General features: G+C 42.4%; 3 protein-coding genes and 1 long non-coding RNA gene across 9 annotated transcripts; 1 reads left to right on the top strand and 3 right to left on the bottom strand.

Moving 5' to 3' along the window:
* Positions 1-30560: 30560 nt before the first annotated feature.
* LOC107034133 (TRPM8 channel-associated factor 2) lies at positions 30561-35063 on the bottom strand. The gene is made up of 3 exons (XM_015244216.2): positions 34441-35063; positions 32845-32989; positions 30561-30698 (listed from the first exon to the last, which is right to left on the bottom strand). The coding sequence occupies exons 1-3, from the start codon at positions 35061-35063 to the stop codon at positions 30561-30563; spliced, it is 906 nt and encodes a 301-aa protein (XP_015099702.1).
* A 4714-nt stretch (positions 35064-39777) lies between these two features.
* Positions 39778-107281, top strand: LOC140697290 (uncharacterized). Its single transcript, XR_012074178.1, has 3 exons — positions 39778-39867; positions 42385-42454; positions 107003-107281. It is a non-coding gene; the product is annotated as an uncharacterized lncRNA (long non-coding RNA).
* Positions 41405-66170, bottom strand: LOC102529326 (TRPM8 channel-associated factor 2). Of its 2 annotated transcripts, none has more exons than XM_015244266.3 (8): positions 66121-66170; positions 63979-64612; positions 48551-49542; positions 48181-48278; positions 46979-47192; positions 46400-46639; positions 44494-44831; positions 41405-41934 (listed from the first exon to the last, which is right to left on the bottom strand). In XM_015244266.3, exons 2-8 carry the CDS (start codon positions 64599-64601, stop codon positions 41656-41658), a joined length of 2784 nt encoding a protein of 927 aa, XP_015099752.1. In that variant the 5' UTR covers positions 64602-64612; positions 66121-66170; the 3' UTR covers positions 41405-41655. The 2 variants fall into 2 exon arrangements, with proteins under 2 accessions (XP_015099752.1, XP_072820394.1); XM_072964293.1 differs by lacking the exon at positions 66121-66170 and adding an exon at positions 66009-66100.
* TCAF1 (TRPM8 channel associated factor 1) lies at positions 75768-116633 on the bottom strand. 5 transcript variants are annotated; one of them, XM_072964297.1, is made up of 9 exons: positions 116494-116633; positions 96045-96678; positions 86268-87262; positions 85911-86008; positions 84593-84806; positions 84040-84279; positions 82627-82964; positions 80908-81184; positions 75768-78387 (listed from the first exon to the last, which is right to left on the bottom strand). In XM_072964297.1, the coding sequence occupies exons 2-8, from the start codon at positions 96662-96664 to the stop codon at positions 80930-80932; spliced, it is 2760 nt and encodes a 919-aa protein (XP_072820398.1). In that variant the 5' UTR covers positions 96665-96678; positions 116494-116633; the 3' UTR covers positions 75768-78387; positions 80908-80929. The 5 variants fall into 5 exon arrangements, with proteins under 5 accessions (XP_072820398.1, XP_072820395.1, XP_072820396.1 ...); XM_072964294.1 differs by having other exon boundaries at positions 80934-81184; XM_072964295.1 differs by lacking the exon at positions 116494-116633 and adding an exon at positions 105356-105490 and having other exon boundaries at positions 80934-81184.
* Between the last annotated feature and the right edge of the window lie 27546 nt (positions 116634-144179).

Here is a 144179-nt window from a genome sequence, read left to right as displayed (position 1 = left end):
AGTGGGACGGCCTCACCGAGTGCATCAGAAACAATACGTCCTAACATTCTTAATGATACTCTGTCAGCATGAGAAAAGGTGATGTGTATCTGTTCTAACTCGCCCTTCAGACGTAACAGTACATTCCAGATCTGCTGTCAGAACAGTCTCTTTCTAAGCGTTATCTGGTGAGTCATCGCAGGCAGCATTTGGAAAATATCAATAGCGCTAAGTTAATGGTAATTGTTATAAACCTCCAGAGTCGGGGAGCATGAGGCGGTAAGAAATTCAAGGCCAACTGGAGGAGGACGTTTGATTTTTCCAATAGTTGTTTCCTTATATCTATTTTTATTTCCTTATCTCTTTTTAAATTAAGTTTAATTGTAAACTCAACGATTATTTCCTCCCAGTGACTCTGGGTCACTGTTTATAATCAGTGTTGGAAGTGGAGTTTGTGCATGTTGTTGTACTACAGAGAACAACAGCAATAAAGCTGGGCCACTGGCAACAGGTAAATTGGATGCAAGAACAGGACGAGAGGCAAGGAGGCTGTTTTTTGCTATTAATGCTCCTTTTGGAGGAGAGTTCTGAGGATTTCAATCAAAGGGAGACTGAAGAGTGTTTCCACTTTGTTCAGAGTTTTTAGGCGTACTTGTCACAAACTCTTAGCAATGTAGTTAGAAATGTCTTCTCCCTGGGAGGGAGAAGGGGGCAGACGCTTCCACAACTTCAGTGATTCGGTGCACTTCTAGTAGGAGAGGCTGCGGAGGAAAAAGGAAACACTCCGAGGCCTGCCTGAGCCGCCTTCCTTTTTCAGGCCCAGAAGAGCTGTCTTGTCGCTCTTCCAGGTGCTTCATATCATCAACAACATAGCTACACTTAAAAGAGTGTCAGGCAGATGCTCACAAGAACTTTACACGTTTAACTCGCTTAATCCTAGCAACAATCTGATGAGGTAGGTGGACTTCTACTGTACCCATCTTCCAGTTGCAGACATTGAAGCCAAAAGGAATTAAATGTTACGAAGCTAGTTAGTGGTGAAAGCAGGCTTCACACGCAAGCAGTCTCGTCCCTCCAGTCCATGGCCTGATCCACTATACAGTCTTCTTTCCTTATCACTCTCCTAAAAGCTCCTTCTCACATAAGACCCACCCCATCCTGCTTTCCACGTCTCCCGCCTTCCCCTGTCCAGAAATTACCTGCATTCTCCTAGGCACTTCTGTCCTCAGATTTCCCTTTGCTGAGGTTTCTCTCTTGAGGACATGTGGATGTGAGCAGTAATACAGACCATCTAAGACGGCAAATCTAAACATAATTTCTCTTCAGCCGTGACATTCGTCATTCCTATTGTTATGGTCCTGGCAGGTCTGCCTTCCTAACTGTGTAGGGCTCCAAGGAGCACCCACAGAGTCGTGGCTGGCTGGTGGCCCAGGACATCTGGACGTGGCTGGAAGCCTTGCTGGGCTGGGGCTGTAGAGCTGGGATTTGATTTCTGCTGTGCAGAGTAATTAAAGTCATCTATAATAATGATGTTTTCTAACCGGTCATTTTAATAGCCAGTTGAGGCCCTTCTGAGGAGAGGCTGTGGAATGGGAAATTCGGAAGACAGACAGGTCAGGGCCCCCTGGATCTTGAGGATTCCACAGAATGCTAAAGTAGAATGGAGCTTGAAGGTCAGAAGGTCCACAGCCTCATGTTACAGCAAGTGAGGCCCAGGGAGGTCATACACCCAGCCTGGGACCTCACCCTGTCTGTTGGCAGCCGAGCTAGACTCATAACTGCGGGTTGGTTGAAGGTTCTATTTCCAGAGCTGTCTTCCAGGGTAGACCTGAGTCTCTTGATCTAGAATCATTGTTTACAAAGACACCAAAGGGGAGGTCACAGGAAAATCAAACCATTGTGCCCTAAGAAGTTAAATTTAAATGATAAACATGCCCGAATTTCCCTAATTTGACTTAATAGCCTGTCATAAGCATTTGGTCTGTATAAATGTACACAAATTGTTCTGCAGTCTATTTCCATTCAGTACTTCTTTTTAGGAAAAACACACTGTGCATTCAAAAGATACTTTTTTTCCCCTTAATCCTCCGTGAAGTAGAAAGAGTCCCCACAGTCTAAATTTTTGCTTTGTTATTTGCTGGATACCTGATTTGGGATGGGGACAAATTATCACTTTCAAAACCTTACTTCCTCACTGTTGAATGGGGGTAACAAAGGAGGGATGTGTGAAGATTCCGTGAGATAACATGTACAAACTAGCACAAAACCCCACGCATAGTAGGTGCCCCAAAAGACTGAAAAGCATTCTCATCTTACTCTGTCCTTCATGCCTTGACAGGCTTAGGTCATATTTCCTCTGAGTATTTACCTTACTGCTACAAAAATCTCCTTACCCCTTGACTCTGTCCTTTCAGGTGCCTTTTCTGTCTTTCTGGGGTCCAAGAAACAAAGGTGTACATAGTATTCTGGATTTAGGAGACTCAATGGGAGAAAAGTAGAGATAGACATAAAGTCTGTCTATCTGTCTGTCTGTTTGTCTATCTATGTATGTATCTATCTGTCTGTCTATCTGCCATCATTATTCTTCTTCTGCCTCCCTCTCTCGTTCTGTCTTCTCCCTTGTTTTCTCTTTGTTTTCCCGTTGTCTTTCTTTCTATAAAAGAAGACATTTGTGGATTTAAATCCTGGCTCCACCCCTTACCAGCCACATTACCTCTGGGTGTTATACTCAGTTTCCGGATCCTTAGTCTCTTTACGTCTAAGTGGAGATAATGGTGTCTAATTCACAGGCACACCACCAAGGAAGTTCACAGCACAGAGCTGGGCATAGAGCAGACATGAAGAGATGGCTGTTAATCACATCATGTTGTAGCCCATCTTCTGCAATATGGGGTGAGCCTTTGGGCTCCCCCTGCATAGCAGCCGGCAACTGTAATTACTCTAATGTCTCCTTTTCCTGTATCATCAGCCCTTTCCTTGGCTTATGATGGAGGATAACCTGAAGCTCATTAATTAACATATATTTGAGTTATTATATATTTCAAATTTAGGTTTGTGTTCTGAAATAAAATCCCCTGAATTAAAACTCATTTACCTTTTTCTTGCTCTGTCATGCAAACTTACATTGTTTAGTGATTTTTTTTCTTTCTCATCAGTTGGTAATTTCTTTCCTCAGAGGAGCTAAATGTCATCTTTGGTTCTGGAGATTTCACCGTGCCCCCTCTTCCAGCCATTTATGATCTCAGCCTCAGCCCCTGGGATATGAACCTCTTTTCTGGCCTGATGCTTCTGTCTTGTGAACCGGTTTCTTTTACATGATAAAGCAGTCTACTGGGTCCCCATGACTAAATTTGGTAAGATAGCTTGTTAGAGGCTTTTGAAAGTCTAAATAGAAGAAGTCCTTTCTAGTTTCTTGTTGGCATCTTTATCCCCTAAAAAGGTATTTCAGTAGATTGAATAGGGAATGTTTTCCTTACACAGACACTCTTGCTTTTCCCTTTTTTGGCGTTTTCTGAGGTATTTGGTGATCTTGCATGCTATAAAATGAGACGCCTGTGATACTTCCTGTGTCTGGTGTGAAGCCCTCCTTAACATGGTGGTCACACACCATGTTTTTGTTCTCTAGCTCTGGGTCGACAGGTCACCCTGGGTCTTGCATTTTGACCACCATTTTCTCCTCAAGTTTCCTGATGATTCAGAATTACGACAATGGGTGCATTTGTGTTAAGAGCTCCCTGAATGGTGGCCACCGTTAGTTCTCTTTTCTCCAGAAATCAATTGTGGGATTGTAACTTTGAGTAAAGCAGCATTTCAGGCTTCCTGCTCTCTTTCATTTTCATCTGAAGAGGAGCTTTGAACCATACAAACCTGGGAGTCCTGCTGATTTTAGAGCTGGCTCTCTGCCTTTAATGCTTTTAAAGAAGCTCTCTGCTTGAGTGAAGCAGCACCCATTTAAACTAATATCTCTGACCCAGGCTTCCTTCCGCCAGAGGAAGAGGGATATACTTCAAACACACGCACTTTAATCTTCAACATCAAAATTGTCTGGCGAAGAGACTGTCCCACTTCTGGGACCGTGGAGGTCCGTTTTACCACACAGAAATGAATGCATGATCATTGTGCTGTTAAATTTTGAAAAGTGTTCTAGGCCTGAGGGTGGGTTACTTTATCTGCTTGGGTAAATATTAGCATTTTTACTCTATAAAAAATAGAATTGTTTTCAAAATTTATTTTTAAAATCAACATTTCCCATGAAGTCGGTTTTAGTAGGTTTGAAAACACTTGTGCTACAACATAGTAAGAGGGTTCCCTCAAAAGCCCAGAAGACACTGCTTCTTGTGGGCCACAGACAGAGCAGGAACTCAGCAATGGGGCAAGGCAGCTGCATGGATGAGCAATCACGGCTACTGCAGTTTTGTCAGGGTATTTTCATGGTTCATTAAAATGAAAAAAGAAAAAAACATTGGTAAGGAAAAGTTGGTTTCTTGGGCCAGCTACCTTCCAGGAGAGAGAGCTGCCGATATCTTTGGAGCGTTGTCTCAGAAAGCCAGAGGCACCTCAGAAAACCCGTCACCTGTAAGCGTTGTGTGCATAATTTTGGCTTCAGGACCTTCTTCCAGTGGGACCCTCCCCCCACGCACCATCCTACTGCTTATCCCTGAGTCTCCAGAAGGGACTCCTGTTTGCTGAGAAGAGAACAACACATTACTAGGTGAAGTAAGAGAGAACGCACAGGGTTCAGCCAGCCCAAGGCTGGGCTCTGATGGGGGCCTGGGTCTTCTTCGAGGGGAGGCCTTGTGGTTGGTGTATCTGGGGCCTGGGGGTTTAGATGGCCAGGATAGGAGGCATAAATGGAGCCTCTCCTGTCATGTCCCCTTGTCGCTGAGCAAGTTTTTAAGTCCTGTGAAGCAGAATCATTATCACAGGTAACATCCTCTTGAATGGACTTTCTCTTCTGCCTCTGAGAGTTGACAAGATCATATTTCCTTCAATGCTATGCTTATATATTATTCTACAGACACAAGATATCATTGGATGCTTCTCACCATGAAGACCTCTGTTCACTTGAGGAGACAGAACTCTCCCATTTTTGGATGGGAAAGCTGAGACAGAAGAGACGCATTGGGACAAATTCATTCAATAAAAATAGAAGCAGAACCAAACAGTCCTGGCCCCTGGAGCTGCCTCACATTTCTCACGCCCCACCCTACCTCAGTGTACCCAAGATCAGAGGGTTCCACAGGTTACAGCACCGTGAATACTGTGTATCCGTGAGTGCTGTGGGGCAGCGGATCAGAGCTAAGGAGGGCGGTGGTGTGGGAATAAATGTGTCTCTCACAAGCAGGTGTTGCTTTTGGGCAAACCTACTTGGGGAGCATTTTGATTTCCTTATTTCCTCATTTCCATGCTTTGCTCTTGGTGTTTCCTTCTCTTCCTTTGCCCCTCTACCCTACGAATGCCAGGCTTCTCCTTACCTGGGCTCAGAAAGAGGGAGCTGGACTTGGAGATGGATGGAGAGATTCAGATCATGGTGATCGGAGGTTAGAGAGATGATGGGCAAAATGAAAAACGGCGGACTTCAGAGCTGCAGTGGGCAGATGTAGAGAAGGAGGACTTGAGGGGAGAAGAATGAGAGACGGAGACGCTGCAGAGCAGAGGGCACCTGGATGGGGTTTACAAGGAGTTTCTGATTAGCTGCGTCTGGTCGCCTCTATAACCTTGGCTTGCTTTCTGTCCCTGGAGAGTTGGGGAGGTAGGGAGGAGAGGGTTACCAGAGGGAGGGCAAGAGCAAAGGCATCCTGTGATTAATTCTCTCGCCACAGAATCCCTCCTTGAGGTTGGAGAGCTAGGAGGGCTTGGCACCTATACAACGACTCTGCAGATGTTCAAAGAGAAGCCACTCTTTCCATTTCATACCGACTGCCTGCCCAGAATGCTCTCTGTCCCGCTCTTCCCCTAGAGTATTCCACGCTCCTCTGTCATCACAGCAATTCCCATGTGTGCGTGCTGGACCAGGAGGTAGTTCTGGAGCCTGTGGTGAAGTGTCAGTTACCTGACAGGTCTAAGATGCATTAGTTTGTCCAATGTCTAGAGCAGGGAGCTGGCTGCTGAGATGCATGAATGAATCGCATTTTAAGAAAGGCGTGTGTGCAAGGACCCCAAGAAGCTGCACTAGGAAGCTTCCACCAAGGATACTCTTGACCCTGGAGTATGAACTTGACAGCTCTGGCAGGTGCCTCTAAGTTTGGGAGCTGAAGACTTGCCCTTGATTTTTTGGTTATTATCCTGTGAGTCCAAGTGTGTATGTGCACAATATCATAGGCCAATAGAGGTCATCTGCTCCAATTCATGTACTCATTCATTTATACTTTGATTTACCAATTTCAACACATGTATATTTAGTATTTACTACGTGCCAGGCTTTGATCTAAATACTAGGGTATAGATCAAGGAGCAAAATGGATAAAAATTTCTGCCTTCATGGAGCTTACGTCCTAGGGAGAAGAGATGGACAATAGCCAATTTGGGTAAACTATAGGGCATATTTGAAAGTAAGTCCAATGGGGAAAAATAAAGGAGGAGAGGAAATGTGAGGGGATGACAAGCAATTTTAAACAGGGTATTTGAAGAAGGCTTTAGTGAGTAGGAGATATTTGATGCAAAAGTCGAAGGAGGTAAAGAAGAGAATTGTGTGGATATCTAGGGTAAGAACATTCCAGGAAGAAGAATTAGCCAGTCAGAGGTCCTGAATGAGGAGCAGGTCTGGTGTGTTTGAGTCACAGTGAGGAGGCCGGGGTGGCCGGGGTGCAGTGAGTGAGGACAGTGGCAGACGAGGTTGGAAAAGTGGGTGGCCAGTAGCATGTGCCTTGCAGGAGATTGTGAGAAATTGGCTTTTACTCTGTGTGAGATGAGGAACCATTTGAGGTTTTAAGGACTGCAGTGATATAAAAAGATCACTCTGGCTGCTGTGTCGAGACCAGGCTCAGGGAGCCAGGGTGGAAGCAGAGAGATCAGCAGTACAATAGTCCAGGTGAGGGAAAACACGATTTAGATGAGATTAGCGGTAGCTGTAGTGAGACGTGGTTGGATTCTGAATATATTTTAAATGTAGAGCCAGCAGATCTTCCAGCTGGGTTGGATACGGGATGTGAAAGGAAGAGTGGGGCCAGAATGAGTTTATTTTTCGCCTGATCAACAGGAAGGGTAGAGGTGTCATTACCTGAGATGAGGAAGGCTTCAGGTGGGGCAGGGGTGGAGAGGAGTGATCCGAAGTTCAACGTGGGGCATATTAAGTTTGAGGTGTCTGTTTGATGTCCACGTGGGTCTGTCTGATTGGCAGCTGGACATATGATCTGCAGTTCACGAGGGAGGTTCAAGTTAGAGGTAGGTATAAATCTGAAGTCATCAATTATGGAGATATTTAAAATCATGAAACTGGGTGAGATCATTATGGGAATGAGTACAGTTAGAGAAAAGAAAGGGTCCCCAAACTGAGCCCAGGGAGGCTCCACAGTTAGGAATATGAGAGGAAACCAGAAAGGCAGACTGTGGGGGAGTCTCCAGTCTCCAGTTGCAGCTGAGTAAACCATATAGTTGTGTCTGCTTGTTGCTCAGTTTGTGCGTCTTCATCATAGAGTATTTACCTGGAAGCTGATGTCGTGGTGTAGTAGGATGACTTCCCCCATTGAAAACAAACAACTATTTCAGTCCCTATGTAATTTCTTCTGTTAAAGGTAATGTGGAGGGTTGAATGCTGGTCTTAGCGGAAGCAATAGACCTTACTCCTCCCAATTCCTCTTCATCCAGAGGGAGTGAAGGCAGAACCCAAACCCCATGGAGACAGAACTGGAAGCAAAAATTCTGGGTTCTAAAATACCAGGTTCCTATACCAAATTTGCCTTTCTTTTTTTTAAACTACAGTTACTTTAGGAAGTAATTTGTCTAAGCCTCAGTTCTCATGACTTAAATATAAGAATAATGATAAACCCTGTGTCTAATTAGCAGATTTTGCTTTGACATTTAATTTTTAACAGCTTTACTGAGGTGTAATTGAAATACAAAGAACCACACTGATTTAATGTGTGTAATTTCATTAGTTTGGACATAATGCAAACACCCATGACACCATCACCAGGACTGAGGAAACAGACGGACCGGACACTTCCCGGAGTTTCCCTGGGCCTCGCTCTCTCTTTCTCTCCCTTTTCCTGGGTGAGAGAGGAATACTTAACATGAGATCTGCCCTCTTAACAAATTGTGAAGGGCACAACGTACTACTGTGACCTATGAGCATGATGTTGTACAACAAATCTCTAAAACTGATTCACCACGCGTAACTGAAACTTTTTACCCTTTGAATAACAACTCCCCTTTCCCCACGTCCCTCAGCCGCTGGCAACCAATATTGTATTTCTTCTTCTGTGAGTTAGACTCCTTCAGATTCCTCATGTATGTGGAATGAAACAAACTGATCTCTCTCCCATCTTAAAGAGAATCTTTCTTGATCCCATTTTTTCCATCTAGTTCCCTTTTTTTGTGCACTTGGAAGAATACCCTCAAGAGAGTGATTATACTTTCTGTCTGTATTTCTTCTTCTCTTACTCTCTCTTTTTAAAAATAACACTTTACTGAGGTATGATTTGACATGTAAAATGCTGTTTGGCGATTTTCAATGAGATCTTACTTATGAAAACATTTTACACATTCTAAAGTACTTCGTAAATGTCACTTATAATTTGCACATGTTGAAGAGCCACGGTCGACGTACTTTCCAGTGCAGAACTCCATCCTGCCTTTCCCTGCCACTGAGCTTTCAGCAGGTAGAGAGCCCTCTCATTCTCACTCTTTCTATGCACATAGTTTCCCTGTAAGGTGAGAAGCAATTGGGAAGAGACTCCGTCTGGACAGGCCTCCTTGGTGATGAGGACTCACGGATGTGATGATATCATTCAGAAACAGCAGTGTAGTCATGGTTCAGAAGTTTGGAAACAGTGCCAATAGGATCTTGGACATAATTTCAGGATGTATAAGCCCTGACCTAAAGCAAAATGTACCAGGGACAGGAGTTTGGAGTTTTATACATAACATTTTCTTTGGCTGGAGTCTGGCTTTAATTGAAGAGTTGTGTCGACACAGGCAATTGTCTCCTTGGGCCCAGGGATTCCTCAGAGTGCTGGTGCCTCTGTGCCCTCTTGGAGGGTTGGAGTGAGTGTTCTCAGACTTGGAATCATGTGGGGTCCGTGTTTGAACAGAGACTGGAAATACTTACATCATCTCCACATTCTTTAACCATTTGTCACCAGATTGCAAATTGACTGGAGGGATGCCTGCTTCTAGGGAGAAAAGATAATGCTTCTCTCTGACTTCAGCAGAGAAGCAGTCACTTAAGTCATTGGATTTGATGAGTATCTATGGCCCTAAGGAGGAAAAGTTAATTTCTTTTTGGGCTTTGCTTTTTTTTTTTTTTTTTGGTAAATTTATAGAAATATAGATGATAGAAAAAGAGCATTAAGCTTAAAGTATCAAAAATAAATAAAATTATAATGCTATATAAGGAAATCAAGAGCATACAAAAGAAAACAGATCATAACCAAAACCTTAAGTTGATTCTCTGAAAATTCTAAGAAGATGGATAGATTTCTGGAATTTTCACCAAGGAAAAGTGAGAAAAGATATAAATGAACTAAAAAGTGAAAAAGTAAAAGTTAAAATAGATACAGTAGAGATTAAAAATAGTAAAATAATACTATTAAAAAGTATTTATGGATGCAGTAGACACATATCTGAAAATAAAAGCCTAACTGGCCCAAGAACACTAAAAAAAGATAACAAATTTTATTTACAAACCAGAAATGAGAGTCACAGACATAGAAAACAAACTGTGGTGGTTACCAGGGAGGGCGGGGGGTGGGGGTGAGGAGGGGTAGACCAGGAGTTTGAGAGTAACAGATACACACTATACATAAAACAGATAAACAAGAACCTACTTACAGCACAGGGAACTAAATTCTATTTCTCGCAATGAGCTGTAATGGAAAATATTCTGATAAAAGAAATAAATGTATGTATATGTACAACTGAATCATTTTGCTGTACACCTGAAACTAACATTGTAAACTGACTACACTTCAATAAAAGATAAGAATTTAAAAAGAAAAAAAAAGCCTAATTGGCCAAAGAACAAAAATAAAACTTGGATAGAATTATAATCATTAATGACATTGAGTTGCTGCTAAAAAGATGACCTAGAGATCATCATTCTAAGTGAAGTCATCCAGAAAGAGGAAGAAAAATACCCTATGATATCATTCATATGTGGAATCTAAAAAAAAAGGACGTTATGAACTCATCTACAGAACAAAAACAGACTGGTAGACATAGTAAACAGTCTTAAGGTTACTGGGGAAAGGGGGTGGGAAGGGATAAATTTGGGAGTTTGAGATTTACAAATGTAGCCACTATATATTAAAAAAAGTTTCTGCTGTATACCACAGGGAACTATGTTTAATATCTTATAATAACCTTTAATGAAAAAAATATGAAAATGAATATGTGTATGTATATGCATGACTGGGACGTTGTGCTGTACACCAGAAATTGACACATTGTAACTGATAGTACTCCAATTAAAAAAAAAAGATAACATCTCATTCCTTATCAATCTCCCATGGAAAATAATTTTACTGGTGGATTTTACCTAAGTTTCAAGGTGAATATATAACATAAAATATAAATATAATAATAAGTATAAAAATATTATATAGATATACTATTAAGTATATAATCCCTATATGTTACGTTTTTCCAGAAAATGAAAAAAACAAAGAAAAATTGCCCAACTCATTTTATGAGGTTTGTATAATCTAGATTAAAATAACTCTCATAAGTATATTATGTAAAAATATGTATACTAATTTTATAGATGGAAACCTTTTTTAGTATTATCCTAGGAAATTTAATATTTTTTAAGAACAGCATTTTTATGAAGTGATACTGTTCTCAGGAATACACAGATGATTCAACGTTAGAAAAATCTATAAATTCACTATCGCATTGGTTGACTAAAGGAAAACAGAGTCATCTAAACATACATGGAAAAAATGATGAGAATTCTTAGAAAGCAGAAATAGGAACTTTGTAACCTAATAAAAACTATATTTAAAAAGTCTACAACAAATGTTATGTTTAATAGATAAATCTGAGGCGTGTCTTCTAAAGTCAAGAACAGGATGCCAAATGTCAATGACATGTAGCTGAACAGTGCGTATAATTCTAGCCAGCACCAGGAGGAGGAAGATAATTGTTGATATGGAGGGGAACACATTAGAATTATTTGCTGATGATATGATCATTTACATTTAAAGTCCGAGAGAATTAATGAGCAAATTGGTCACACCAATAAGAAAGTTTAGCAAGATTTCCTGATAGAAGATTAACACATAAAAATAAATAAGGTTTCTCTAAACCAGCAATAATCGATTCAAAAGTATAATTGAAAAAAGATACCATTACAGTAGCAACATAAATAAAAAAATGTATAGGACTTAAATTAACAAAATGCACATAAACTTTGTAAAGAAAAATATAAGACTCTAGTAAAGGACTAAAAAGAAAATCCAAATAAAGGTAGACATATACCATAATTTGGAATGGATAAAAATGCTCCGTTTCCTTGTAAAAATGCTAAGTTTTCCAAGTTTGAGATATATTAAGTACATTTCCAATAATAAGTACCATAGGAATCATGAGGCAAATTAGTATACTGTTTTAAAAATATATATAGAAAAAATAGACCCTAAAATAACTTTAAAAGATTAAAATTTCAGACTAAGGTGAAGAGGAGAGATACTGACATACTGTAAAGCAACAATTAAAAAACACACTAATTTTTGTGTAAGAAAAACAGGCATTTGGTAAAGGATTGGCACTTTGGAAACAAACTCAGATTTTTATGTGAACTTGTTAAAAAAAATTGATGGATTTGACTAATTAAAAATAAATATTTTGGTTAACAAAGGACAACCAACATAAGTAGAAGTAATAGTCCAGGAAGTGGTACTTGTATCATCAATAACAAAATGGTCTTGAGCTATACAAGGAAGTATCACTAATTTTAAAAAACAAGAATAAAAATGGACAAAAGATGTGATTAAGCTACTCAAGAAGAGGTCTGTGAATGAATGAGAAGTCATTGAAGAGACTGTCACCATTGTTTTTAGCCAGAGATGATAACATTTAAACAGCCACACGGTCCCTCTGTTTTCTTTCTCCACAGTCACTGCTATGATGTGGGTACTTAGCCTTCACTTTATATCTTCACATTAACCTTTCAGGATCCAGTTATCTTTTGTCAAGAAACAAAAGCAAAATTGTCCTATTTCTCAGTGGATTTAAATAAAAGTTACTTATCTTATCAGTTACAATGCAGAATGAGACATGGAGAGTAAGAAACTGGATTTTCAGGAGGATGGTGGCTCACGTGCACATATTGCTTGATTTCACGCATTCTCACCGGGCAGGTCTGAGCCAAGGACGTTTTATGGGAACTACTTGCAATTTGTTGGAAAACATAACCCACTGGATTTTTTTCCCCTGGTTTTTTGATGTTTAAAAATAAATATATGCGATACCTTTTGAACTACTGTTATACCTTAGTTTGTGAAATAACATATTCACCAAATGTGAGTTTGAGGCTACATCCCAGCCCCAGCCAGATGGTTTAATACATTGAGCATCATGCCTGACACTTATGAGATGCTAAACAAACAATTAAATGAGACAAGAAAGCAAGAAACAAAAAACAAGCAAGAACAAATGAGAAACCCATTTATAACCATGTATTAGCAAAAATTAAAGTGCCAGATAATATAAAGTGCTGATGAGATTGCGGAGAAATAGGAACCCTCTTGTATGTGAGTGGAAGTTATTATGGAAAACAATTCAAAATATTTCTCAAAATATAATGATGAGTAAAAATAGTAAGAAAAAAATGTAGCATAATGCCAGGTATCTTAATTAAACACATGAGTATATGAAAAGAAGAACCACACATGACTGACAATGTTATTGTGCCACGAAGTGAATATGGGCAGGTTAGCTTTTTGCCTCACTCCCCGAGGCTTAGTTTTTCCCTTTCTCCCCTGAAATCAGTGGGAATGAGAAAGGGTATAATTGGTTATAGTTAATTAATATCAGATTGTGATAGATCCTTCTCTTATTATCCAGTCTACTCATCTGAGGTCTATGGTATCATCAGTTCATGTCACCATTGTTAACAAATTTTTGAGATTACTTAGAAAACCCAAAATCACCTTTGATGATTTCTTGCAATGAAGACTGAGCAATGTGGGGGTCAGGGCAGTATTTTCAGCCTCCTTGCAGTCACATAATTAGTTCCTTAAAGGAAGTAATACTGCTAAACCTTGTCCCGATTTTCCTGTCCTCTCCTTTTCTGCTGCGCTTTCAGTGGCTTTAGCACTTACATTACAATGTACTAACCGTACTTCCCATCTAGTAGGAAGGAGATGATTGAGCTTCATGACTGAGAATCACTAACACTCCTCTAAGACATGATTTACTAAACCTTTTAACTAGTTTTACCCTTGTTTGTGTAGTATGACTTATTTTTTATTCCAATTTCACCCATTCCACTAGCTTACTTTCTGACAAGACGTCTACTAAGCTTTCCCAATACCAATGCCTGGCCAAACTTCAACTGGGTTCCTACAGCTGCTTGATAATAGTTGGCTCACTTGCTGATAAAACCTAAGAGTTTCTCTGTCAACCAACCTACTTCTGTTTTTCTTAAACTTACTTCTGCTCACTTTATTCTTAAACAGGTATTTCTTATTAATTATTACTATTGTTGCTCCCTCTAATTCCATTGCTACATACAATAGCTTAGAAAAGTTCCTGGGATGTAGCAAACATGCCATAAATACTTGCTGCTATTCTTACTACCACCACTCCTACCAACCACTACTAGAAAGTCTCCTAGAATCGCCATATGTCAAATGATTGTTACATGTTAAGCCTGGTGTCACATATTTTACGTATGTTGTCTCAACTTAATGCATCTCCACTGAAAACATTGAAATCATTCAAGAAAAATCTTTAGCCTTTTCAAAGTCAATGACTTTAAATTTTGAGCCCTCCATTATCCTTTTTATCTCAGAAAGGAGGGGTGCTCTTCCTCTCCAAGGCCAACACTTCAGTAAGTATTTTATCTTCAGTCCTGTCCGTCACTCCAATACCGTGTTCTCTTGACTCCATAGATTCTTCAGTCTCTCTCTTTCCACTGTTTCCTTTCTCAGCTTTCAAAGATGCCTGGGTCTGCCTAACTAGTCTTGAAACCCCTCAGGTTTGAACTTTTTTCTGTATAAGATTTTATCATATTTTTCTCCTTCCCATCATTGTACTCTTTCTTACGTAAGTTTTCAGTCTGTCCTACACCTTCATCTTGCCTGCATTCTATGTTCCTGGAACCCACCTCTATCTATTTCTGATCTAATCATACTTGGTAATGATTTCCTAGTTACCAACACCCTCGTCTAACTATTTATTCTCACAAATCTTTTTAGTGCATTTGCCCCTTTGACCACTGTACCCTTGAAACTCTTCTTTGGTTTGTATGATAGGACAGATTCTTATTCTCTTGCACCTTTCTGCGCACATTCCCTGCCTCTTTAAGGCCAGATGGTGAGCATCGTGTGAGGGCACCATCTGAGGGATCTTGGAAGCAGAACATGCACAGAAAGTCAGGGCTAGGGCAGCAGTAGGGTCATTATTCATGTTGTCAAGGGAGAAACCAAGAGTACACAGAAGGCAGAGAGAGGTGGAAGGTTCATATCCCTGGCATCCACTGAAAGCTGAGACAGCTGCAGTTTTAGGTGAAATATTATGAATGTCTGGGCATGGTTGAGTAAAAGGTTTACAAAAACTGATGGAACTGAGCAAGGAAGGGCAGAAGGTGTGCAGTTGGCAGTTGGGTGGTTGACAAGCAAGTAGGTTGGTTGGTGGGCAGAAGAACAGATGGAGAACAGAAAAAAAAGGATAAAGAGAAGGGGCTTTGGCATCATTTACTTACCTCCTCCTGATCAAGTTAATCATGGATTGGTCTTTCTCAGGGGCCTGGGGTTAATGACGGTGTGAAGCAGCAGACTGAGTGATTGTGAGTGTGGGGCGAGGACGTGGTAGGGTGGCCTGATTATTGGCAGTGGAAAGAGTAGAACCTGGTAGAGGTTCAGATCCTATAAGCAAGACTTGGACCATCATCTTCCTTCTTGTTTAATAAACATCCACACATCTTACAGCTTTTTATTGTAGAAATTTTCATACGTACATAAAAATAGGATAGTATCATAAGCCTTCATGTGTTTATCTCATTCAGCAGTTATCAACATTTCCCCAATCTTGTTTAATCTATCTTTATACCCTTTGGATATTTGTTTTTGCTGCAGTGTTTTAAAGCAAATCCAGAACATCCTATTATTTCACCCACAAATAATTTAGTGCGTTCACTTGTTTTGTATCTAAACACCTACACACTATTACATTTTTTGCTTCTGTGCTATTATTCATGTAGCTCTTCTGATAAGATTTTTGAGTACCATGTGAGTCTTGAAAAGGAGCAGTAGTCTAAAAGCTCATGTAATAAGGACTCTGGAACTAGTATCTTCTGTCTCCTTTAAATTTTGTGGCTTTGAGGCCCCACTAAGGACTAGCCCTCATTCCTTAAACTAAAGCAAAGTATTCGTTTCTTAAGCAGTCAGCTTGGTTTTTCACGTGGATATTTGTATTTGTAAAAAGGGCGTCGCCATTTAAAGGTCAGGAAGGATTTGTATAGGTTTCTAGTGGAAGGTAAGTTCAGAAAAGGACATAGAGGTGAGGTGGTGGATGTCATAAACTGTGTTTTGTGGAACATTAGTGCCGAGCAGATGTTCTTAGGTTTTTGTTGAAAAGATGTTGTGTGGTCAAATGCATTTTGAAAATGCCAATTGAAAAAACATTCGTCTTGATCATATATTCAGACTCTTTGCTAATGTGCATGTCAATGAAGAAGGGGGGTTAGTAGGTAGTATTTCATTTTCTTAAAATGAAGCATCTGTTAATATCTAAAGAGCATGTGTTTCTCAGCACACAGTTTAGAAATACCAAGTTAAGAGTTGATCTTAAAGGATATGGAGAGTCACGGAAGGTTTTTCTGCAGGAGATGAAGTGACATGTCATGAGGATTAATCTGTGTGGTTTTAAGATGAAATAAAAAAGGAGAAAAGAGGAACAAAGAGAAGGTGAAAGGTGGAGTCCTGAGAGCCTGGTTTTGAGCAGTGGGTGTGTGAATGGGAAAAAAAGAGCTCACATTTGGGAGATAACACAAAGAAAGAATCTTCAGTTTCAGTAGAAAACTGAACGGGACGGGTGAGGGTGAGGGATAAGTCAAGGGCTTATTCTGAGGTTTTGAGTGTGGGCAAAATCTGTGACCATTGACAGAAATGGAGGCATACGCAGAGAGAGCTAGTGAGCTGGAAAGGATGCTGAGGTCAGGACTGAGCTCACTGAGCTGCACGTGGCTGTTCAGGTGCTGGTGCACAGCAGCTGCTGGTGTGGGTGTAAAAGTTTAGGAGAGAGAGGGCAAGGCAGGATGTGGAGGCTTGGAAATTTTTGTGGCAGGATGGAAGGCTGGCGTTGGCTCTGTGCAGACTTTATAGGTAGGCAGTGGGGTGTGCTGGAAAGAATAGTGTCTGGAGTCAGAAGATCTGGTTTCTAGTTCTGCCTCTGCCACTAATCCTTTGCACTTTGGGCAGATTATTTCTCTTGCCTAACCCTCTCTCTCTCAACAGATAGATAGATTAGAAGATGATAGGTAGATAGACATGCAATTAAAGATGCCTGTCTCAAGGGACTGCCCTGAAGGTTGAACTAGATAATGTTTGCGCAGTATAAACTGTAAAGGGCTGTAACAATGCTAGTTACTGCTATGAATGACAGGTCCAGGGAGTTAGGAACCTAAAATGTAAACCCCAGATTCAGAGGTCAGTCCCACACCGTTATAGTTCATGTCTACACAAGTGCCAAGATCTGTGGAACTGAACTCGCTTTGGGAAGGTAACGCAGGGCACAAGTGGGCAGATAGGTCGTAGCAAGGGATTCTGATGGCAATGATTAGAGATCTGCTCACTGGGAATCTGGGGCATGAGGGGGAAGGAGCCAGGGTGCCCTGTATGAGGGAGGAAATCCAGGCAGCAGGCCTTCTTTCTTGGAGGAAGTGGAAGATAAGGACACCCGCTCCCCTGGAATGCAAGAGCAAGCCTGGTGATGTCAGGCAGGTGACTGACAGCCAGAATTCGTCTCAGAGTCGGGGGCAGAGCACACTTAAGGAGGTCCTTCAGTAATAAAAATAAAATAATAATAATTACCACTAGCGCTTACTGTGTGCAGGCACTGTTATAAGCTCTCCCCTCATACTGACTGAATGACTCAGTCCTCAGACAACCCTCTCATTAGCCTTTTGCAGATGAGGCAACTGAAGCCCAAAGGCGTGAAGTAACTGTCCAGGTTCACACAGCTGGTAAGTTGCCGGGGCAGGATTTTCCGGGAGCGGGCTAGCTTGAGAGTCTCCCCTTTACTTCGGGCCACAGCTGCAGTGTTGGGAGGGAGAGAGGACTCCCTAAGGGGTGGCTACCCCATGGCACACCACGTTCCCGGAGTCTGGGGATTCTTACTGCGAATCCCTGTTCTTCATGTCTCTAGAATCTCCATACCCCTTTCTGACGTTGGTCAGTGTATTCACGATCACCATGAGTGTTAATCCTGCGACAAATGGTGTCTGGCTTTCGTCACTGTAGTGGAGTCTCTGTTATGGATGCAGCGTGACAGAGCAATGCAGAGTGGGCCCTGCGCTCCAGGGAGTCAGGGTCTGAGGCCTGGCTCCACTTGGTGGTGGCTGTGTGCCCTCAGCTGTCACTTAAATTCTCTAAGCCCCAGTGTTGTCACCTGTTGCTCTAGGCTAGTTGGGTGTGATGATTCCATGCACAGGGTTTGGAGTCAGACGCTTTGAGTCCTGACTTGGCCTTTTGTTAGCCATGTGCCATCGGGGAAATGATGGACTTCTCTGTTTCCCAATTTCCCCCTCTATGAAATAGGCATAATAGTAGTCGTACCTCTGCTACAGGTGGGATGTAAGTGGAATATTAGCCTGATACCCGAGCACGCACAGAGGGTGCTCAGTCAGTGTTCCCTGTATGTCAGTTTACAGGTTACAGAGAGGGTGCGCAGTGCTCAATCTGCAGTGGTGAGTCCAATGTACGGACAGAGTAAGCCCTCACTAAGTCTCATGTTAGCATCTCCTTCTTTATCCTGATGCATTTATCGCAGAACGGCAGCAGTGAATAGTCCACGTTCTTTTCCTTGAGGGCTGACGCTCTGCATGTTCTCAGCGGGCGCCGTATGTCTTGAATTTAGATGGCCTCTAGATAGGATCGAATCTAAAATTCAGTGTTGTTACTGATTCCAAAATCCTGAGAGAAATTTTTGTCTTAGAGTTCTTGGCTGCAGGCAGCATCTTCCCAGCTCTTTTCTGTGGTCTCATCTGGAGAGCTCTCCTGTCCCTTGCAGCTCTCTGAAGGCTCCTCAGCAGGGGGCCTCCGTGCTCAGAAGCAGCCCCACCAGCCTCCCGAGTGATGGCTGGCAAGTCAGCTGCCTCTGCTTGCTGTTGGCTGAATGTCTCCTTGTGAGCCCACTTTGTGAATCTCACCACAGTCCCTTCCTCGTCCTCAAGCTCCAGGCAGGAAAATACACTTCTCTTCCAGTTGAAGTTTTATCAAAGTTAAAACATAATTGTGTAAGGCTGAAGAATTATCTGTTCCTACTCTGCCCTTGCCTACCTCTGACTTTGGCTCCTCAGTCCCAGTGCTTTCCATTATTTTTTTAAGCTGGTGTATTTAAAAACAATCTTAATCTGTAATTAGTTGATTTTTTTTTTTTCAGTTTTACGTACTGTTTCTCAACTTTCTACTGTGGAAGAAAAGAATTTGGCTTTCTTACCCTCCTCCCCAACACAAACACACGCAAGACAAACACACATACTTCCTTTCCCCGTAGAATAATTACGTCCTGATCTTGGTACAGAACCATATTCACTGTGCACGTTATTGCAATGATGTTAGTATTATTCATGCATAAGCCATAAATTATGCTATTATCACCAATGTTACATTTCCTTTCTTGTAAAACTTTCCTTTCCCCTAGATAATAATTACCACATTTTTGTTTGTTTGCTCAACTTTCCGTGTACTGACCACTACCTCACCTCAGAGCACTGAGCCCACAGTGTAAATCGCTGAGTACATTTAAGTAGATTAGCAATGTGTCAGTCAACCATTGTCATGGGGATGTCCCTCCTGGAGCCCCAGACTCCTGCTCCCATGGGGCTGGTCGGTCTTTGCTCACAGCACAGCTGTCCTCTGGCACCGCCCTTCTACACACCTAGGGGATCACCTTCGCTTTCTCTGGCGTCCCTGTCTCCTGCATTCTCAAGTTTTCTCTCTCTCCTGTACTGCCTTACTGGTTGGAGAATATCCCTCTAGAAACTTCCTAAATGAAAGGAATGTGGGAAGAGAAAGCTGTTGTGGTGTTTCATGTCTGATAATGCTTTACCTTTCTGGACAATGGAGTCATACTTTGAGGGGGTGTAATGTTTTGTGCTGAAAAATCATCCTTTCTCAGAATTGTAAAGGGTCACTCCATTGTTTCTGGCTTCCAGTGTTGCTTTTGAGGAGTCTGATCGCATTCTGATCCTCAGTCATTTTCCTATAACCTATTTTCCCTTTTTCTCTCTGAAAACATTTGAGGTCTGCTCTTTGTCCAGAGTAACCTGACATATCATGGCACTGAGCCTTGGTGTGGGTCATTTTTTAAAATGAAGCATGAGTGCCTTGGTGGGTTCATTCAGTCTCGAAACTCATGGCCTTTGTTTACAGGAAATACTCATTTATTATGTTTTAGATAATATTGTTCCCTTCTTCTTGTTCTTTCTTTTTGGAACTCCTACTCAGGCATTGAATCTTCTGGGCCACTCCTCTCTTCCTTCCTTCCTTCCTTCCTTCCCTTCCTTCCTTCTTCCTTCCCTTCCTTCCCTTCCTTCCTTTCCTTCCTTCCTTCCTTCCTTCCTTCCTTCCTTCCTTCCTTCCTTCCTTCCTTCCTTCCTTCCTTCCTTCCATATGTATTTTCTCTAGTTTTTTCCTCTATATCTTTTTGCTTTACTTCTATAAGTGAGATTTTTCTTGACTATCTTCCTGTACTTTTATTGAATTTTTCATGTCTACTGTCAACATTCTGATTTTAAAGAGCATTTAATTCTCTGACATTTCTTTTTCTTGTGTGATGTGATGCTCTACCTGAGGGATGCCTTACCATATGTAATTTCTCTGAGGAGACAGATTGTATGTTTTTTGTAGTATTTCTCTTCCTCCTGAGACTTGTGTCTCTGTGTGTCTTTTCTCTAGCGTTGGAGGTTTTTAAGATGACTGGTACATCCTAGCTTTCTGTCATATTTGTGATGAGTCGATAAAGACTATTTAGAAGCACAGTATGGACAGACAAAGCTTGCTGATGGGTGGGCTTCAGCGATCGAGTGGTGCCTCTGCTGCCTCAGCAGGGGACCTCCAAGTGTCAGCGTCTGTAAATTTCTTCTGCTGACTGGTCAGTGTACTCAGAAAGAAATTCAGCCATCTCTAGCGTGTAGAGTGTAAGTCTGGGTGCCTATTGCTAGGGTGAAGGGGATCCGAGGGTGAGATGGGGAAGAAGCCTCACTCAGTGTCGCTGTTTTCAGCGTACTCACTACCCCTGCTCTTGGATATGCAGGATGTCCCCAGGGACAGAGTTCCTCAAGTGCAACCTCCCCCGCCTTCACCTGGGGTGGAGGAGGGGCAGCTCGCTGGCTGTAGGGATCTAACTGCTTCCGTGCAGACTTTTAAACCAGCCCTTACGTTACTTAGCTTTCGAACTCCCCCTCTTCCCCAATTCCAGAGACTTTCTAATAATCTGCAGTATGAATCTAGCCTTCAGGACAACTGTGTTTTTAGCATAGGTTTCTGTTTCTCAGTCTGTGAGGTTGGTTACCCATCCGTTTTGCAAAGACTAAAATTTGCTCTTGTCTCCACTCCTATTTACTTCATCCTTGAAGATTTGTACCTTTTGTAATCCTTTAATTGTCATTTTAGTGAGGCGTGAGAGGAAGAAGAGGTGAACTCATGTGGTAAATCTCATGCATAAGTGGAAGTTTTGTGAGAAGGACTTTACCATCTTCTGTAGGAGATGTGTGACTACCCAGTGTGGAAGACAATCATTTAAAAAAAAATTTTTTTTAAATTTTCATTCCTGACAGCAGCCAGATTTGGTTTTAGGATTTAACTCCGTCATAATCAGATGAAACAGTAACAAGGACCTTTTCTCTTCTCAGGGGCTGGGCATGTGGCCTGTGCTGAGCCAGATTGATTCTTCCTCTTGAAATGTGAATCTTCAGGAGATCTAAGACAAGTCTGCCATTCATCCATCCCATCCGTGGCGTCTTAACTAGATTCCTTCTTCTGTTAGCTGGTTTTCTTGCCTTCTGCGCTTCAGAAACTACCTTTGTTTATGTTTATTTCAAATCTGATTCTGTCGGCTTCCAGCCAGTTTTATTTGCTTCTGATAATGTTTCAATAATTTCATGTTTGATTTTGTCTTTGCTCCAAGGTGGTATGATAGTTTGCATACCTTTGACTGGTGAGAATCTGCTTCATTACCCAACCCTGCACATTCTCAATTGACTAAATTTCCTCTAAATTCTTGCACACTGACCAGTTCTTTCCTCAGTTCAGCTCTTTCAGGTAGCACCTTAATAATGTAGCTAGTAGCGTCAGTTCATCTTTCAACATTCTTCTGCAAAACATCTTCGCCTAATGCTATAATTTCATTAGCGATAGTTTGAGTTACACGTCACCATAGTCAACATCTATGCCAAATGTTTTGCCTCTGTATAATACATGCCAGCATTTTTTCAAGTTTCTGCTAACAGTCTCCTTGAAGCCCAAAGCCAGTGCCACATATTTCAAGTTTTTATTATGGCAGAACCCCACATCTGTGTATCAATTTGTGTTCCAGTCAGCTATTGCTGTGTAACAGACAACCATAATTCTAAATGTTACATGACAAGATAATTCTTTTTTCATCGAATTTCCTTTACATCTTTGTGTAAGTTAATCATTTATGTATGAGTCTATTATCTGGATTCTACTCTATGTGTCTGCTCTTCCACCAACACTACACTGTCTTGATTAATATACTTTTATAGTGAGCCTTGATATGAGGTAGTTTAAGTCTTCCAAGTTTGTTTTTTTCAAAATTGTTTCAGCTCTTGTAGTTCTTTTGATTATTTTTCCTGTGTAAATTTTAGAACAACTTATCAATTTCTACAAAAAAATCCTGCCATGACATTTAGATTGCATAGACTCTATAAAACAATTAAGGGAGAACTGACATCATAACATTAAGACTTTCAACTCATGAATAAGTTATGTCTCATATTTTAGGTCTTTGATGTCTCTCATCAGTTTTTTAGAGTTTTCAGTGCACAGGTCAGAAACATATTTTGCTAAATTTTTGTGTTAAAATACACCTAAGTATTTTGTTTTTTTTGGTGCCATTATAATGGTACTATTTGAAATTTTTCAATTCCCACTATCTTAGTGGATAAAAGTAGCCAATAAATAAAATGTACATGTAAGTATGTCAAGGGATAATAAGTGCAGTGACAGAAAATAAAGCCAGATGAAGGAGAAAGACGTGGGGGTGCCATGCTATTTTATTTGTCATGGTCAGTGACTGTTTCTCTTAAAAGGTAATATTTGAGCAAAGCGCTAAAGAAATGAGAAATAGTAGGGGAAAGAGCATTACAAACAGAGGAAAGAGCAAGTGCAAAGGCCCTGAGGCAGTAACATGTTTGGAACTGGAGAGGAGAACACTGGGGGAGGAGAGTGGTAGAGATGGGAGCTGAGAAGTTGCTGTGTCCTGGCCATGGATTGCTTTATAGGCCTTGGTGATGACTGGATTTTATTCACAGAAGGGGGAAGCTATCGAAGTGCTTTTGCAGCTGAGTTGATTTGACTTACACTGTAAAAGACTCAGAGTGCTGTGGGGAGAATAGAGCATAGAGAGGTAAGATGGAGGTAAAGGAAGGTATTGCAAAAGTCCAGGCAAAAGTTGGCGGTAACTTGGTTTAGGGAGACAGCAACAAAGATGGTGAGAAGCGACTGAATTCTGCTTTTGTCCAGCAGGTACAGCTGATCAAATCTGCTGATAAATTATATGGGGGCTCTAAAGAAGGGAAGAAGCCAACCCCTACTCCCTATCATTCCATTTGGTGTATTTTTTTTTAACATTTGTAACATTTTGAACATTTATAATTATATCATGTATTTTTCTTTCCTGTTTTGTGTAGAATACAAAATACTTGAATACTAGAATACTTAAATACTAGAATACGTACTTCATGAGATCAGAAACTTTGTCTACCTGTTCTTGGCTATATCCCAGCTCCTAGAAGAGTGCCTGGCACTTACAGACGCTCAGTACATATTTGCTTGTATGAGTCAGTGAAAGGAAAGGAATTTGACATCTACATCCAGTCCCTAATTTATTTTTGCCTATTCACTCTCTAATTTCACTCCTAGGAGTCTATTTTGAGGAAATCTTCACCAACACAGAGACTTATCCCCAGAGATAGTCATCAAAGCAACTGATTTTAATAGTGGAAAATCAAATACATCCTAACTGTTCAACAAGAGGAGAACTGGGGGACACTGTCCAAAGCTTCAAGGAAGACTCTGCCCATGTTCAGGGCAGGACGGTCAATGGTGGGAAACAGCTCTGTCTGCCAGGGCTTTAGCCTCCAGAGCCCAGCAGACCCGTGGGCACAGGACTGTGCCAGCTGGATGGCAGGGTTATGTCAGTTCCCTTCAAATCATGCATTCTAATTAAAATTCTTAAAATCTCCAGGGTTTAATTTAAAAAGTTTCACGGCAGGCTTTGAACCAATTCCTGGGGCCTCATTATTGTCAACTCTCTCCACCACGGGCCTGTGAGGAGGGACTTAAGGGAAAGGAGAGAAGTGACTAAGGGAAGAGAAGTGTATATGGTAAAAAAAAAAAAACCCCAGGGAAAGTGGGGGCAGAGCTTTAATTAAAACCCAGCTGCACAATTTGCATTAGTGAGTTTAACCCTGAGAATGCGAGGATAGCCTTAGGAAATAATGTGGGGATGTGGATTTGCTTGGCCCCTCAGAGGTAACACTTCCCATAGACCTCGAAGTGCAGCTCCCGGCAGGAACGCACCTTCCTGTGGGAATTCATGCTTGTGTGTGCAAGTGTGAGCTCGTCGGCATGTATGATTTTACCAATTAATGAAACCTACATTTATTCTGAGTGCTGAGTGCTCGGGAAAATAAATGAGATACAACCCCATTTTTTCTCACCAAAGAAAGAATCTTTTTTTTTTTTAACTTGCACAACAGAGTTCTGAGTCCTAGTAACCAATCTTCAGTATATTGATTCCCAAATCAAAGAATTTCTGACCTGAAAGATAATCAGAGCTATTTTGCCTCCTTATTTTACAAATAAAGAAAATGGTGCCTGGAGAGTACTTCAAGGTAGTAGAGAAAGGAAGAGAATGCTTTATTTTTCTGACCCTATTTCAGCTCCCTCTCCATGATTTTGTGCTGTTTTCTCATTTTTTTTCTGGATTTACTTATTCAATAAATATTGCCTGAAAATTTGTGTGCAATGCACTAGTTAGTCACTGGGGAAAGTGGCACACAAAGACGAAACAGGAATGAATTCTGTTTTCTAGAGCTGTGTCCTCTGGATGTATGTGTTCTCACACTCGTTCTTTCTCTCTCTTCCTTCTGCCTGACTCTAAAGCCAACTTTAGGTGCCCAAGATTTACATTATCAGGAGCCAGATAGAACCTAGTGCAAAGGAAAAAAAAATATAGTTACTGTTTGGTCTTCCAGAGATTCCAAGATTTGGGTAGAATTCTTGGAGAAAGAGTCTATCAGATTGGCCTGGGGATTGTACATTTGTGTGTATATCTGGTGTAGCACTTGGGGGTCTTGGCTGGAAAGCAACGGAAAAGAAAGCCTTGGCTAACTTCTGCAGGGAAGAAATTTGGGCAGCTCTCATAACTAATGATGTGTGTGGAGAGACGGGCCTGAATACACTAGGAACTGGGATCTACATGTTTGGGAGTGTAGCAAATATTATGCTACAAGAAGAGTTTGGTTAGGACATGGCTGCTGTGATCACTGGCCACTGGATGCCACCAACAGAATTAACCCCATACTTTACGCTCCCTTTGTGTCATCTGCTTGGTATTCAGTGTCCCAGTGGGCATGGCTGACTACTCTCGAGCTCCAGGGTTGAGGGCCTCCTTAGTCCATGTGCTTTGAAGAAGGACATTGTCTTCCACAGAGACTCGGACTGTTTGAGGAAGACCCCAAACAGAATGAGAATCCAAATGCTGAGCAGCCAAAAAAGGAAAAAAAAACCCCCCAAAACTTAAAAAAGCCCCTGTATTTGTTTAAAATTAAATAGAATGAAGTGAGTTGAGAGCAAAGAGGCAATCTGTATGAATCCAGTCAAATTTCCACTTTTTCACCCATACAAGGACTCTGGATATGAATTAATAAGTACTTTGTCAGTATAGGTTCATCCCAAAGATACACTGAGAAATAAGGTGCTATCATTAAGGGAAAAAAGTCCAGATGTTTTACTATTATGAAAATAATCTCTGAGTTAATTACCTACCTTTAAAAGAAAAAAAATCTTTTACACATTAGTCTCTTGAACACCAAGCATACAACAAATTTCAAATCCAATTGAATTCATAGAAGATGACTTTGCTTGATCCATGAATCATGTTCTATTGAATCTCTTTCCTTTTACTTGAAAACTTCTTTATAATTTCATATAGAACTAGATTTATCTTTTCCCCCTTTCAAGCACATAAGTCAGTTTCTCCCTTCATACTGGATTATTCACATCTTCATCTTAGAAATATTCTCTGGTATTTCATCATCTTAAAAAACAAACTTTTCTCTTAGTCCTTTATTCCTCCAGTTACCACTCTATTTCTTTGCTTCCTTACTAAGAAAAATGTACCAAAAGTGCTTTGAATATGGATGTCTCAAATCCCTCACCTCCCGTTCTCCTCAACCTACCCAGGTGTTTTCTGACTCAGCCACCACCTACCCTGACAAAATCGCCAACAGCCTCCCCGAAGACTGATCCCAAAGTTCCATCTCCAAACCTCACTTTACATGACTTTTCCATAAGCATTTAACAACAGGACTGTTGACATCTTCCCCCTCCTCTGCTATAAAAAATATCTTCTTTTCCACAGTTCTGTGATAGACTATAATAAATTTGGGCTTTCCTCTTATCTCACAAAGCTAGTCCTTCCCAGTCTCATTTTCTTGCCTCAAAATAGTGGCTTACAGCATTCTTAGTCTTCTTCTTCTCCTTAAGGAATTCAGTGTGGTCTAAAGCTTTAAATACCATCTATATTCTAATGAGTTCTAAATTTGTATCTTCAGACTTGACCTCTGCTCTGAAGTCTAGACTCATCTATCAAACTGCCTATCTAATATATCCTCTTAATTCTGTACACCAAACCTCTAAAGTCTAGACTCATATATCAAACTGCCTATTTAATATTTTCTCTTAGTCCCATACTCTCATTTCCCACTGTCTCAGTTAAAGGTACGGAAAACACTGAGGGCTCACGCCGAGAGCCTTAGGTGTCATCTTTGACTTCTTTACCTGTTTCCATCACATCCTCTTTATCAGCTAAGTCTATACGTCCACTCTCAAAATATAGAGGGTTATATTTTCTGAAAATAATGACTTTTCCCCTTCATTTCCAGTGTGTCTATTTTTCTTGCCCTAACGCATTAATAAGGACCTCCAAGGATATGCTGAAGGTAGCACTAAGAGTGAACGTTCTTCTCATGTTCTTGAATTTAATGTGAGTGCTTCTAACTTTTTGCTACTTAGTATAATGCTTGCTAAAGGTTTCTGGTAGATATGCTATTTGTTATAGAAAGTTTCTTTAATCATGGCTAGGTCTTGAATTTTTTGAACTATTTTTTGTTATGATTATAAAGTTTTTCTCTTATAGTCTATGAATTAAGTGAATGTGCTAGATACACTAGAATTGAATTGTACTTGCATTTTTGAGATTTCTCTGTTCCCCCAGTCTGCCTTCTCTGGACGTGGAGAGCGTAGCCTCTCTTGCCCTGTAAACCTCTCTGTGTGGGGCAGGCTCTTGGTTTTCTTTTGCCCTGTGCTACTATCTCCTTGGATCTTTTAAGGGCCGTCCGATGCTGTGTTAGAGTTTTAGAAAAGGTCTTTTCTTTCTAGTAATTAAGGGCTGGGAGTTGAGGAGGCTGGAGCCTGTGCTGAGGGTGCCACCTTGAGGACAGACAGGAGAAGACCGGAGTCATTTTGGTTGATACAGAGAGACTTGGGGTCACCCTGGTTTAGAGGAATGTCCTTGACCCAGAATTTAATAACATATAACAGGCCTGGGGGATGTGATAATTCAGAGATAATTAACATTGGCTGAAGTTCAAGTGAGGAGAGAAAAGAAACAGGTGTGGGAAGAAGTGAAGACAGAGACCATAAAATGTAAAAGCCTGAGGAATTCAGTTACAAACTAATTATATGTCTTGAAAGTTTCCAACATCAGCCTCCACAAAAATTTTCCTGAAAACATTCTCTTAAGTGCTGAATCTTGAATATATAAAAAGGGTGGGTAGAAGACCAATGGAAAGTTCCCTCTTGTCTAGTCTGATCAGTAATGTAATCAAAATTGATGTAGCTCAGTATGAGGTAGGAAAAAAAAAAGAAAAAACTGAAGTCACATTACAGCTTCCTTCTAGAAAAATGGAAGAATTTCTTGGAATTTCAGTAAATATCATAGGCCTCTATGAGACACTCAATGGTGACAGGTGTTGGGAAACACCTGTCCATCAAGTACCTGTCTATTACAAATCCCTATCCATCCAGAACTCTTGATGCGTTAGGAACTGCACTGTGCATTCAAGATAAAGCTCTGAGAAACACAGACATCAGCCCTGCCTTCATGAAATGCACGGTCTGGTGAGGTAAGAGAACATTAAATACACATTAAATGCGAACGTGATGAGAAGTATTGAGTGAAGCATGGGTGGTGTGACTGCAGGTAAACAGTGTGCACAGCCAGGACACAGCTGGGCATGGTGTTCCCTCTGAGAAAGGATCTTTAAGTTGAAACCCCAAAGAGGAGACCAAGAACCAGTGGTCAGCCTTTCTGACTAGACTCCTCTCTTTCCAAAGCTGGGGAAAAAAAACCCCAAAGTCTTTGTCTATCCTCTCTGTCCAAAGGTACCTTTAAAAACAAGACTGTTTGGTTTCAGAATCGTGAAATTCTACAGGCGAAGGCCTTGGTGACCATTGGTTACATTTGCCATCAGTGGAAAACTGGCTTGTGTTATCATTCTCTGGGCTCATGTCCTGCAGCTCACCCACGATGAGTGAAGGAAAGAGATTTGAAACCAGGAGGCATGTCCCCGTGAGAAAAGATAGGAGTCACATTTGCTCCAACAGCAAACTGGAGAGCACTTAAGAAAGGGGAGAGTTTTTAGTTGGACTTTTCTGATGACAAGTTAATAGGACCTGAACTCCAACTGGTAGAAACAAAAGGAAGCCGTTTCTTGATTCAAGAAACAGAAGAAGTCCGGCAGTTGACCTCGAGCTTGAAGCACTGCTAGATCTAGATCCTTGGACAGTATCCTTAGGGACACAGAGCTTTGATTTGTCGTTGTTTTCCTTCGTGTGGATTTCATTGTCCATCAGGCTCCCTTTGTGTGAAAACGATATTGCAAAGCAGCTCCTGAACTAAATGGCTCATAGAAGCTGTGATCTCATTAAAAAAATTCATTCTTCTTCTACCAGTGACTTTACTACTTATCAAAAAAGGACACGGCTTGGTTCTATTTAAGTCATGTGAACATCTGTGGTCCAGTCACTAGGTCTAGGGGGTGGAGTACTCTGGTTTTCTGTGTGGTCTTGTACCTACTTTTATAATGGGAGTGCTATGGTCCCTTGATTGACAACTCCATTCCAATCATGGAGAAGGCAGAGGCAGTTCCCAAGAAGATGGTTCATAGAACAGGTGAAAGTAAAGTCGTCTGCTGAAAAAGGGGCATATTAATTAATTAATTAATTAATTAATTATTGCTCTTTCAGCTTATATCTGGCTCTTGTAGTCAGAGGAATAGTAGCTATGGTCATATATTCTTTCAGTGAAGGACACTGCATCTGGAATCTAATAATCTGTTTCAAATTCTTGCTCTGCCATCTGTCACTTTGAAATTTAAATTTCCTTGTGTGCTAGTGAAGATGATATAGGCACACGTGGCTTAACAATACTCCATTCAGCATGGGCTTGCAACACTGATCCTCCAGCACGGAAACTCCTGACCAAAAAGCAGCCATGTGTGCCTTGCAAAGATTTCCCCTGTCTTCATGGAACAAGCCAATATTTCTTTTGTTTGCTTGTCTTGGTCTATCTTTCTGGCACTGACATCAAATTTTCTTGGATAACAGACTTTAAATTGTCAGTGAATTCTCTAAATGTTCCCCAAAGGGGCCACAGGGGATGTTCGGTAGGCTGTGTGGCAGCTCCCATCTGTAGAGGTGAGATGGATGCGTGTGGTCCTCTATGCTATGGGAACAGTTCTAAAGAATGCTGTGAGGGTAAATATATAAGCATATGGAGTATATCTTCATGAAATTTTTAGCTATTATCACACTAGAGATTTACTTTCCAGGAACACATTCTCCTGCTTGGAAGGCCTATAATAGTTCCTTACTCATAAGGTCGCTGCAATCAGGAAATGACTTAGTCCAGTTAAAGCATTTACTGGCTGGCACACACTGAATCCTCTACCATGCAGTTGTTTTTATTCATTTGCAACAAGTTTCTGTTGACCACCTACCATGCTCAAACCATGCAAACAAAAGATATTTGTGAACTGTATGACATAATTTTAGGATAAAGAGGAAGGTGCTCTAAAGGCATCCAGAGAAAGACATTCCTGGGGTTAAGTCTCTGAGTCTGAGCAACTGTGGTCACCCGATAAAGCAAATGTAAAACACTAAACAATCAAGAAACAAATCTCAGGATTAGAAAATAAAACTAGAGAAAACATGGTTGAGCTGTACATATTACTACTTTTGAAAAATCACTGTTTAATTTAATCTCTGCCTTGCAAAAGAATTAGTATATTCTGAACAAGGTTGAGAAAAATATAAAGTTGAAATTTGGGATGATTACATGAGGATTTGATCTTCTGCATCCAACGATCTATTTTAAAGTGAACAATTCTTCACTCCTTTCTAAAGATGCGTATGATTTCATGGGATTTTCTTGCCTCCCAGGCAGACAGACCAAGCTGTCAGCCACTTCCTTCTGGACCGGCCAGCTCCAGGCCTCGGAGAAAGGAACTAGTTTCTTTGCACCTTTTCAGAGAACTTCTGCACCCACAGATTCATCTTGCCAGGGTTGTCTTTGGGGATGTCAGACAGGGTCTGGTACTCAGCAAAGAGCTGGATGAAGGGCTCCCACCCAAAGGCCTCCAGGAGCTGGGCAGAATGAGGTGTCTGGTCTACAGAAGCCACTCCCCCTCCACATACATGTAAAATTACATGCTATCCTTCGTTATAAGCCACCTTTAACACTGGTTTAATTCTTACCAGTGGCTCTGTCCTTCTGCATTCTCGAATATGTTCACTCTGGTGACTGGTGTCATGTCTCATTCTGCCTCCCTCCAGTTTCAGAGATTCAGTCTGTGCTTGTGTATCACCTGGTCCATGACAGGTTCTCAGTAGATGGTAGTTACTTTTAGAATTATTATTTCGCTCACTCCTAAGCTTAGTGGTAAAGATTTTAGTCTGATTTTTGGTGAGGGTACTGTCTCATCTTGTGTAGCTGAGAAGTGGAACCCTTCCATTTGAAAACATACATACCACCCTGACGTAATGAGATTTTTATTCTTTGTCAAAGACTTGACTCTTGGTAAGTCTGCCATGTTGTCTTACAGAGACGGACAGTTAGGTAAGGAGAATGCATTCTTTGTGGATAGAGCTAGGATGGACTCAGATAATAGAGAGAGAGGTGCTCAGGGACAGTTCCTGGCAGGCCCCTGACTTAGTCAGGACTGTAAACTTTAGAGCTGGAAGGGACGCAGTGGCCCATCATTTAGGAACCTATGACCCTAGAGAAGCACTGCCTCGAAGACAAGCTAGTGTCTCAACCATCGCTACCTGTCATCCTTTCATTGTTGCTCAGCTGCAACCACAGACTGTGCCATTAGGAGATATCTGATACTCATTGTGATCAACTTATTAAATACGTTTAATTATATTTTAATCAATTAAGTTAAATTAACAAATGAGTGGCAATGTGGTGTCATTCGAATACAAACGAACATGGGGGAGCGAGCAGATAGTATCTCAAAGGAACATACTCAAGGAAGGCTTCTTGGAGAAGGTGACAAATGACCTGATTTTGAAAGGTGAACATTTTTCCTTGTGTATAAAGAAAGCAAAACTATTTCAGGGAGAAAGAGCAATATTTGCAGATGTACAGAAACATGAACCATGGTGATATGTTCAGAAAACTATAAACAATTTGGATTTGAAAGAATAAAAGGCTGGGGACCTAGAACTCGAGGCAGGAGGGTAAGGCAGGGCCAGTTACTGAAGAGTGAGGTATTCTACCTGAAGGCATCAGAGTGTTGCTGAAGGGTTTTTAGCTGAAATGTGTGGTTTGGCAGCACTTTGGAAGATTGGTCAGTTGGGATTGTGGGCAGAAGCAGGGAGGCTAGAGAAGAGGCTGTTGGGATAGTTTGGATGGCAGATACCAGGGACTTGAATTTTGACCACGTGGTGGGGATGGAAGGTGAGGAGTCAGGGAGGTGGCTGCCTGGCCTGGACTTGAGTCTCAGACCCAGAGCGATAGTAGTCTAGGTAGGGAGCAGTGAAGGGACTCTGCCCCCAGGGGCTTTGCATTAAACTTGTAGATCCAGCTTCTGGCTGGCACTGTGACTGTTTCATGCTGATGCTCAAACAGATTACTTATTACTGAGGAATCTCAGAGTGTTTGGAATTGTGGACATCCAGAGACAGTGTGCTGTGGTGCCAAGAGCACGGGGAATTGGAGTTAGAACACTGATCCTGAATTCTTGGTCTGTCCCTTTCTCGTCAAGTGTAAGGTTGATGGCAAATCACTCACTTTAGCCTTCAGTTTCTGCACTTGTGAAATGACGATTGTGATAATACATCCTAAGTGTATTTTATACGCCTGGCAAGGATTAGATGGAAGATGGAAGGGAAGGTTTTCGAAAAACATTACACACATATTATTTATTTTATAATGAAACCAAGACTCATCCACATTTGGAGCTTGAGTAAGAAGATACCATTTTGAGAAGTTTGCTACCAGGTCACCTTCCCCAGCGTATGTCCTTACAATGCATCGTTACGTGAGGCGGCGTTCTTGTGTTCTGGGCTATGAAGATAACTCAGGATCGCCTTTCCGGTTTACATTTGGCAGCGCTGGGAGCCCCCCTCAAGGTCTTCTGGCCGGAGTCGTGTGGTCTTGGTGCACTTTTCACAATGACTCTACTCTCTTTTATTTATTTCTACAAAGCTCTGAGGTGGGAGAGAGGAGTGGGAAACATGTTACCCATTTTAGACGTGTACAGCCCGAGCCACAGAGGGACACTACCATGCAGCCACCTCCCGTGTCCAGAGGAAGTGGTGCGCCCGTGACAGGGCGAGGGGTGATGTAGGAGCTGTAAGGGTCCTGAGGCTCCACCAGAATGGTGCACGGCTGTGGGGTCTGTTGCCCCGTCTCCGTTTCTGCTCTGTACCTGAAGATAGGCTTCCAGAGCCATCCAGTGGTTCCAGTCACTCAGGGGGCTCCCGGGTCCATGTGCATTTTAACCCTCCACTCTCGACTTTGAGGACTCAGAGGAGAGGGGCCTGCGCCCTTGGGATGTCCCGGACTGTCTCACTCACACAGACTGACCAGAGGTTGCACATGGCCTCGCTGGTATGGGGATGGATAATCCATCCAGAGTGCCGCCGGTTGGGGCCCATCTCACGGGAGAGACCTCAGATGCCTTTGGACCTTACGATCTTCTCACTAAAGAACACAGGCACTGACTGCACATGGCGCATGATGGGGTATCCACAATACATCCAGCCTGAAGGAAGCAATAAGGAAGAAGAAATGAAGTGATGTGTGATGTCCTTACAGATTGTATTTCCTCTGTCGTCCCAGGAGACCCAGAACATTTTAAGCAGTCCCAGATTAATCAGAAGAGCATCTGACTTTACCTTCCTGTCCAAGCTTATGTGCAGCCTAACTGGTCTTTTCCCCAGTTTCTCTAAGTTTTACATTTTCATCCCTACTTGATCCCAAAAAGTATATGTACACAGAATATACTCTTTTTCTATTTTACAAGGGTGACTGTTCCTATGCATGACGAGAGAAACTATGCTATAAGCAGTGCCATGGAATACTATTCATCTGTGCCAAAAAACGAGGTGGATTCACATACACAGGGGAATTAGGCAAATGAGGAAAAACACTGACTTATCTTCTTGGGATTCAAGTCAAATTCATTTGCTCCAATCTAATGGTTATGAGAGACCCCATCATTTGTCCAAGTTCTCTCTAATCTTTGCAAACAGAAGGGACCCTGCTCCACGGTGGAAGGAGATGTCAGGGGACCGCCCGTTGCTTCATTGCCATCAGCTCTTCCATCAGCTCAGAGATAACCCTCCCCGAGTTGTTCCAGAACACTCCCGGGCAGAGAAGCCCCCGAGTGTAAGGATTAGCCTGACATGTTCTCCCCGCCGTCCCTGGAACACACTGACTCTCAATTTCATTCATTCGTCAGTGTTTATTTGGTGTCTGCTGTATGCCAGCTGGTGCACTACACGATGCTAGTGATACCAGGGTGCTAGCGGTAGACAGTAAGCAGAACGGACATGATTCTTGTCTCTGTAACCCTTGTAGGTGTCCTCTCCGCTTACCAGCACTCTCTAACTATTCAAAATTTGGAGACACGATAGTAAATAAAACAAAACAAGAAATCCTGCCCTCGAGATGTATAATGCTTGGTCCATAGGAGAGAACAAAGAAGATATTGTCCTTTATTTGTCAGGGGCCATTGTTATAACTATGTTAGTAATTTGTAATGATTCCATTTCATACTGACAAGCTTCTCCTCTGCTAGACTGAAAGATCCTTAAAAATAGGGAACAGACCGCTATTTAACGTAGATCCCATTCCCCACAGGGACACGTTACTCACCCGACGTGGAGAGGATCTCTGGGCCCCTTCTTAGAAACCTTGAGTTGGCCTCTGTCCCCAAAGATGTCCATGAAGTACACTCCGACCACACTGGTCACCTGGTTCCCTGGGAACTTGGACAGCACCTTGTCGCTGCCGTGCTGACTGGCCCAGTACCAGGCCTGGCCCCCGATGAGCAAGCCCCCTCCAAGTTTCACAGACTGGATCAGCTCTGCAGTCATGGTGTCATCGTAGGCATTGATGCAGTAAACCCCCAGGGATTCTCCCGGTTCTGGCTGAACCTGAGCCTCAACCCCAGAGCCCTGCAGGATGCTGGCTAGTGATGCCAGGGATGGGTGCACTCCAGCGGGAGCCCCATGTGAGGGACAGAGCCAGCCCACTGCATTGAGAAGAAATGGGGCCAAGCCAGCCTCCAGCAGGTAGCCCTCGTGGGACGCAACCACAAGGCGGCCTTGACCATAGGAGGAGGCGGCAATGAGGACCTGGCCCTGGTCATTCACCATGACTGGGAAGGCGGCCTCTCCAGTCAGAAGGAGTTCACTGGGGATGGGGTCTTTGGGGACATCCCAGCTTGTCACTCCAGACATGAGGGCCTCAAAGGCAGCAGCGGGAGTTGTCGCCATGGTTCAGTCAGCTGCAGCAGAAGAGAGCAAAGACTCCAGTATAGGGAATGAATGAACAAAAAATAAATGGATAATACCAGCTGTGCAAGTGTTAACAGTGAAAAAGATGAGTAAAAGTTTAGTAATTTCAGTATTATTATGAAAAATAAATAAATGGAGAAAGGCAACAGTTGCCTGCTCTCCCATGGTGACCTGCCCCACAGAACTGCAGCCAGGCTCACATCGTGTGTGCGGCTGCCTCTCCGTTGGTTCCCCAGGCTCTAGAACTCTTCATACAGATGATTTCTAAGGGGCCTCTCCCTCTTGATTTATTTTCATTACTCAGACGTTACCTACAGAAGACATTGTCTGTCCTTTCCTCCCGTTCCCCAGCCTAGGTTTTCTTCCTGACTCTGTCCTCTGCCAGCTCAGCTGTTCTCTTTTCTAGTGTCATTTTGCCCATTTCCAGTTATCCTTCATTTGTGGCTGCTATAAATGATCCCCATTGTTTATTTATATCCTGAACTTCTCCAGTGAACATAAATTCTTTATTTTAATCAGCATATGGAACATTGCACTAATCTGCTCCAACTTTGTATGTAGAAAATTGAACTCATTTCTGCCTTCTCAACTATTACTCTTCGATCAAATACTTCAGCTTACCTTTCTCATTTGCATAAGGAAGATAATATCAGCCTTGAGGAGTTTTGAAGTGAAGATTGATAGCATTATCACATGTCAAGGCTTTGCTAAGAGCATGGCAAGTTATACCATCAAAAGCAAATTCCTGTGCTTTCAGCACTGTTTTTGGTTTCTCCAAATGATAGGAAACACCACAGCCTTCAAATCATGATCAGCGGTTTCCTTTCTCCTCTTTGAACGTCCAAGTTAATCATCAAGCTTTGTCAAGAATCTGTCTCTTTCATTCCTGTCGCCACTAACCTGCTTCAGGTTCTTGGTACTTTGTGCTTGGACTGACCTGACCTGGAATTCTCAGTTCTCATAATTCCCCCTCAGAGCTTCACCACAGGTAAACCACAAGTGCCTCTTTCAGCCTGGGAGTGGAGGTCTTGGGGTCCCCCCCATCATGGTCTTTCAGCTTTATCTTCTGCCATTTCTGGAGCAGAGACTCTGTCCACTTGGGAAATGTTAACATGGCCTGTGATGCTAGCCTCTCTGTTCTGTAGGACCCCATTTCCTCCTTCCCTCCCCTTCTCTTTTGCCAACATTCATTACAAAAATTTTAAATGACTCCAAGAAGGCTGGTGAAAAGTTTCTGTATTTATTCTGAGAATAGAACCTTTTTCTAGAAGGCACTGGTGAGGTGGGTGAAGACTCATGAAACATGGTTTTGGTGCATTTTGCAGCTTGGATGTGAGCAGCAGGCATTTGGTTGAGAGGCATGGTCTGCTGACTTCTCAGCCTGACGAAACACTACCTTCGCCCCTGGCTTTTTCCAATCACCGAGGCTGGTGAAGAGGGGAGAAGTTGTTTATCATTTTGAGAAGCCAGGAGACTTGGCATAATATTTCTGTTTTAGCACTAGCCCAGACTCTGTGGGCTATTGCAGGTGACTGGTTTTCAAAGTTAAAAGATCTGGTCTCCTCTTTGCAAACTTAAGGAAAGGCAGTAGTTTTCTGTAGGATCGTTGAGTCCCTGCAACCAAAAAGTTAGCTAACATCCTGCCCAGTAGGTGTGTCCTTCGATCCCTCATCAGTGTGGTGGCAGAGGCATATGCAAAGGTCTTTTTATTTGGATGAAGCAATCAATTGCTTTGCTTAATGAATCCTGGGAGAGTACTTTTCAGCCTCAGAAAAAAATATTTCAGAGACAATAGTTAAATGTTTAGAGAAAGATAGAAATTAATCTCCTGCTTTGCTTGAGAAGAAGCTGAGGAGGTAAGCTTGGTTGGAGAAAATCTTGGAAAAAGAGATCGGTATATGATATAAGACCCATTGTGGTTTCATCAGAGGCTTTCGATATAGTTGACATCTGATTCCCTTTCATCTCAGAAAATCAGGATCCATGAAGAGAGAGAAAGAAACGTGCTGGATCACCAGTCTGGTGACAGGTCCCAGGGGCATGGGGGCGGCGACGCGGGGGCAGGCGTCCTCCACTCAGTACACTAGCCTGAACGCCTGTGACGGGGGCAGTGGAGCTGCAGGTAGAGGAACAGCATGTGTTCCTGTTCAGAAGTAACTTACGATGTGGCTGCCTTAAAGCCAAGGAAAAGGTTTCATTACAAAACCAAAAAATGAAATTTTCTACAGATAGCCCCTGGATATTTTCTGAAAGTTTAAACTTCCCAGTGGGTGGGGAGGGAAGGACTTGAGAGCCTTTAGGAGAGGGTGTGGAGGTGGAAGAAGTGAGAATGACATAGGAGATGAACTGACGCTGAGAAGGTGAAGGCGTTCTGTGGGCCCCGTGGGGATGGGTGACTGTAGCCAGACTCTGTAAAGTGTCCCCAGGAAGGTGGGAGTCTAAGAGGTGAGGGAGGAAGAATTTGGGTGCTATGTCTAGAGAAAGTGGACTCAGTCTCTGTAAAGATGTCCTGCCTTAATTAAGTAGCAGAACCACTGCTGAGACCATGGAGAGTGGGCATCTCGGCTGTAGCCATTGTGGACCAGGGACCAGAGGGAGACTTCCTGAACGTTTTTTGCTTAAGTACTGAGCTGAGATTGAAAATTCCCCAGTGCTTAACAGACAATGAATTTCCTACTAATCCAAGAGGATGTAGGCTCAGAGTCAAGTCTATTTTGATTGAAAGAAGATACAGTAGCTGACATTTCTCCTTTTGCGATTGTAAAGGTCACGAGAACAAGAACAGATTGTGACCTGCCACCACGTGTGTGACACTCTGAACCCAATAAGGAACGCTACACCCACGGCACTGACTGGATGGTAGCTCTCCCTTCACACATTCCATATGTAATTGGAAACCACACCATATACTAAACTGTAAAAGAAGAGCAAACAAAATTCTGATTTTTCTTTTGTTGAAAACTTCAATTTTTTTTTCAAAAACAAATGTGAAAATTCTTTTGAAAATGACTTTTGTTTTGATGCCTCTTCTCTGCTGCTGCCCCAGCCCACCTGTTGGATCCAGCAGGTCTGGGGACAGAGCATCCTCTTTCACCTCCCCAGGTTGCAGTTTTCTCACCTGCCATGTAACAGGACGAGGTCCCTAAATTCCTCTCAGCCCTGATGCTCTGCCTATGGCAGCCGAACAGACAAAATCAGACTCTTGTATGATACGACCTAACAAGGATAACTGTGGGAAAAAACAAAAGAAAGAGAACCAAAGAAAATCAGAAACAGAAAGCAGATCAACAGGAAAGAAACTTCTCTCGTGCACTTTGGGCACCTGGAGGCTCCAGCTGAAACACTTGCATTTATGTCTTTCTTTGATCCAAGGACCCATTAGCTCACATCCTGTCAGTGTTACATTTAAGCCCTAAGCACAGGAACCCCAGTTCCAACACACAAAGAGAGAACTTCAGAAAAACCTTCCTCCCTCCGTGCCCGCACAGCGGGGACATTCACGCTCCAGAAGCAGTTGGAGAAGCCCATCTGATTGTGACTGTAGCTCAGGTCTGGTGTGAGAGGCGTCCGCCATGTAGGAGGGACGGCTGGATGGTCTGGAGGTGCTGCACAAAGGGAAGAGGATGTGATGATCTTTGGGAATATCCTTCTTCCTGCTCCCTTTTGGGACAGTGGTGCTTGGCTGGGAGACCTCCCAGAACACCTGAACAACACCCAGTGGTGCTCCTTGCGGGCCTCCGGGTCACTTCTCTGTGCATCTGGGTCTGTTACTGGGACTGAGATGATTCAGACTCTGAGGTTGTCTCAGCCTCCAAGTGTGTTCTCCAGATTTCACCATCATGATATCACCATCATCATGATGGTATTTTCCTGTGGTGAGCAAAGGAGCCTCTGCAAAGCTTCTGTCACCTTTGGTGAGAAACATGGACAAAAAAATGACAGGAAATGGTGGCTGGCTGAGGAAAGGCCTTTAACAAAATGAGCAAAAGCAATGAGGTTGGTGACTGCTCTGGGCACGTCCTGTTTCAGTGTCCTTGGAGGAGGCTCATCCTTTGGGTTTCATCTTTGCTCTTTAATCCTGGTTTAGGAAATTGAAATACTGCTCCTGACCAGACAGGGCGAGACTGAACATTCTGAGCTGGATGACTGCCCTCTGATAACAGTCCAGAGCGATGCGTCCTAGTGCAGGGCGTGGCCAGACGCTCTGGGGTTGCCTCACAAACCACCTGGGGGCGGTGCTGATGGTTTACAAAGAGCCATGGCGCTGAAAGTCACTTCGCCAAGAGCTGAAGTTTGAAAATACATACATACACTGGAAACTAGGGTTCCTAGTGATTAATTTGCTGAATTTATTTGTTCCTTTTAGCATTTATAAAAGGTGCAGCACTTTGTGTTAAATGGGTGTGGGTTTTGTTTTTGTTTTTGTTTTTTGTTTTTTAGAGGTTGTTTGGTAACACTTTGAGACATAATTCATATACCATGCAATTCAGCCATTTAAAATGTATATAATTCAGTGGTTTTTAGTATGTTCCTAGAGTAGTACAATCATTACCACAATCAATTTTGAACATTTTCATTACCTAAATGGGGGTGGGTTTTAATGGATTATGAAGATATTCGTCTAGTTTAAGTTTCAGCTAGTTTTTAATTTGTGACAGACTTTGAAAGAGTTTTCAATTGTTCTTTTCACCAAAGGCTTGCTACTGTAGCTGAAAAGAGGTGGGACAGAGAGAATGAACTGTCTGCTTGAGAAAAGATAGAGTAAATGTGACCACTGAAAAATGTATGTATCTTGAAAGTTAACATAAGAGAAGAAAAAAGACTGAAAATAAATTGAACTAAAATCATATTAAGTTAGAAAATGATAGTAAAATAACACCTCCCCTCCAAAGCAGAAGAAATGAAATAATAAATCTAACAGGGAGTTTTATTTAAATAGAAAGAAAATGGAAAAAATTCCATGAGAATAATTTCACTGTTGTAGCTGATGGTCAGGAGCTGTAAGGTTTTCTGTATGGCCACAAGGGGGAGACAAAGAGCAACATAGGTGACCCTGGAATCCATCATGTCTTATTTATTCAAGATAAAAATCACTTTAATTCCCTTTGGCAGTGCTTGTTATTTAATTTCAACAATATTTTCCAGACGTATGAGGTTCTGTGGTTCCATTTAGTGTGACCAACTGCCAATGCTTTAATGTTTTGAAATGAATTGCCCATTCCTCTAATAAGTCAGTGGCTATATATTGGGCTCAGGGGACAAAATAGAGCCACAGTCCTTTTTACCTCCTTTAAAACTTTAAAGCAGCCACTACTATTTCCCTAAAGTACCATTGGGTGATTTATGTCCTTCGAAATGTAAACAATTTGCTAGGACTTCCAGTATTTCAGATACTGAGCTAATAACCTACAGGAATGTATGTGTCCCGTTGACCCTGCTCTCAGACGTGAGGATGGAAGTTTGCGTATCCTTAAGAATGAGCAAAGAACACTTGGATACAAGCCCTGCGTTGAAGACAAGCTTCCTCTAGGACTCCACCAAGTTGTCATTTGAAGCATGGGAGCTTCAAAATCCTCCAGACTAAGGAGGTGGAGTCTTAGGTATTGAGGGATACGTGCCTTAGATGAATGACCCTGGTGGTTAAATATTCCTGTAGGAACTAGAAAGAGCCTGTTGGGGTCTTAGCAGTTTTCACTGGGTCATTCTGTGACTCAGCAGTCACACACACAGCTTCCTGCAAGCAGAGGTCCAGGCCGTAGCAGACCCAATAACAGAACACGGTGTAGTGTTGGCTCAAAGTCTGAGACCAGAGGTCAACTTCTGGAGCTGGACATGTGGCCTCACCGCTTGCTAGCTCTGTGTCTGCCTCTCTGAACAACAGAGATAATAATAGTCACTGTTCTGTAGGACTGTTGTGGGCATAAATGAAAAGCATTCACAAGACTTCCTGGCAAGCAGCATTTAATGATGATTCACCAGATCTGCACTGGCATCCATGCGAGCAAGTGTGCTCTGGAATGTGGAATACTCTCTAAGCGTCACAGTTACGGACAATTAATTCTGAACTTAGACAGAGCCACCGTCTCTCTAACACAGACAGGCTCCAGCTTCCAGAGAAATGTGTGAGAAGTCAGGTTTTGTCTCGGTCTCTATGGCAACCTCTTAAACCCAGCATTATTCGTTCCTTATCTCTGGCTTCATGAGTAGGAACACCCGTTCTGGAGTTGAGTTGCCTGGGTTCAAGCCCTTGCTCTACCTGTAAGGGAGGCTAACCACACGCTGGACAGCCAGGAAATCAGGAGCAGTACCCTCTTGGAGGTTAAATTTCATGTTTAATAACAATTCAATAGTGAACATGGTATGAATCAGAACTTTATTGAACTTACATTTTCTAGGTGAATTTTTGTTTAAATTATAAATCATTCATGGAGGAAAGTGCCACAATTTTTTAATTGCAAAAGCCCCGATTCTTCTGTGATTTCAGAGGTAATTTAACATCCCTAAGTGACTGTTTTCTCATTTGTGAAATGGAGTAACTCAGAGGTTTGTCGTGAAGATTCCACGAGGTAACTCATAGGAAGTACCTCACACGATCCCTGGGGCATAAAGACTGCTCGTTAAGCATGGGGTTTTCCTCCCACCCAGGCAGACAGGCCAGGCTGTCAGCCACTTCCTTCTGGACTGGCCAGCCCCAGGCCTCAAAGAAAGGAGCCAGATTCTTCTGCACCTTTTCAGAGAACTTCTGCACCCACAGGTTCATCTTGCCAGGGTTGTCTTCGGGGATGTCAGACAGGGTCTGGTACTCAGCAAAGAGCTCGGTGAATGGCTCCCACCCAAAGGCCTCCTGGAGCTGGGAAGACAAGAGAGGGCAGGGTGAGGCCCGGGGGTTAGTGGAAGTCCGTGCAGCACGCATGCCCATGAGTGCACTTCCCTCCCGGTGCTTCTTCCCCTCAGTCATCAACTAGCTTCATTCACTTCTTCACTCGCCCCTGTCTCCCCTCTTACTCCTGCACATAAATACAACCCTGCTGGCTCGTTCCACCCCCTGGCCACGAAGCCTGTACCCCAGGATCTAGTAGGGGACTTCATGAGGATCCTACTGTCCGAAAAGAGGTAGATGCTCAATAAATGAGAGCTGTCACCATTATCTTCAGTTTAAAGACTTATATCCCCAGTTCCTAAGTGTTCTCCCAGGCACCAGACAGGTTTGCGCCTGACTGAGATGGGGACTGGGACCCCAAAGCTGGAAACTCCCAACAATTTTCAGACATAGTAAAATCCTTTTTTTTTTATTTTTTAGCCATCTCAGACCTGTGACTGTTTTCTTCTTTGTGGAACACTGCCTTTGGGATGAAACAAGGAAGAAGCAGGTATGTCACAAGGGGCTCAGCATGAGAGTGGATCAGACTTTGTAGGGAACAACTCACCTGAAAGCCATGGACAGGAGGCCCTTGTTAGCTAAGACTACAGAGATTTAGAATTAGCGGGGATCTTGGGGTTTCCAAGACCTCCCTCCCCCTTTGATGGTGGAGAATCCTCTGACTCTGGGGTGCAAAAGCCTGAGGACAGATGACACTTGGATCAGCGCCCTCTGCTCTCACTGCCTTGGCCTTCGATGGTCCTCCTGCTCATCACTGTTAGTTTAATACATTGACAGATGTGGCACTTACTACACAAGTAACATTTATTAAATATCTACAATGTGCCAGCTATGGTGCTAGGCAAGAGCTCTTATCCTTCTGGAGGTCACTGGCCAGCGGGACAGACAGACAGATGTGTAAGTAAAGAAATTACAAAAAAAGTTGGCTTGTCAAGGAGATGGTGTCAGGAGAAGAGGACGATAGGGCTGAATTGTGACAGGTGACTTGACAGGTGAGAGACAAGATGTTCAAGGACGTTTCAGCTGCAGGAAGGAAGCATGGAGCAGCCGAAACAGTGAGACGTGTTCCCAGTGGGGAGCAGGCGGGTAAACTGGAGGGTAACTATGGAGGTGGGAGACTGGGAGTTGGGAGGGAGGTGCTGGTGAATGTCTGATGATGAGGGGCCTTGTGCACCCAGCCGAGCAGCTTCTGCTGTATCCTGTATGCAAGGGAGAACACTTGACGAGGTTTAAACGTGAACCTGCAGACTATTTTGGCAGTGGTGTGGAAGGTGGACTGCAGGGCACTGAAGCAAGATGCCAGAACAGCTGGAGGGATGATGGGGAGAAGACCCCCCCGCAGGTAGGGAAAGCAGAAGGTGTCTGTCTGTCCTCAGACCAAGCCTCAGATTCCAAGATGAGGGGGGTCTCTCCATAGCTTTTGCAAAATGATATTCAGGGCTCCCTGGTGAGTCGGTCAGTGGGTAGAGTGGAATTAGGGCTTTATCTTGCACTTCAGTGCCAACTACCATGAATGTCTGCTTCCCTGTAGACCCTCAGACTGGCTCTAGAAGAATCCTGAGCCGATGCAGTGCAAAGTGATCTCACTGACTGGGGCTGTCTCACACTCACTCTTCAGAAAAACGAGTGAAAGAAAAAGAATCCAAGGGGGGGTTATGGAAGTGCAAAAGTCTGGGCTTGTCACGAACTCCTGATTTCAGGTTCTGGGGCCATCATTTACATGTGTGACACTGGACAGGATGCCCACGGTCTTTAACTCGATATGTGCCTATGAAAAGCGGGCCGTGCCCCCTAGAGGGTCACGGCACACAGTGTAGGGGACCTGATGTGGGGAGCGGCTTTGATGACTTGAAAGTATTAAAATTCAAAGCAGGATGGGCGAGGGGACAGGGATTTACGCTCAGTTCACAGGCAGTCGACTTGCTTTGGGACCTTGGTGCTCTCCCGAGTTGGTTATTTATTTACTCATTTCAGAAACATTTTGGGTTCAGGTGGGTGATGGAATTCTGAGAATCTTGTTACCAGATTTATTTCCTACGAGGCTGTCTTAGTAATGCAGTTGCCCGTAACACGTCACTGTAAGTAACTAAGAAAGAATGCAATACTTACTGGACCCGTGAAATTGAGGAGAGGGAAAACAAAGCAAAACAGAGCAATTACCATTGCTGAAACACTTTGGAGGGGGCAAAGGACAAAAGCAGCGCATGGAGAGCTGTGGCTCAGTCTCAGGGAGTCTTACTCAGCACTTCCGCCCTTAATCAAGAAATCCGGGGCTTTGTTTCTCTCTACTTACTTTCTTTCATAACACTTTGCACTTCCTCTTACTTGTCATTGTGAATTCATAGGAGGTGAGAGGCACAGGAGTCACTGTCTCCATCTCAGAAACGTGTAACCAGAGCAGCACCGCCGTGCAGCCAGGGGAGCTGGTGGGCCCAGGCTGGCAAGGGTGGTTGGATCGAAGCTGCTACCTGACAGAAAGGTCTGGCCACCCCCACCCCACCCCAATCTCCCTGAATTTCTGCCCAGTACCTGTAGATACAGTTCCAGAGCTGTCCACAACTCCCAGTCATTCAGGGGGGCTCCCTTTCCCAGATGTGTTTTGATCCTCTTCTCTCGTTCTGGAGGGCTCAGAGCAGGGTGGGCCTGATCCCTGGGAATGCCCAGGACCGTCTCGTGCACGTAGACTGACCACAGGTTGCAGGTGGCCTCGGAGGTGTGCGGGGGGAACTCCCACTGCCAACGCTGCTGGTTGTGGCCCAGCTCGTGGATGGGTCCCCACAGACCTCTGCTTCTCATGCCTGTCTCACTGATGAGCTCCTGCACCGACTCCAGGTGGCACATGATGGGGTACCCTGCGTGCATCCAGCCTGGGGACACAGGACGAAGAGTGAGGAGGGGGTGGGGGCACCTGCCCAAACCCATCTCCCTTCGTTCCTCTCCACTGTGTACATTTCCCTCACCATCCTGGCTGTCCCCAGTAATTCCAGAATCTCCATGCTGATTGGAAAGCAGATGCTCTGTCCGACTTGGTAGAGACTGAAGAGACCCTACCCTCTTCCCAGCCTCTCACTCTGGCCCTGGACAGTCCTGTCAGTCTGGCCCTGGACAGTCCTGTCACTCTGGCCCTGGACAGTCCTGTCAGTCTGGCCCTGGACAGTCCTGTCAGTCTGGCCCTGGACAGTCCTGTCACTCTGGCCCTGGACAGTCCTGTTACTCTCTCTATAACTCAGTGCTTCATTTTATGTGATGTTCCCTTGTATGTCAGTTTGCGATGTAAGATATTGTGTCTAAGTTTGAGATCCTTGAGGCTAGAGCAGTGCCATTCCTTCTCCCACATAAACCACTGTTGCCCAGATTTATTCTCTTTAATATCAATAATCTTGTCTTTTTTTTAAAAGATAAGAAAACAGGTCCAGAGAAATTTTCTGCACATTGGAACCAGACTTCCTTATTTTTTTTTTAGATGCTATTCTTTCCTCTAAGCCAGTCAATACTTCACATAAACCTCTTTACTCTCTTGTTTCATTGCCAGCTCTGACATATGTTTGAAGGAGATATTTCTGTTTTAACTTCTCCTTGAAACACCGTCACTGTTCTCTTGAGCTCCTGGTACTAATTTTTCTGTGACTGTTCTACCATCCTGTGAAATCTCACCTTGTAGATGAACATGATTTACCTTTTCACATGTAAACATCTTTTTATTCCCATCAAGGTCCATGTCTTGAATGTCTTTTTTCTCTTTACTGGTAAAATTATGTCTTACACATATTGGACATTAGAAAAAGGCAAAATAAAATTCAGCAGAAGGAAATAATAAAGATCACAGAGGAAATAAATAAAACAGAGATAAATCAATAGAAAAGATCAATAAAACTGAGAGCTGGTTTTTTGAAAGGATAAACAAAATCCTTAAGCCAGGCTAACAAGAAGAAAAGAGAGAGGACTCAAATAAGCAAAATAAGAAATGGAAGAGGAGAAATAACTGATTCCACAGAAATACAAAAAAAGTCATAAGAAAATACTATGAAGTTATATGCCAACAAACTGGATAACCTAGAAGAAATGGACAAGTTTCTAGAAACATACAGCTTGGCCAAACTGAGTCAAGAAGAAACATAATTTGTACAGACCAATCACTAGAAGTGAAATAGAATGTTTAATTAAAAAAACTCCCTACAAACCAAAGCCCAGGACCAGATGGCTTCACTGGGGAATTCTACCAAACATACGAACAACTGACCCCTAACCTTCTCAAACTATTCCAAAAGACTGAAGAGGATGGAACATTCCCGAAGTCATTATATGAAGCCACCATCACCCTGATACCAAAACCGGATAAAGGCACTAAAAAAAAGAAAATCACGCCCCCTCCCCAAAGGCAAAATGATAAATAATTGGTGTCCACAGACGAGGAGCCTCCCCCCGGGGTACCCACCGGCTGAGAGCTGCACGTCGGCAACAATCCTCTCTGGACAGAGGAAAGGGAAGGGCTGGGCCGCCAGCCTGGCTATGGCCTGCATCATCTCATCCCAGAGGCGGAGCAAGGGCTCGGGGTCATCCAGGCCCCTGAGGTCTGCAGTTGGCAGTGTCAAGATGATGTTGTCTGTTGCCAGCTCCCCCCAGGGAGCTGGGCTCTCCTGGATACAGTTCCTCCACTCCTCCAGGGACGTCTTACCTGGGAATAAATACCATGGATCCTGTCACCCACTTCCTCAGTTTCCCTTGAGCTGAAAACCACCACCTGAACTCCCAGAGGAGGACACTGAAATAATGAGCGATCATCACGTGGGGCTGCGTGCTGCGAACTGAAGGACAGGCCTCTAGACCCTTCCGCCTGTTCTGCCCTAAAGTCTCTGTGGACACAGAGTGTACCTCATCTCCTGCCTCCACTTCCACCTTGAACAGTTCTTCCTCCTCCTGGCCACCAATCCTCTCCCTCCCCTTCGTAGCAGCAGCCCACAGCTACTGCAGCGTCCCCAGCTCTCCCGCCTCCCTCCACGTTCAGTCCACTCACCCAGCTTGTAATACGGGGCAGGCACAGCTCTTCTGATGGTGACAGACACAGGGCCCAATGTACTGCCCTTGGGCACGATGACATAGAGAAGACCACCCCAAAGGCAGGCGACGGACCGTGTGGTCCTATCCATGCTGCACTGGTAAGTCACCACGGGGGCTCGAGACAGCTTGCTGGCGCTCGTCAAGTCATCGGTGTGGCAGCCAACCTGTACCTGGAGAGGGGATTCCACCACGTGTGGGAGGAGCTGGGTCTCTGTGCTGTGGGTGTGGGGTTGTGTGTGGTGCGATGTGGAGGGCGCGTATGAGAAAAACTCCGGCTTCCCCTTCCTGTGAGCTGTGCATGCAAACCTATGAGATTTTAGCACTCAGAAGGCATACGGACCGCAAGGTATGGAGAACCATTTTTCTGGGGATTTAAACAGCTCCACAGTGGACCATCATCGGGCGGACCAGGCATAACCCCGAGGCTGATACTGACCAGGGTCCCCGGTGCCTCTGCAGCAGGCGCCAGGGCCCAAGCCCATGTCGTTATTCTGATGCTGGGAGTGAGGCCGAGGGGCTCCTCATCCCCACTCTGTGTACAGAAAGGAGGCCCGTCCAGAGGCAGTGGGGTCTGGGCTGAGTGGGGGGGGGACTGGCTCTCTCCTCCCTCTCGGTCCCGGCCCCCCCTCCTGCTCAGATGGATTGAGTGTTGTTTGGTCTGGAGCCCTGGGGCTGCTTTTCGTAGGTTTGATGTAGGTGAGCTCAAGAAAGGAGACTGACACAGAAGAAACCCCCAACTGTGGTGGGAAGTGACCCCCCAGAATGGAGGCAGGAAGCATTTACTTCTGCATGATGGTCTATTTTTGTGAGTGATGGGACTAAGCATACCCTTCAGGTGCCAAGGTAAAGAAGTTTTAAGATTCAGGAAGGCTGAGCTGGGAAATGAGTGAGACTCTGCACGTGTGACAGGTGCTTTCTCCTCACGTCTCTGTCAGGAGGTGGAGCTCTGAGAGCTTGTGTCTGGGCCTGGATCTGATGTTAGGAGCTCTGGCATCTTCAGCCACTGGCCTAGGCTCCCTGTGACTTAGCCGTTCCATCTGTGAAATCTGTGATACGGGCAGAACGACGCCCGGCACTCTTGGGAGCACTGCTGTGAGCTGGATGAGAATGCAGCAGCTCTGTGGCTCTGAGATGTGGCAGAGGGGGTTCTGGTCTTACCTTCAGGCCAGCAGAGGCCGCAGCTTCAGACAAGGAGACTTCTGCATTTTGTCCATTTTGGAGGTAGAGCCCTGTACTCACCCAGGCATCCTCGCTACCTGAGAAGAACCATAGGAGAGGCTGAGTTCTCCCCCGACCTGACTCCACCCCACCTGGAGCCTCACAGCCCCTCCCAGGGCTACAGCCCTGCTCTGCACACCTCCACTTATCCATGCTTCTTGCACGCATCCCTCCTAAACCCTAAGCAGAATCCCAACCCCCGTTTCCTTGAAAGTACCTGACAGAATGGAGCTGGCCTGCCTGAGCTTCAGTGTCTGCGTGCCCCTGGAAGCCTGCTAGCCACACCTTCCCCCAGCCCCGCCTTCCCTACCTGGGTTGCTTCCATCGATCTCCACCGTGATGGGATGATCTGAGATGGAAAGACTGGGGCTGCAGGACCAGACCCCAAGCTCCTGCGCCAGCTGGGAGCAGTCATTGCCGGAGTGCGCCAGCTCTGTGGCCAGGTAGAGCACTGCCGCCTCGCAGGTATCACTGGCAACTGGGTTTTCCCGGCTCACAGCTGGGAGGCCCGACAGGCGCAGAGTCTTCCGCAGGAGCCGGTGCAAGGACGCATAAGCAGGGACCCCCTCGGCCGGAATCTGGAGGAAAGCTGCACCATCGACTCCCAGTCTGGCTAGCCAGCTCTTTTCCAAGTTCCCACCCCCATGATTCAGGACAGCCTGGAATTCAGAGAGCGCCTTGCGGAAGTGGTAGCTCTGCTTCTCCGGGGAAGGGACAGGGAAGCAGCCTGGGTTCACTGTCTGAGCTAGGACACTGAGGCCAAAGCAGTTGAGGATGACGTTACCAGGAAAGCCAGCCAGAGCGGAGCTGCCTGGGTTCTCGGAGGCCCACCACCAGGCCTGGCCCCCGATCAGCAAGCCCCCACCCTCGGCCACAAACTCCTGCAGCTGCGTAGCCTCCTCGTCACTGTAAGCCACACAGCAGTAGACACACAGGTCTCCCGTCAGATGGGGCTCCAGACTGCATTCCAGGCCATGCTCTGACAGCAGGGCACACAGGTTTTCCAGACTTGTGTTCACCCCAACTTTGCCCGTCTGGCCTCTGGCCAGCCAGTGCACAGCATTGAGCAAAAAGGGCTCCATCTTGGGAGCACAGAGCATGCCCTCGTGGGCAGCAAGGACCACCCGGCCCCGGCCATAGCGGGCAGCTGCCAGGAAGCAGCCGAGGGAGGCATCTAAGCCCAGGGGGAAGGCCAGGGCCCCGTGCACCAGCAGCTGCGAGGGGATCGCTCCCGTCTGGATGTCCAGCTCTGTGATCCCTTCCAGGAGCTGCTGCTGATCCTGCCGGGGATCCTCGCCACACCTGGAACAGGGACAAAGGAAAAGGAGCAGAGGAGCTGCAGTTAGTGAACCACTGAAATGAGCTCACTGAACAGAGAAATCTGTGTGGGTTCAAAGATTACAGAGTTCATGCCAATCTTATTCTTACTAATAACATTTGAGATTTTAGTATGTAATACCATTTATTGAGTGCAAGGTATATTTTTTTTACCTTTTAAAACAATTGATGGCGTATCATTTAATTGGCAGTTTCCTCTTTAAAACTAAAATTTAAAAAATTGAAATAAAATAATGATGCTTCTTAAAATAAATGTTGTCATAGATTTGATGAAATGCTGAAGAGTGAGGTAGTGGCTTTATCTGCACATTTTAAAACCCACATTCCCCAAGTAAACATTTCCAGGAGTTCGTTCTTTCCATGTTAATCGACTGAGTGTTGAATATTCTGCCTTGAATTTCAAGTCTTTCAAAGTACAGGCATATCTCCTTTAATTGCACTTCACTTTACTGAGCTTTGAAGATACTGTGTTTTTGTTTTGTTTTGTTTTGTTTTTTTACAAAGTGAAGGTTTGTGGGAACTCTGTGTCGGGGGAATCTATCAGAGCCATTTTTCCACCATCATTTGCTCACTTTGTGTCTCTGTGTCACATTTTGGTAAATGCGTATTTCCAGCTTTTTCGTTATTATTATATTTGTTATGGTGATCTGTGATCAGTGATCTTGGTGTTACTATTGTAATTGGGCATTTTTTTTTAGCAATGAAATATTTTTACATTAAGGTAGTTCAGACATAATGCCATTGCTCACTTAAAAGACTACAGTCTAGTGTAAACATAACTTTTATATGCACTGGGAAACCAAAAACTTGGGTGACTCGCTTTATTGCGGTAGTGTGGAACAGCAGCACCCTCAGAATCTCTGAGGTGTGCCTGTAACTAAGCTTTCAAATGAATTAAGTTAGAAAAATAGATCTGTTACTCCTTTAAAAAGTAGTCCTTCTTATACATTTCTCAGAGAAGCATTTCTGTAAAAGAAGGCAGCAGAAACATCAAAGCCCCCTCTCCACATGCTGCTTCTGATCTACTGTTTAATACTAAACTTGAAGATTTATACAAGCCAACTTAAAAAAAATTCTCACTTAAATCTGATAGGAATATTTACTAATTTGTGTTGAGAAATGATCAAAATGTAATGAATTCAGAAATGTTTTGGTATTTCAAGAATTTTTTAAACCCATCTGTAGATACTCCAAACGTCAAACAATAGGAAATTGGTTAAATAAGGTATGGTTAACTGTAAATAACAAACCATGCACTAATTTAAATAATTATTAGATATTATTAGTAAACGCTTAATAGAAAAAATATAAAAATCAGATTCCAAGATACTATGCTCTAAATAAGCTGAAGTTTGCAGACGAAACACTAAAAACAAAACCCACAAAACCAGACATAGAAACAGTATCTAAAGTACATATATCAAAATGTCTTCAGTGGTCATGTTGGCTAGTAGGGTCACAGATTAGCTTTATAAACCTTACTGTCTCATAATAAAAATAAAAAAAAAAAAGATTTACTCATTCAAATAGCAAAACATTACCAAAATAAAGCCCCCTTATAGAGTTTCTCCTTAGTTTCTCTTCAGCATGAAAACGAGGACATATCATGGTTTAGTTTTGTCATCTCATTTTCAAACTAACATGGCAAATGTCAAAAGGTTTCAGGCGTCAGTTTGGCCTGTAGCTTTTTTTCTCCCTTTAGAGACTTAAAGACTTATTTTGTGGAGTAGTGACGTTGAGTTACAAGACTCAGCTTGTAGACTTAGCTCCAGGTGTTCTTGCAGAATCTTCTGACAGATAAGGTCTCAGCTAATGATAGGACATCTTTACTATGGAGAGCCACGTTAATGCCACCGGTGACCTGCAAGTTTCATGCATGTGCTTATAAAACTGTCTCACTGCTGCCATGCAGCTGAGCCAGCCACCTGGGGGCTCTGGCTCTAATCAGGAACGATCTCGCCTCCCAGCCGGCAGGGCAGCCAGAAAAGCCTTCCTTCTCAAAGCCACCACTTCCTCATTTGTTTCTGGGAGTATTGAGTAAAGATGACCTCCCTAAACCGGCTAACATAGTGCCTTCAACACATGTTAGTGAGTATTTAAAATATATAAACACATACAGAATATTTATCTGATAATTAAGCCCTTTGTATCTGATAAACAGGGACCTTAGTACCAAAAGATCACTGTTATGGGTTGAGTTGTGTCCCCTCCAAATTAATTTGTTGAAGTCCTAACCCCTAGTACCTCAGGATGTGACCTTATTGGAAACAGGATCATTGCAGATGTAATTAGCTGAGTTAGGATGTCACACTGGAGCAGGTGGGTCCCCTCACCCAGTATGCCTGGTGTCCTTATAACAAGGGGGGTTCTGGACACAGACACCAGCACAGGCAGAACACCATGTGAAGTGAGGACAGTGCTCAGGGTGATGCTTCCACAAGCCGAGGGAGGCTAAAGGTGGCCAGCAAACCCCCAGAAGCTGGGAGAGGGGCTTGGAATAGATTCTCCCTTACAGTCTCAGAAGGAACCAACTCTGCTAACGCCTTGATCTCAGATTTTCAGCCTCCAACTGTGAGACGATAAAATTCTGTTAAGTCAACCAGTTTGTGCTGCCTTGTCACGGCAGCCCTAGGATGCTGATAGGATCACAGTTCTGAGCATTGATCCACGTAGAACACCCTCAGTGTAGGCGACATGTAAAACCGGTCTGGATGTATCCTGATATTCTGGACTTACTTTCATAAACACCGATACTGAATCAGAAGGTTGCTCTGGGGTAGGAGCACACCCTGTGTGTCTCTGGTTCCAGCAGCACCCAGTGTGGTCCTGGTGGGGAGACACTACCTAGCAGCAGTATGACACGCCATAGAAACGAGGTGGCAATTATGTCACATTAACCTGCAAGGGGACTGGAGCAGCCACCCCAGCTGCACTGCCTCTTAACCTCTTACCTCGGCTTCCTCTGCTGAAAAAAGGACTCACCCCCTCATTAAATATGTGAATACACGTGTGTATATGTTCGTATTTACATGTTTGTGTATACATATATACACATACGCACAGAGACCTGTGTGCACACACACATACATGTATAGTACCTGTAGATGATTATATGGATGTGGGGAGAATATGGAAGCTAACACCCTGGGTTGTCAACACTGGTTTCCTGGGAAGGGCTGGGAAGATGGTGCACATGGTACCATGAAGGAAGAGCAAATAAAAACCCGGGATTTAGCCATACTGTGCCTTACTATTTACCAGTTGAAAACAACAGGTAGACCTAGGACAACTAACATGGATAGTTCAGGATGAATCCACAATAAACTGACAAGGGCATTCTGGATTGAGTGATGGAGAGAAGGGGCTGGTATTGAAAGAGATGCTTAAGGGGCTTTTGTCTTGTCAGTATTGTTTCTTCAAATAAGGAGAACCTATAAATACATTTCTCGGGTAATTAACAAATTTTAAATGTTAAAGTAACTGATGGAAAATAGAAATTAAAGCATAGTCTACAAATGTACTGGGAGAACTTAAGTAGAGAAAACTAGGTCAAATAGAGTAGAAGCCAAAAAAAAAATTAAAAAGAAACAATTAAAAACAAAATAAGAAAACAAGACAACAAGAGTAATACATTTGAATTATCAGTAACTCTGAATGGGTTAATTTTTATATGAAAAGATAGATGCTCTCAGAATGGGCTGAAAACATCTAGGTACAAACTGCTTATAAAAGACACACTAGAAGCTACATGCCACACAAAGACTGAAATGAGAAAATCAACAAAGCTGTATCTGGAAAATACAACAAAAAGAAAGCAGAAGTGCCAGTATCAGTATAAGATGGAGTTGACCTCAAAGAGGAAAGAGTTAAAGATGACTATTTTCTATGAACAGAAGTTAAGCTTTCCAAATACACAATTTTCATTAACTTTCATGGGCCTAAAAACAAAGTGCTAAAAGCAAAAACTGCTGCACAGAAAATTAAAACTTGATGAATTCATCATCGCATTTGGAGATGGTAATGGATCTCTCAGCATCTGATGGACCGATTCAAAAATGAAAGGACAGAGATCATTTGAGCAGAATGACTGATCAGAACCGACAGTGCTGTATCTTAGAATCTGAGGACGAGTAAGTGAGAGCCTACAGTGCTGTACTGTCAGTCTGTTTTGTAAACATAACAGAAGAATGAAGACATTCTGGAACATGATACATTAAAAAGAGTAAATTTTTACAACACACACACAGGCAGAGACAAGCAACTGAGATGATTCGTATCAAACTTCTAAGAGCGGCTGCCTGATTCCAGGGGATGAGCCCAGGAATGGTGGGGCGGGGGCAAAGGCAATTTGCTGATCTCCTCTGTACATTTATGTATTGTTTGTATTTTTCGTAGTAAGTTTGAATTAACTTTGAAATATTTTTGTAAAAAGATGAACTGTTTCTCAAGATGAAAAGAAGACAGAAAGAAGGGAGGGAAGAAAGGGGGAGGAAGGAAGGAAGGACGGATGAACAAGTCAGCATAGAAGGTGGGATGCTAAGTAATTCTTAACAGATGTTTGTATTTACCAATATTTAAAGCTTTTATAAATCTGCATTTACAATATTTAAGTCTGGATAATAACATAACAGAAGTAGCTATTATGTAATGAGGTTTAAGATATGCTAGGCATTTGCACATACTGCTTATCTCTTTTATAGAACAAACCTGAACCTATTCTTGCTTTCATAGATGAGGCTTAGAAGAGTTGGGCAATTTGTCCCATGTTCCTTAGCTGATAACCGGCAGGGACAGGAAGCAAACCCAGGGTGGTTTATCTCTAAAGCCAGTGGTGGTGTCCACACACTGGAAATCTCACTCTATTACTGAGTCTTTTGATGAAGCCCACAGCAGCTGGGTGTGCGGCAATCAACAGGTATATTTTGTGCAAAAGAGGCTTTAAATTGACATGAAGGTGTGAATGATAACTGTATTTATGCAAATGGAAAAGCATGTGTTTCTTCAGAGCTGGAAGTGCAAGAGAAGGCACTGAGGAGGGAAGGAAAAGAGAGATGGCGGTGTTTAGGTAACATACCAAATCACACCTGAGCAAACAGGTGATGTGGGCGATGGCTTTCTGGATGGAGACTTAAAACCTGGCATAGTGATTAATGACAGCAATGACTGGAGAGTCCAGTGTGAAGCGAGCTGCTGGCATTGTCACCATGCGCTGGCCTTGTCTCCTCTCTGCCTCATGGTGGACACTTGACTTACTTCACCAGGCGTGTTTGGTTCTTAATTTGTTCTCTTCACTCTGAAATCCCCTTTTGCATCTCCTTCTGTCTCTCCGTTTATTTTACACATATCCTTAGGAAGTTGTGTCATGCTGTGAAGCATTCTCAAGGAATGAATGTGTATTCATTCATCTATTTATTCACTAATTACATAATCTACAAATATTCTATTCTGTTCACTGGGCCACACTTTTCTTCCAGGCATAATTGATTCTGTTGTCTTTCCGTACTAAATTTCTGTCTCTCTTACATTTCCCTTTTAAATTAATTATCGCCTTTTCATATAGTTACTGTACAGATTGTTTTCACAATTGGCACGAGCAGATCTTTGCACATCCTGGTATCGTATGGGTGAGCTCTTACCCAGGACCTGTCTGTATGTAGATACACACCACGTCCGTTCACCTTCTTGAGGTGTATCGGGTCTGTATAATGCTGCTTTCGCCTTCTTGTCACCTGAGGTTTGTAGCACTAACTGAAGGGCAAAGATCATCTGGGGCCTAATACTGTCCTTGCTGGGGCCTCGTTCCTCCACTCTTCAGGGACCTAAATCAAGGCCGACGCCACCCACCCAGGCATGGAACGCACTGGAGGGGTTCAACCCACCCCTGTGCTTGGCAGATGGCAAACACCAGCGTCCCTTTCTGCCTCCACCTAATCCTGAAGGAGCTCGGCTGCTTTTACACTTGTAACTCACCCAGTCTGCTCATTCTTGTGTCATGAGAAGGCATTAATGACACTTCTTGCATTTGTGGGTTCAGCTTTTTCCCTTTGGTTGTGCGTCACGGGTAGGCACAGTGTCAGGAGAGGCCACACACTGCACCACACCTCAGTCACCTGGCCCTCCCGCTGGCCATGCAGCCACAGTACCTGGGATCAGCATCAAAGCCTCCACACTCAGCTACTTGCTCACTAGTTTTCATCCACTCGGTCAGACTTGGTGGGAGGGCAATTCTGGGATCTACGCTCATTTCACACTCCCTCTACCTGGAAACTCTCTACTTAGGGACCTTGAATATGAAAACAGAACCATGCTGCTTACAAGCTGAGAGTCCTCAGACAAAGCGGGGCTGTGGTGGGGATCGAGAGAGAGAACACATAATCGTCAAGAGAGGGATAAACCTAAATGACTAGTATGTATTCACCTTTATATGAGCAGTTTCTAATATGTTCTGCACCTTGCGGGTTACACCCCATGTAAGCATAATGAGCTGTTGAGCCAAGGTCAGTGTTTCCCCCAGACTCTTCTCTGTCTTTGGATCTGGCTTTGCATATTAAAGTGTGGGCAGTGTATATAAAAGCCAGCTCTTGCCCGTGGGGATAAGACCGGTGAGAGGATCTTTTGTTGGTTTTTAGAGACTGCTCCTTCCCTCGGCAGACAGGACAGTTCCCTTAAGGAGTTCCAGAGCCTCCCTCGGGGATCTGACATTAGCAAGCTTGTTTGATCAGCCCAGGAGCCTTTAACCCAGATTTGCTGGCAGGCAAGGTCACTGAAAACTTCAAAGGAGACGTGCATGGAGGAGGCAGGCATCTGAGCTGAGGGCCTGGGCTCAGTGCAGGCCCTTTTAAGACTTTAGGGTTGATGGGGTTGGTCAGCTCCAGCTCAGTTTTGGGCTGAGGGTGGAGGCCCCCGGAGCTCAGCACGTTCCATGACGTGAAGCTGTCTGTAGTCTTAACCCTGGTGTCGCAGGCCAGCCTTTCTCTCCTATGCTTTAGGATGTGTGTTCGTTCACCTATTTATTCATTAATTTATATGGTCTATAACATCTGTTGCTCTCTGCTATGTTTCGCACACCGGGCGCTGAGAATAAAGCAGCACACAGCGGGCAGGGTCAGTGCACCCGGGGAGCTTCAGACTCCGGAGGGCTGGACACGCACTGGCATGTACGCAGACAGGGTATTTACAGATTGTGGTCACTGATGTTAAGGCAAGAGACGGAGAGAAGTGAAACTGGAAGTTTGGCCCTAGGGTCACCGAGGAAGGCTTTTCTGAGCAGGGTGTTTGAGCTGAAACTGAATAAGGACAATAAACTGGCTTTCCAAGAGCTGAGGGCAGATGCAGAGTGGCAAGAGAAATCCCCAAACCAAGCCTCAGACTTAGCTTGGCCATTGAGCTGCCAGGCTATTTTTTTGACTAACTGAATTTCTAGGTATCTTAGTATCTTGTAAGATAAGAAACTGTAAAGAAAAAAATGTTGCCTTTCCAGTTCTAAAGGATCAAGCCATCAGCCACCACAGTCACCCATCTACAGGGCACCCTGAGAGGAATTCAGGATGGAGAAAGCCCGAAAGCATTCCAGCTTTGGACTTACCGGCCCCTAGATAGTTAAGGTGCACATCTAAGGAAACATTGGACATGGCCCCAGATTCTTGCATCTTCCCCGACAGAGAGACACTCAAATCGTTAGCTTGGGATGCCTGTTCTTTGTCATTAGCAGTAATCTTTTGATGTTCAAAGACATGTTTTTTCCCAGCAAAAAAAAATTCATGTATATATCCTGGCGCCTCCCTGACCTCTTCGGAACCGTTCCTCAGAGCTCTCTAGAGCCCGTCTCCCAGGCTATAGCTCTCAGTAAGTCCCCAGAGAAAACGTAACTCACAACTTTATGTTGGGGTGTGCTTCCTTCAGTTGACAAAACCCAAGTTGCACTTGCGGCCTCTGCACTGAGGGAGATTTCTAAAATTCCTTAAAGATGTGAATGGCTGATGTGTCAGTTACAGCCCCTCCTCAAAATATCCAAACCAGAAGATAGATAAGTACTCAACTAAAGGAAACAGCTAAAACAAATTATGGAACATACATTGTGGTTAGAAGTTCGCCTTGAGAAGATGATTTTTAGAAATGGGAAAGTGTCTTTAAGCAAAAACCAAACAGTGGTACTATGTAGTCACAACTAGCAAAGATATATGACAGTGGAAGATGGGTGAAGGTAAAGATTTTGTTGGGGATGTTATGAGAAACTAAAAATATTCAAATGCTTAATGTCATATTGCTATTTCAGTAAAAGTTTTACAAATAAGGAAAACTGATAATGTGAAAAAATTATTTTTATAAAAGTATAGAACAAATACAGACTTAAATGCTACTATAATCCCTGTGCCTAAAATAGCATTTAGAATTTAATAGGCACTCAGTATATTTTAGTTGAATGAAAGAATGGTTATATAGATGGGCACTAGAAAGAGGGAAGGAAGACTGATATTTAAGAAGATTTGTTCCTTTATACATTTTGTTGCTGAATTAATGAAGCAATTTAAATGATGTGAGGTCAGAAAAAGACAGTATGATTTGAAGAGCATTTTTCTACTGTTTAAGGGTTTACAAGAAGGCAGAGAAGTAAGGTAAAAACTTTTTCTCCCCAGGGTATAGACAGGCAATTTGCAGATAACAAATGTTTAAAGATAAAAATAGTAAACATCCATCAACCTATCACTAGAGATACAATATTAATACTTTTCTTCTGGTGTTACATATTTCACCTACATATGCACACATTTTGACATCATTTGAATTTAGTTTTATACCTTAATTTTGTCTATTATATTATGAATATTTTCTTAGTCCTTCAACTAGTCTTTGACACATGGTTTTTAATGGCTACATAATTATTCACTCTATAACTCTAGGATATATCATAGTAATTTAAGCAATGTTCCATTCATGGACACAGAGTTCTCCCAGTGTTTTAATTAATAGCAAAAATACTATTTAAACATTTTCTATCAAATACTTGCCTCATAGCCCAATTTCTCCTCCTGTCCAATCCTTCTCCTTCCTTCCCTTCCCCTTTTGATGTTGACGTGGAGTGTATGCTGTGACAAACTTCCCACACACTGGTGTCTGTCTCTGAGCCAGCTTCCTGGGGAACCCAGTTCTGGGGAATTTGGCAGTCTTTAGCAAAATTATATTTGCATTTCTCCTTTGATTTGGCAATCCTGTTTTCAGTGATATGGCAAAAATATGAAAATATACGCACAAAGGCATTTGTTACAATATATATGCAACAGTAAGAATACTAGAAAAATTTTTAGAAGAATACTTGAAATTTGAATGTCGGTCAGTAAAGAACTGAGTAAACTATACTGCATCTATACACTATATATAAGAAGATACATAGTGCATATTTCTGTACTATTATAGAGCCACATCCAGGAAATCATTTTTAGTAGAAAAGTAAGGGGGGAGGAGAATACACATAGTACACTATTGCCTTATTCAGGAAAGAAAAGGACCCCAATGTGCGTGTGTGTGTGTGTGTGTGTGTGTGTGTGTGTACTTATATATAAACAAATTTTTTAGAAAGGGAGCAAGGAAGGACATTATACGAAGGGGACAGGGCTAGAATATAGGCTCTTGAGATTTTACTTTGGATCTACATGACTATTTTACATAGCTATAAATTAAAATTAATTTGCAAAAGTATTTCTGAAAAGCAAAAGTAAAATAACCAAACGAATCTCCGTGTGTATTCACTCAGTGGTAGAATCACAGAAAAGTATTCTAAGTGACTTTAAGGATGGTTATTTGATTTTAGATAACCTAATAAAACATGCCATAAGGATAGAAAGAACTAATAGAATCTTTAATTGTGCTGGTAGCAGTACATTTACTTTGCAGTTGTTATGTGTGTATTGTGGGGTAAAGCAAACGAGTCATGATGTTGCTTTCTCACAGAACTAGGATTTTTCATCATGGGATAAAAGGAGACACAGATATAAGGTTGCTGAAATTAAATAAAACTTTGTAGATCCAAACCTGAACCTGAAATATCAGTGTGAACTCTTGATGTGTTTACTTTTAAAAATACTTATTTCCTAGCTCTTCCCACTCAGAAGACCCAGAAATAATCAACCCAGCGGATTGTGGTTTCTAAATACCATTTTCCACTAAAAAATGAGGGCTTTTTGGAGAAATGGCTGATCTTGGGTTTGGGGCAGGGAATGTGTAACATGACACGGAAACTTCTCGTTACAGTAAAAATCAAGGTTAGGTCAAAAAGATTCAGTAATCAACTCAAATAGGCTCACAGTGGCCAAACACAAGACAATTTTGGCATTGATAATGATAATAAATAAAACAACACATTTGTTATGTGGGTGTGTTTCAATCCGTGAGTTCATAATGATACTAAAAAAGTTTCAAACAAGGAGGGGAGGGTACAGTTCAGCGTTAGGAGTGTGTGCTTAGCATGCAGTAGGTCCTGGGTTCAATCCCCAGTACCGCCATTAATAAAAAAAAGAAAACTAATTACCTCCTCCCAAAACAAAAACAAAACAAACAACAACAACGAAAGTTTAAAAAAAATTAAAAAAATTTTTTTAAAGTTTCAAACACAATGCTAACTATTGGAATACACTAGGGATCCAGCTCAGTATTTTGAAAATGTTAAAAGGAGTAGGGACGGGGAGGATCAAGCATGTATCTTGCCTTCCCTATGTAAATTATACCACGTGGTAAGCAAATATATTCTGTCCTCAGTATCTGTACAACCATGCATTCTGCCAACCCTGTGTCCCTTCCAGTCTGGGGTTGGCTGAATTCATGGATGTGAGACCTGTGCATAGGGAGGATGGACTGCACTCTGCCACTTTATGTAAGGGACTATGTCTCCTCAGGTTTTGGTATCCACAGGGGTCCTGGAACCCACCCCCCACAGATATAAAGGAACAATTGTAGCTAACGAAAGGAATTTTTTTTTATAGAATATTCCAAAAATATTAAATAAAAGGAATGCTAGAATTTTAAACCTGCCATTTGATAACCACTAATGAGTTCATGGATCAAGGGCTAGGCAATGACTGTTAGACTGCTGACGTCAGGAGGAGAGAAACAGACGCTGCCTTCTAACCCAAGGAAGTACGTGCTGCCACCCAGGAAACAGGCCAGAAATTCAAACATGAATCCAATCAAGCCGCTCAACCAGGGTGTGGGAAGCTTTTTCTTAGCAGCTGCTTATAAACATCTTATGCTTGGGGGCCACACATCCTCCACTGATGCTACTCAGCTCTGCCGCGGTGGCTCAGACACAGCCACAGACAGTACGTACACACGCAGACCCATCTGTGCTTCTGTAGAACTTTAGTTACAGAAACAGGGGGCTGTCCCACAGGCCATAGTTGGCCAACCCCTGCCATAGACTCTAGATCTAACTTCAAATTTACGAAAAATACAGAGGACAGAGGAACACATTCAGTGAGACCACAGGGATCCAGTCAGCAAAACACAGACTGAATTCTGAAGCAAACTCTTACGACAAAATACCTAGTTTCTTCAACAAAAAGGCAGCAAGAGATGAAAAGAGCTGGAAAGGAAACTCACACCTTGTATGAGACATAAAAGCAATCAAAACATTTGGGTCTTAATTCCAACAAACTGAGAAAAAATGAGATAATCGTGGAGATGAATAATGATATTAAGGAAGTATTACTTCTTTTAGGTGTGATAATGGTGCCTTGTGGTTATATTTTCAAAGCAGTTTAAACCTTTAGAGATACATACTGAAATACAGATGGAATATGCCTGCGATTTGCTTCAAAATAATTTGGGGTGAGGCAAGGGTGGGGCTATGACTGAAATTCGACTGACTGTGAGTGGGCTGGTTTTGAGATCAGATGAAATGACTCCATGGGGGCTCTAGTATCTCTATTTTTACATACGTTTGAAGTTTTCCATAATTAAAAGTTAAAATAAACACAAAATATATCCCAGATTTAGCGGCAGAGATGAAATATGTAGGCATAGATGAAGAAAAACAGGTTTTAGTTTGCTGGACAGGAGTCCTTTGGAACAATTAAGAGGAACTAGATCGATGGGGTTTAACCTGTTAGTCCCTTAGAATTAGAGTCAAAGACAAGCTGGAATGAATCAGATCCACCCTGCCATCTCCGAGAAACCCATCACCTCCCAACCCTCCCAGAGGGAAGGAAGTCCAAGTGGGCCAGGGTGTGGGGCTGAGGGCCCAGAGCACTGCAAGGTGCTCGCCAAATATGTGTATGCCCTTCCTTGTAGCAGAATCTTGATTTCTTCAGAGATGCCAGTGCCCATTTAAAAATATTCAGCCCCTCAGACCCTCTGGCAGTTAGAGTTGACCAGCTGAGCTAGTTTTGGCTACTGAAATATAATAGGAGTCTTTTGGTCAAGACTGCCAGAAAATATATTATTTTCTGCATTAAAAGGGACATATTCAGCAGGTGTACCCATTCTAGCTTATTCTTGCCCAGGTGTAATTGCAGTGCCCGAAGCAGCAGTAGCAATCTCGTAACCATAAAGGTAAAAGTGACACACCATGATGGTGGGGGTGGAGAGAGAGGATGAATGAATCCGCTTGAACGAACCTGGGAGGCCACGAAGCAGGGAGTCACTGCCCAGGCCTGCCCTGCCTGGACTTCATGTTACGTGAGAAAACAACCTCCTACGTGGTCAGTCCACTGTTGTAAGGCTTCTGTGACAGTGACCCAACACAGTGACTTACTGATTTAACAAGTTCCCTAAAGCCCCAGATATCCCAAACTAAACTCCTCACCTCTAGTCTGTCTTCTAGTCGCTCACAGCTCCTTAAGCGGCAACGCCCATCCTGAAGGCATTCGACCACCAAAACTCTTGACTTCTTCCCCGCTTACTGCATATTCGGTTGAATAGCCAAGCCTGCTGGGCCCAGAAACTAACCTCCAGCCCCTCCTTACGGCTGCAGTCCAGGTCACCATTTCTCATTTCAGTACCTCCTGAATGGGCTCCTGTTTCAACCCTTGCCTCCTACAGTCTATTCTCCACCATCACTCCATCAATCAAGGATTCTTTTTGAATTGTAAGTACCTTTTGTCAACCCTCTTCAAAATCCAAAAATGCCTTCTCATTTCACTACGGATAAGAGTTAAAGGTCCACCCATGGACTTCCAGTTCCTGTAGGACCTCAGCTCCAGTCCCCATTCACTCAGCTCCAGTCACACTGGCTGCCTTGATGTTCCTGGAATGAACCAAGTGGGCCTCGGCTTTAGACTCTCATCTTTGCTCCTGGCTCTGCCTGGAACCCTCTTTACATATTTGGCCCTATGGCCATTTTCTAAATTCCTTCAGGTCTTCTAAATGTCACCAGACCAGAGAAGACTTCCAAGCTGACTACTGGCTTATTTGCCCTCAGATCCTCTTCTCACTCTTGTCTGTCACCTGCGTAGCAGGATCTGCATTTCCTGGGCCCTCAGCTTCTGGTAGGTTCAGCCCATTAGAGGCAGAAGGATGGAGGCAGACAGGAAGGAGGAAGGGGTCAAGCGATGTGTCTCTCTCCAGTCTGTGTCTCTGGCCATCACTGTGTCTTCTCTGAGACTCAGGTTCCACCATGCAGCTCCTACATACATCTGGGGTCCCAGCTCCCACTGGACAGGCCCAGCACCGCCCCAGGCTCCACCAGGCGGCTGCAGGACCTGGGCTCCAGGACCACCCCCACCTCCCTCTGTGGGTCCTTTTGCTGCTCATCTTTCAGTTACTGTGCTGTCGCCTGTGCAGTTTTCAGCTCGTGGATCACCGGTTTAGTTAGTTCCCCATATTAAATCCCTTCTGTTTGAAACACGAACTAATCCTGACCAGGCCTGATTGATAAACCTTCCCTGATGACCTTAAACAAAATACCCTACACTCCACTCGCTGTCACTCTATCACTTACCCTGCTTTACTTTTCTTTAAGCTCTTATCAACACCTGCTAGAGTTTATATCTTTTTGTTTCCTTAACTGCCTAATTCTCCACTGGAATATAAGTGACAAGGCAGCAGGGCTCTGTCTGCTGCATGGAGCCTGGGACATGATACGTGCTCACACAAGGGAGCAAATGCTTTCTCATTCCTTTAAGAGATGCACACACTCTCCATGTCTCAGGCACCAGACACGGGAGACAGCGTGGCCAATATGACAAGCTTTCCTATTAGACTGATTGTCGCTCTGGCCATGAGCAGGGGTTGCAGTGAGAACCCAGCCCCTCTTGGGCCTCAGTGCATTTTAATTATCCTGTTTTTCATTTGTGGTGGTTCTGAAAAGGAGTGAAAAAGTATGTGTATTAAAAGTGGACGCTCACTGAAGAGGGGGATCAAATGTATTGTGAACATGTGTCAGACTCCCCATAGGGAAACACCACTCACCTGACCTGGAGAGGGATCTTGGGCACCTTCTTAGAGACCTTGAACTGGCCATTGTCCCCACAGGTGTCAGTGAAGTACACTCCGGCCACACTGGTCACCTGGTTCCCAGGGAACTTGGACAGCACCTTGTCGCTGCCGTGCTCATTGGCCCAATACCAGGCCTGGCCCCCGATGAGCAAGCCCCCTCCACATTTCACAAACTGGATCAGCTCTTCAGTCATGGTGTCATCGTAGGCATCGATGCAGTAAACCCCCAGGGGTTCTCCCGGTTCTGGCTGAATCTGGGCCTCAACCCCAGAGCCCTGCAGGATGCTGGCTAGTGATGCCAGGGATGGGTGCACTCCAACGGGAGCCCCAGGCGAGGGACAGAGCCAGCCCACTGCATTGAGAAGAAATGGGGCCAAGCCGGCCTCCAGCAGGTAGCCCTCGTGGGACACAACCACAAGGCGGCCTTGACCATAGGAGGAGGCGGCAATGAGGACCTGGCCCTGGTCATTCACCATGACTGGGAAGGCGGCCTCTCCAGTCAGAAGGAGTTCACTGGGGATGGGGTCTTTGGGGACATCCCAGCTTGTCACTCCAGACATGAGGGCCTCAAAGGCAGCAGCGGGAGTTGTCGCCATGGTTCAGTCAGCTGCAGCAGAAGAGAGCAAAGACTCAGTTTGGTCAGAACAAACTAAGGAACGAGTGAAAACTCAAACAACTAAATGCATTCATATGAAAACCACTTGCCAGGTTCCCCAAAATATGCCAGGCCCTGGGGATGTGGCAAGGAACACAACAGACAAAGTCCCTGCTTTCATGAATCTGATACTTGAGGTGGAGAGGGACAGTAAATAACTCGTTAGATAAACAGATAAAATGCAGCAATTTTAATAATTGTTAGATAAAAATAAAACACAGTGATGTGATATTGAGCAACTGGAAAATTACTTTCAATTGGGTGGCAGGAGAGGCCTACATGAGAAAGTGACATTGAAGCTGAAACCTGACATTTAAGTCATACATACATGACATAAAGGCCCTTCCCTGCGGGCTTCCCCTCTTTCCAGGATTTGTCCTCTCCACGTCCTCACTGCAGTGCTGGGCTCACTGCTCAGATCAGCTTCCTGCACTCAGGTCCATCTGTCAGGCTTTGCTTTGGGGAACAGTGTCAACAGACAAACACCAAACCCTTCTGCTCTGTCTCATCCTTCCTCCCTCCTGTGTCCTACACCGTCAGCCGCCTCATTTAGTTCACCTTCTTTCACCGATCTCTCAACTATTGGTCCCTGTGGTTTCATATTTAGACGAAACCAGTCTGGTTTCTGTCCCCAGGATGTATTCTTATCTACAGCCATCTTCAAGCCATCCAACTCACATGTCTTCCTAATCAGAACCCTCCAGATTCATCTCTCCCTTGAGGGAAAAACAGTGCCTGCCCCAGAATTTAAGCCTCCAGGGTCTGTGCTCTGGAGATTTTTAGACTTTTTTCCTTTCCCTTTCTCCTCCAAATCTTTAGTAGGCTTGGCTCCCTGAGCACTCCCTGTATTTCCAGCAAAATTCTAGCTTATTTTTTTCTCTTTTAACTTCCTTCCCAACTACTACCTCTTTCTTAATATTGTCTCCAGGAAAGTGAATTCACAAAAGAGCACCGGTCCCCAGCTGGAGAATGGAGCCAGTGCGTGCCTGACCTCAGCTTTCTGGAAAAGGCAGTGAGAGGTGAGGAAGCCTGAGGTCGGGTTAACTGCCTCTGGCAAGCCAAGAGAGGTCTTTCAGGAATCTGAGCCTCCCTAGTTTTACAAGAAAAATAACCAAAAAACCCCAGAAAAAAATATGTTCTCAGTACTCTGACCCAACTCTCTATAGCTACTTGCACGCGCGCACGCACCCACCCCCACACAGGCACCCTCCACACCATCACACATGATTCATCAAATTCCTGACCCACAAATTCAAAGAGGCGACAGAAAAGTGTTTTGAGGAAAGTAGCAAAGGGCGAAAGAATGGTGAAACGAAATAAAAACATGAGCTTAAGAAGAGACAGACACCCTGATTGCCGCGAACGTTCTCAGGCCTGCGTCTGGCACCTCGGGGCGCACCACCGTCCCCAGGTGCTGGCCCCCGCCCCTCCCCGCGGGCCCGCTCGGACGGCGAACTCACGCTAGGACCGCAGAGGTGCGCAGCGCAGGCTGGAGAGCGGGAACTGGGCAGGGGCGCGGCGCGCGGTCCAGACCTGCGGGCGGGGCGGGGCGAGGGGCGGGGCCCCGGGGCCGCTCCCCTAGGCCCCTCCCCGCCCGCTGCACCTGGGGCAGCGCCCTGCGAGGCGGGTTCCCTCGGCCTGCGGCGGGGCGGGCCCGACACCGCCCCTCCTAGACCCTTCGAGGGTTCCTGCAGTGCCAGAGGAGCTCCGCAAAGTTACTGTCACACTTGGTGAGGAACATAAATGCCAGGTCTCCAATAAATCAGACTTGGGGCGGACAATCCCCCAACGACGAAGTAACTCACGGCCGAGGATCTGCCTTGGCCCCTCGTGAAGCCGGACACCCTCCCCTCCGGTCCTGGGGTGTGGCGTCCAAGAACCGCAGCCGCCGCGTCACCCCCGTCCCGGCCGCTCCCGCGTTGAGGGGCTGCCTCCTGGTGGTCAGCACCCGGCCGTGCGCCCCGTGCCGGGAAAGATAAGCGACGGTCCAGGCAGCTCAACCAAGAGAATCGCGTCTGGGAGTGTCGACAGAGATGCTGCCCGGTGATGTGCCTTACAGCGCCAGGCACGTCCATTCCAGCTAAAACTATAGAGTGGCGGCAGCCTGAATTTCTATCAAAGAGGGTTGAGAAGGTCAAAATCAAGGTGCAAGAGCTCTGGATTTGGCCGCGAATCTGATTTTGCATAGCTTTGAGCAGCAGAATGCTATTTTTACTTCTAGGGAATTTTTGTCTTTTTAGGGGGAGAGAGGGTACAGGAAGGGAGCAAGGGGTAGGGGAGTGAGCGTTATGCCTTGAGAGTGATTATGGAGAAGGGGGCTTTAGATCCCTGTTTTTTAAATCTCTCCCTCCCACTTTGGGGTTACCACTGGTTATACATGTAAATCATCGCACTGCTTATAAAGTTACCAGATGTGTCTATTTTTCTTAAAGGTTCATGACTGTCTCTTTAGAAGCATTATTTAAAGGCAGCAGTTATTCTCACACCCTCATTGAATTTTAGCACTTCGCTTGTATTCTCTTCTGTCTTGGGGGCTCATCAAGGCCAGTGTCTTCCCCAGATCTCCAACCCATTCTCTTTATAAAATAGGTAGCATCTCCTCCAGGATCTTGCTGTCCGATTCCTTCTCTTTTTTGTATTTTCTTTCTTTAAATGTCTTTTTGACTTTTTCCTGGATAAAAACATACCTCTGGTATACTCCCTTCCTTGCCTCTTTGAATAGAACCTGTCATTTCTTCCCTGCAGCTCACCCTCTCCTTTGCCAAGAATGAGGTTCAGACATGGGCAATCCAGCTGCTGGTGCTGCTTCATTTCCTTCCCGAGGTGGCCAGTGGACTCCTTCCCAAGCCCAGGCTCCACCCTTGCCTCCTTGCCTTCAGAGCACGCTGCGTAGTGCTCACTGACTCTTCATTTTCACTTTCTCTCTTAAACTAACATAATGGTATATCACTACTCTGTTTCTCTTTGGAACTTTACTAAGATATATTTTCAGCATAGCCTCTGCGTGTGTGTGTGTGTGTGTGTGTGTGTGTGAAGGCAAGGATTTTAGAAGAACTTGATAATCATGGTTACTTCTGATAAGTGATTCCAGGGTGTTTAGGAATGGAAAACACTTTTCCTTTTCATCTAGTGTAGTTCTTTTTTAATATATAACTTTTTTTTCTTTCAGTTTTATTGAGATATAATTGACCTACAGCACTGTGTAAGTTTAAGGTGTGCAGCAGAGTAATTTGAGTTACATACAGCATGAATTTATTACGACAGCAGCAAGTTTAGTGAACATCCATCATCTCATATAGATGCAAACTTAAAGAAATAGAAAAGGTTTTTTCTTTGTGATGAGAACTGTTAAGATTCACTCTCTGGATGATTTTCATGTAAGATACAGCATGTTAATCACCTTTATTGTTTTGTTCTTTACATCCCTAGGGCTTATTTATCTTATAACTGGAAGTTTGTACCTTTTAACGGCTTTCATCCAATTTCCCCTCTCTCATTTCTTCCCCCACCCCCAGCATCTAGTAACCACAAATCTTATCTTTTTCTATGAGTTTGTTTGTTTTTGAAATATAATTAACCTACAACACTGTGTTAGTTCCTATTATGCAACATCATGATTTGATATTTCTATACATTTAAAAATCATCACCATTATGTCTAGTTGTCATCTGCCAATGCACAAAAATATTATGTAATTATTGAATATATTCTCCACACTGTACATTTTATACCTGTGACTGATTTATTTTGTAGCTGAAAGTTTGTACCTTGATCTCCTTCACCTGTTTTCCTCCTCCATCCCCTCCCCTCTGGCAACCTCCTATTTTTTCCTTATCTTTTTGCTCTGTTTCTGTTATGTTTGTTCATTTTTTTGTTGGTGTTTTTAGGATTCCACATATAAGGGATATCATAAACTATTTACCTTTCCTATCTGATTTATTTTAGTTAGCATATTACCTTCTGGGTCCATCCATGTTGTTGCAAGTGACAGTATTTCGTTCTTTTTTATGGCTGAGTAATACTCCGGGGTGTGTGTGTGTGTTTGTGTGTATAGAGGAGAGAAGAAATTAAACAACTATAAAATCAGATGAATTTATATAGATGCTGAATTGGCTACAAATTAAGTTCAAGGGAGCAGAAAGGAAGAAGCAGTTATTTCTAATTAATGTATTGGAGAAGAACTTATGGAGATGACACTAAAACTTAGCTCTGGAAAAATATGTATGATCTTTGTGGGCAAATAAAAGTGGGAGTCTTTACAACGTGAGGCTACATCATAGTCCATAGCATGGAGATGTGAATGTGAAAAGCTTGGCTTGGGAAAGAGAAAATGTTCATCATGGCTGAAGCTTGTTAACAGGACTTCATATATATAATACTAGCTCTGTGAGGCGTTTGGGCCACATTTTGAGGGACTTTGGCTGGTACACTGAGGAATTTGGATTGTAATTTACAGTCTGGAGGAAGGTTTTTTAGAAATGTGTAGGAAACACTGAGGTTTATCCCCTCAACATCTATTCCCTGTCCCATCTCTGTTGCCCTTTCTAACCAAATCCCAGTTTTGCAGATAATCTACCTCTCTCCTATGAGATTCAGTGGGAAATGAAGCCATTTCCAGTTCCAGGGGTGGATATGGATTAGCTTGAGCCAAGTGTATTAACCAGTACCCTTTGCACTGCAGTGACTGGGTTTTCTGAGTTGTAAATAATAGATATGCACAAATCCTATCGTAATTGTTCAGCACATGCAAGAAGCATACACAAGTCAGAACTGTCATTGTTATCAGTGGTACATCAGTCCTTTTTTGTCAAATAGAGGAAAACTCACAGTAATTCCAGTTTCTCACTAAGTCAAGTGCGGGGGTTACTTTGTGTACATGCTTTCCAACAGTGGGCTGGCATTAATAGTCACTGGCTTCCTTCTTCAAGTATTTTTAGTTATGAGTTAAACTTAATGTGGTCCCGTATATTCTTTCCCTAAAGGGCCTCAGGGATCTGAAAAGGATTAGCCACACTCTAATTCAGGAATAGAGATGGATGGATCCTCCTATGTGCATTTACTGGTATGAATCACTGGGAAGGTTTATTAAGTCACTGTTTAGGATGGTCCAGAACAGGTGTCTACAGCTGTTTTAAGACTGACTGACTACTATGGTGGCCATGGAAATGCTCGGCTCAGATCTCCATCTGCAGGGAGTGGGTATGTAACTGACAGATGGCCCCAGCAGGTGCTTTCTGGAATCCTTGGCGCCAAGACCATGTTGCCCAGAAGCTCCTGCTGGCCAGTGATTAGGGATGGTGGAGATACTAAGGTGGGCCCATTCCTAGAGACATGGGACTCTTTTGGTGGGTAACTTTGGCATAAGGGTTCCCCAGTGGCCTTGATGAAACTTTCTGCAGTGCAGTGCAGTGCAGGCCATCCCTTTTTTGACTCATTCCTTCACAAGGGTTAAAACCACATCACAGTCTGATGGCTCTCCCAGCCCCCTCTGGGTCCCTCTCCGTTTTCTCTCACAAGTGTTTCCCTTAATAAATCTCTTGTACACCTGACCTTATCTGGCTTCTGCCTCTTGGAGGACCCCAGCTAACATAAGTACTGTTGTAATTATATCTCCTAACATTAAAACGCTCAAGTGTACTTGTTAAAATTGTATTGCGATGGGAGCAAAGAGCAGAGTCATGAGCTTGGGAATATTTATGACAGACTCATCCACTACATTTTTCCTTCTTTAGTACATGTATGATAACCTTTATTCAAATTACAGCATGATCTGTTCCCAAGGGCACGTTCCTGCCTGCCTATTTATTTAAAGCAATGAAGCTGGAGTTTGCTGCTTCTCTTGACAGGTGCCCAGCCCTAACCCAGAGTTATAAAGGTGGTCATATTCTCCCTTGGTTTATTTGTGAAATTAATGTGGGCTTATATTTTCTTTTTGGGTCAGAGGTGTATGGGATACACATGGTAAGGACCAGCAATATTCTAATCACAGAAGATGTCTTGGAAAATATCACTGCCACTTCAGAGGTATCCAGGCTGAAACTCTCTTTCTCCAGTAACGAACAAGGGTGGGAGCTTCGTACATTTCTAAACTCCCGTTTCCAGGTCAGGCATAAAGTTTGATTTTTACTGAAGATTTCAGCCATCTGAGAGCCAGTGGAAATGACTTAGCCCAAGGCTGAGACAGGATGTTCTTCCTCTGGCTCTGAAATATCAGACCCAATGGGTAGGCATGCAACAGATACAATTTCCTATAGTGGCGCCTACACCAGTGTGAATTATACATCTTCAGACACAAACCCACAAGGGTTGCAGATACTAAGATGCCAGAGGGGCTAGTGTATGGGGATTAGAAATCATGGAAGGTTAAATATCTCCATAAGAAAATCCCTGCAGAGGAAGACTGTGTCAGAGTTCCTAGTCCTGTGGGACCAGCAACATTATTATCTTTCTTGCAAATGCAAACAGTTATTTCCAAATGGATTTGTGCCAGAGTTCCTATGACATTAAGGTCTTCCTTCACAAGGCTTTCTATTATATATTGAGACTTGCAATCCTAAGTGTCTTTTAATTTCAACTGAGTATGAATGGACATTATTTGGCTTAGGCAGGTGGGGGAGGAGAAAGGGTGGATATGGAATAAGAAACCAAGAATAACTGAGCCTGAGTTTCCCACTACTCTCTCCACATTTGTCCTGATGCGTATCCATGTGTAAGACTAAGCGTTCATTGCTATGCAAATTTAGTCATTTCTTTCCAGGTCAGTTTTCTCCATATGAATTTGGTTCCAAATTCCACTTAGGTTGGATCCATTAGGCCATTGACAGGGGCCCAGGAATTAGTGTCAAAAAGTATTGTCATGTCTCCATTCAGTCTTTTTGGCAGAGGGCATAGCAATCACTGAGATAAACCCATCTTTCTTTTTTTAGTCAGAGAAATTTCAAGAGGGAGAAGCTGTAAAATTTACCGTGAAGTATGTGTTGGCTTCATGGTGTGAGGACAGACATTCAAAACTTGTGAGTTTCTGTCAGGTCAGTGGCTCCGTATCGTAACGTGAAGGTCAGAAACCTGTGACTGAGACTTACATGTGAGAGAGTGGCCCTTGACTCTTCTAGGGATCAAACGCATGTCTGCGTTGTTTCTCTCAATATGCCAAGTATGATTTTACCCCTCTTTGCCATGAATTCTGCATGGTTTCTCTAATCATTTCCTTCAAGAATCTGCTCAAAAATCACCTTACCAGAGAGGCTTTCCTGGACCTCACTACATAAAACAGCAACTGCGCCCATTTGTCCAGTCCCCTGCCCCAGAACACTCTCTCCCCCACCCTTAGTTTTATATTCCTTCACAGTACTTACCATACCTGTTGTATGTTTATTTGCTCGTTTTTATGTTCAAACTGGAGCATGGGCAGGAGCTTTATTTGTTTTATCTTGTATTTCCTGTCCCTGTAACACTAATGAGCATTGCAGTTAGTGTTCAATACATGTTTATTGAATGAATTTTTAGGTGACTTGATGGCTAGACTGGAAGAGGATGCCCAAATGTGGGAAATGCATCTTACAGAAGCCAACATTGTATGACGATTAATGAATGTTTAAGAAACACGTTATGAATGCTTCTTAATAGAGGGTGGGTAAAACAAGAAAGGTTTGAATTAAACTTGAGTAAGTATTTCTTGAGTGGCTTCATCTAGTTTAGTGCTAAAAAATACTGAAAATCTGGGTGAGGACACAGATCTTTACTACCTTAATTTCCTGTCCCAATGAAGCTCATAAATTTAACAAGGGAAGTTTGATTAGTGAAGAAACAGTTTCTGTTACCCCTTTCAACCAAGCTTTATCTATCTAGTGGAAAAGTATCTTTCAGTTTCTGTTTTAAGTTTCAGTTCCTTCTGTGTGGCCCAACCATAGCAGTTAGCAAGCGAATTTACATGGATTGGAAAGGTATATTGTTACTCCTTCCAGGTGAAAGCAAACTGCTACCATCATGACTGTTCTCTGTTCCTCCCAGGAATGCTCTGGAATCTACATTTGCGGAGTGGGGATGTTTCAGACAATAAGTGAGTGCCCCCTAAGTATTGAGTATGGCCCCAGCTTCACTTTAGTTTATAACAAGACTACAACCAGACTGGGGGACCATCCAGGCACCATCCTTTCCTAGGCGGTCTCTTGTGTGCCTTGTTATCTTTTCTTCTAATTTGTCCCTTATGCTCAGTCAACCGATGTGCAGTTTTGAATTTTCTGTAAGGCAAACAAAGGCCTTTTCTCTATCCTTTTGCATTGAGAAAGAAAGAAAGAAAAAAAAAAAAGAGCAGCCCCTGATACCCAGGATGTCGTCTGACGCTCAAAGCTAGAAGGAGGCCATGTTTGCTCCTGTTGGACGTAAACAATTTCACAGAACGTAGACATCAGATGCAGTCACTCTGAGACTAGGCTAAAGGAGCTCTAAACAAGATCTCTGGGCAACCACAAAATACCAAACATACCACTTTCTCGTCTAAAGTAACTGCTCCTTTTTGAAAAAACAGTTACAACTTTAAGCTTACTTTAGTCAGCTCTTGTTAAAGATAAGATTTATTGAGAAACTCAATCAGAATTGCCCCTGTATCCAATTGATAGCATCCAGTCCAGAACAAAGCCTTGCTTCTTTTGACCCTCCCCTAAACTACCCAGCCAAGCCACAACACCTTCTTACTGAGATGGACCCAGTTCCCCAGGCTGTGCACTTCCCCCAGCTGCAATGAGTAATATGTCCAACTTGTTCAACTACAGGTGTGTTCCTCGTCTCTGGCTGGAGGGCCCTAACACCATCAACCACTTTATCTGAGGACATTCTCTTCTCTCACCCCATCAAAGGCCCTTCTTTGTCCAGTACCAGAGAAGCTTTATCCAAAAGGTTACTTGGACACTGTTGACATGAGTCAGCAGTTTGCCCTTTTATAGTTCATCTCAGAGTTTCCCTTGGAGGACCTGAGATTGAAGTCTGCTCTAAGTTTTGATTGTTTGTCATCAATAAATAAGTTCATAGTGCCAGTCCTTTCATGATTAGATGTCAAAGGCTCTAAGGCTTATTACTGTTTCTTTTTTTTTTTTTTAACATTTTTTTATTGAGTTACAGTCATTTTTACAATGTTGTGTCAAATTCCAGTGTAGAGCACAATTTTTCAGTTATACATGAACATACATATATTCATTGTCACATTTTTTTCCCACCGTGAGCTACTATTATTGTTTCTTTTGTAACAGTTTGGCTCCAAGGCTACATAGACAGCAAGAAAAAGAGAAGCTCTGTTAAAAAAGCAAGTTGGAGTTTCCTGTCCCGCCTCTGTTAACCTTGATGGAGGATGAGGAGTGAGTTTATGATCTCTTTTCAGGTCCTTGGCTCCTGTTTAAAACACAGACTTCACAGATACAACAGGACGAGGCATAGGTCTGGCCTGCTATATTGTTGAAAAGCGGGGAAGGCCTTCTCTCTCTGTCTCTGGGGCCTCTTCTGAACCACCTGACTTGGTTGTTTTTATACTGCACATTTGATCATTTTGTCCCCCACCACCCCACTGTTTCAGCACCATCTCAGTTCTCAAATTATACTAAAGTTGGCCATCTGTAGAAGTGAATTGTATGTCCAAATTTAAGCAGTTCATGCAAAGAAATTTTTAGTACCTCCATATACGTATTTCTTAAACAATTATATATGAGTTCCTATATAGTACAGATGAACAGAATTAACTTTCCAATGGCCCTCAGCACACTTATGTGTATCAACATAATCCTTGACTCCTGACGCTGTCATCACTGGTCAGTGTATAGCTTGTTTTTAACTTACTCATTTATTTATTCTGTTTATTTCTAATATAATGAGCACCGACGAAGCCAGCCACCCAAAATGATACTCAAACATTGACAATAATGTAAACCTCCCAAGCTTTCCTATCAAAGTAATTCTACTTTACAGCATTTAAATCACAAGAATTCAAATAAATAACATTGCTATAATGCTATTGAATTAGACATGGAATTGTTTTTGTGTATATGTAGTTAGAAGATGTCTGAAAAGTTAAGGGTCACCCCCATCCCTTCCCTACCATGCTTTAGAAGACTGACTCTAATATTGTGGGTCAGTGAAAGAAATCTATTTCAAAAATGGAAGCCAAGTAGGGTCCAAAATCTTTGAAAGAGTAAAGAACATAGGAGTGAAGTCATTTTGAAAGAAGGATGTGTTACTTTTGGCAGCAAGAGTCAACAACTAAGTCTGCATCTGATTACCTACTGGCCTGTTAAGTACATGTATTAGGTGAGATTGTGACACTGGGTGGGGACAATGATTTAGGTATATTAGAGAATGATCTTATGAAAAGGAGACGGGAGGGATTTCCAATAAATACAGCTGTTGAAGATTGGCAGTAAGGCTAATACTCATTAGAGAGATCCAGTTGGCCTTGGGAGTTAGACAATAGAAGAAAGTAAATTAATGGAGAAGGAGGAGAGCCAGCAAGAGACCAGGCACAGCAGGATACAACAAAACTTGGGAAGATGCCCACTAGATAGTTGACTTTTTCTCCCAACTACAGGGGAAAATAGCTGGAAACTATCCTGAAAACTAAACTGAATATGATGTTCAAGCAATGTGGCAAAGAACAAACCAAGGAGAATGGCAGACAGAAATCCTCTGACACCACCTGGTCTCATACATGACTAACACTTAACAAAACTGTCAGATGAACAGGAGTTCATGAAAGCTTACAAGACAGTCTGGAAACGACTAGACACAAATATCATGCGCTTTCTCAGGAAAGAACGCTAGTTGGCGATCTTCATGAACGCCCATTCATTCACTCAGCAGGAGACTGAAAACCTGTGAGGCGGTATACTTAATCCACAGGCACACGGTGAGATGGGGACAGGCTCTGTTTTTGTGTAACATGTGTAGCAACAAGAGAAGGGGTAGTGTGTCTGAGTAGTTGGAGGTTAGTGTGGCTAGAACTAGAGAGTCATGGGGGATATGATGAGCCAGGGCACATCAAGTGGACCCAAACACTTAAGGGCTTTATAAGCCATTTTAAGGGTCTTGGTTGGACTGTATCTTGGTCAATATGAAGCCACGGAAGGATTTTTATTTGAATTTATTAAAAATTTTTCAAATACATGCACAAGGTAAAAAATTAAATAGTACAGAGGACTTAAAATGAAAAACACGGTTTCCCACCCCACCCTTTTAACCCTAGTCCCGTACCCTAGACGCAATGCATTTAACAATTTCTATTTTTAGATATTCTGTTAACTAACTTCCTAACATTAAATAATATGTTTGAACAATAATTTCTTGACTTATTAACTTTAGACAATCTTTAATAATTCCCCATTACAAAAGATAAGGATTTAACGTACGCAATTCCCACCTTTCATTTGCCTATCCTTTCCCAAATTTTTGATAGATGTCATTTTTAATACCTAGGTTGGTTTCATTTATAGTTTTGAACAGTAGCTAATTCTTTAGTTCTTGTCCCATTGACTGATCTTTTCACTTTGAATAGATAAGTAATTCTAGTCTTCCTTCCACTCCACCCCACCACCGCCCCTCCACCTCCGCCCACAACTAATCCTCAATCTCTTCCTGCTTTCTTTTTCCTTGTCAGGATTAACTACTTTGAATTTCATTTCTGAATAAAAAATTAAGCCTTTCATATTTTGTCTATAGGCTGATCAGAACACCAAATACCAATAAATAATATCTACATTATTTTGACTTTGTACATACTGTTTACTGAGAGCTAAGTAGAAGCTAGGATATTTTCTTCCATACATATCCAGTGTCATGATTCCTGTGTCACTTGAAATGAAATGTACCTACCGCTGCTGTCAAATCGAGTCTCATCTTACATTCCATGAGTATTTTTTGCTGTTGTTGCATAATTGGACCTGAATTTGACGTATTTTTGTTTTGTTTTCTTTTTGTTGACTGAAGAATGTATCTCCTCTGTATTCTCAAACATTCCAGCTTCTCAGTGATACTCCCTATGGTACATAATGCATATTCTCCCCAGGGAGCCCAAGACTGTGTACTCTCATCTGAAATGGGTCTCTTGGATAACTGTCACTCTGGAGTGAGCCATCCTGTTGGATGACTGTCACTCCAGAGTGAGACATCCTGTTGGATGACTGTCACTCTGGAGTAAGCCCATCCTGTTGGATGACTGCCACTCTGGAGTGAGACATTTTGGGTGAAGTCCACTGTTTTCTGGATTCCACTTCTTCCTCTTTCCCGATTTTCATCCTCATTTTGCTGGAGAACTTCCTCAAGGTACTTTCTCAGTAAGGGTGCAAAGAAGGTAGACTTTCTGGAAACATGCATGTCAGAAAATTTCTTTCTTTTGGCTTGACTCTTGACAGTTTGGCTTGCTGTGGAATTCTGGGTACAAGGATTTTCCATGTGAAGACACTTCTCTATTGGCTCCTAGCATTGTGTTGCTGATGAAAAATCTGCTCCCAGTCTATTTTCATCCCTTTTTAGTTGAGTTAATTATGACCTAGTTTTATTTTCTCTCGGTACTTTCATTGCCTTCTTTATCCTTAATGTTCCAAATTTTCACAAGATTGTGTCTACATGTATGTTAAATGGGGTCCCCTTAATTTGGAGACTTAGTTCTTTCTGTTCATTTCATTTTTTCATTTCTTCACCTACATTTTCTGTTCTCTCTTCCAGAAACTCCTAACAGTTAGATATCGATTGTCTATGTCTCTTCCCTCTCTTTATATTTTCTGTTTCTTTTTGCTCTGTTATCTAGGGAGATTAGCTTGACTTTATATTCCAGCCTGTCTCTAAATATTTCACCTTTGGGAAAGTTATTTCACATTAGGGAAAATTATTTCGCCTTAGGGTTCTTCTTATTTTCAGGGTTTCCCCTTCTTTGTAGCATCGTGTTTTTATCTAACAAATACACCTCAGATCTCTCTGATGATATAGTTAGATTTTTAAGTAATCTTTTTTCCATGTTAACTCTGTTTCCCCCAGAGTTTGCTGTGTTTTCAAATCTCCTGATTCTAATTGGTTATTTTTCTTATATAATTCTCTCTTGGTTCCTTCCCCAACCCCTGCTCCCAAGGCTCAGTGTCTGGGAATTCCTAGCTGACCATTTGCACTGAAGAATTAGTATGACTGCTGATGTTTATGGGATTTGCTGTGGGTTCCCTCTGCCACTGTGTGGTCAGTCTGCTTCTCCAGCAAACCCTTCTATGACTAGAAGCACTTGGTTACTTGAGTAACCAAGATCTCAACTGTCAGTACAGAATTAGCTAATGGGCTAGGGGATTACTTATTTCCACAAAAAGAGAAGTTTTATTTTGGAACACCAACTCCTACCTCACCTCAGGCAGTTTATTCGATTCCTTTATACAAACAACAATAGACTTTTAACTGAAACCAAGGGTAGAATGCCCGTGTTCTGTGCACAAAGGTTTGGGTAGAATGGGATGGGGTTCAACTTCACAATTAATATAATTCTTTAGTAGATAGACTTTTCAGATGCCCAAGTCTCTTTGGGGTTATGTGTTCAGATCAGCTTATTTTCTGTCTGAAAGGGAGCTTCACTCCTTCATTATCGCTTCATCCACTTTCTCTCTTCCAGAAATGTGTTGAGATCTTCTTTACTAATAACCAATCCCTTCAGTTTTGTTGGCTGAGACGTGTCAATTCTCTTTTATGTTTCTTGACTTCGGTTTCAGTGGGGCCTAGGGAGGGAGGGAAGTAAACTTACATGTTCAGTTCATCATCTTAAATTCAAAGTCCCACTGGAAATTTTTAGACAAGGAGATTGACATGAATAACTTGATATTTTTAAAAGGTCCCCATGGTTGTACTGCTGAAAATGGATTAAAGAGGGCAAGAATGGATATAAATATTGTTCTAAATGACTGAGGATCTGATTTCTTTTCTGAAAACATGCAGTGTCTGGGGCTTTTAGGAGTCAGACACTTTACCAAAATAGCCCATCATTCAAAATCCAGTAAGCTAGCAGGATGCTTTCATGGTGCCCTAGAGGGAAGGACTGAAACTTGAAGAACTTGGAACTCAGAAGACTAAAGGGGTCATCCAGCCCTGTCCACTGGGAAGCATGTCAGGAGCCTGCCTTAAGTCTTCCTTTGAACCGGCATTTGGGATAAACGAAGGACTTCCTGTTCTGATAAAATCAGATGAGGGGCAGCCAGAGTCCTGGCAAGTAGGGACATAAAGGTCCTTCTACTTGCTGGTTGGTTTCTTCACTTACTCATTTATTTGGTTGTTCAAAGCACTGTAGTTACTAACACCTAGTCTGTAATCAGAATGCCTGGGTTCAAATCCCACATCTATCACTTACTAGCAGTAAAGGCTTAGGCAATTTACTCAATCTCTGTAAAATTCAGTTCACTCATTTGTAAAATGGGAGCAGTAAGTTTCCATCCCGTAAGATTCCTGTGAAGATTAAATGTAACAATCTATACTTTGCACACACTCAACAACCCACCAGTTGATAGCAGTTATTTAAATGTTGAATGTTCATTCAGCGCCTATGTTTAAAGTATCCAGATGATAGATGTTTATGAAATAAGGGAAAATAATTCTAGGACCGAGAAATAACATGATAAAAGAATTCAAAGAAAAACACTGTCCAGGTCAAATCCTACTGTCTGTGCATCCACCCAATTCCCAATAAAGGGAAGAAAAAAGTGCATTAAAACAATTAAAATAAGTGAGTAAAGGGAAACTGGGTGGATGTACGCAGCAATAATCCTGGAGCCTCAACTCTAGGGGAAACGTCGAAGAAACGAGAGGTTCTGAATAAGATTGGAAGAAAAGTGAAGAAAATCTTTGAATGCACTGTAATTAAATGAAATCGGGCGGGCGGTATCCAGTTATCTTGTTCCAAAGTAAAGGTTTCTATTTGTGCTGGACTTCTATCTGCCAAACAGCAATCGGAATCTGTGTCACTACGGAAATACAAACGCTGTTACTAAACCGGATGTCCCTTGTTTGCTAAGGACAAACACTGTCATGCAACTGTCCCGGGTTTTCAGGCAACCTCCACTCTTGACTTAACGAAAGAAGAGATTTTACCTGAAAAAGGGAGTTGAAGAAGGAGACCAAACTCTCCAAGTAGGTTCAGAACCCCACTGTGGATTTAGAGACCTTCCTTTAGACCACAGGGCAATGTACCAGAATCTTTTCAGAGTCACTGTATAAAGTGCAGGACGGGACAGGATGACTTCCCTGCACCTGTAAATGCCATCTTAAAAGTGCAGTCCTGCTCCAAAACGATATTGAGTTGATCTGATAAAAATAGTGAGAGCTGACATCTTCTCAGTACCTACTCACTGACAGTACTGTTCTAAGCACTTTTAGAGGCACTAAAATTTAATCCTCACAAGAATCCTATGAAACAGATCCCATTTTACAGATTAGGAAATCGAGCCACGGAGAAGTTAAGGAGCTTGCCCGGAGTCATACAACTAACTGGTGAAAGAACCAGGGTTTGGATGTGGGGAGTCATCTGTGAGATGATGACCTTAACCCCTGGGCTTTGGGAAGACAACGGGGAGTAGGAAGCTCACTACTCTGGACCAGCATAAAATAAAACCACGCCCTACAGTGCAGGCACGGGAGCCACACAGCTCCTCAGAATTACCAGAGTCTTCATGGCAGCCCTGTGAGGCAGGGATCTTAACCCTCACCTCACATACAAAGAAAGGGGAGTTCAGGGACAAAATGACTTTCCTAAGAGCTAACCCTAGTTACAGGCCCTTCCGACCACACCAGACTGCTTTTCAAGCCACCCAGGATACAAAATATATGAGTTATCAGGGAGCTATCTGAGTATCATGGTAAATTTGTGTTTCATTTGGGTTCTATGGTCAGGTCTGGGGGGACATGATTAAAAATAAGAGCCCAGAGAGTCCTCAGGATGTCAAAAGGAGAGCCACCCTCTATGGGCTGTGGCCCTTGATGGTGAACCAAGGGCCAGCCTAGAAGCAGGGGCCAATGCTCTCAGCACGGGCCCAGTCCAGGGGCAGGAGGGAACCTGATGGCTGACAGCAGAGGAATGAGGCTCTGCTCCTAAGAAATTCTGATTCCACTTTTTTCTGTTTTCTTAACCCACTCCCGAGAGATACTGCTGAGATCCAGGGGCAGTGACCTGAGGGGGCAAGGCTAGGACCTAAGAGACAGAGGTGGAGGAGTGAATCCCCATCTCTGCCTACCTCCCCAGACCTCTCTACCTGCCACCTCGCTGGGCACTCCTTACATCTGTGTGAGGAGGTACAATTTCATAATATTTTCCTTCCATTCGGGCAGATATGCCAGGCTGGTTGCCACTTCCTTCTGGATCGGCCAGGCCCAGGCCTCAAAGAATGGAGCCAGATTCTTCTGCACTTGGTGGGAGAACATCTTCACCCACAGGTTCATTTTGTCAACGTTGTCTGTGGGCAGGTTGGTCTGGTTCCTATACTCAGTGAAGAGGCGGATGAATGGCTCCCACCCAAAGGCCTCCTGGAGCTGGAGAGAGAAGGAAGAAGCAGGATGAGACATCTGGGCTACAGAAAGGAGACCTGACCAACACTCTGAATGGACTCGTGTATCTCCAGCTTCACACCCATCACCGACCCTCTCCTGTTTGACCTGCTGGCCTTGCTTGCTGCTGTCACGGTCTGAGGATGAGAAGGGCCTCTGAGCGAGCACGGCGCTCAGCACAAAGCAGACAGTGGATAACTGCAGTGAACATTGTCAGGATTTACTACCACTTACTCATCTGTCTCACTAGATCATAAAAGTAGTGGTAGGATATTACGCGAAGATTTAAAACTGGTTGAAGTGAAAAAATCCATTGTCTTTCATAGTTGCAAAGGTAAACTCCCACCCCTATTCTGCCATAATCTGTACTAATCATAGGTCCATGTCAATTTGCAAGGCGACTAAAATGGCTTTTGGGGAAAAAAGTGAGTTCAATAGAAGCAGAAGACAACACACAGCCCAGGTAGCAAGAATTAAGAGTAAGGCGTCATTTTGGGAAAAGGCAGCCATCCTGAGGCTGGTGGAAAGAGGCCGTGTTAGGCTGGGTTAGGACACTTGGGAGCTCAGAGAGACATTAGCACTTCCATCCTCAGCTGGGTTTCACAGATGAGGAACTCCTGTCCCTGGGGTGAAGTGGCCCCAATGACACGGTTAAAGCAGAGTCTCCTGGCAGCTTCACTGTCAGTTTCATGGTGGAGGGAATCGACAGAGAGAACTTAAGCAGCTGGGAGGACCAGAATAGTGTGTGCCGGGCCTGAGCCTGAGGTCCAGAGTCCAAGGTGATGCAACTCCCCATAGTGAGCTGGGAACTGATCCAGGGACTGGGGGGCCGGAACTGGGGTGTTGAATGATAACTCCAAGGCAGAGGCCACCCCCATGTCCAGGCCAGTGAGGAATCCTGGCTTGCTACTAAGGTGGAAACTGAGGCACAGGCAAGTCATAAGGAGAAGATGGTATTTATCTAGGGGAAAAAATAGCTTCTATCCCACATATTGTGTGTGTGAGTGGGTGGTGGGTGCGTGAGGAGGGGGTGTGTTTAGTTTTAGGGAGCTATTTAAGTAGCACAGTTTGGCTTCAGTCTCAGGTGTGTCTGGGTTTAAAGCCAGTGATAGTAAGTTTATTTGTAGTATTACATTTGCCTCTTAACATTTTTTAACCTTTTCTCAGTGCTTTCTATCTACTCTCATAATCTCTTAAAAATTCCAGGGTGAATGGTGGGGCTGAGATAATTAAGTCCACTTCAGGGTCATACAAAGTGACTCCCTGAGTGGCATCGGCTACCAGGACCCACACACCTGGGCTGCGTCAGGGCCTCCCTCAGCCTGGTGTGGGAAGCAGATTAGTGTGAGGGCCCCTGGGCGTCGCAAAACCATATGCTCAGGGTCCCCGCAGTGGGGCTCCCACCACCCCCCGTGCTGGCCCAGCACCTGCAAGTACGTTTCCAGGGCCGTCCACGCATTCCAGTTTTTCACATTGGGACCCTTGCCCAGGTAGATTCTGACTCTCTTCTCCCGAACTGGGGGCCACAGAGCGATGTTGGCTCGTCCGCGAGGGATGCCCAGAACCGTCTCGTGCACGTAGACACACCACAGGTTGCAGGTGGCCTCGGTGGTGTGCGGAGGGAACTCCCACTCCTGCCGCTGCTGGTTGCGGCCCAGCTCGTGCACAGGGCCCCAGAGACCCTTGGTTCTGATGAGTTTCTCATTGATGAGCTCCTGCACCGACTCCAGGTGACACATGATGGGGTACCCCGCGTGCATCCAGCCTGGGAAAGGCAGGACAGGGAAAAGAAGGTTAGAATGCTTCCCACCCACCTTACAGAATTCTTCTCTGACTTGCATCTCCCGAAACTCCCCGTCATCCCCAATGACTTCCAGAACTCGGTGATGCTCAGAAAGGCAACCCAAACCCAGACCCTCCCAGGCTTTCCTCCTCCTCCTCTCATTTTGTAATAATGCCTGCATCCTCACTCTGCCTGGCTGTGGGAGGTGAGGCAGGTATATATCGCCGCTCACGCTACTGTTCAGTTCTTCTGTTTCTAGGAGAGTGCCTTGTCCACCTGAACCTGTCATTACACTCCCTTCTCAGAATTAAGAACTTGTTGAAGGCATGTCCCCTTCTCATTATTTAGAAGTGGACTTGCCCACCTGACACTACTCTACACTGATCACCTATGTAAGCCAAGTAAGCTAGCGTCCAGAGAGATTTCCGTGGTTCTTAAATTTCTATACCTCCCCCTCATTTTTTAGGGCTTTTGACCCACTGGCAAAGATCTTTTTATTCAGTGCCTTCTCGAAGTTGTTAAATTCTTTCTTCCAGCAACTGTGATCTAGGAAGAGGCCCTCCGCCATTTTTAGCCACCCCTCGATGTCCCCTGATGGACATCTGTCAAAGCCCTGCATGTATTTTCTGCACCATCCCGACTGGCTGACAGCATCCCTTGACATATTGACTTAAATGGTTACATATTTTAACATACTCCATACTTACAGTTCTAGGATCTGCTTTTTTGGTCACATAATCTCATCATATTTCCTTTAGCCATCAAAATATCACTTTAAATGTCTTCCTTAATGTCCATTGAAGGTACACATAATACATTACATAACTGTTCTACAAATGTTGGACATTTAGGTAGTTTCCAATTATTCTGCTTGGGAAGATGGCCAAGTCTTTTTTTTTTTTTAATGTATTTTTCCCTTTTGATTTAAACAGCAAGGATTACATCTATGTCCTGCTAGAAAAACATTTTTACCCTGGTGGCTGCCCACTGCGTGGATGTTGTAAAACAGGAAGGCCCCAAGGGGCAGCATGCACAGAGGTTCGCCCCGGGTACCCACCAACTGAGATCTGCACGTCAGCCACGATCCTCTGAGGCAGACGCAGCGGGAAGGGCTCGGCCCCCAGCCGGGCCACGGCCTGCATCACCTCGTCCCAGAGGCGAAGCAGTGGCTCAGGGTTATCCAGAGTGCGAAGGTTGGCAGTTGGCACAGTCAAGATGATGTTGTCCGTAGCCAGCTCTCCCCAGGGGCCTGGATTCTCCTGGATACGCCTTTTCCACTCCTCCTGGGATGTTTCCCCTGGAAGAGAGGCCACAGGGCTTGAAACTCACTTTCTCAAACCCCTTAGACATTAACACGTGCAACTTGAACACCAGGAGGAGAACATCAAGGCCATGAACAGCCCGACCCCACCTCTGTCCCTCTTCTGCAAAGTTCCCGTGGATGCGAAGTGGTTTGGTCTTCATCTCCTTTGTCCCAAAGCTGAAGCTATGGAAGGCTACCTCCCATCCCTCCACCAGTCTGCGTCTCTTCCTACACCAGCAGCCCCAGATGACCGCCTCACCCCCAGCTCTCCCCGTCCCTCGGGGCTGGCTCCGGGGCCTCCCCTCACCCAGCTTGTAGTAGGGGGCACGCACAGCCCCCTTAACGGTGACAGGCACAGCGCCCAGCTTGCTGCTCTGAGGCACGATGATGTAGAGGAGGCCGCCCCAGAGGCAGGTGATCGACTTCGTGGGCTTGTCCAGGCAGCAGCGGTTAATCACGAGTGGGCCTCGGAACAGCTTGCTGGCCCTGGTCAGGTCGTCAGTGTGGCAGCCAATCTGTACCTGGAGCAGAGAGATCCCCCAAATCACCATGGGGTGTGTGTAGTCAGAAGGGGGAAGTGCCCAGGATGTGGGGACAGGAAGGGTCATAGGGCCCCATGCAAGCCCAAGCATCTCACCACTTATGAACCATATCTGCTAAACCCATCCTTTGAGGTCACATGGACCAGGTGTGTAAATCCCCTCTTGTGGGGGGGGGGGTCAAACAGCTCCACAAAGGGTCATGCTGAGACGCCGTGTGAGGGGCAACAGGTGTGACCACAGGCTAATTCTGAGGCGGGCGACTCAAACACATTATCCCTTGGTGTCTTTGTAGCAGAATTGTAGGCTGCCTATTCCCTGGTGGTGATTTTGGCTTTGGGAGTGGGCAGAGGGGATCCTGCCTTTTGCTGACCAGAGAGAAGGCCCAGCGGGAAGGCAGTGTGATCAATGGATGAGCGGAGGGTTGATTCCCTTCCTCCCATTCATCAAGGCCCCCGTTCCTGGGCCGATGGAGTGACCCCTGCCTTTTGAGGAGTCCTGGGACTGTTTTCCCGGGTTTATGCTAAACAAGTTCCAGGATAGATATAGGCACAGAACAGACTCTAAATATCAGGGTGACCCTCAAAGGGGACAGAGCAGGACAGCAGCTTAATTTTGCGAACAGGGTGTGTGTATGTGAAAGTGACAATGAAGGTGGGCTGGGCAGGTGAGGAACAGTCTGTGGCATCACAGAGAAGAAGCTGGCGTCGGAAGGACCTCGTGCTCCAATGTGAGATGTACACAGCACGGAACGTGAACTAGGATTTACTGGACGCTACTGTGTGCGAGGGCACCTTCCACTTGGTACCTTCCTTATTCCCCATCTTATGATGTAAATTAAAAGCACGGGGACCTGAGCCAGATGTTGGTTAGGTTTGAGTCCTAGCCTCTGAAATGTGTCAGGTCCACACATTTAAATCAGTTAGCTGTTCTGTACCTTAGTTGCCCTGTTCTTAAAATGGAGGTAAATGTACGTGCCCTGTATCACCAATAGGGTTTGTAGGAGGATCAAACAAGATGCCGACTGTGAAAGCAGGAGCATCTAGGTTCTGTGTTATGTACGTAGCAAGATCAGGCATGCCTTACCTTCAGGTCAGCAGAGGCAGCAGCTTCGGGCAGTGAGACCTCTATAATTTGCCTTCCTGGTATGTAGAGCCCGGTACTCATCCAGCAATACCTGGTGCCTGCCAAAAGCAAAGGAGGAGCAGGCGTCACCCCTCCTCCAGGACACCACCTCCACCCAGCTTCCAGGGTCCCTTCAAGAGCTCTGCATGCTGCCTCCCCTTCTGTGCTCCCTTGGCTGCACTCTTCCATTACCCGAACCCCCAACCCCTATCTTCTTGAGAGTGCCTGGCAGAGGACAGAGATGGCCCCTGGGAGGCAATCAGACCCTGTCCTGTCCCCCAGGTCCCCACCCGCTGGCTCCCTCCCCTCCTTCCACACCTGGATTGTTGCAGTTGACCTCAACAGTGATGGGAGATTCCGAGGGGCGCAGGTACTGGCTGCTGTACATATCTTCCATTTCTGGGACTAACAGAGAGAGGTCACTTCCCGAGTGGGCCAGCCCGGTGGCCAGGGAGAGCATGGCACCCCTGCAGCAGTCGTTGATGACCGGGTTCTCTCGGGTGGCCACGGGGAGCCGATAGCGGCTCAGCAGCTTCCTCAGGAGCCGGTGCACTGACATGTAGGCGGGGACCTCCTCGGCCGGGATCTGCAGGAAGGCTGCGCCGTCCGGGCCCAGCTTTGCCAGCCAGCCCTTTTCCACATTCCCTCTCTTCCTGCCCATGATCACCTGGAACTCGGCCAGGGTGGAGCGGAAGTGATAGGTCCTTATTCCTGCCTTAGGGGTGCGAAAGGGCCCGGGGTTGAGGCTTTGGCTGGTGATGCTGATGCCAAAGGGGTTGAGGAGGAGGTTTCCCGGGAACCGAGCCAAAGGGGACACTCCTGGGTTCTTGAAGGCCCACCACCAGGCTTGGGCCCCAACGAATAGGCCCCCGCCCTCTGCTACAAACTCCTGCAGCTCCTTGACCCCGACGTCACTCACGGGCTCAAAGCAATAGACACTCGCATCGCTGGTCAGATTGGGCTCAATGCTGGTGTCTATGCCCCCCACGGCGAGCAGCCCGCTCAGAGTCCTCAGTTCTGTCTGCACCACGATCTTGCCTCTGCGGCCCCCGTCTAGCCAGCGGACAGCATTGAGCAGAAAGGGGCCCAGTTTACCAACGGTGAATAAGACCTTGTGGCCAGTCACGACCACCCGGCCCCGGCCATAGCGGGCAGCCGCTATGACGCAGCCGTGGTAGGAATCTAGCCCCAGGGGAAAGGCTAACGCCCCGTGCACCAGCAGCTGGGACGGGAAACAGTCCGAGTTGCTGATGTCCAGCTCAGAAATCCCGTGCAGGAGCTCATCTCTGTCCTCGGAGAGATCGTCTTCACAACTGCAAAAGAAATGTTTTCTCTATTACAAAGCGCTCAGAACACCCCCCCCCCCGCATATAGCAAGTGTCGTGTTTAATAATGTAATCATTTTTAGCTCTTATAGGAGAACTGGGAGAACAAAGTGGGCAGATCTGACCTCACCAGGTATAGAGATTTGTTTGAGGGAAGACAGGGACTTGGAGCAAACTCTCCAAAGGAAATTTTGAAGGAATCCTCTTGAGTTTACCCAATAACGTATCTCAAATATTATGGATTTAAATGTTTTGTATCAGCCTTTTAAGCATTACATAAAGAACTGAATGGCTTTATTTTTATAGAGTTTTGTTTATAAATTTCATGCAGCTAATTTTCTGCAAACAGAGAGCTGAGTCAACAGAGAGCTGAGTTAGTTATTGGCGCTGGTGAAAAATCACCATTATCTCAAAAGGTGGGGCAGGGGAGCTGACTGACCTCAACTCTAGGGAGATCCTCCTGTCACTTGAACCCAAGAGGACTGACTGTGTCCACCCAGCGTTCCACACATTCATTGTTGGCCCAACAGGAGTGGTACACAGCTATACTGTAAGGTTTTTCTCATCACCAACTGCTCCTGTCTAAGGATAACAAACTTCCTGTAAGACGTCAGGACATCTATAAGCCCCAAATGGGGCATACAGCCCTGGACACCTATGGGGTTATTAGAGGGTAAGAGGTACAGAGACCTCTATAAGCTTGAGATCCCAGAGCAGGTTGAATCACTTCTGTAGGTAAAGCTGTGGCAACTGAACGGTCAGAGGCAGCTGTAAGGAAACACTGAAAACTGGGGGTCGGGTAGATGGTATACTTGCAGTATCTGTGTTGCACTCTCTGTGGTTTGCAGAACTGTAATTAACTGATAGGGAAACTGTAGTCCTCTTAGCAGGTACAAACCTCTCCTAAAGATAAAGGTATCTATTATCTTACGAGATGACTCTCCAGCCCCTTGAAGGCTGGCACTTCTTACTCTGATTTCAGGTTACCCAGCAACCTTGTGTTATAATCTTGCTTTCTATGATCATCAGCCTAAAGAAATAAGTCATTGGCCAGGCCAATCAGAATGTTCTATTTTTGTGACATTTATATTTCTCAAGCAATATCTTAATGTATCTTTAATCTGCTGATTCTAAAATTAAAAAAATTCATTTTTAAACTTTAGTGCTTTAAACGTGTATAGAAAATTAAATGGAAAATGTGTTTTAATTCTAATAACCAGGAGTTCTGTTCATAAATTTCATGCAGTTAGTTGTTTTACAAATGAAGTCGGTGAAAAAATGAATTACTGTGCTTTAAATTAATACATTGGTATCAAAGTTTATGCACTAGCCTGTTATGAGAAGATGAGCAATACTGAATGTGCAAGGTTGAGACCCAGACACTGAGGCACTAGCAGGACCCCATCAGCAGGACCCCAGGTGAGGTCCTGCTCAGTGCTGAGCCAGGGGCATCGTCAGAGACCTCTGTCTCTTATTTCCAACAGCCATGACTTATATGCAGGGGGGAAATAACTCTTTCATAAAAAAAGGCTGAATTGGATTTTTATTTCTCTTTACCACTCTGTTCTGAAATAAAACAAAAGCTATTAAAATAAGAATAAATCCATGATAGCACTGGATTTTGAGAAGGGTACACTCAACAAACTGGGACAGGAGGACTTTATAGGAAGTTTAAGTCAAATGAAATCAGATTGATCAGAAACCCACGAGAAGAGAAGAATCTGTAACTGCACATAGGAGAAGGAGAAGATCAAGAAAACAAGAGCAACAGAGGTTATCATTTGTCTTGAGAAAATACACTTCAGTAACCAAAAATGTTCAATAGGATTTCAATGCTATTTAACATTTAAATAAACAAGAATCACCAAATATTTGATGAAAATTAACAGCACGAAAGACAAGCACCAAACTAAACAAAGGGAAAACCAACTCCCCCCAAAATAACTGAAAAATGAACAAGAAAGTCCTAAATAAATATTGTACATCATGGGAGAGTACGGAGATGATTATCATCTCTCTTCAAAAGCTGCTATAAAAAGTTACTAATTAGAATAAAAACGTAATTGCCAAACAGGTAATCCCACTTATACATGGGCAGAAAATGAGTCTTAACATAAAGACTATGAATAAATCAACAGGAAAGTTGAGTGAAATGATTCTTCCAAACAGCAGTACTGAAGGTCAATCAGATGAACGTTTATTAGAAAAAAATTAAGAGATAGCGAAGGACAGATGAGAAGATCTAATGGCTCGCAAGGAGTTCTAAAACAGAGAACAAAGAGAAAAAAGAAGAAATAAAGAAAATTAGATGAAAATTTCCTTGTGCCGAAAAACAGATTTGTGTTTTTAAAATGAAATGACTATCCGAATGCAAAGCAGCACGAATAAAATGAAGAACAAAGTCTGGTCAATTCATGGTAAGTTTATGAACTTCAGAGTACAAAGAAAAGAAAAAAAAATGCCTACAAAGAAATAAGTGAAATGAGTGCCCTAAAAACAGTATTTTAGGGCAATGAAAATACTCTGTATGATACAAAGCTTCAGGAAGACTCTTCACTGGCACAGGGAACCCTGAAAAAAATGTCAGAGGGACTTATGAAATTTACCACTCATGAAAGTTTTCCAGAAAAGTTACTTGAGGTTATGCTGTAGGTTTAGAAAAACGAAAATGAATACAATGTAGGAACAAATTTGCTACACGAAGCAGTGATGGGCAGAAATGCCAGTATAATTTATAACTAATGCTGGAAAACTGCTGATAAAGTTCTTGTGATACTTGATGTGATTGGCAACAAATCATTCCAAGTTAGTAGGAGCCACAGTGTTAAAAAAACAAAGCGAACAAAGAAGCAAGTAAAGCAAAGGTAAAACCAAATTGGAACCAAAATACCGGACGATTTCAAAAGAACATGGGCGGTAAGGAGTGAGCACAGGAAAGCAGAAGGATGGGACAAAGGGAGTTCCTGTTTTGAATGGAAAGGTAGATTATAAAAACTAGTTAGCTCCCAACCCAGATAGAAAAATACACATCTGTTAAAAAATTAAAGGCAACATGGTAAATGTGGGTATTAGTAATATAATAAAGGTGGCATTTTATATTACCTGGAAAAGATAGATGTTTTCACAAATGTCGTTGGTACAACTGATTGCCATTTGGAAAAGGATAAACTGAACCCAGGGTACACAAGAAAAGATTCCAAATGCATCAGAGACACACATTTTAGAAATGAAAACACACAAGTACTAGGAGAAACCAAGAGTGAAATCTTTTCTAATCTGGGTGTGAGGAAAGGCTTTTAACTATGATCCCAAATCAGATGTGATAACAGAAAAGACTGGCAACTGTTACAGTTGTGGTCACTTTAGCTTTCTAGTAAACCTTGAAATTAAGTTATGTTAGTTCCTCTCATTTGCATATAATTTTAGAACCAATATGAATTTTGTCTGGGACTGCACTGAATCTACAGATCATTTGGGGAAAAACTGACATCTTAAAAATATTGCATGTTCTAATCCATCAACGTAGTGTATTTTGCCATTTCTTTAGGTTTTAATTTCTCTCAGTGATGTTTTATGCTTTTCAGCACACAGGTTGTGTGATATATTTTCTTAAATTTATCTGCTAGTATCTCATGATTTGGGGCTCTGTTTTAACTGATACTGTATTTCTAACTTCAGTGACCAATTTTTGATTACTAATACATAGAAATAGAATTTATTTTTGTATTTGGACTTTATATCCTGCAGCTTTGCTAAACTCAGTTATTACAGTAGCTTTTTTGTAGGGTTTTAAGAATTTTTTACACAGTCATGTTTTCTGCAAATAAACACAGGCTTGCCTCTTAATTTTTAATATCTATTCCCTTTTACTTGCCTTACTGCACTGACTAGAACATTGAGTACCATGTTGAATAAAAACAGAGAGCGGTCATCCTTCTTGCCCTGTTTTCAATACTTAGGGTATTTCACCTAAGTTTGTTTATTAAATATGCTCATAGCTCTAGGTCTTTCAAAGATGACTCATCGCATTGAAGAAGTGCCCTTTTATATTTAGTTTGCTGAAATTTTATCATGCTTCAGCACTGAATTTTGTCAGAGTTCTTTGATGTGAGTGCATCTGTTGAATTATATAGTTTCCCTCATTGATTCTGTTATTATGGTGAATTAATTCAATGTTTGAATGTTAAACCAGCCATGCATTCCTAGAATAAACCTTACTTGGTCTTGATGTATTATCCTTTTTATGTACTGTAGTCTATTTACAATATTTTGTTAAGAATTTTTGCAGCCATATTCATGAGGGACATTGTTCTATAGTTTTTTGTTTTGCAATTTCTTTCTCTGGTTTTAGTCAGAGAAATACTGGCTGAATCAATTAAGTTACAAAAACTTTCCTCCTCTCTTACTTCCTGAAAGAGTACATGTAGGGTTAGCATCCAAAAAGACACAGTCCAGACCATTAGCAGTGATCACCTCTGGGCAGCAGTGGTAACAGGCAGAGGTGGAGAACAGAAAATCTTCCACTTTTTATCTTATGTACTTTGGGACTGTTTCCCTTTTCTCCAGGAAGCAAATATTTTGAAGTTGAAGAAAGGAAAATGTTCATAAAAAGGAAAAGAAAACTGAATTGTGATTTACCAATTTCTCTTGTCAAGTGGCTCATCTTCCCACTTGAATGTACTCTCTAAAAACTTCTAGATTATTTTGTGAGAACGAAGTGATACCATTCTGCTAGACACGGCTAGGAACACAGAAGGGCAGAGGACGAGTCAGGCAGGTATTCACCCCAGCATGCAGGGCCGTGACCTGACATACCATCTGTGGTCAGCATTCTGTCCATCCTAGCAGTGACTTCCAAGGACTTGTGCATCCTCGTTACAAATAAGCTTATTAATATCTGCTCAGATATTTTTGTTTTCCAAACAACCTGGGGAGTCATATTCATGCTTCTCTTCTGTAAATTTTCTTGTTTCATTTGAGCTCATTTCAAGTAGATAGTCAGTTCTCAAGATTCTGAAATCTTCATAATCTGGAATTCCAAAGACTCCTTTTGTGTATAGTATCTCTTGACCATCTTTCAAAATGAAGTGGAGATAGATGCATACAAACATATGGCATCATTTTGCAATGTCTGCCAGTTCACGTCTCACAGGGGTGTTTTCAAGGTGAGGAATGTGGAGCATGTGGACATTTCAGAGCATGACCATTGTACCACATTCTTTTCTCTGCATCTCTGATGACTCTGTGAATATATAGGGATCACTGAAGACTGAAAACCAGTCTCAGTGGAGTAATAGCTGAAAGGGGGACAAAGACCTTCTACTCCAGCACTTTCCCTTTAGAGGGAAAAAGAGAGTTGAAAGCACATGCTGAGGTCACCACATGCAGCTGCTGGCAGCAACCCCAGGTTTCCACTGAACTACGACATCACAGCCCTCTTCCTACAACAGTTACTTGGTTTTGCAGTTTCTTCCAGGCCTGGTTATTGGAGATGTTTGTGTGCTTCTAATTCTCAGATCTTTGGAAGTCATTTTCTTGAAATAAGAAATAATGCCTGGGAAGTAGCGTATACTCAATAAATGCTCACTGAATGAATGAATGAATGAATGAATGAACATAGAACTAGAACTCTAACAGACGCCTGAGATTTGGGTTAAAATGAGACAAGGGCCTTCTTATCCAAAAGAGTAGACAGACTACTGTGGAACTATTGTGGTTGATTCTCTTGAAACCTCCTTAAGATTGGTTATCTAATAATATATTTAATCTGCATCAAATCCCTTTATTGGTAAAGCCAGTTCAGTACCTAATCCCTGTTTTGCAAAACGTATGAAGAAGGTAAAATGTGGCCTCCATCATGATGATGCTGCCTCGGTCTGGTGGAGGAAGTAGGAAGAAATATCAGTTAAAATGTCATTAACTTATACAACTTTAACAACATATATGACTTGGGGCAAAGCAGAATAATGATAGATGCCATGTGATTTTCAGTTTGGGAATGATATTCATGCCCGCATCCGCTTCCATACCATAGCACGGAGGCTGATGTCAAAATAATTAAAGTGTTTTAGGTACTTTGAGCATATTTCTTACTTCATTTAATCCTCACAACCACCCTTAAAGGTAATCATTATTAATCCTGCTTTAGAGGTGAGGCTTACCTGTGGCTCAAGGTTTTAGAGCAAGCACCAGACAGAGCTTGGGAACTTACTAAGGCCTGCTTCCACTAAAATCGATGCTTTTCCCAGTATATATGAAATCTCTTACTAGAATCCTGAGTCCTGCAATGAGGCTGGGAGTAGTTTATGACAGTTGGATCCAGTGTGTGCTCAAATGAAATACTTAATAGGAAGAAGGTGGGACTGGTTTTGCAAGTACCATAGCTGTTGCCCTCAGAGCTGGAGGCACAGCAGAGGCACAGCAGAGGCACTGAGGACAAGCGGGTGGAAGGGCAGAGACTGCTCAGGGAGCAGAGCACTGGTGGCTTGGTCATGCTGATGCCACGGAGGCTAGTGTTCTAAACGCAGTTCCTGATGCTTTCCAGGTGGGAAGTGAGGGCAGGGACCGTGGGGCTTGCGTCCTGACATCTGTGGGTATCCTCACCAGGCTAAAAGTAGATCCTATGGTTTTATTACTTAGGGTTTTATTTTTCTGATCATAAAAGGAGTAATTTCTTCTGATAAAAATTTGATTCATCTTGGTAAGACCTGTGGACAGTTTACTCTTTGAAGGTTGAGATGATCCCAAGATCTTATTTAGGGTTTAATTTAGTAAGAAATGTGCAAGCAACAAGGTTAAAGCCATCTTAATTCAAACTCACATGTTCAAATGTGGGCTTAAAAATAAATAACAAGACACTTGGGCAGAGTAACTAAATCCACAGGGGCTTTCAATGTGAATCTCACATGGCCTGTGATGGAAATAATCTTCCTTCTTGAATTCTAATAAAAGCACGTTGGTGTCTAATACTGTCTAATATTTCTAAAGTGCTTTGAAGATATTTTATACAGTATTACATAATTACAAGACTGAAAAAAAGATCCAAATCCTCAACAGTGGGCAAATGATTAAATAAATAAGGTATATACACTGGTATTCCCATAAAAGCCATCAAATATAATTTTAAAGATTACATAGTATGAAAATTATTTATGAGCAGAATTCCAAACAGCATGTGTGCTAAGATGACAATAGCATAAAATTATGAATGAATGGGGAAAATAATGTGCAAAGATGAAAAGAGTTGTGGGTTTATGATCTAGTAATTTTAAAATGAAAATAAAAAAATAAGAGATCCAGCAATATTGAAAATGAGTTTCAAAGAATATCCCATGAAGAAAAATCATAATTCAAAAATACAGTTGACCCTTGAACAACATGGGTCCACTTATATGCGAGCTTTTTTCAACAGTAAACACTGCAGTAGTGCAGGATCCAGTTGGTTGAATCTGAGGATATGGAACCAGAGACACAGAGGGCTGACTCTAAGTTATGTGTTGATTTTCCACTGCATGGAGCAGCGCCCTCAACCCCCAGGTTTTTCAAGGGCCAACTGTATTGGCAATACACGACTAACCAAAAAGAAAAAAACTGTGATGATGGGATATAGGCACAGCTAAAGAAGAAAGAGGCATGACTTTGATAGCGAAAGAACATCTTTTAAGGCAACTAAAGGGGATTACACAGTTTAAAAGCAGTTATGGCTGTCATTTCCCTTTCTGTGCCTTACGATGAAGATCACCAATAAGCCGAAGTTTGACCAATCTGATCAATCATTGCGCCTCTGAATAACTCTTCCCTCGTTGTACATGTGAGAACGCAGCTGTGGGTGTTGCAGGAGTTCCATGCCTCAGAGAGGCCACAGCTCATGCCCTGTCTCTCTTCTATGCCTGGTGTGCCCGCCTCACTCAATCCTGCCTTGGGTCAGAAACACCAGTACTCTTTGCTCCAAGGAGGCTGTGAGTTTTCCCATACAATTTAGGGAGTGGCCTGGTGTACTTTTTTTACTCCTGGGACAACTCCAGCTTCTCATCTCTCTCTTCATCCATCCAACAAATGTTTACTGAGCACCTACTAACCTGCTCCATGTTAAGCATCGTGTGAGGTGCTGGAACACAACGTGAATGGAACAGGATGGGCAATGCCCTCAAAGAGCTTTCCGTCCAGCCTGACTCTGCACCCGTCACCTGCCTCCTTCATTCTCCATTATCTGATTTTTTTGCCCCCAGAGGTTAAAAATCCTCTCTTCACTCCAAGATTTAAGATTCAGCACATATCACTTTTGCCAGCTCTTCTGGTATCTTAGCTTCTGAATCCTCTAATTTTTACTTCCATCCTAATCCCAACCGGCTGGATATTTCAAAACCTTTCCCACAGTTCTCTAGACTTTGTCTTCTGTGGTGCTTTATGTCTCTTTCCCTTTTTCTCACATTTCAGTCGCAAACAACCTTCTCCTGGGAACCCTCCTGGATTGGTCATGCCAGCTCTGAGATTCAGCAATATATTTTATTAAGCTAGATGCTGGGGGACAAAATGGTCACAAGGATGTTTCTCCCCTCAAAGAGCTAAGTGATCTGGTCCGAGGAGGCAGCAACAACAGGGACCCTGCCCCTCCTGTGCATTAAGGTATTTTGAAACTCTGGTTGATTCATGGTGAATCCATGTTTGAGTGCCAAATTCTCTTATGTTAGCCTGGGAGTAGCCTGAAGACAAGAACCATTTGTCTGCTTTTTAACCTGGGACCAAGTCCCCACGGGGGTAATACACTCACCTAACTAAGACTGGGATCTTGGGCATCTTCTTAGAGACTTTGAAGAAGCTTGTGTCTCCTTTGTTGTCGGTGAAGTACACGCCGGCCACGCTCGTCACGAGGTTCCCAGGGAACGTGAACAGAACCCTTTCATCGTCACCCTGGTTGGCCCAATCCCAGGCTTGGCCTCCAATGAGCAAGCCCCCTCCACGCTTCATGAACTTGACCAACTTTTCAGTCATGGTTTCATTGTAGGCATCAATACAGTAAACACCCAGGGAGTCCTTCACTTCCGGCTCAATCTTTGCCTCCACACCAGAGCCCTCGAGGATTTTGGCCAGAGGGGCCAAGGATGGGTGTACACCAATGGGAGCCCCAGGGGAAGAGCAAAGCCAGCCCACTGCATTGAGGAGAAAGGGAGTGAGCTGGGCCTCCACCAGGTAGTCCTCGTGGGATACCACCACCAGGCGGCCTCGGCCATAGGAGGAGGCGGCAATGAGAACCTGGCCCATGTCATTCACCATCACCGGGAAGGAGGCTTCTCCAATAAGAAGCAGTTCACAGGGGATGGCATCTTCGGGGACATCCCAGCTTGTCACTCCATTCATAAGGGCCTCAAAGGCAGCAGAGGGAGTCGCCATGGCTGGATCGGCTTCTGCAGAGAGGAAAGCAAAGACTCAGCCTGGTGAAAGGTGGATAAACAAACAAACATGCCAAGCAGTTCACTCCCCCACTGGCTGGGGCAGTTCTTCCCATTCAGGAGATGAGACCGACACTGCGAAATGACTTAAGAGCTCGCCAGGGTGTCAGTGTTTCCCTGACCCCAGGAGCCCCGTTATACCCCATCCTCTAACACTCCTCTGGTCAAACTAAATGAGTTCAACACTTTTCTGTCACAGAAGGAAACAAAGAGAAGTGAAGAATGAGAGCAGAACTGGGTCCCCAAAGACACATATTTAAGTACTAACTCCCAGTACTGGTGAATGTGACTTTGGAAACAGGGTCTTTGCAGATGTAATCAAGTTAAGGTATGCTCATACTAGATTTGAGTGGGCCCTAATGTAATGACTGGTGTCCTTATGAAAGGAGGGTATTTGGGCACAGACACAGATACACAGGGGAGAATGCTATGAGAACATGGAGGCGGAGACTGGAAGGATGCCTCTTCAAGCCAAGGAATGCCAAAGATTGCTGGCGAAAACACCAGAAGCTCAGAGAGGCATGGAACAGATTCTCCTTTGGAACTTCCAGAAAGAACCAAATTTGCCAACACCTGGATTTCAAACTTCTAAGCTTCCAGAACAATAAGAGAATACATTTCTGTTGTTTAAGCTACCCAGTTTGTGGTACTTTGTAGTGGCAACCACTGGAAACGAACATGCTGCCTCCCCATTCCCACTCCACCCAACTCGGCTCCCACACTGATCCAGTTAATCCCAGCTTAGGGCCAGAACCTCAGTCTGAAAATTCTGGGTCCTCAGAGAGCGTTCTTTGGTCACAGTCACACGTAGGTAAGAGGAAAGCAGAAGTCCTCTGTGGCTCGAGTCCAGATCCCAGACAACCAAAAGCAAAAGGTAACACATTCTGAACTACGGCAGATTCTTACTGACACCTGGACATAGCAGAGAAAGGTGTGTATGTCTGTGGATGTGTCCTTACAAAAATCCTCTGCTTCTTCACGAGCTCCCGCTTAGGGTCACGCTGTTGTCTGACCTCCGTTGTATGCACTTCCCTGGAGCACTTCCCATGTGTAATAGTCAGGACATCCAGGCCCATCATCCTCACTGACCACTTGGGTGCAGATTCCTGGCCTCGGAGGCTCTTACCTCTTCTAACGTTACGGCCTGAGCCAACCTCATCATCTGCAACCTCTCAACAGACTCACTTCCTATCTTCCCTTACCGCTCCTGAAAAATGCAGATATTCCTTATGTGTTTATCTTTGGCTCCTACTGCCTCTCCCTTGTTAGAGAACACGCTCACTCTCCAGGTGCTGTGGCAAAGTAGGCAGAAACTTAGACGCTGGAGTTAGGCTGTCTGGGTTAGAATCTCAGCTCTGCTACTGACTAATTGAGATCAGGCAACACTTCCCAGACTCAGTTTCCTCATTCATTAAGTAGGGATAATAGTATCTACCACATAGTATTAAAGGAACAACACGGGTTAAGTGGCTTCCCATTATTTATTATATGTATAAGTATTCATGTGTTTATATATATATATGTGTGTATGTGTGTGTGTGTGTTTGTGTGTGTGTATATGTATATATATATATGTATATGTATTTGCCTAAAATTACTTGGTTAAGAGTAAACTATTTAAGTATATACATAATAGGGAATTCTTATAAAGTGAAAAAAAATCTAATTTTTTAAGCATTTATTGATTCTGATTTTATAAGTTTCCTATTTTGGAGACAATACTAACACTAATGATGGTATTTCCTTCTTAAGTGTTCTGTGGGCCCTTGAAAAAGCCCTTGGCATAGGCCTTCCCTGTGCCTTCTCCCGGCCACAGACGCAAAGACCTTGGTTGTGATATAACTAACAAACTCGAGACCCCTCGTGAATGCATACTGTCATTTGTTGCTATCTCTAAAACTAAAAGGTCTAAAATTTATTCTTTTCCCTCCAAACCAGCTCCTCTTGGGTAAATTACATAAACTCAAGGTCCCCAGTTGTTAAAGAGGGGACCTTCTACCTCTTCATTTCTTTTCTACTGAGAAGATGCAATCAGCAAACAGCTGGTTGATAAAGGCTTGTCTGTCCCTGCTCCTCCTGGTGTCCACAAATAGCCAGGACAGCAAAGCGCAAGAAGTCACAGTTGTGTCCCTTCTCTCTCCTGGTCCACGTCCAGCTGGTCACAATGTCCTTCTTCATAGCTTCCAATCACACAGCCGTTAACCTCGTTTGCATCCTCAGTAATGCATTCCTGAACTAAATGGATCCAGTTTCTAAGTCACCAGTATCTGTTCTCGCCTTTATTCTTCTACAGCAGCTGACTGTATTATTTCTCAGAAAAGATCCTCCCAGAGCTTCGCCTTTGCCCACAGGGGAAAATCTGAGCTTCCTCCTGGGGTTTAAGGCCTTTGGGGCTGTCTGCTCCTTACTTTCCAGCTGTACCTCCTTGTCACCTTACCTCCCTGCAGCTTCCAGGATACTTGCCCTTCCTGGACGTGCCCTGCTTTCATTTTAGATTCTCTTTCCATTGTCTTTCTTCCTGTTCCCTCTCTCACATCCTTCTACCCGATGAAATCCTACCCTTCTAAGAGAAGATACTCGCAGAAGAGGAAATTTAAATAGCCCAGTAGTCTATGAGAATATGCTCAATCTCACTAATCAGGCATTTGAAATATATGTTACCCATAAGATTGTCCAAAAAGAAGGCGGGGAAAGAAGAAACGAGGAGGAGGAGGAGGAGAAGGTGAAGATAATGTTGTCCAGTGTCCCCGGGGCCATGGAAACGCTGTCACAGTCTGCTGGAAGGACTGAGAATCTGAAAGCAGGATGACAGTAGCAACTCCGTTTTAAAGGTGTGCCTGTCCTTAGACTAGTGATCCCTCGAATGACCTTTCCTACAGAAATAAGAGCAGCTGTATTAAAGATAAATGTGCACGGACTCTCACTGCCACACACAACTGCAAATGGACACAGATAAAGGAAAACCTAGACGTGTAGTTAGATAAATGACAACAAATATTTCCCAGAGTCACTTCTGACTCCCATGGGTGCAGGGTCTCTAACCCACAGCTACAGCTACCGAGCTTCCACATTTGCCCCCGGCGCCCCCCGCCCACCAGAGCCCACTGTGCCCAGCGTGAGACTGTGAGGCACAGCCCCAGCCAGCCACCCACACACACCCCTGCAAACAGCTGCCTGTTGCTACCAGTGTTGATACTCCAAACACACCTGGAACAGGGCACTCTGTTCTGTCTCACTAGCTGTACTCGGAGCTAGCTCACGGGAGAAGAAATATCCATGGTGAAGTGACAAACGGCTGGACACGTGGCCTGGAGATTTGAACAGTAGGGGACCAGATGGAAGAGGGGCACTTTTCCTGCTGTGTCGCCTCCTCCTTCCTGGTTCCCTGGCTCGACTGCCAGCCTGAGGTTAGTGGGGTTTGGGTGGAAACACCCGAGCGCCCCTCTAGCTGCCAGCCCTCCCCTTTCCTACACTGTGAGTGAGTTGTTGTGTCAGCCACACTCTGACCCCAAAGCTGTGGGTGTGGAAAGACGAGTTTTGAAAGGGAGATTGTTTAAGTAAAGCAGGATAATCAGTATTACACAATACCACGTAGCTATTATAAAGAATGGAGTTAAATCTACTTTCCTCATACCTAGAAGAATGTCCTAGATATATCTGAAGTGCAAATTTCAAGTCACTTTAATATGTAGGACACAAATCCATTTTTGTACGGATGAAAGTACTACGACTAGTAGTACTAGTAATTTTCGTGGCAGTAAGGGCAATCCCGGGCTTACCAGGCTCCAGGCCTCCTTATGAGCGCCTTATATACATTATGTGATCCTGATAATAAACCTGTGAGGTGTGTACTATTACTATCCCAATTTTAAAAATGGGCAAAACCAAAAAACAAACCAAACAAAAAACCTGATGGCCAGAGAATCTGTTACTTGCTTAAGTCACGGAGGTGGTAAGTGGGGGACCCAGCATTCAAACCCAGGAAATCTAGGCCTGGAGCCCACGCTCTGAAGTACCAGAAATACATAAACCTGTTCCTAGGGCTTTACAGACACAAAATTTAAAGAAGCCACATTTCAACAAGCTAACACTGACTGCAGTAGAAAGGAAGAGGTGGACAGTACTCTTTCTCTTTACACAATTCTGCAGCCTTTGAATTGTGGTGTATGACTATCACGATTAAAAATAGCACAGGAAATACAAATTCAAGCAAGCAAACACACATGAAATGGTTGAGTATATAAATGATTAGATTCATCAGCTGACCCCACCTCAGTCATCCTAAAATGTCTTCCTTCATCTCCCAAAAGTCTGTGCATTTGGCCACCAATAAATCTGATTTCCTCCTCTGCGGGACTTCCCTGACCTCTGCAGTGGGTTCTGTTCCCACTTTAACCAGCTATCGGTGACACTTGATTTTTGAAGCAAATGTTTCCTCTCTGCGCCTCTGTCACTTTCTGCCCTCCCCCCTCGGTGAGCTCAGATGGACACAGCGTGAGGGAATCTCATTTCTCTCCTGAAGTTCTTCAACCTTGATTCTCCTTCCATGCTCCTGCCTTCTCTCCCCCAGGCCCACTAGCTTGCTGGAACCCAAGGCACTTCTAAAGCAGGAAGCACCTGACGCACACCCTGTAACTCAGGGAGAGGGCTTCCCAAATCCCCTACCACAAAGAGCCCTGTGGTACCTAGACAGGGTTTCCCTTTCTAAGAGATGTATTTGGGAGGGAAGGAGGGTAGCAGGCCTGCATTATAGTTTGATTTCAAACCCCCAAAGTAGGGTAAGTGTCTGAGGTCAGGGGACACGTTTTATTCCTTGGATTCCCCAGGAGAATGAGTAGGTACTCCATAGATGGATGAGTGAATGATGGATGTGGGTGTAAGGGCAAACTGCGATCACTTCTTCAGCAAACAGCTGCCCTGGCCTTGAAAAGGATGCATATCACAGACATGCAATTCTATGGGTCTTCTCTTCTTCATGCTGTTTTTTTTCCATGAACCCCTTGTTTCTTTTCCCTTATATATCCAATATCTTTTCCATTGTCCACCATCTTCTGCAAACAGTAGCCAGAATTGGGGTGGGTTCAGCTCTTTTTGCATGCTTAGATACAACTAGGTCAATCTTATTTATTTGATTTTCATTTAGAAAGGGTTTAATGCATGCATTTAAAGAAATATGTAATGCACATGTAAGAATATAAATGGTAAAAAATATTAAAACATTTAAAAAACTAAAACTCCCATATACCAACCATCCAGCATAAAAAACCAGACCACTAAGGATATCTTTGAGGACCCTCTTGTTGCCCTCCAGAATCAGTTCCTCTCTCCATCCCCATAAAAGTAGGCAGGATTCAAAACGTTTGCTTTTTCTCTTTCCCTATTTCAATCTTAATGCACCCTGTTCTTAATTCCTAAGTTCCCCTGGGGCTCTCTGTCTTTCTCTCACTCCTGTTACCTCACTTCTTTCACTAGTTTAATTCCAGGAAAACAGCATAATGGAGGAACATGAGCCCAGCAGTGAGACCTGGGCTTTGAGGAAAAAAAAAAAAATCCAGGTGCTGCCTCTTACTAGCTGCTGACAAGCCTGCTTAAGAGGGTGTCCTATCAAATGGACAACGTGAGAGACAGATGTCCCTAACTCCGAGCTCGGGGCTGTCAGCACTAAGTTCTGGTGTGGGATCCCACTTTCTCCTCCTTTCTCTAGGGCCTCACCAGGCCAGACTTTCCTTCCCAGGCCCGGAGCCAGTCTGCAAAGAGCATGTCGGTGACGTCAGAGGAGGAGTGGAGAGGGGGCTGAGGTAGGGGGAGGCGGTAGGGGGAGGCAGCAGGGGGAGGGGTGAGCGAAGGGGAAACAGACAAGTGGAAAAGCTCGCGTTGGTAGGGTGTTCTCCAGGCCCGCTGGCACGGAGGTCTGGGTGGGATGGGGGTGCAAAGACCTCTGTCCCCTCTTAGACACGCACACGCACAAACACACACATCCCCCAGCGTCCGGGGGGCAATGTGAGCGGCCGAGGGATCTCAGTCCCAGAGACGGTGTTTGCAAAGATCAAAGGGCAGTAGGACAGAAGTGATGCTCTGTCACCAGCTACCTGGGTGACCCTGAGCAAGCCCTGCCACCTCGTTGGCTACGGTAGTCTCATCCGATAAAGCTGTGGATCAGACGTTGTGTCGCCAGGCCAGGCCTGTGCGTAACTGCGCGACACAAAGCAAGCAGACAAACGTAAGATATCAGAACCCAGAGAGGAGGAGCAATGCGGCAGGAAAGATGCAGAGTGGGAGGAGGGAGAACAATCGCCGCAGAAAGGCGGACACAACAGCAAGGGATTCTGTAGCCAATTTGGGTACCCTCAGACTCGCCGCGCGCCCCTCGCGCCCCCTCGGCCTCCGGCACCGCCCTCCGGCTACCCGGGCTCAGTCCACGACCACCCGCCCCTAGTCCAGCCTGCGGGGCATTCGGAAGAGGACCACTCACCAGGTCGCCCTGCAACTTCCACGGGGGCAGCTGGAGGAAGCAGGCCTGGGTGCAGAGGGGGGACGCTCGGTGGGGCGGGTAAGGGGCGTCCCTGCAAGCAGGGCTGGGCGAGCGAGCTGGGAGGAGACCGAGCGGGAGGAGGGGAGGGGTTCCCCACCAGTCTCCTCCCCACTTCCTCCCGGGATCGCGAGCCCGAGGGGGCGGCGCTTGGCAGGGGACAGGGCTTCTTTGTGTCGCCAGCCCTGCCGGCTCAGCATTGCGGCGCCCCCATCTCGGCAGTGGGGCAGCCGACTTATTAAAGATAAACTTCTCAGCCTATTCATTAGTAAGGAAAAGGCTGAACAGACCGTAGGACACAGTCTACAGAGTATGATTTAATTCTTAAGAGGAGCTTGGATTTCCATTTCGTTGAGGGAATGTACTTGACATACTGCCTAGGGGAAAATAAAAATTGTAGAAATTGTTGAATATACTTTCATTTCTATAATAAAAAGCAGCCTTGCATATATTTGTATTATGGTGGGTGAAGGGAAAGATACAGCTCTACCTCCTAGAATTGTTTCATCTGAGGAATAGCGGAGGGCAACTTTTTTATAGCTCTGTGTCATTTGCAGTGTTATTACTTTGCTTTTTTAAGTTAAAAATAGGAATATATCATATTTCAAACAAACAATAGGCGGCTGAAATTTATTCTTCTGTATACATTTCAAATTCTCTTTCTTTCCTTAAGTCCTTTCTGATAACCTGTTGCCAGCTGCTCCTCCCTTCTATGAATTGCAAGTTCCTACTCTGTGTGATGCTTTACCTCCTCAGGGGCTATGATAATATAACGTAGCATAGTGGTTAAGAACTTAGACTGTCATCAGATGTCCTAGATTCAGATCTTAGTGCTACACTTTACATGCTGAGTTGACTTTGTGCAAGTTGCTTAATTTTTCTGTGCCTCAGTTTCAGGACCTGTATGTAAAATGGGGATGCTAAGATTAGTACCTATGATACAGATTTATTTTGTAAGGTTTAAGTTTGATGAGTGAATACTTGCAAAATTCTTAGATCAGTGTCTCACATACAGTAAGGCTGTACACGTGCTTGTTAAAATAAAATAAATATTAAGGTCGTCCAAGATTTAATAATATGTTTCAGGAAAATGCATACCTTTTCATCTTGACTAGGATTTTGGTCCAAATCCAAGTCATATTTCTTTTCCCCATTTCCCTTCAATCCTGTTTCCCCAAATTGAATCATATGAACAACATTCAATAGGAGCATGTGAGTAGGTGAGCTCACCGGCAGGGTCTATGTAGAGGAAACGCCAGGAACAGAAATCAAGAGAACCTGAATTCAGGATTCTGCCCAGTCAAGGAGTGATGGATGCCCTTTATCTTCTCCAGGGCTCAGGATTCTTAGCTAAACAAGGAGGGCTAGTGACTTGTTTGCTAAGTTCCTTTTGGGTCTGAAATGCCAAAACTAGTAATGCCAAGGTAAAAACCCCCAAATGTTGAGTTTCACGAAAAAATTTAAAATTCACAGTGAAAACGCATGTATTTCTTACGTAAAAATATGTAATAAAAAGACCAAAATATACAAGGGGGGGATACAACCTAACTTACCTCTGAGGATGGTAGCATGAGACTTGGTGGGGTAAAAAGGTTTTAAATGTCGGATTTTGTGTCTTTAGAAAGGAAGAGAGGCACGGAGGGAGAAAGAGGGAGTGACGTTAAGAGGGAGCTGAAGGAGAGGTGAAAAAATGTCAGCATCTGATAAATCTGTTACATTATTTTCTCTACTTATCTGTAGCTTTGAAAGATTTTATTATGAAGAATGTTTAGAAAGGGCAGGGATATATTAGACTTTTGATGCCTTCCTGGAGGAGAAGAAATACAGCACTAAAGAAATAAGAGCCAGAGGGGTAGGAAAAAAAGGTGAGCGAGAAACAGACATGAAGAAAACACAGGGAATCTTCTCTGAAAGACATCTGCCTCCTTAGGCCCAAACGGTCTCAGGCCAAAATCCCGATCACCTTCGCAGGCCCGCAGGGCCCCCTTCCCTGCGCTCCCGCAAACCGGGCTGCGTCCCTCCCTCTCCCAGCCGGGCAGGAGGGGGCTTGGTCGGTGCGCCGGCCCGCTCTGCTTCCAGAAACCATCTTTGGACAAGACTCACCCGTTTTCCAGCAATTTCCACACCCGCTACTTCAGAGAGGGAAGGGAGTCCTTTGTAGAGATGTGACAGGGAGAAGGGGGCACAGAGCCTGGGATTTGAAAATTGGTGGAGGTGGTGGTGGAGGCTGCGGATGGAGGTGGGCAGCTTTGGGGGGAAGTGGTACTGAGAAGGGGGCCGTCCCAGGAGCTGACTGGCGGACGCGGCAGTGGGGGCGGAGCCTGGCCTGGCTCCCCCAAACTGCAGAGGCCCAGCTTTTGTGTCAGTTTCTGCGCGAAGATGCCACCCCAAATCCGGGATGGAGACCCCGGCACCTGCCCGGGCAGAGGGGCAGGGCAATTTGTCAAAAAAAAAAAAATCCGTGAAACTATTTACCAGCAAGCTAGTTCGTTGATAAATAATGATGTCTTAATATAAAATAATACAGCTATTTCCAAGGATGTCTTAAATCTATATATATTTGCCAGGAGTTTGGCTATATATATATATATATATATATATTATACACATACGCACATAAACATTTAATGGAGACTGTATTTCTCTAGGTATAAAAAATATGTTTATATGCTTATATAAACAAAAATTATATAGAAGACATACATCAAACTGTAAGAATCGGTTAGTTAAGACAGGAAAGAGAAGTTTACTTGTATTTTTTCTTTATACACCTCATTAACGTTTCAAGAGTAATATGTATTATTATGTGATAAAAATAGATAAATTTAATCAATTAAAAATAGATAAAATATCTTTGCTCAAATAGCTGGTAGTGACCCCTCTATAAATATGATCTGTCTCTCTGGATGGGTTTCTTGAGTTTTGTTCCTAGTTCTGACTTACTTTAATCAAGAAATAGTGGGTTCTAACATTTGACTTTTGAGCCAGGACTTGGCTTTATGCCTGACTGGGTCCTGTCTTGAATCAGTGTCTGCTCATCTAGCTTGGTGACCTCAACATTAGAACCTGGGGGAAAACCACTTGCCCTTTTTTTATGGCTGGCCCAAAAGGCTTGCAAGATCCATGTGACCTCTGTACATTGTCCTGTTTCCTCACTCCTCACCACCCTGGCTGGTGTACTTAAGGAGAAGGTGTACCCAGACCAAACTGTCCTCAGGAAGAGACCACTTTAAAGCTTTCTCCACTAGCACAAAACAGTATCCAGGCTGGACCTTCCACAGGAATGTAGATTCAAGGTAAAGTGGATAGAGTACCACATCTTGGATTACTTTAGGGTTTCATTACAACTTCCCAAACTAGAGGAAGCTTAAGCCAAGAATTGTTTTATTCTTCTCTAGATTCTCCACTTCATGTGGTTGTAAATAGGTGCTCCATGATGTCTAATTGATGGCTGGATGGACAAGACAGATAAATGTGGGGTAAGGAAGGCAAACTAAGGATCACTTCTCAATGAAACAAATGGGCGTGAGGTAGACAACTGACCAAATTTCAAATTTCTGTACTGTAAGTTTCATCTTCATGCTCTTTTAATATTCTCCCTTAAGCCTTTAGTTTTCTTTCTATGTCTCCCCAAATTTCAGTTGGTTCTATCCTTCCTTTGTTTCAAACTCCATTACTAGCTCAATTATAAATCCTGTATCCTCTCTTATTTCTACTTACTTGCCCTCGTGTTTCTGTTTTACTTTCCAGTTTCTGCCCTGAGTAATAGAAGCTGTCATGAAATCCTGAAAGCACTGAAATAACTTTTGAGATATGAAGTTCTGCAAATACTCAGCAACATAGGAATGAATAAGTTATTAAAAATCCATACTACAAAATGTTACATCATTCTTAAAAAAGATGAGCTCAAGTCAAACTTTGAGGAATGATCTCAATACATATTTTCAGTGAAAAATTTATGATCCTGCTTTTGTAAGTTTCTGTTTCTCTAACAGGAAAAATAAAGACATATTTGGCTATGTCATGAAATGGGGAGGTCATGAAATTTTTTCTAAGGAAAAAAACCAGTAACTTTTTCTTTAGACATTTTGTACTTTTAAAATGTTACAAAAATCATTTTGAAATTTAAAAAATAGGACTACTCAGTAATACCACTCTTAAGTATACATCCAACAGATATGCATACACATGTCACCAAAAGATATGTATAGTCTATTTTTGTGTGTGTGTGTATGTGGAAGAGCTAATATGTTCAGGAAAAACCTGAAATAGACTAGGTCTAAGAAAGCTTAAAATTAACCTTTGATAGTATGAAAGTAACCTGCTAGTACTTTATCTGTCCCCCACTCCCAAAAAATCCTCTTTGAAAAACAATAACATCAACCAGAACTTTATGATTTTTCATTCATAACGTCCTGCATCCAATCAAAAATTTAGAAGGAGGCAAAAAATAAAGATCAATTGTCAAGAACTCAAGAGAAATAACAAATAATAGAAACAGACTCACAAGTGGTTCAATGAGTTCTTAGATAGGGACTGACTTTAAAATAACTGTAATTAGTGTGTTCAAAAATAACAGAAACAGGCTGGAAAAATTTCAGTATAGAATTAAAACTCATTAAATATTAAAATGAAAATTTTAGAAATAAAAAAATAATTGAAATCAAGAATTCAACAGTTGACTATAATAGCATGTTAGACACAAATGACCAAAGAAATGGTGAACTGTACAAGGATCAGTAGAAAGTATCCAAAATTAGCACACACAGAGAGGAAAGGATTATGCATATAGAGATGAAAGAATGTACAAAGGCTATATAATAAAAATTATAAGACATGGTATAAAGTCATGACATATGTGTAGAGTCCCAGAAGGAGAGGAGAGAGAATGAAACAGAAGCAATATTTAATAATTAATGACTGAAAATTTCCTGAAAGAGATGAAAAACATTAAAACTCAGATTGAAAAACAAAGAAAGAATCCCTCTACATTCCCTAAGGAGAATAAATACAAAGAAAACTACATTTAGGCACATCATAGTCAAGTGCTAAAAAACAAATTCAGAGAGGAAATCTAAAAGTTAGTGGTAAGTAAAGGATACTATCCATTCAGAGGACGAATAATACATCTGGATTTTCAAAAGAAATGATAGAAACCAGAATACAGTGGTTTTGCCACAGGAAAAAAAAAAGAAGAAGATAATCTGCCAACCGAAAACTTACACAGAGCAAAAATATCCCTCAAAAAATGAAGGCAAAATAAAGACAATTTTAGATTAAAAAAACCTGAGATAATTTGCTGGCAATGCAGTGTAATAACTATAAAAAGGAGTACTTCAACATCAAGAAAAATGATCCCAGACAGGCATCTATAACTATAGGAAGGAATAGAGAATGCTGGAAAGAGTAAATATACAGGCAAACACCAATTAATATTGACTATTTAAATAAACAAGTACCTTTTCTGGGATATAAAGGCATATAAAAACATACAATAACAACAACACAGTTGTAAGATGGGGGTTAACGAAGATAAATTGTTTTAAAGTTATTGTGCCGTTTGAGTCTTACCCGTACCCTGATACCAAAGTCAGACAAGCAGACTACAAGAAAAGAAAATTACAGGCCAACATTCCTGAAGAACACAGATGCAAAATCCTAGACAAAATATTACCAAAGTGAATTCAACTGTGCATTAAAAGAATTGTACACCATGATCAGGTGGGATTTATTCCAGGGATGCATGGGTGGTTCAACATCTGCAAATTAATAAATGTGCTACAACTTTAACAAAATGAAGGATAAAATCATCTCAGCAGGTGCAGAAAAAGCATTTGACAAAATACAACTTCCTTTCATGACAAAAACTGTCAGATATTGGACATGGAAGGAATGTACCTCAACAAAATAAAGGCCATATATGACAAATCTACAGTTAACATCATACTCAAGAGTCGAAAGTTGAAAGCTTCTCCTTTAGGATCAGGGACAAGGCGAGGGGTCTCCCTCTCACTTTTTTCAACATAGTACTGGAAGTTCTAGCCAGAGCAATGAAGTAAGAAAAACATGAAATCTCAAATGGAAAGAAGGAAGTAAAATTGTCTTTGTTTGCAGATAATCTCTATTTGCAGATGACTTAAATTATTTATTAAGCTTTTTTATGTACAAGATCATGTCATCTTCTAACAGAGATGATTTAACGTTATTAATTCTTCCAATCCATGGCTGGAATATCTTTTCATTTATTTGTGTCTTCAGTTACTTTCATCAATGTTTTATCATTTTCAGTGTATAGATCTTTTACAAACACTACTGATTTTTATAAGTTGATTTCATATCCTATAGCCATACATTCAATTGATTGTCAACAAATGTGCAAGGAGCATACAACGGGGGAAGGATAGTCTCTTCAATAAATGGTGTTGGGATAACTGGTTATCCAGATGCAGAAAAATGAAATTGAATTCTTACCTCATACTATATATAAAAATCAACTCAAAATGCATTAAAGACTTAAACATAATTCCTGAAACTGTAAAGCTACTAGAAGAAAATGTAGGAAAAAAGCTCCTTAACATTGGGCTGAGCAATAAATTTTCAGATATGGTCCCAAAAACATAGGCAACAAAAGCAAAAATAAACAAGTGGAACTATATCAAACTAAAAAGTGTCTGCACAGCAAAGGAAACAACAGAATGAAGGACAGAATGGGAGAAAGCTGTTTACAAACCATATATCCAATAAAGGGTTAATAATATCCAAAATATATAAGGAACTCAAACAACTCAATAGCAAAAAACCAAATAATCTAATTTAAAATAAAGAAAGGACCTGAATAGACGCTTCTCAAAAGAAGACATACAAATGGCCAACAGGTATATGAGAAGGTTTTCAAATCATTAATCATCAGGGAAATGCAAATCTAAGTCACAAGATACCACTTCACACCTGTTAGAAGGGCTAATATCAAAAAGACAAAAGATGACAAGTGTTGGTGAGGATGTGGAGAAAAAGGAAACCTTGTACATTGTTGATGTGAATGTAATTGATTCAGTCATTATAGAAAACAGTATAGAGATTCATCAAAAAATTAAAAATGGAACTACTGTATTATCTAACAATCCTAATTCTGGGTATATATTCAAAGGAAATGAAATTAGTATCTGGAAATGATATCTGCACTTATATGTTCACTGCAGCACTATTTACAGTAGCCAAAATATGGAAACAACCCAAGTGTCTATCAAATGGATTAATGAATAAAAAAGTTGTGGTGTATATATATATATATATATATATATATACACACACACACACACACACACACAATGGAATTTATTTAGCCATTAAAAAGAAGGAAATCCTGCCATTCGTAACAACATGGATGACCCTCGAGGGCATTATGCTAAGTTTTGAAATAATTCAGACAGAGAAAGACAAATACTGTACAAACTTACATATATGTAGAATCTAAGAAAGTTGAACTCAGATGCAGAGAGTAGCATGGTGGTTAATAGAAACTGGGGCAAAGTTGGAAATGGGGAAATATTGATCAAAGGTTGCAAAGTTTTAGATATTTAGGCTGAATAAGTTCTGAAGATCTAACATATAGCACAGTGACTATAGTTAATAGTATTGTATTATATACTTAAAATTTTCTAAGATAGTAGATCTCAATTGTTCTCACCAAAATAGGGTAAACTATGTGAGGTGATCAATGTGTTAATTAGCCTGAGTGTGGTAATCATTTTACAATGTATACATATATCTGTCTAAAAGTCACATTGTACACCTTATATATGCAAATTTTAATTGTCAATTATATCTCAATAAATGTTATAAGTTAAGTGTACTGTACAACTAGAGTTACTCCTAAAACATTTGACCTAAAACATTAGAACATGTAACTTCCAAATAAGAGGAGTAAAATGGGGAAATATAGGAGAGAAAAGAAAGAATGGTGAGGAATGAAAGAGACAGATAAACCATAAAAAATTAAAAGCAAATAATAAGATGGTAGAAGTAAATCTAATTGTATTACTAATCACAATAAATATAACAGGACTAAATTATTCAATAATAAGTTATAAATTGTCAAGCAATAATTTAAAAAAAACAAGATTTAAAAAATACAAGTAAGTTTATGACATATATACTTACAATGTAGATTTAGAAAGATTTACAGTCACAGGATGAAAGAAAGATAAATGAGGTAAACACCAATTAAGGAAACCTTGATGATACATGAACACATTAAAAATTCAAAACAAAAAGCATTAAGAGATAGCCATAATATTTTATATCCCTACATTATGATATTTTCAGTTTATTCCAATTCATTAGTAACATGGCAGCAAAATATGTGAAGTAAAACTACAATGATCTACAATGAGAAATTTCAAAATGCAGCATCATAGTGAGAGATTTTAACATACCTATTTTTGTAATTGATAATTCAAGCAGATAAAAATTGGTGAAGATATGGCAGATCTGGATTGCATAATTAACACTTGTTTTAAAGGTATATGTAGGACATTACACAATTAGAGACTACACATTATTTTCAAGTACACAAAGAAAACTGACTGCGTGGTGTGTTATAAAGCTAGCTTAAAAAAATCCAAAGGAAATGGCATCTTATGGTCCCTGAATGAATTATTAGTCAGCTAGGCAACATTTACTACAAGACAATAAAATATTCTTCATATGAGTGATTAGGCATTGAAATACACATTTCTTAAAAATTAATGGTTCAAACAAGAAACCATAATGGAAATTATAAATACTTAAAGCATGAAAGCAAAATATTCACATCAGATCTTGTGAGATATAGCTAAAGAGCAAAATATTCATATCACAACTTGTGAGATACAGCTAAAGAGCAGCAACACAAAGTTATAGCCTCAAGAGCTTATGTAAGAAGAACAGCTCAAAATTGATAAGCTAAGCATACACCTTAAGAGCTTAGAAAATAAATAACAGAAAAATTCAAAGAAATAAGAAAGAAGTAATAAAATAAATTTTAAAAAGACAGTTTTTTTGTGTGTGTGTATGTGAAAGAGCTAATAAGGTAGTCTAAGTTCCAGTAAAATTAATCAAACCAAAAACAGAAAAAAAATACACATTAGTAATGAAAAGAAGGTCATAATAATGAATGAGAAAATATTTAAACAGATGAGAGAATATTGTGAACAATTTTGTTCTATTAATTTTGAATATATATACACACATGTATATATAAAATGGTTAAATATCTTGGAAAATACAATTTAGGAAAACTGATTCCATAAGAAAATCTAAATAGGCCTATAATCTTTAAAGTAATTGGACCAGTAAGTTTAATACTGTCTGACAAACTAAACTCCAAACCCGGAGTATTTTGCTGGTGATCTGAAGTAATACTCGACCAGATAATTCCAATCTTGCACAATTCTTCCAGAGAATAGTAATAGTGAGAATACTACTCATCTTATTTTATGAAATGATATTAACAACAGATAGGGTTAGTACCATGAGGAATATTTATAAGCCAATCTCTAGTCACATATATAGCTGCAGATACCTAATACTTATCTTTAGATCTGTATCTATATCTAAAAGTTATTACATATTTATCATAGAGAGTTTATTTCAGGAATGTAAAGTTGATTTAATACTAAAAATTAAATACTAAACCTCACCATGTTAACATATTTAAATTAAAAAAATCATATGAGAAAATCAACAGCTACAGAAGCAGCATTCAATAAACTATTTACTCATAATAAAAGTGCTTGCCAAATGAAGAACCAGACTTTATTATCATGGGACAAAGCATTTACAAAATAACCATCATGAATGTGATATTTAAAGCTGATATAATTAAATCTTTCTCTCTATTATCTTAAGGATAAAACAAGACACCTTTCTCTACTTTAACATTATATTGGAAGTCCTAGCCAATGCAGTAAGGCAGGAAAAAGAAATTAAAGGTATAAGGATTAGAAAGGAAGAAACAAAACTGTCACTATTTTCAGATGATATGACTGCCTTTATAGCAAATCTGTTCTACAGGTAAATTTAGAATGATTAATGGAGGCTGTCACATTTGATATATAATCAGTATATAAAAGGCAATTGGATTCCTATACATCAGCAACAAACAATAAGTGACAAAATTTAATTCTTATGAAAGAAAACATTTACAATAGCAGTTAGAATATAATGTACTTAGAAATAGTTAACAAAAATGAGCAAAAGGAAAACAATGAAAAAATATTATAGAATATTAAAAAACATTAATGGTAAGTTAAATAAATGGCATTAAATATCAAGTTTATAGATGGAAAAATTCAACATCTTGAAGAAGCCATTTCTCCCCAAATTGATATACAGAATTACTGCAATGTTAATAAAAATACAGCAGGCTTGTTTCTTTGCTTATTTTTTTCCTGTTTTGAAGAATTTGACAAGTTTATTTAAATATTTACATGGAAGGTCAAAGATCCAAGAATTGCTAAAACACTCGAACTAGAATAAAGAGGTGGGAGGATCTTTCCTACTAGATTTAAACTTATTATAAAACTACTGTAATTAAAAACAATTTTGTATTGGTGTAGAGTTAGACAAATAGATATGAAAGAGAATAGGGAGCTTAAAACAAATTCATGCATATATGAAAAACTTGATTCATGCAGATCACTGATACTGGGATAGTTGATTATCCATATACAGTAAACAGTATAATAATCAATTTCCAGGTGGAACAAGGCTAACTGCCAAATACAAAACCTTAAAAACCTTTAGAGGAAAGTATAGTAAAATTGAAATTAAAATTCAAAACTTAGTTCATTGAGAGAGATAGTCAGACATACAGAGAAAGAAAAGCTAAGCACCAAATTGAAAGCAGACATTTGCAGCATATATAGTTAACAAAGGATTGATTAGCATCCAGGCTATATAAAGAAAGCATTCCAATGAGACAATAAGAAAAAGGTAAACAACCCAATATGAAAATGAATAAAAGACTGGAAGGAGGCTTTCTCAGAGAGAAAGCACAATAGCTCATCATTCAATGAAAATATGTTCAACTTCATTAGTGATCAAAGAAATGCTAGTTAAAATCAAAATAGAATGCTATTTCATGCCTGCTAGACTGGCTAAAAATGAAATTTGATAATACCAAGTTATGACAAGTATGTGGAGCAAGAGGAACTGTCATCTGTTGCTGGAGAGTGCAAACTGGCTCAACACTTTGGAAACAGTTTAGGAATAACCTAAGAAAGTCAAACATATACAAATCTTACAACCCAGTAGTTCTACACTGAGGTGTACACTCCACAGAACCAAAGTGTACCAGTGTATGTGAACCAGAAGGCATGTGCAAGATAGAGAACATTATTTGTTAATATTGCCTGTAGTAGGCAGCCTTCAAAATGGCACCCAATAATCCCTGCCTCCAGATATTCATAGTCTTGTGTAATCCCCTTCCTTTGAGTGTGGGCTAGAACTAGTGACTCACTTCTAATGAGCAGAAGATGGCAAAAATTATGGGATATCACTTCTGAGTGTAGGTTACAAAAAGACACTGGCTTTTGTCTTTCTCTCTCTCTCTGGAAGCCTTCACTCTGGGAGACACAAGCTGCCATCTTGTTATTAACTCCTGTACAGAGGCCCAGGTGGCAAAGAACTGGTATGTCCTACCAAGCCAGTGAGGCCCACAGGCCTGTCGAGATTCATGCTAGTGAACTTGAAAGGGGTTCCCTCCACCCCAGCCTTGAAATGACTGTAGCCTCAGCCAATACCTTGCCTGGAGCCTGTGAGAGATACTAGGTCAGACTCCCAACAAAGCTCATCCTGGATTCTTGATCCACTGAAACTGTGACATAATAGGCTTTTTGTCTGTTGGTTTTGTTTGTTTTAAGCTGCTAAGTGTCGGGTTAATTTGTTACACAGCAATGGATAACTAATACAAATCCCAAACAAGCAACAACCCACGCGTAGAGTAGATAAATTAAGGTATACTCAAACCCTAAACAGTGAAAATGAAGGAATTACCAACAGGGGTGAATCTCAAAAATTTAAGAATATGTACAGTATAATGCCATTAATATGAAAGTAAAAAACAGGGAAAGTCAACACATATATATGTTTTTGGAATACACACAGATAATAAAACTATAAAAGACAGCAAGGAACTGATTAATACAAAAAAATCAGGATAGATGTCTCTTAGGGAAGGGAGAAGGATGGGCATGATCTACAACACAGAGGGGTTTCTAAGGTACTGCAGTGTCCTATTTCTTGACCTAGGAGATGGTCAGGCACTCACTTTATTATCCTTAGATGTTTTATATACTTTTATTAATACATTTAAAAAATAAAAGAAAAAAGGAAAGTATTGAAATGAAGTCAATTCACAAATATTTTGTAGTATGGAAGGAAGGATGGATGGATGGCCTGCTAGACAGATACATTCTGTCCTTTATGTCTAGTTAGACCTGCACTTCTTCCAAGAAGTTTCCACGATTATCTGATTGGTACATCTTTTTCTCCCATACGTAAGGCCTCCCTCCATTGCAGGTTGAGCCAAGCTCAGTGGCCACCTCGGGGCTGTTTACCCGGGAACTGTTCTATCCAGCACTGACTGCCTCAGGCCAAAGCACTGCCGACTGAACAGGACGCGCAATTCCCCACACCCAGTCCTGCGCACCCCGAGCTCCCTCCCCCACTGCAGACACACACTCAGAGCCCGTGCGCGCCTACAGCACCCGGGGAGGAGGGGACTTTCACCTTGGGGGTTATGCAGAGGCAAGCTAGCCCCAAAGAATTCGAGATCAAGTCCCCAGGAGGTATAATGACCTCGCCTCCACAGTTCCTTTTAGCTCATATCTCAGTGTCTTCCTGCAGAGGACAAAAAGCACAAGAAACAGGGGGGGTCCTACGCCCCTAGACAAGCAGGGTTTAATAACAATGCGGCAAGAAGGGAACTGAGACGGAGCTGCAGAGAGACATCAGGGAAGAGCCGAGAGGCAAAGAGTGAGCAATCCTCCGTAGAATGCGTCTGCTACCCTCCCCTGGGGGACCGCAAATGCCCCACGCCAGTGCCCACGTCTCCCCGATCCCGCGCAGACACACAGACAGCCTCCCCGGACATTCTCCACGTCGCCCCGTCTCCCCGCCCGGCCACCCGCGCTCCAGGCTGTGGCCTGTGTCACCGCCAGGGCTTTCTTGTCCAGAACCCATCGCAGGCCCCCACTCACCGTTTGCCCCGCTATTCCCTGCAGCGCGCGTTCGAGGCAGAGAGAACTGGCTAGGAGGCAGCGGCAGTTCCCAAGGGGCAAGAGCCTCTTAGGCGAAAAGGGACTGGGCGGCAGACAGAGGCCTGGGACGTGGAAAGTCAGTCGCCGGAGGACAGGGGTGGGAGAAGGGGAGTCCGTCCTGGGATCTGATTGGCGGCGGCGGCGGTGGGGGCGGAGCCTGGCCCTCAGCACCCAAGCTGCAGAGGCCCCGCTTTGTGTCAGTTTCTGCGTGAAGATACGGCCCCAAATCCAGGTTGGAGACCCCCGCCCCCGCCCTGCGAGTGCGGCAGGGAAATTTGTCAAAAAAGAAATCCATGAGAATATGAACAAGTGAGCGGTAGATAAATAATAATATATTTTTTTCTGTAAGATAATGCACAATTATTTCCGAGGGTTCAGTTAAATCTGTGGGTCCTAGACAAATTGTTCATTAAAAGACTGAAGTTACATTACAATGGAGAGTATGGTTACATTTTCGTACAAGAAGAAAATGATTTCACATTGCTTTTATAGGGGGAAAGGCTAAGAGTGAAGCTGGCTATTGGTACTTACCTTCGTAACCGCTGAATTGTTTTAAACTATCACGCATATCGTTTCATAAACTAAACAGGAAAGTGTTAACATTTTTTGCTAACCAACAGATAAGTGACAGATACTGTGCAGGAGAGTGAGAAGAAAGGTGTGGTAGTTGAAAGCATGGACCCTGACGCCCCCACCACATCCCGTACTCACCAGCTGGGGAACTATGGATACCTTAACAAATGACCACAGATTCAGTGGCTTGAAACAACGCATTTATTATCTCTGTAGCCAAAAGTCCAAGAGGGTCTCACTGGGTACATTAGGGTGTAGTCAGGGAGACTATTCCTTCTGGAGGCTCTGGGGGGAACCCATTTCCTGGCCTTTTCCATCTTCTAGAGGCTGCCCAAATGCTCTGACTTGGAGCCCCTTGCTCCATCTTCAGAGCCAGCGATCTGATCCCTTGAACCTCTGTTTCTGTTGTCACATCCTATTCTCTGCTTCTCCTCTTTCACTTATTTCTGAGTGAGTTTGACCTGTTAGTTCCTCCGTGCCTGGATCCAACAGGCCTCCCTCTGTTCTAAATTCCACTTCTCTTCTTACACTCATTTTCCTTTGATCTTTCTGTGCACCTCCTCTCTTTTGCATTATGTCTTTGTCCCCCAGATAATTTAGTTTTTCACAGGTAGGAAGTGTAGTGGGTAGAACACCTTATCAACAGAGCACTTCCTTGTCCTCTTACTGCCACTCAAAAGTCTGCTGCTTCTCAGAGTTGTCGAAACACGTGTGATATGTGAGAAGGGATGTTCTAAGGTCCCACTCTGTGTGGACTGCTCTCTCTCTCTCCTTTCCTCTCCAGACCCTTACTTAGGCCAGACTTTCCTCCCCAGGCCCAGAGCTAGTCTGCAAAGAGCACATCCATGATGGTGACATCGGAGGAGGAGGGGCAGGGGGGCTGGGGTTGGGAGAGGCAATAGGTGGGGGAGGGGAGGGGAGCAGAACAGCCTGGCCCCCATTGGCAGGGAATTTGCTGGCAGAGGTCCTCATAGTCTGCATGTGATTGCAGGAGGGAGGAGGTTTGCAGGCTGCTCTGGCCTTGTGTCCTCCCCACCCCCAAAACACACACACACACACACACACACACACACACACACACACACACACACACACACACACACACACACACACACACACACACACACACACACACACAGCAAAGCCCAGAGGACTGGGCCAGTGATCTTGGTCTCGGGGGTTTTGTACTGGAACCACTGGAGCCTAGTTGGACATTGAATGTCAAGGTCATACCCCGTCTCTGCCTGTGCTCACCTTTTCTGCTGCCTGCATTTCAGTATTCCTTTTCTGATAAAGATGGAGGTTGGATGAGATGTTTTAGCTCTGAAACTCTGTGACTGATTGCACAGCAAAAACAACACCAACTACAAATAGTGGACGGGCAGGCAGTCATGTGTCATGTTGACCGTCAGGTTCTGAGGGGAGGAGGGATATGGCAAGAGAGAGATGCAGCTGTCTTGGCAGAGAGAATGAGAAAGAGAAAGCTCAAGGCCAAGGAAGCCGGGTCTTTTAGGAATGCTTAGTCTGCAATCCCTCAACACCCATCTACCTCCACGGGTCCCCCAGGACACCCCACTCAGCTGCACGAACATGCCCAGACATTGGCTTTTCCTTTTAGCTTCAAAGGACGTAGTAGTCAGAAACTACCCCTCTGTGCCTGTGTAGCCGGGTTGCTCACTTCTAGAAACCTCTGAGAAGTGAGCCCCCTTTTCTGCCCTCCAATCTCAGGTCAGGCTTGGAGGGTAGCTCTGAGGGAGATCAAGCTTTGGCTGGGAGGCAAGGGAGAGGGGAGCAGAAGTCGTGCCTGTGAGCACAAAGGCTGACCCTCCCTTGAGTAAGAGAAAATTCTTCTTGCCTTCAAACTGGGACGTGGCCTGTTTTCCTGCCTGCAGACTCCAACTGAAACATCGGCTCTTCCTGAGGGTTGAGCCTGTTGACGTTCAGAGTGGAATTACACCCTCAGCTCTCCTGGGTCTCCAGCTTGCAAGCTCACCAGGCCCATTTTGAGACTTAGCAGCCTCTACTTTTTGACCCTGATGTGAGCCAATTCCTTGTAATAAACCTTTATCTGTATATCTGTCATCAATCAATCAATCAGTCTATCTGTCTATCTATCCTATTGTTTTTGTTTCTCTAGGTAACTCTAATACAGCCCACACCCTCCCCTGGGTTATTTATTTGGAACTTGCTGCCCAGTGCTCCATGTCCCTCAGCTGCTGTCAGCCTCCACATGGCTTTGCTGCTGGTCACTCCTGTTAACTCCTGAGCACAAGCCCCTCACGGGGGCTTCTCTCTATTTACAGAAGTGAAGGGTGAACTCAGGACAGGCCTCACTCCCTATTTCCCTGTGCTTTTTTTCTCCTCATCATCCCTTAGAGATCCCTGCAAATTACTGCCTCTGTGAAAGACAGAGATTTCAGTGCCCTGATTGTAACTCTCTACCAGAGTCTGGGATGAACCCCCAGGGACATAAATCTGCCAGAGGAAGGCCTTTGTGGTTGCTTCCCTCTCTCCCTATTTCCTTCCTGTCTTCGTCATACATCCCTTCCTATGAACTTTTATAGAGACAAAAATTGATTTTTTTAAAAAAAATGGAATTATAGCAAACAGCAACGTGAGGAAGAAAAAAATTTAAAGCTTATGCTTGATTTTGTGTTTGGAAATCAAGTTTGCTTGGTCTTAAGTAGGAACTTCACTGAGAAATAAATATAATCAAAATAGAAACAGTGGGAGAAAGGGAGAAATCTGAAGGAAGACATTAAGTGGGGGAATTTTTTTAAAAAGGAAGGTTAAATGCTATCTTCTCCTTTTAGGATAATGACTTCCTTATTTTTATGAAAGAAATACAATGCATAAATAGATGGGGAAAACGGGGAAAAACAAAGAGGATCATACTGTACATACTATTTAATTTAATCGGTATCAGTTCTGGGTGGTATAACAAAAATATCATAGACTGGGTGAGTTAAACAGCAAATATTTATTTCTCAAAGTACTGGAGGCTGGGAAATCCAAGACCAAGTCGCCAGCAGATTTGGTGTCTGGTGAGAACCCTCTTTCTGGTTCGTAGATGGTGTCTTCTTGATGTGCTCTCACCTGGCAGAGAAAGAGAGCTTGGGCTTCTTCACCCCTTTCCTAGGGCACTAATCCCATTCATGAGGGCTTCACTCTCATGACCTAATGACCTCCCTCACCTCCTGATACCATCACATTAGGGTTTAAGATTCACCTCTGTGGAACAGCAACTGGGGACAAATTGGCCTATGAGTTTCTTTTCTTGTACTAATTTTTGTCAGATTTAGTACTAGAGCTGCGTTAACTTTACAGAATCTGGACATGAATAAAACTTTGTCAATATTTTGGCTTATTTATATTAAAATAACATATTTTTCATGATTATTATACTACCACAAGTTCATTACAGAAAATTGGGAAAATACCAAAAATCAGAGAACAAAAACATTTAAGTCACCTATATGTAATCCCAATGTTAGAGATAACTGTACTTAACATTCTAATTTTTTTATTTACCTATGTCTATATAGGTATCTGTCTTAGATTTATGTATAGTCAGATATTTGTAAAGTTGAGATTATTGTGTGTATTGTATACAGTTCTATGTTGTGTTCTTTTCACCATGAGTTATATCTTGCACCATGTCGTTAAACATTTTTTAACATTTTTTATTGATTTATAATCATTTTACAATGTTGTGTCAAATTCCAGTGTTCAGCACAATTTTTCAGTCATTCATGGACATATACACACTCATTGTCACATTTTTTTCTCTGTGATTTATCATAACATTTTGTGTATATTTCCCTGTGCTATACAGTGTAATCTTGTTTATCTATTCTACAATTTTGAAATCCCAGTCTATCCCTTCCCACCCTCTACCCCCCTGGTAACCACAAGTCTGTATTCTCTGTCCATGAGTCTTTAGATTCCACATATGAGCGATCTCATATGGTATTTTTCTTTCTCTTTCTGGCTTACTTCACTTAGAATGACATTCTCTAGGAGCATCCATGTAGCTGCAAATGGTGTTATGTTGTCGATTTTATGGGTGAATAGTATTCCACTGTATAAATATACCACATCTTCTTTATCCAGTCACCTATTGATGGACATTTAGGCTGTTTCCATGTTTTGGCTATTGTAAATAGTGCTGCTATGAACATTGGAGTGCAGGTGTCATCCTGAAGTAGATTTCCTTCTGGATACAAGCCCAGGAGTGGGATTCCTGGGTCATATGGCAAGTCTATTCCTAGTCTTTTGAGGAATCTCCACACTGTTTTCCATAGTGGCTGCACCAAACTGCATTCCCACCAGCAGTGTAGGAGGGTTCCCCTTTCTCCACAGCCTCTCCAGCATTTGTCATTTTTGGATTTTTGAATGACGGCCATTCTGACTGGTGTGAGGTGATACCTCATTGTAGTTTTGATTTGCATTTCTCTGATAATTAGTGATATTGAACATTTTTTCATGTGCTTTTTGATCATTTGTATGTCTTCCTTGGAGAGTTGCTTGTTTAGGTCTTCTGCCCATTTTTGGATTGGGTTGTTTATTTTTTTCTTATTGAGTCGTATGAGCTGCTTATATATTTTGGAGCTCAAGCCTTTGTCGGTTTCACTTGCAAAAATTTTCTCCCATTCCGTAGGTTTTCTTCTTGTTTTATTTCTGGTTTCCTTTGCTCTGCAGAAGCTTGTAAGTTTCATTAGGTCCCATTTGTTTATTCTTGCTTTTATTTCTTCTAGGAGAAAATTTTTGAAATGTATGTCAGATAATGTTTTGCCTATGTTTTCCTCTAGGAGGTTTATTGTATCTTGTCTTATGTTTAAGTCTTTAATCCATTTTGAGTTGATTTTTGTATATGGTGTAAGGGTGTGTTCTAGCTTCATTGTTTTACATGCTGCTGTCCAGCTTTCCCAACACCATTTGCTGAAGAGACTGTCTTTATTCCATTGTATATTCTTGCCTCCTTTGTCGAAGATGAGTTGACCAAAGGTTTGTGGGTTCATTTCTGGGCTCTCTGTTCTGTTCCATTGGTCCATATGTCTGTTTTGGTACCAATACCATGCTGTCTTGATGACTGTAGCTCTATAGTATTGTCTGAAGTCTGGGAGAGTTATTCCTCCAGCCTCTTTCTTTCTCTTCAGTAATGCTTTAGCAATTCTAGGTCTTTGATGGTTCCATATAAATTTTATTATGATTTGTTCTAGTTCTGTGAAATATGTCCTGGGTAATTGGATAGGGATTGCATTAAATCTGTAGATTGCCTTGGGCAGTGTGACCATTTTAACAATATTGATTTTTCCAATCCAGGAGCATGGAATATCTTTCCATTTTTTAAAGTCTTCTTTAATTTCCTTCATCAATGGTTTATAGTTTTCTGTGTATAATTCTTTCACCTCCTTGGTTAGATTTATTCCCAGATATTTTATTACTTTGGGTGCTATTTTAAAGGGGATTGTTTCTTTCTTTCTTTTTCTGTTGATTTATCGTTAGTGTAAAGAAATGCAACTGATTTTTGAACATTAATTTTGTAACCTGCTACCTTGCTGAATTCTTCAATCAGCTCTAGTAGCTTTTGTGTGGACCTTTTAGGGTTTTCTATATATAGTAACATGTCATCAGCATATAATGACACTTTTACCTCTTCTTTTCCAATTTGGATCCCTTTTATTTCTTTCTCTTGCCTGATTGCTGTGGCTAGGACTTCCAGGACTATGTTGAATAGGAGTGGTGATAGTGGGCATCCTTGTCTTGTCCCAGATTTTAATGGGAAGCTTTTGAGTTTTTCACTGTTGAGAACTATGCTGGCTGTAGGTTTGTCATATATAGCTTTTATTATGTTGAGATATGTTCCCTCTATACCCACTTTGGCGAGAGTTTTTATCATAAATGGGTGTTGAATTTTATCAAATGCTTTTTCTGCATCGATTGAGATGATCATCTGGTTTTTGTCCTTTCTCTTGTTGATGTGATGTATTACATTGATTGATTTGCGTATGTTGAACCAGCCTTGTGTCCCTGGGATGAACCCCACTTGGTCATGATGAATAATCTTTTTTATGTGTTGTTGGATTCTATTTGCTAAAATTTTGGTGAGGATTTTGGCGTCTATGTTCATCAGTGATATTGGCCTATAATTCTCTTTTTTTGTAGTGTCTTTGCCTGGTTTTGGTATCAGGGTGATGGTGGCTTCATAGAATGAGTTTGGGAGTATTCCCTCCTTTTCAATCGTCTGGAAGAGTTTGAGAAGGACTGGTATGAGTTCTTCTTAGTATGTTTGGTAGAATTCCCCGGTGAAGCCATCCAGTCCTGGACTTTTATTTGTAGGGAGGTTTTTAATTGCTATTTCTATTTCCTTTCTAGTGATTGGATTGTTCAAGTGTTCAGTTTCTTCTTGATTCAGTTTTGGTGGACAGTATGTTTCCAGAAACTTGTCCATCTCCTCTAGGTTATCCAGTTTGGTTCCATATAGTTTTTCATAATATTCTCGTATGATATTCTGTATTTCTATTTTGTTTGTTGTAATTTCTCCATTTTCCTTTCTTATTTTGCTAATTTGTGCTCTCTCTTTTTTCTTTGTGAGTTTGGCCAGAGGTTTGTCGATTTTATTTACTTTTTCAAAAAACCAGCTTTTGGTTTGGTTGATTTTTTTCTATGGTCTTGTTAATCTCTATTGTATTAAATTCCTCTCTGATCTTTATTATTTCCTTCCTTCTGCTGCTTTTTGGAGCTTTTTGTTCTTCTTTTTCTAATTGATTCAGGTGGTGGGTTAACTTGTTTATTTGAGATTGTTCTTCTTTTTTGAGGAAGGCCTGTATCTCTATAAACTTCCCTCTTAGCACTGCCTTTGCTGTGTCCCATAGGTTTTGAGTGGTTGTGCTTTCATTATCATTTGTCTCAAGGTATTTTTTAATTTCAGCTTTGATTTCCTCATTGATCCATTGTTTTTTCAATAACATATTGTTTAATCTCCATGCTTTTCTTTTTTTCTCCTTTGTTTCTCTGTTGTTGATTTCCAGTTTCATGGCATTGTGGTCAGTAAAGATGCTTGAGATAATTTCTATCTTCTTAAATTTGTTGAGGTTTCTTTTGTGTCCAAGGACATGATCGATCCTGGAAAATGTTCCATGTGCACTTGAAAAGAATGTATATTCTATTTTTTGGGGGTGTAATGCTCTGAAAATATCCACCAAATCTAGTTTTTCTATTGTAGTATTTAATTTCTCTGTTGCCTTGTTTATTTTCTGTCTGGAAGATCTGTCTAGTGATGTTAATGCAGTGTTAAAACCTCCAGCTATGATTGTATTCCCATCAATATCGCCCTTTATCTCTGTTAGTAATTCTTGTATGTACTTAGGTGCTCCTATGTTGGGTGCATATATATTAACGAGTGTAATGTCTTCATCTTGTATCACTCCTTTAATCATTATAAAATGTCCCTCTTTATCTTTCTTTATGGCCTTTGTTTTAAAGTCTATTTTGTCTGAAATCAGTACTGCAACACCTGCTTTTTTGGCTTTTCCATTTGCATGGAATATCCTTTTCCATCCTTTCACTCTCAGTCTGTGTGTGTCCTTCTCCCTAAAGTGGGTCTCTTGTATGCAGCATATTGAAGGTTCTTGCTTTATTATCCAGTCTGCCACCCTATGTGTTTTGACTGGAGCATTTAGTCCATTAACATTTATAGTAATTAATGATAGCTGTGTGTTTATTGCCATTTTGAACTTATCTTTGCAGTTGAATTTGTATATCCTCTTTGTTCCTTTTTTCTTCCTTTTGTGGTTTGGTAATTTTCTTTTGTATTATCATGGATTTTATTTAATTTTTGTGACTCCCTTGTAAATTTTTGACTTGCGGTTACCCTTTTTTGTAAATCTATTAACCTATACCTGTTTTTATTAAACTGATAATAACATGATCTCAAACCCATCCTACTGTTAAAAAAATTTAAAAAAGAAAGAAAAAAAATTCTATATTTCCCTGCCTCCCTCTCCCACTCTCAGTGATTTGTATGTCTTCTTTTATAATTTCGTGTTTTCTTTATTTGTAATTCATGAGTTATCACCTTTCCAGTTGTGAGTTTCTCATTTGTGTAGCATCCTGCTGCTTTTCTATTTAGAATAGCCCTTTCAATATTTCTTTTAGCATGGGTTTAGTATTGCTAAACTCCTGCAGCTTTTTTTTGTCTGTGAAACTCTTTATTTCTCCTTCTATCCTAAAGGATAGCCTTGCTGGATAAAGTATCCTAGGCTGCATCTTTTTTTCATTCAGGGCTTTGAATATATCTTGCCACTCCCTTCTGGCCTGTAGTGTTTGTGTAGAGAAATCAGCTGAGAGCCTTATGGGTGTTCCCTTGTAATTCACTCTTTGCTTTTCTCTTGCTGCCTTTAGAATCATTTCTTTATCCTTGACTCTGGCCATCTTGATTATGATATGTCTTGGTGTGGGTCTATTTGGATTCTTCCTGTTTGGGACCCTCTGAGCTTCCTGTACTTGGATATCTGATTCCTTCTTTAAGTTTGGGAAGTTTTCAGTCATGATTTCTTCAAAAACCTTTTCAATCCCCTTTGATCCTTCTTCCCCTTCTGGGACCCCTATTATGCGAAGATTGGGACGCTTTATATTATCCCATAGGTCCCTTATGCTATTATCATTATTTTTTATTTGCTTATCTTGTAGTTCTTCTGAATGGGTGCTTTCTATTGCCCTGTCTTCTAGATCGCTAATTCGTTCCTCTGCATTAACTAGTCGGCTTTGCACAGCTATTAGATCATTCCTCATCTCTGTCAATGAGTTTACCCATTCTGCTTGGCTCTTCTTTATAGCTTCAATTTCATTTTTGACATATTTTATCTCTCTAAGCACTATCTCTTTTAATTCCCTCAGCAATTTGATCACTCCTTTTTTGAAATCTTGATCTAGTAGGCTATCGGTGTCTATTTCATTGATCTTTCTTTCAGGGGATTCCTCTTGTTGTTTTAATTGGGAAAGGTTTCTCTGCTTCTTCATCTTGCTCATACCTCTCTGGCACTGTGGTTTATGGAGTATCAGTTGTCTATTTTGGATCTTAAGGATTTTATCTATCTAATGCCTATTTATGAATAGAACTTAGGAAAAAAAAGAAAGAAATAATAAGAGAGAGAAAGATTTTTAAAAGAAGGGAGAAAGAGGGTTTGAAAACAGTGTATAATGAATAATAAAAGAGCGAGTTGAAGCAGAGTATTAATTGGGTTGAGATGTCCTTTTAAAACCTTTAAAAAAGAAAAAAGAAAAAAAAGCGGGTGGGGAGATGAATATATGTGTTTGAAGCCTGTGTCTAATCAATAACAGGACATCAAAACCCAAGAGAAATAGAAATGAATTAAGAAGTAAAAATTAAGAGAGTAATAGAAAATAGAACAGGTAAAAACAGATTAAAAAAAAGGGGGGGGGGGTTGTTGGTGTTCTCCTGGAGTCTGTGTGCTTTTAATATGAAGTCCTTCTGTCTTCGTCCTGTTTTGGAAGCTCAGCTTGTTGTTTCCAGAGGCCCTCCGTTGGCGCCCTCGTCTGTGCTGCTCCCAGCACCTGTCGGCAAGCCGATCGCGCCTCCTCCTAACACGGGGTCAGATGCAGCTCTCCTCTGCTGTGGGCGGGCCCCTCCGGATGCCCCAGTCAGATGTTGCAGACTGGCCAGGCAGGAGGGCGGGTCGTCCCCCCTGCCAGCACCGCGGTCAGGGGCTGTGTTCCTGCCCGAAAGGCGGGGGGAGGGGGGCCCGCTCTCCCTCTACCTTCGCTGCCGGTAGCTCCGCTGCTCTGTGCGGCTGCGCGCTCCGCCCTGGCCGCGCTCCGTGGGTGGGCTCGGGGAAGACCGAGGGGCAGCCTCGTCCCTGCTCCGAGCCAAGACCCAGCTCCTTGTTTGTCTTTGTGGAGCAAGTTCTCTGAGGGACCAGGATGGAAGGATCCCACCTGCCCCGGGCTGTAGGCCCGTCTCAGTCTGGCCCTTGAGGCTGCTGAACCCTTCGGTGCGGATGCAGGTTTCGCCCCTGCCCCCGCCTGGGTGCTAAGCGTCGGAGGATATGGCGGCTGTGCCTGGGTCCCGCCTCTCTTCCCCTGAAAAGTTTCCGCGGCTTTCAGAGATGGTGGTATGCACCCTTCCCCCGAGAGCACATCAACCTTGCCGTTCCATGGAGGGCCCAGGTTGTTCTGTCCTGTTGTTCTGTCCTGCACACCCACAGCCACGACACCCAGCCCCTTGCAGGCCCCCGGGGCTGCCTCTGTGCAGCCGCCCCCGTCCTCCGCCCGGCTTGTGCAGCCTGGCCCTGCCCGCCGCTGCCGGCCCGCGTCTCAGGCTGGGTGTCAGGGGGACGCTCTGTGCCCGTTTAACTTAGTTCTGTCAGACCAGGGCTGCTCTGTACAGATCCGAGCCTCGGAGGCTCCCCCTCCGGCCCGCTGGCCTCTCAGTTGGAGAGGGGAGACCCAGCGAGCGAGCGCCAGTCCTCCTTTGCCGCTCCCTCCCCGCGGGACCCGTCCCGCGCTGCTTTGCCTTTTGTTCTTTCTTTTTTCCTTTTCTCCTACCAGATTTTTGGCGTCTTTACCTTTTGAAGAGGGCGATGTTCTGTCGGAGTTCCGCAGGTGCTCTGGTTGGCTGAGCGGGTCTGTGGATGTGGGTCTTGGTGTATTTGTGGGAGAGGGTGACTTACGAGCGTCCTTCTACTCCGCCATCTTGCCTCTTCGTTAAACATTTTTTAAACATGTTTTGTAACTATATAATAGTTCAGCTTATTTACCAAAATTATATTTATTTTCCATTTTGAAATTTGATTATTTCAGAAGTTTGCTAGTCAAAATAATCTTGTTAAAAATGTCTGTTTTACTTACTACATCTTGATCTGCATTTCTGATTATAGGATGGATTCCTTGAAGTAGAAGTAAGGAGCCAAAAGACAACACTTAGATTTTTGATACATATTGCCAAATTATCTTCTAGAAATGCTTTTTATTCATACTCCCAACAACTCAATGTAAATGCATCCATCTGGACTTTTGATAGACTGAATGTCTTCTTTTCCAAACATTATGTAGGTTTTCCACATGTTGACTAAAATCCCTTTTGGTACAGATTGAAACATGTGTGGCGTAATGGGCTTTTCTCTCCTTTCTTTCCTCCCTGGAGCCCAAGACATATAGAGCCGAAGATGAGAGAAAGGCATATTTTCGAATATAAGCCAAGGTATGTGAGGTTAGGAAGATTTACTAAGCTTAAAGTTAAATTTGCAGTTCATAATTCTGTATATCTTTTAGAGGATCCTTCCGAGGCTGATTTGGGTAAGGGTCCTGATCCGTTTCCTTCTCTAGTTATCCAAAGGACTCCCCCTGCCCCATCTCAGCCTCCTATTAAGTAGGGAAGCTGAGTGGAGTGAGAAAAATGACTGGAAATTTGAGGCAAAGGCTGGTCACGGAGGACCTGTGGTGGGCAGATAGGGACAGCAGGACAGGGGGCGGGGGAAACAAGAGGAAGTAGGCAAAGGGGGAATGTTTGCTACTGCCTGCAGGGACATATTTGGGATAGACCTTGGGAATATAGGACTAAGGCCTTGTGCTCATGGGTGGAGTTTGGGAACAGACTGAATACAAACAAGAAGTTGCTCCAATATCTCTGCATGGATTAGAGTCTATCACAGACACCTGCAATAAGAAATCGCTAGTCTTCCTCTGGAATTATAAGCATAATAATGTTTCTCTTGTTCTTGTTCATTACCCTTGTTTGAGCATTACTGGGTCGTAGAACTGAGCCAAGGACAGTGCTTCACCATGGCTGCTAAACTGTAAGGAAAGTAGTTTCAAGCAGCTGAATTAGATCCTGAGAGCGGGATAATGGTACTTAAAATGTGCTCTCCGGGAAAAAGAGATGCTGTGATCTCACTTCTAAACATTGTCTGTAATGTAATAGCTGATGCCTCAGTCAGAGTCTTGATTTGTTTTAATTCTTATTTTTTATTGAAGTGTAGTCGATTTACAATGTTAGTTTCATGTGTGCAGCAAAGCAATTCAGTTATATATATACATATATGTAAATGTATTTTCAGATTCTTTTCACTTACAAGTGAAATTGTAATTTCACAATTGAATTACAGTTGAAATTGTAAATTACTTTACAAGTAATTGAATATAGTTTCCTGTGCTATACAGTGGGTCCTTGTTTACCTGTTTTATATATAGCAATGTGTATCTGTTAATGCCAAACTCCTAATCTTTCCTTCTCCCAACTTTCCCCCACTGGTAACCACAGTTTTTCTATGTCCATGAATCTATTTCTGGTTTGTAAATATAATTTTAATCTTTTTTTTAAGATTCTGCATATAAATAACATATGATATTTGTCTTTCTCTGTCTGACTTCACTTACTATGGTAATCTCTAGATCCATCTATGTTGCTGCAAATGGCACTATTTCATTCTCTTTTATGGCTGAGTAATATTCCATTGTGTATGTGTGTGTATATATATATCTCATATCTTCTTTATCCAGTCATCTGTCGATGGACTTTCAGGCTGTTTCCATGTCTTGGCTGTTGTAAATAGTGCTGCTGTGAACATTGTGCATGTGTGTTTTCAAATTATAGTTTTCTCTAGATATATGCCAAGGGGTGGGATTTCTGGAGCATATGGTAAGTCTATTTTTAGGAACCTCCATAGTGGCTGCACTAACATTCCCACCAACAGTGTAAGAGGGTTTCTTTTTCAGAGTCGTGATTACTCTGTGTGATGAAAGGTGCCAGATAATGGTGGCCCATAGCAGGTGGGGTATGTGTGGGATAACAACAAATCTATGCCAATTAACGTATTTTGGAGAAAAAAAGATTATTTTTGGAAGAAGTGAGATAGATTAGTAACATGATCATACAGGACAACACACCCAAACAGAATGAAGTTTGTTGATTTCATTTTCAGAATCCTGGACTCTGGGGATATGGAGAGTAGGCAGTAGGCAAGCATCAGGCCCAGGTGGGGAGCTATGAAGTCCAGAAAGCCACTGGTGTTTATACGGTGTAGAAGAGGAAGTGCAGAAGTGAGAAGTTTCAACTGTGAATTGAATACGTTAAGAGTCTGAGAGACAGAGTTATATATTACGGTAGTTAGCAGAATCTAAAGGTGATGCCTGGGTTGAAAGCTGTGAAAACAACAGCTCAGTGCATTATTAGGTGCTGGTCTTCGAGTCTTTAAAGGCTAGAGAGGGCTGAGAAAATGCATGGCAGGTTTCTGACCATCTTATCAAGGAATGGGCAAAAATTTTGATTATGAAGAGTTTTCTGTAAGGCAATAATAAAGGCCCTAAAATACAGGCACAGACAGGAGGCATTTAGAGTCAAATACAACTGACTGACTCACTTGCATAACTGGCCTGAGAGCTGTCTGAGGTTCTTTTTGCTAATGTATAATTGAAGTGGAAGAGGAGGAAGCCAAAGCCAGAGAGACTGTGAGACTCAGCACAGCACAGCTGAGACTGTATCTTGGACCCAAGCCTCAAGTCTCAGAGGGTGATGGAAAAGCCGACAGGTTAAACTGATGGTGCTTCTTTGCTTCTAAAGACAGAGAGGACTGAGAGGCAGCAAACCCCACCTTATCCAGGGGAGGATGCCAGTGAAAAAGACATCTCAAATTTTGTTATTCATGAAGACTGGATGGGCGTGAAGTCACAAACTTTACTCTCCTGTGGGGGGTTTTACTTTAGTGTTTAAGTGTCTCAATGGTCAGTTGGATGATTTTGTTAGATAGATGTTCCACATTTGAATCGGAGTCTTGCCCAATTCATTATTGATCACACGATCTCCTTGAGCTTTGGAGATTCCATTATCTCCTCTGAAGGATTTGGTTACCCAGGAGGAAAATATGTTTTCCCATTCCATAGGTTGTCTTTTCATTTTGTTCATAGTTTTCTTTGCTGTGCAAAAGCTCGTAAGTTTGATTAGGCCCCGTTCGTTTATTTTTGCCTTTATTTCTGTTGCCTGGGTAGACTGCCCTGGGGGAACATTGCTAAGATGTATGTTGGAGAATGTTTTGCCTACGTTTTCTTCTAGGAGGTTTATAGTGTCATGTCTTATGTTTAAGTCTAAGCCATTTTGAGTTTATTTTTGTGTATGATGTGAGGGAGTGCTCTAACCTCATTGATTTATATGCGGCTGTCCAGTTTTCCCAATACCACTTGCTGAAGAGGCTGTCTTCTTTCCATTGTGTAGTCTTGCCTCCTTTGTCGAAGTTTGATTGGCTGTAGGTGTGTGGGTTTATTTCTGGGCTCTTTATTCTGTTTTGTTGATCCATAGGTCTGTTTTTGTGCTGATACCATGCTGTTTTGATTACTACCGTAGCTTTGCAGTATGAAGTCAGGGAGAATGACCCCCCAGCTCCATTTTTCTTTCTCAAGATTGTTTCGGGTATTTGGGGTCTTTTGTGATTCCATACAAATTTTAGAATTATTTGTTCTAGTTCTGTGAAGAATGTCCTGGGTAATTTGATAGAGATCTCATTAAATCTGTAGATTGCTTTGGGTAGTATGGCCATGTTCATGATATTAATTCTTCCAGTCCAAGAGCACGAGATATCTTTCCATTTCTTTAAATCATCTTTAATTTCCTTAATCAGTATTTTATAGTTCTCTGCATATAAGTCTTCCACCTCCTTGATCAGGTTTAGTACCTACTCTTTTAAGTGGAATTACTTGGAATGTATGGCTGGAAATGCTTTTGCATGCACCTTGATGACAAAATGAAATGCATCTCTTTCTGTCTGTGCAAATCTACCTGTATTTCAGGTCATTTAAAATACTTGGTTGTTGCTTTACAAGGAAATATAAAAGTTTGTGAGTTTTTCTTGTTATGAATACTTGCTTCATTTATAATCAATTTATACTCCACACTTCTACTTAAATGTGATTATATATACAAAAAACTTCATTTCAATTAAAATTTTTATTTAAAATTAAATTTCAGAGCCATATCTCTGAAGAAATTTTAAATATAATTAGGCTTCCAAATTTAATTTAAAATTCAACTGTCCATGTTACTATCTATGTGAAAAATTCAACAAAGATGACAAGATGAGTAAAGCTCATCTTTCTGTTTTTTTAATTGAATGAAAGTTCTTTAAATTCTATAGTGCTTTATAGTTTCCAAAAGTTTCACACACATGATTTCATATAATCCTGTAATAACCTTACCCCAACCTTGGCCCTTCCCTCTTTGTTCTCCCCGCTGGTAACCATTAGTTTGTTCTCTTTATCTGTGTCTGCTTCTTTTTTTGTTTTATTCACTATTTTGTTGTATTTTTTAGATTCCACATATTAAGTGATACCATACAATATTTTTCTTTCTCTCTCTGACTGATTTCACTTAGCATAATGCCCTCCAAGTCCATCCATGTTGCTGCAAATGGCAAAATTTCATTCTTTTCTTGTGGCTGAGTAGCATCCCATTGTGTGTGTGTGTGTGTGTGTGTATGTATAGTATGTGTGTGTATATATATATCTATATCTGTTGATGTACACAGGTTTCTTTCATATCTTGGCAATTGTAAATAATGCTGCATGGCCAATCTTTCTGATGATAAAATTCACGTATGCCCAGGCAATAGTGACTCCATCATAACTCAATCCTCTGCCTAGAAGACAGCAGGTTCTTTTGATATGGATACTTTAAAATCTGGAAAAAAACCAACTGCAATTTTATTAGAAATATAAAGGACAAAGGAATACATAAAATGGCACCAAAAGATTAAATCAGCAAATCCAAATTATAGGAAATGCTAAAAGAGCTTCAAGTGCACAGAAAATGTTTTTTCCCTGAACCATTTGAGAGCAATTGCTAATATAATGCCCAATCACCCCTGAATAGTAAAGAGAGTCTCCTGTGTAAGCACCATACAATAACCGCAATCAGAAAAATTAACATTGCTACATCACTACCATCTGATTTTCAGACCTCATTTAAATTTTGCTAATGATCCCATTAGTGGCATTTGAGCTACAGGATCTAGTCTAGAGTCACATGTGTTGCATTTAGTTTTCATTGTCTCTTTAGTCTTCAGCCTAGAAAAGATCTTCAGTCTTTCTTTCACATTGTGACCTTGAAACTTCTGAAGACTGCAAGTTATTTTACATATTCTCAATTTGAATTTTTCTGTGATTTCCTTGTGATTAGTTTCAGGTTATGCATCTTGGCTAGAGTATCATTGTGCGGAGTTCTCCGTTCTATCTGATGTCATACGATTTAAACGTGTCCTTTTACTAATGATGTTTATGCTCATTACTTGATTAAGGTGGTATCTTCCAAGCAGCTGAGTAGCTGTTTCTTTTTTTTAAAAAAATCTTGCATTTACCTCTCTTACAATACAGTCCTCCAATGCTATTTTAATTTAGTGCATCCCACCTTGTAACTCCACAGGCTCACTGTTTCCAAGTGTGGTGGAAATGACATATCTAAGGCCACTGACCTGACTTCATTTGTATTTGCACAGTTTTGGTGTCATGTTGGCCTTGTTTATTTGATCATTTAGAATACTTTTCTTATCCTTTTTCTTGATATGCAGTATCATTTGTCCTCAGTTTATATGTAAGAATATTGCATCTAGGTTTCCAATAGCTCACTTTGATCATTTACATTAATGTGCAGAGAGTATATTTCTTCAGGCTTATGCAACCCTTTCTATGGAAGACTAATTAGAGAAATCCTTTTATTCTATCTAAAAACAAAAATCAAATATATATACTAGAATCATTTGTCTAAACACTAGGTTGATATATAAAATGCAATTTTGACTTTCAAAGAGGAGAAGGAGTTGATGGGAGGGTAGGAAGGAAGTGGGACAGCAAAAGTAGACAGGAGAGGAATGCTGCTTCCGCATCTGACATCGTGAGTGGAGGCTGCTCCTGGGTCGGGATGCCACATGTCTGAGTGCTGGGTGGTGGGTCCCCATGTCAGTCCCTCCAACTTGTGTAAGTAGGGAGCCGTGTACTTAGCTCCAGGGTTGTGTAGGAAAGAGCAGATGGGAGGTGGAGCATGTGGGGACTCCTGCCTGTGCTCTCATACATTCCTTGTGCCATGCTGTCCTTTTTCTTCTCTGGACCTCAGTTTTCGTGCTGTGGAGAAAAAGGAATACGTCAGGACTGCGAAATTCTGAGACGAGAAATAAGGCAGGGGAGAAACACAAGTGGAGTAAAACAGAAACAGATACTCATTAAGAAAACTTTTGCACCCTTTGGGCTCACAGAGTCTCTAAGCCTTGGGCACACCTTCCTATGTTTCACACATTTGCAAAGACCGCCCCCCATTCCAGCCACATGCACCTCTCAGACTGCATCCGTCCCCGCCCCTACCCAAGGAAATGGCTGTCTGTCCTCTCATCTTTGATGCCTGTTAAGCTAAATTTTCTGTGTTCCAGAAATTCTTCAAGGTAAAAGCTCCCTACGGTTCCAACTCAGAATGTACTTAGAAGGAGATTCATTTTCAGACAGGTGACGAGGAGACAGATGAAACAGCCTGGAGGTCTAAAAATCAGGAAAAGAGAGTGAAAAAGGAGAACTGTTGTTCATAGAAGCCTCTTTCATCCCGTCTGGGCTTCCCTGGAGGCCTGAGGAGCTGCGCCTTTGCTGTGGAGGCACTCCTGTTACACAGACACAGCTCGTGGGGTCCTGTGCTTAAGGAACTCGTAGAACTGGGTGAAAAGAAATTACAAAGCTGTTAAACATTTTTTAGTCTTGTTAAAATGTGTGTTCTTTTTTTTTAAAGGATCAAGTTCTGGCACAGCTTTCTCACTGAAGTGCTATCAGAGACATTCTGCACAGCTGGAGGTGGCAACAGTATCTTCAAAATGATCACCAAGGAGCTATCAGGTAAGGGAGCATAAAGGAGAAGGAAGAAGACTCTTTTGCATTAAAATAAGTAATAAATAAGTGCAATTTAAAAAGCTGAACTGCCTTCTAGGAATGGAAAGAATTAGTCATGGGCACGGGCTTTCCGCTGGCATTGGGAACACCATGCCGTTACCTGCCCACAGGAACGTCTCGGGTCGGGGGCAAAAAGGAGAAAATATTTCCTTTAGGCATACTGACACAAAGTCAGACCTGTTCTTTCAAAGAACTTCAAATGCCAAGCAAGACAAGTTGACTACTGCAGTGGCAGAAGGCAGGAAAGCAGTTTAAAAAGTCTTCTTATCGAGGAGGGCAGAGCTCAGTGGTAGAATGTGTACTTAGCGTGCACGAGGTCCTGGATTCAATCCCCAGTACCTCCATTAAAAAAAGAAAAAAAGTAAATAAATAAACCTAATGACTGCCCCCCCAAAAGAAAACAAAGCTAAAATACTGGGGGAAAAAAAAAAGAAGGAAAAAGACGTTATTAAAAAAAAAAGATTAAAAGGCTGTCTAAAGAGACTATCGGTATTAGAAAATCCCAGAGTAGCTTCCCTAACTGCCCATGTGGTTCACTATGTTGTGTGGTGATAAAAATAGATAAATCTCCCATCATTACGAGATCCAATGAAAGCTACTCTTAAGATTAATTATTTTCTTCCTTTTAAAAACTGTATTTTTAAAAACGTAGCTGCAAATTGTGCTTAATTAGTTAATTAAATCTTTCAACAATTAAAAAAAATTTTTTTGAAATAATTATAGATGTTGTGGGCACACAGCACAGTGACAATGACACGTGGGCTCATAAAGAATTACCAGAGACCAAGAAGAGTTTAGGAAAGTTTAATATGTGTGCTGCCCTAGGCAACAGCGGGCCACACAGGCGAGAGGAGCCTGCATGAGCGTCGAGGATGGGCGTGCAGGGTCTTTTACTGGGAGGAGGGATCTGTGCACACAGGGAGTAGGGGACTGTATGATCAGTTTGTGCACGGGTCCCTGATGGATTGTAAGATCCATCAGGGACTTCTCTGAACGATAGGATTTACGACTGTGATAAGGGCAGGGTGTGAGGCCTGTCTGCCTAGGGTACTGTGGACGGGGCAATGCATTTTGTTAGGGTAAACACACATCAAGAGAAGATGTTTTATATCTTGCAGAAATGCAAGTATGCGCAGGGTCCTGCAGTGGGGAGCAGGGGTTAAGGTGTCAGTGGCTCCAGGCACACAGAGAGCCCTGGGGTGGGGCAGTTGTGACTCCAGAGAGTGCCAGCCGTCTCCACAGTAGATTCACAGGAAGTTGTAAAAAAATGTACAGAGAATTTCTGTGTACCCTTCACCTGGTTTTCCCTAACATCTTGTGAAATTATAGTACAACATCAAAGCCAGGAAGCGACGTTGGTACAATACACAGATCTTATTCAGATTTCACTGGTTTTATACACACTCATCTGTGTGTAGGTATATATAGGTCTGTGCTATTTTTATCACATGTGCACAGTTGTGTAACCACCACAGTCAAGATACAGAACTGTTCTATCACCACAAAGCTCCCTCATACCACCTCTTTATAGTCACATGCACCCTAACAGCTTACAGTTTGAATGTTTGCATACTTTCTGTGTATGAGGCACTGTTACGGCCCTATGAACATATCACTGAACAAGCAAGATCCCTGCTCTGTTGAGAAGAGACAAAAAATAAATCATTTTTAAAAATGGATACAGGCATATCTTGGGGATATTGAGGGTTTAGTCCAGACCTCCGTAATAAAGTGAACATTGAAATAAAGCCAGTCACATGAATTTTTTGGTTTTCCAGTGGATATAAAAGTTAAGTTTATACCATATTGTAGGCTATTAATAGCATTATGTCTAAAAATTACATACTTTAATTAAAAGATACTTTATTGCTAAAAAATGCTATCATCAGAGCTTTCAGTGAGTCATAATCTTTTTTTAAAAATTAAAAATAATTCTTATTGAAGTACAATCAATTACAATGTATCAATTTCTGGTGTACAGCACAATGTCCCAGTCATGCATATACATACATATATTCATTTTCTTTTTTGTTTTTTTGAGTCATAATCTTTTTGCAGTGATAACATCAAAGGTCACTGATCACAGATCACCGTAACAAATATAGTAACGAAAAAGTTTGAAATATTGCAGGTGTTACCAAAACGCAGAGACATGAAGGGAGCAAATGATGTTGGAAAAATGTTGCTGATAGATTTGCTTGACACAGGGTTGCCACAAAACTTGAATTTGTGAAAAATGCAATCTCTGATAAGCTTAATAAAATGAGGTATGCCTGTAGGAAAAAAATCACAAGGCCCTTAGGGCTGGAAAGAACTAGCCAACGATGTTTTCATGATTTTAGGGAAGGCATGCCTCTCCAAATCTCAGAGACTGTCCTCTGGATTTCAGGTGGGTGGGACAAAAAGACTGAAGGGATTGACGACAGGAAGTGCTAAAGATTTTTCCAGATAGTGAAGGTATACAGAAAAGCAAACCAAATACATCTTTCCAATTAGCTCTAAATGCTTAAGCTAGGAAAATTGACTTTGGCAGGGACAAAAGGTTGGTGTCAAAAACTGTCCAGTGAAGCAATTGCTGACAGATAGCTTGAAGTACTTTTCCTGATTGTCTGTGGTGAGTCATCCTTTTATAGGGCAAAGCTATCATGTTGGGGCATTCAGGTCATAGCAGGACAGTGAGCTGAGAGTGGTGCCTTGAAGTTCCAAGGGTTAATCCTTGTGGCATTCTTTGAGGGTCTCCTTCCAGTGGTTATAAGCCTGGGCCCAAGCTTTATAAAGAAAAATTGGATGAACAAACAAAAAAGGAAACCTATTTTTTTCTTTCTTCTCTTATGGTATTTAAACAGAAAAGTAGATAAAAGAAAAAAAAAAACCCACTCATTGTATCACTCCTGTATTTACCAAGTTTCCACATATCATTGTCATCTCGTATTCATAGCTGCAAGGAATAGATGCAAACTTTGGCTAATTAAAGCAGAAAACACATTTATTAAGGGGAAATAAATAGCTCACATAATCTCTGAAAATCAGGCCTCAAGTTGACCAGTGTTATGTAAAACAGTAAAAATCATTCTGCAGAACTGGTTCCATGAGGATACCACCCCACAGTCTTTCCTGGGTCTGAACAGTGTAGTGTGTGCTGCAGATACCTTATTGCTGCTGATTCTGGAAACTGGACTCACCAATGCCTCTAGTACCAGCCTCATCACACTTAATTCTGGGTGGTTCCTCCTTTGCATCACTAGTCCTTGTGCCAAATTCTGGCATGAAAACATCTGAGTGACAGATCTTGGTCACAAGCCCGTGTTCCTGCTGCAAAGGATGCTGAGAACATTCTAGACTCTGATGAGGGAGGACATTCCAAACAGAGAGGGAAGATTCAGGTGCAGGGGGAAAAAAGAAATCATGACAGATGTTGCTTACAATTTCATTGGCTATGCCAGATCAACATATTTCCTTCTTCCCACCTTAACAGCTCCTCCCCTGTATAAAACTCTTGTCTACCACAATGCACAACCCGAGTGCATCAGCTGAGTCTCTGTTGGTGTCAAAGACTTACCCATCTCTAAGACCAGATTCCTGTATCGACCCTATTCCTCGTCTAGCATGTGAACACCCTCCCTGGGTATTCTGTAACTCGTGGACGAGTGTGAAAACTGTGCCAGCATGAACACACTCTACATAGAACAGAGGGGCGAGGAAATGGAAGAAGAAAACAAGTCAAAAATACCAATACACACAGGACACATCAAGGAACAGAATGTGTGAAGACACTAAATCCTCATTACTGTGACTGGTGTTGTGGTCACAGTATTTGTGACTTTCCTCCACTACGTACCCCATGATTTCTTTACCCTCACTCAGCTTCACTGCTTATTTGGTTTCTTCACTCAGAGTCATCCAAGTGTTCATTCTGAGAAAGGAATGCTGAGAATGGGCATTACACATGTAGATGCGTAATATCGTGTACCTCAAAGTCTATCTGTTAAATTCTGTTTTTCTCTTTTTCATTTTATAGCCTAACTTTTTTTTTCAGAGCAGTATTTTCTCGGCCAGTTCCAATCAATTAAATTCCTGTGTGCCTCCTGGAGGCTACAGGCATTCCTAGTTAGAAGCTGCTTATGAAAGACATTTTAGGCCTATAGGAGAGAGGAGAGGGCTATTGATGCAGGAAGAAATAAGAAGAAATTCTAAACAATAAAACTATTAAGAAGAAACTAGTTTTTTTTTTTAAGTTGGATACTTAAAAATACTTGAGAATAAAGATCAGACTCAGTAGTTAATAACCGTACAGGCATTCTTGAAGGTTGTCTGTAAAGCAAGCCTTTGGGGGACATTTGGGATTTGAAGGTTGACTTGTTTCTATTATAGAACGTTAACACTTAATATCCACAAGCCTTTAAGACAATTAGTCACCATGGACGCGATACTTAAATTAATGTGTGTAATCTTAGGACATTGATGAACGATTATGTCTTTTTGTTAATCAAAACACCATGATTTATCTTTCTATTTTCTTTATGTCTATGAAAGTAAATATAGGATTTGGGTAGCTTCCTAATCTTAAAATGATGCATTTGTATGATTTTTGATGTGACAGGTGTAATAGTAAAAAATGCCTTTAACTCTTAAGTTTAGCCTTTGCAGCCCAGTACTAACTGTTCTTTGGCCTCTGGAAGAAACATTATATGCTGGTCCTAGATTAGAGCAGCTTCTCAACCTTGGCGGTATTGACTTTTGGGCTGTTTAATACTTTGTTGTGGGGGATTGTCCCACCCATTGCCGGGTGTTTAGTAGCATCCTTGGCTTCTACCCACTAGATAACCAAATGTCCCTTTGAGGGTGGGGAGGAGAAGCAAAGTCACCCCAAGTTGACAGCCACTGGATCACAGCATATACAACCAAAAAATCTCATATACAATCAAAAAACTTCAACATTGTTTCCCAGCTGCAGGCATCCTAACTTTTCAACAGGCTCTCCTACCTGGGTAATGGGTTAGTTACATGGTGAAACTTACAAATCTCTTAAGCATTAGATGTTTCCTTATTTCTTTTTTTGAAGAATACGAGTACAGTTAGGAGTTTGGAGTTCTTATAAGCAGTGATTGGAAGCACTTTTCACATGTAAACTCATTTAGTACGTTTCCTGTTGGGGAAAACATTTTTATTAACCCTATTTTATAAAAGAGGCACCCGAGGCACAGAGAGGTTAAAAAATGTCCTTAAGGCAACACTGCTAGTGGTGGATAGAGCCAAGATTTTGAAAAGTGATTTTTAAAACTTACTACTTTCTTTTGAATTACTTGGGGCTGTCAAAATTTTCTAACAGTACAAAAAGCTGCATTATAAAATATAAATCTTTTTCACACATCCACTGCAGTCTTCTTCCAAAGCAAACACAGAATGTATGTATGTTTATGTATGTGCACATGTATATATAGCTCTTTTAACACAATTGGTGGTATGTCATACAATCTGCTTTATATCTTACTTTTTTTTCACTCTGCGACATACCTTGGAATTCATTTAATGTCATTAATATATAAAGAGATTGCTCATTATTTTTATATTAAAGTGATCAGCCCTTGATAGGATTAAAACATTTTCCAATATAAAAATTTTAAAAATCTGCTAAAGAGAGGGAATGGTAATGAATCTCCACGTATACATACATAACAACACTCAGCCTCAACAATGAGCAAATCATGGCCAATTTTGTTTTATTTGTAACACCACCATTTTCTCTTCCTTCAATCATTCTGAAGCACTGTTTCATTATGTACCTCTAAAAGATATAGACTTGTTGAATTTATTACTAAAATACTATTATTACACTTAATAATATTTAACAATAATTCCTTACATCATTATTTTTTTAATTTCAATATCCATTAAATGTTATATGACTACTTTTCTCCCATTTGCATCCTAATTTTTAAAAATATTTTTTGTATGACTTACTTGTTAGATCAGGAACACTCCAAATTAAAAGCAAACTAAATTAGTAGCAAACTGGATCTCCAGCCTGGATCTGAGTCTGTGGTCTGGTCTGTAGAGGCTGAATACCACATACTGCTCCTGGTTCCTTCTTGTGAGATAACACTGAGTGGACTGTGCTTTAGAATCTCCATTGTCTTCTAGTATGTTAAAACTTAAAAATGAGTTTTATGTTTATCTCGGTTTTATCGCTTTAGCACTTTTCATGTCTTTGTGTGTATCCAGATTTAAGTCTGGTATTATATTCTCTTTGTCTGACAAATTTCCATGAACATTTTTTGTCGGGTGTGTCTTCTAGCAAAAAATTCTGTTTTTTATTTGTCTGATGAACTCCTATTTCTCCTTGATCTTTGAAAGAAATTTTTTCTGAAATTCTGGTTGATAGCTCTTCTTTGCTTTGTCAGCACTTTACAGTTGTCACTCCATTGGCTTCCAGCCTGCATAGTTTTGATGGGGTTAGAGGTTTCTTTTCTTTGGTTCTGGTTCTCAGGCTTAGGCTCATCCTTTGTTCCTGGGTCTCAGGGAAGGGGCTTTCTCAGCGCCCCCTAGAGCTCCCACTGGGGAAGTGTTAGAGATGGCCAAGTAGGGTGCCAAGATCATTTGTGCTAGCCAGTAGTGAGTCCTCTCCTCACCTTGGTGTCAGTGGGAACTGTGTGGGGAACTTAGCCTTTCACCACCTGGCTGTAATGAGGCACCCACCTCCTTTTAATCTTATAATTATTAAGGACATTGAATTCATGACGTAAAAACTCCCCCCAAATCACTCTCCAGGCCCATGTGCTTTTGCTGGAAAGTTCTACCAGACATTTAAAGAAGAATTAGCACGAGTTCTGCCTGATATTGTCCAAAATTAGAAAAAAGGAACACTTCCAAATTCATTTTATGAAACTATTATTATTCTGATATCAAAATCATAAAAAGATGACACATAAAAGAAAACTACAAATCAATATCCCTCTTGAAAATAGGTGTAAACATTCTTAAAAATGTAACAGCAAATAGAATACATCAATATCTAAAAAAATATATATATAGCATGCCCATAGCGGAATTTATTTCAGAAATGCAAGGCTGGTTTAATACTTGAACATAAATCGGTGTATAGAACATATTTACAGAATAAGAAAGAAAAATTACATGATCGTATCAACTGATGCAGAAAAGCATTTGATGAAACTCAATATGTATTCATAATAAAAATCCTCGAAAAATAGGAATAGAAGGGAATTTCCTCAACTTGACAAACAGCATTTACAAAAACCCCACAGCTAACGCCATACTAAATAATAAATGAATGATTTTCCCCTAAGATCAGGAACAGTGTGGTGATAGCTGTTCTCAACACTTTAAATCAACGTAGTGCTAGACACTCTAACCATGAAATAAAGAAAGAAAATGAAGGCATTAGATTGGAAAAAATAAAATGAAACTGTCCCTATTTGCAGGTAGCATGATTGTCTACATAGACACCCTCAAGAAATCTGTGAAAAACTCCTAAAATAAGTGACTTCACTGAGGCTATAGGATATATAAGATAAACATACAAAAATCCATTGGATTGTATACTAGCAACAAATAGGTGGATATTGAAATAAACAATACAGTACCAATTATAAGAGCTCAAAAATAAAATAATTATATGTAAATCTGACAAAATGTACAGAATTTGTATGCTTAAAATTATATATTGCTAATAAAATAAATAAAAATGACTTAAATGGAGAGCTACTATGTTCACAGATTAGAAAACTCAGTAAAGATTTCAATTCTCCACCAATTTATGTATAGGTTTAACACAATTCCTATCAAAATCCCAAGTTTTTTCTTTTTGTACATGTAGACAAGGTTGTTTTAAAATTTATATGGAAGGGCAAAGTAGGTAGAATAGCAAAGCAACTTTAAAAAAGGAATATAAAGTTGGGGGAATCAGTCTATTCAATTTTAACGTTTATTATACATCTATGGTAATAAAGACTATGTGGTAATGACAAAGGAATAGATACATAGATCAATGGAGTATAATAGAGAACCCAGAAATAAATACATGTACATTCCCTGCTAATTTTTGATAAATATCCAGAGCAATTAAATGAAGGAAAGATAGACTTTACAACAAATGGTACTGGAGCAATTGGCCATCCATCCACAGGTAAAGGAAAAAAAAAAGCAACTCCATAGGTCTTACAGCTTATCAAAAAAATTAACCTAAAATGGACCATGGACTTAAATGTAAAATGTAAAACTAAATTTATAAATTGCAAGATGTTACCATTGGGGGAAACTGGGAAAACGGTACAAGAATACTTCTGTATTATTTAATACAACAGTGTGTGAATCCACAATGATTTTAAAATATAAAGTTTAATTAAAAGATAAGTTTGAATCACTTCACAAGTATATATATATCAAATCATTACTTTGTGCACTTCAACTAGTTTACAGGTTTGTTAATTATACATCAATAAACCTTAAAAAAATGTTTGAAAAGATGTAGAAGTTTCACCCTTCTGTGTTAAGGGTTTCAAGTGTTCTGGTTTTTCTTTTTTTTTCAGTAGTTGCTAACATGCCCTTTATCACCTTTCTGTAAATCTGGATTTTAAAAATCTGTCTATTTGATGCTGATGTCTATTTTCAGAGCTTAAATATGGCCATGAGAAATGAACTAGGATGCCCATTGTACTGGCAGTGCTCACAAAAGCCCATGAGGCTGTTGTGCACATACATCAGATGGGTGAAGCACATCTCTTCTGTCTCTAGGAGAAGAAATAAAGGCACCTGGAGCCAAAAGGGGAGAATTGGTATTTACACCAGAATTCGATGCAGCCCCAGTCACTGCTCCCTAGATTGGAGGCTAGTTTGATTTGGGTCCTAGGAGAACATCCTAAAAGCTCAGTAAGCTGGCTTCTCTGACTTTTCAGAATGACCTAAGGCTCTGATGAAGATGTTGGTGGGAGAAGGATGGAGAAGAGCCTTCCACAGGGCAGCATGGAGGCCCCACCCTTGTGAATTGGAAATGGAGGAAGCAATTAACATTCTAAAGCATAGAGCTCCTGAGGGGAATCTGAGGGCCCTACACTGCCAGTGCAGCTGCTGCCAAAGCTCATTAGGTCTGTGCTGGAGCTGGT

This window comes from Vicugna pacos, chromosome 7 (genome assembly GCF_048564905.1).
Source record: "Vicugna pacos chromosome 7, VicPac4, whole genome shotgun sequence".
Taxonomy (NCBI): domain Eukaryota; kingdom Metazoa; phylum Chordata; class Mammalia; order Artiodactyla; family Camelidae; genus Vicugna; species Vicugna pacos.
This window is presented reverse-complemented; position numbering and strand designations above follow the sequence as displayed.

Coding starts and splice junctions, on each gene's coding strand:
- TCAF1 (XM_072964294.1), bottom strand. CDS start 96,664: ATGGCGACTCCCTCTGCTGCCTTTGAGGCCCTTATGAATGGAGTGACA. Junction 84,280..84,592: donor TGCCCCCTACTACAAGCTGG/GTGAGGGGAGGC, acceptor CCTCTCTTCCAG/GGGAAACATCCCAGGAGGAG. Junction 82,965..84,039: donor TGACGTGCAGATCTCAGTTG/GTGGGTACCCGG, acceptor TGCCTTTCCCAG/GCTGGATGCACGCGGGGTAC.
- LOC107034133 (XM_015244216.2), bottom strand. CDS start 35,063: ATGGCGACAACTCCCGCTGCTGCCTTTGAGGCCCTCATGTCTGGAGTG. Junction 32,990..34,440: donor AGAGATCCTCTCCACGTCGG/GTGAGTAACGTG, acceptor GCCTATCTTCAG/GTACAGAGCAGAAACGGAGA. Junction 30,699..32,844: donor ACACGGGAGGTGGCTGCATG/GTAGTGTCCCTC, acceptor CATTCTGCCCAG/CTCCTGGAGGCCTTTGGGTG.
- LOC102529326 (XM_015244266.3), bottom strand. CDS start 64,601: ATGGCGACAACTCCCGCTGCTGCCTTTGAGGCCCTCATGTCTGGAGTG. Junction 47,193..48,180: donor CGGCCTCTGCTGGCCTGAAG/GTAAGACCAGAA, acceptor TCCCCTCTCCAG/GTACAGGTTGGCTGCCACAC. Junction 44,832..46,399: donor CGACGTGCAGCTCTCAGCCG/GTGGGTACCCCG, acceptor CTGTGTCCCCAG/GCTGGATGCACGCAGGGTAC.